The sequence below is a fragment of the Orcinus orca genome, chromosome 1, assembly GCF_937001465.1.
Source record: "Orcinus orca chromosome 1, mOrcOrc1.1, whole genome shotgun sequence".
NCBI classification, from domain to species: domain Eukaryota; kingdom Metazoa; phylum Chordata; class Mammalia; order Artiodactyla; family Delphinidae; genus Orcinus; species Orcinus orca.
The window spans coordinates 70,571,320-70,715,498 of record NC_064559.1 but is presented as its reverse complement, the minus strand read 5'-3'; positions in this window follow the sequence as shown (position 1 = coordinate 70,715,498).

The following is a 144,179-nucleotide window of genomic DNA, read 5'->3' as shown; positions in this document are numbered from 1 at the left end:
CTCACATTTACGCTCCCCCTAAACCGTTGTCGTACCCTCACCTGGACCCTAAACCGTCCCCGTCCCCTAAGCCTAAACCTAGCCCGAGCCCTAACCCTAACCCTTCCCCGAAGCCTTCCCCTCAACCGTCCCCTAATCCTAACCCGTACACTAACACTAACCCGTGGCCTCACACGTACGCTCCCCGTAAACCGTTGTCGTACCCTCACCTGGACCCTAAACAGTCCCCGTCCCCTAACCCTAACCCTAGCCCGAACCCTAACCCTAACCCTTCCCCGAAGCCTTCCCTTTTCCCGTCCCCTAATCCTAAACCGTACGCTAACACTAACCCGTGCCCTCTCACGTACCCTCCTCCTAATCCGATGTCGTACCCTCACCAGGACCCTAAACCGTCCCCGTCCCCTAACCCTAACCCTAACCCGAACCCTAACGTTAACCCTTCCCCGAAGCCTTCCCCTCACCCGTCCCCTAATCCTAACCCGTATGCTAACACTAACCCGTGCCCTCACACGTACGCTCCCTGTGAACCGTTGTCGTACCCTCACCTGGACCCTAAACCGTCCCCATCTCCTAACCCTAACCCTAGCCCGAACCCTAACCTTAACCCTTCTCCGAAGCCTTCCCCTCACCCGTCCCCTAATCCTAACGCGTACACTAACACTAACCCATGCCCTCACATGTACTCTCCCCCTAAACCGTTGTCGTAACCTCACCTGGACCGTAAACCGTCCCCGTCCCATAACCCTAACCCTAGCCCGAACCCTAACCCTAACCCTTCCCCGAAGCCTTCCCCTCACCCGTCCCCTGATCCTAACCCGTACGCTAACACTAATGCGTGCCCTCACACGTACGCTGCCCTTAAACCGTTGTCATACCCTCACCTGGACCCTAAACCGTCCCCGTCCCCTAACCCTAACCCTAGACCGAACCCTAACCCTAACCCTTCCCCGAAGCCTTCACCTCACCCGTCCCCTAATCCTAACCCGTACGCTAACACTAACCCGTGTCCTCACATGTATGCTACCCCTAAAACGTTGTCGTACCTTCACCTGGACCATAAACCGTCCCCTAACCCTAACCCTAACCCGAACCCTAACCCTAACCCTTCCCCGAAGCCTTCCCCTCACCCGTTCCCTAATCCTAACCAGTATGCTAACACTAACCCGTGCCCTTACACGTACGCTCCCCGTGAACCGTTGTCGTACCCTCACCTGGACCGTAAACCGTCCCCGTCCCCTAACCCTAACCCTAACCCTTCCCCGAAGCCTTCAACTCACCCGTCCCCTAATCCTAACCCATACGCTAACACTAACCCGTGACCTCACACGTACGCTCCCCGTAAAACATTGTCGTACCCTCACATGGACCCTAAACAGACGCCGTCCCCTAACCCTAACCCTAGCCCAAACCCTAACCCTAACCCTTCCCCGAAGCCTTCCCCTCAGCCGTCCCCTAATCCTAACCCATACGCTAACACTAACCCATGCCCTCACACGTACGCTCCCCCTAAACCGTTGTCATACCCTCTACTGGACCCTAAACCGTCCCCATTCCCTAAACCTAAACCTAGTCTGAACCCTAAACCTAACCCTTCGCCGAAGCCTTCCACTCACCCGTCCCTTAATCGTAACCCGTACGCTAACACTAACGCGTGCCCTCTCACGTACCCTCCTCCTAATCCGATGTCGTACCCTCACCTGGACCCTAAACCGTCCCCGTCCCCTAACCGTTACCCTAACCCGAACCCTAACCCTAACCCTTCCCCGAAGCCTTCCCCTGACCCGTCCCCTAATCCTAACCCCTACGCTAAAACTAACCCGTGCCCTCACATGTATGCTCCCCCTAAACCGTTGTCGTACCCTCTCCTGGACCCTAAAACGTCCCCTAACCCTAACCCTAGCCTGAACCCTAACCCTAACCCTTCCCCGAAGCCTTCCCCTCACTCGTCCCCTAATCCTAACCCGTACGCTAACACTAACCCGTGCCCTCACACGTATGCTCCCCCTAAACCGTTGTCGTACCCTCACCTGGACCCTAAACCTTCCCCATCCCCTAACCCTAACCCTAGCCCGAACCCTAAACCTAACCCTTCCCCGAAGCCTTCCCCTCACCCGTTTACTAATCCTAACCCATACGCTAACACTAACCCGTGGCCTCACACGTACGCTCCCCGTGAACCGTTGTCGTACCCTCACCTGGACCCTAAACAGTCCCCGTCCCCTAACCCTAACCCTAGTCCGAACCCTAACCCTAACCCTTCCCCGAACCCTTCCCCTCACCCGTCCCCTAATCCTAACCCATACGCTAACACTAACCCGTGCCCGCACACGTACCCTCCCCCTAAACCGTTCTCGTACCCTCAACTGGACCCTAAACCGTCCCCTTTCCCTAAACCTAACCCTAGCCTGAACCCTAACCGTAACACTTCCCCGAAGCCTTCCACTCACCCGTCCCATAATCCTTACCCGTACGCTAACACTAACCCGTGCCCTCACACATACGCTCCCCCTAAACCGTTGTCGTACCCTCACCTGGACCCTAAACTGTCCCCGTCCCCTAACCCTAACCCTAGCCCGAACCCTAAACCTAACCCTTCCCCAAAGCCTTCCCTTTTCCTATCCCCTAATCCTAAACCGTACGCTAACACTAACCCGTGCCCTCTCATGTACCCTCCTCCTAATCCGATGTGGTACCCTCACCTGGACCCTAAACCGTCCCCGTCCCATAACCCTAACCCTAATCCGAACCCTAACCTTAACCCTTCCCCGAAGCCTTCCCCTCACCCGTCCCCTAATCCTAACACGTATGCTAACACTAACCCGTGCCCTCACACGTACTCTCCCCGTGAACCGCTGTCGTACCCTCACCTGGACCCTAAACCGTCCCTGTCTCCTAACCCTAACCCTAGCCCGAACCCTAACCTTAACCCTTCCCCGAAGCCTTCCCCTCACCTGTCCCCTAATCCTAACCCGTACACTAACACTAACCCAACCCTCACATGTACGCTCCCCCTAAACCGTTGTCGTAACCTCACCTGGACCGTAAACCGTCCCCGTCCCCTAACCCTAACCCTAGCCAGAACCCTAACCCTAAACCTTCCCCGAAGCCTTCCCCTCACCCGTCCCCTAATCCTAACCCGTACGCTAACACTAACCCGTGCCCTCACACGTACGTTCCACCTAAACCGTTGTCGTACCCTCACCTGGACCCTAAACCGTCCCCGTCCCCTAAGCCTAACCCTAGCCCGAGCCCTAACCCTAACCCTCCCAGAAGCCTTCTCCTCACCCGTCCCCTAATCCTAACCCGTACGCTAACACTAACCCGTGCCCTCACACGTACGCTCCCCCTAAACCGTTGTTATACCCTCACCTGGACCCAAAACCGTCCCCATCCCCTAACCTTAACCCTAGCCCGAACCCTAACCCTAACCCTTCCCCGAAGCCTTCCCCTCACCAGTCCCCTAATCCTAACCCATAAGCTAAATCTAACCCGTGCCCTCACACGTACGCTCCCCGTGAACCGTTGTCATACCCTCACCTGGACCCTAAACAGACCCCATCCCCTAACCCTAACCCTAGCCCGAATCCTAACCCTAACCCTTCCCCGAAGCCTTCACCTCACCCGTCCCCTAATCCTAACCCGTACGCTAACACTATCCCGTGGCCTCACACATAAGCTCACCCTAAACCGTTGTCATACCCTCACCTGGAGCCTAAACCGTCCCCGTCCCCTAACCCTAACCCTAGCCCGAACCCTAACCCTAACCCTTCCTCGAAGCCTTCCCCTCACCCGTCCCCTAATCCTAACCCGGACGCTAACACTAACCCGTGCCCTCACACGTACGCTCCCCCTAAACTGTTGTCGTACCCTCACCTGGACCCTAAACCGTCCCCGTCCCCTAACCCTAGCCCGAACACTAACCCTAACCCTTCCCCAAAGCCTTCCCCTCACCAGTCCCCTAATCCTAACCCGTACGCTAACACTAACCCGTGCCCTCACACGTACGCTCCCCTTAAACCGTTGTCGTACCCTCACCTAGACCCTAAACCGTCCCCATCCCCTAACCCTAACCCTAGCCTGAACCCTAACCCTAACCCTTCCCCGAAGCCTTCCCCTCACCCGTCCCCTATTTCTAACCCGTACGCTAACACTAATCTGTGCCCTCACACGTACGCTCCCCTTAAACCGTTGTCATACCCTCACCTGCACCCTAAAGCGTCCCCGTCCCCTAACCCTAACCCTAGGCCGAACCCTAACCCTAACCCTTCCCCGAAGCCTTCCCCTCACCCATCCCCTAATCCTAACCCGTACGCTAACACTAACCCGTGCCCTCACACGTACGCTCCCCCTAAACCGTTGTGGTACCCTCACCTGGACCCTAAACCGTCCCCGTCCCCTAACCGTAACCCTAGCCCGAACCATAACCCTAACCCTTCCCCGAAGCCTTCCCCTCACCCGTCCCCTAATCCTAACCCATACGCTAACACTAACCCGTGCCCTCACACGTACGCTCCCCCTAAACCGTTGTCGTACCCTCACCTGGACCCTAAACAGTCCCTGTTCCCTAAACCTAACCCTAGCCCGAACCCTAACCCTAACCCTTCCCCGAAGCCTTCCCCGAAGCCTTCCCCTCACCCGTCCCCTAATCCTAACCCGTACGCTAACACTAACCCGTGCCCACACACATACGCTCCCCGTAAACCGTTGTCGTACCCTCACCTGGAACCTAAACCGTCCCCATCCCCTAACCCTAACCCTAGCCCGAACCCTAACCCTAACCCTTCCCCGAAGCCTTCCCCTCACCCGTCCCCTAATCGTAACCCGTACGCTAACACTAACCCGTGCCCTCACACGTATGCTCCCCCTAAACCGTTGTCGTACCCTCACCTGGACCCTAAACCGTCCCCGTCCCCTAACCCTAACCCTAGCCCGAACCCTAAACCTAACCCTTCCCCGAAGCCTTCCCCTCACCCGTCCCCTAATCGTAACCCGTACGCTAACACTAACCCGTGCCCTCACACATACGCTCCCCCTAAACCGTTGTCGTACCCTCATCTGGACCCTAAACTGTCCCCATCCCCTAACCCTAACCCTAGCCTGAACCCTAACCCTAACCCTTCCCCAAAGCCTTCCCTTTTCACATCCCCTAATCCTAAACCGTACGCTAACACTAACCCGTGCCCTCTCATGTACCCTCCTCCTAATCCGATGTGGTACCCTCACCTGGACCCTAAACCGTCCCTGTCCCCTAACCCTAACCCTAGCACGAACCCTAACCTTAACCCTTCCCCGAAGCCTTCCCCTCACCTGTCCCCTAATCCTAACCCGTACGCTAACACTAACCCGTGCCCTCACACGTACGCTCCACCTAAACCGTTGTCGTACCCTCACCTGGACCCTAAACCGTCCCCGTCCCCTAACCCTAACCCTAGACCGAACACTAACCCTAACCCTTCCCCAAAGCCTTCTACTCACCCGTCCCCTAATCCTAACCCGTACGCTAACACTAACCCGTGCCCTCACACGTACGCTCCCCTTAAACCGTTGTTATACCCTCACCTGGACCCAAAACCGTCCCCATCCCCTAACCTTAACCCTAGCCCGAACCCTAACCCTAACCCTTCCCCGAAGCCTTCCCCTCACCCGTCCCCTAATCCTAACCCATACGCTAAAACTAACCCGTGCCCTCACACGTACGCTCCCCGTGAACCGTTGTCATACCCTCACCTGGACCCTAAACAGACCCCGTCCCCTAACCCTAACCCTACCCCGAACCCTAACCCTAACCCTTCCCCGAAGCCTTCACCTCACCCGTCCCCTAATCCTAACCCGTACGCTAACACTATCCAGTGGCCTCACACGTATGCTCCCCCTAAAACGTTGTTGTACCCTCACCTGGACCCTAAACCGTCCCCTTCCCCTAACCCTAACCCTAGCCCGAACCCTAACCCTAACCCTTCCTCGAAGCCTTCCCCTCACCCGTCCCCTACCCTAACCCGTACGCTAACACTAACCCGTGCCCTCACACGTACGCTCCCCCTAAACTGTTGTCGTACCCTCACCTGGACCCTAAACCGTCCCCGTCCCCTAACCCTAACCCTAGCCCGAACACTAACCCTAACCCTTCCCCAAAGCCTTCCCCTCACCAGTCCCCTAATCCTAACCCGTACGCTAACACAAACCCGTGGCCTCACACGTACGCTCCCCTTAAACCGTTGTCATACCCTCACCTGGACCCTAAAGCGTCCCCGTCCCCTAACCCTAACCCTAGCCCGAACCCTAACCCTAACCCTTCCCCGAAGCCTTCCCCTCACCCATCCCCTAATCCTAACCCGTACGCTAACACTAACCCGTGCCCTCACACGTACGCTCCCCCTAAACCGTTGTCGTACCCTCACCTGGACCCTAAACCGTCCCCGTCCCCTAACCGTAACCCTAGCCCGAACCCTAACCCTAACCCTTCCCCGAAGCCTTCCCCGAAGCCTTCCCCTCACCCGTCCCCTAATCCTAACCCGTACGCTAACACTAACCCGTGCCCTCACACATACGCTCCCCCTAAACCGTTGTCGTACCCTCACCTGGACCCTAAACCGTCCCCGTCCCCTAACCGTAACCCTAGCCCGAACCCTAAACCTAACCCTTCCCCGAAGCCTTCCCTTCACCCGTCCCATAATCCTAACCCGTACGCTAACACTAACCCGTGCCCTCTCTTGTACCCTCCTCCTAATCCGATGTCGTACCCTCACCTGGACCCTAAACCGTCCCCGTCCCCTAACACTAACCCTAACCCGAACCCTAACCCTAACCCTTCCCCGAAGCCTTCCCCTCACCCTTCCCCTAATCCTAAACCATACGCTAACACTAACCCGTGCTCTCACACGTACGCTCCCCCTAAACTGTTGTCGTACCCTCACCTGGACCCAAAACCGTCCCCATCCCCTAACCCTAACCCTAGACCGAACCCTAACCCTAGACCGAACCCTAACCCTAACCCTTCCCCGAAGCCTTCCCCTCACCCGTCCCCTAATCCTAACCCGTACGCTAACACTAACCCGTGCCCTCACACGTACGCTCCCACTAACCCTAACCCTACCCTCACCTGGACCCTAAACCGTCCCCGTCGCCTAACCTTAACCTTAGCCCGAACCCTAACCCTAACCCTTCCTCGAAGCCTTCCACTCACCCGTCCCCTAATGCTAACCCGTACGCTAACACTAACCCATGCCCTCACAAGTACGCTCCCCCTAAACCGTTGTCGTATGCTCACCTGGACCCTAAACTGTCCCCGTCCCCTAACCCTAACCCTAGCCCGAACACTAACCCTAACCCTTCCCTGAAGCCTTCCCTTCACCCGTCCCCTAATGCTAACCCGTAAGCTAACACTAACCCATGCCCTCACATGTACGCTCCCTCTAAACCGTTGTCGTACCCTCACCTGGACCCTAAACCGTCCCCGTCCCCTAACCCTAACCGTAGCCCGAACCCTAACACTAACCCTTCCCCGAAGCCTTCCCCTCACCCGTCCCCTAATCCTAAACCATACGCTAACACTAACCCGTGCCCTCACACGTACGCTCCCCCTAAAACGTTGTCATTCACTCACCTGGATCCTAAACCGTCCCCGTCCCCTAACCCTAACCCTAGCCCGAACCCTAACCCTAACCCTTCCTCGAAGCCTTCCCCTCACCATTCCCCTAATCCTAACCCGTACGCTAACACTAACCCGTGCCCTCACAAGTATGCTCCCCGTAAACCGTTATCGTACTCTCACCTGGACCCTAAACCGCCCCGTACCGTAAACCTAACCCTAGCCCGAACCCTAACCCTAACACTTCCCCGAAGCCTTCCCCTCACCCGTCCCCTAATCCTAACCCGTAAGCTAACACTAACCCGTGCCCTCACACGTACGCTCTTCCTAAAACTTTGTCGTACCCTCACCTGGACCCTAAACCGTCCCCGTCCCCTAACCCTAACCCTAGACCGAACCCTAACCCTAAACCTTCCCCAAAGCCTTCCCCTCAACCGTCCCCTAATCCTAACCCGTACGCTAACACTAACCCGTGCCCTCACATGTACGCTCCCCCTAAACCGTTGTCGTACCCTCACCTGGACCCTAAACCGTCTCCGTCCCCTAACCCTAAACCTAGCCCGAACCCTAACCCTAAACTTTCCCAGAAGCCTTCCCCTCACCCGTCCCCTAATCATAACCCGTACGCTAACACTAACCCTTGCCCTCACACATATGCTCCCCCTAAACCGTTGTCGTACCCTCACCTGGACCCTAAACCGTCCCCGACCCCTAACCCTAACCATAGCCCGTACCCTAACCCTAACCCTTCCCCGAAGCCTTCCCCTCACCCGTCCCCTAATCCTAACTCGTACGCTAACACTAACCCGTGCCCTCACCCGTACGCTCCCTCTAAACCGTTGTCGTACCCTCACCTGGACCCAAAACCGTCCCCGTCCCCTAACCCTAACCCTAGCCCGAACCCTAACCTTAACCCTTCCCCGAAGCCTTCCCCTCACCCGTCCCCTAATCCTAACGCGTACACTAACACTAACCCATGCCCTCACATGTACGCTCCCCCTAAACCGTTGTCGTAACCTCACCTGGACCGTAAACCGTCCCCGTCACCTAACCCTAACCCTAGCCCGAACCCTAACCCTAAACCTTCCCTGAAGCCTTCCCCTCACCAATCCCCTAATCCTAACCCGTACGCTAACACTAACCTGTGCCCTCACACGTACGCTCCCCCTAAACCGTTGTTGTACCCTCACCTGGACCCTAAACCGTCCCCGTCCCCTAAGCCTAACCCTAGCCCGAACCCTAACCATAACACTTCCCCGAAGCCTTCCCCTCACCCGTCCCCTAATCCTAACCCGTACGCTAACACTAATGAGTGCCCTCACACGTACGCTGCCCTTAAACCATTGTCATACCCTCACCTGGACCCTAAACCGTCCCCGTCCCCTAACCGTAACCCTAGCCCGAACCCTAACCCTAACCCTTCCCCGAAGCCTTCCCCTCACCCGTCCCCTAATCATAACCCGTACACTAACACTAACCCATGCCCTCACACGTACGCTCCCCCTAAACCGTTGCTGTACCCGCACCTGGACCCAAAACCGTCCCCATCCCCTAACCCTAACCCTAACCCGAACCCTAACACTAACCCTTCCCCGAAGCCTTCCCCTCACCCGTCCCGTAATCCTAACCCATACGCTAACACTAACCCGTGCCCTCACACCTACGCTCCCCGTGAACCGTTTTCGTACCCTCATCTGGACCCTAAACAGAACCCGTCCACTAACCCTAACCCTAGCCCGAACACTAACCCTAACCCTTCCCCGAAGCCTTCCCCGCACCCGTCCCCTAATCCTAACCCATACGCTAACACTAACCCGTGCCCTCACACGTACGCTCCGCCTAAACCGTTGTCGTACCCTCAACTGCACACTAAACCGTCCCCATTCCCTAAACCTAACCCTAGCCTGAACCCAAAACCTAACCCTTCCCCGAAGCCTTCCCCTCACCCGTCCCCTAATCCTAACTCGTACGCTAACACTAACCCGTGCCCTCACCCGTACGCTCCCTCTAAACCGTTGTCGTACCCTCACCTGGACCCTAAACCGTCCCCGTCCCCTAACCCTAACCCTAGCCCGAACCCTAACCCTAACCCTTCCCCGAAGCCTTCCCCTCACCCATCCCCTAATCCTACCCCGTATGCTAACACTAAACCATGGTCTCACACGTACGCTCACCCTAAACCGTTGTCGTACCCTCACCTGGACCCTAAACCCTCCCCGTCCCCTAACCCTAACCCTAGCCCGAACCCTAACCCTAACGCTTCCCCGAAGCCTTCCCCTCACCCGTCCCCTAATCCTAACTCGTACGCTAACACTAATCCGTGCCCTCACCCGTACGCTCCCCCTAAACCGTTGTCATACCCTCACCTGGACCCTAAACCGTCCCCGTCCCCTAACCCTAACCCTAGCCCGAACCCTAACCCTAAACTTTCCCCGAAGCCTTCCCCTCACCCGTCCCCTAATCCTAACCTGTATGCTAACACTAACACATGCCCTCACACGTATGCTCCCCCTAAACCGTTGTCGTACCCTCACCTGGACCCTAAACCGACCCCGACCCCTAATCCTAACCCTAACCCTAGCCCGTACCCTAAGCCTAACACTTCCCCGAAGCCTTCCCCTCACCCGTCCCCTAATCCTAACTCGTACGCTAACACTAACCCGTGCCCTCACCCGTACGCTCCCTCTAAACCGTTGTCATACACCCACCTGGATCCTAAACCGTCCCCGTCCCCTAACCCTAACCCTAGCCCGAACCCTAACCCTAATCCTTCCCCGAAGCCTTCCCCTCACCCGTCCCCTAATCCTAACCCGTACGCTAACACTAACCCGTGCCCTCACACATACGCTCCCCCTAAACCGTTGTCGTACCCTCACCTGGAACCTAAACCGTCCCCGTCCCCTAACCCTAACCCTAGCCCGAACCCTAACCTTAACCCTTCCCCGAAGCCTTCCCCTCACCCGTCCCCTAATCATAACGCGTACACTAACACTAACCCATGCCCTCACATGTACGCTCCCCCTAAACCGTTGTCGTAACCTCACCTGGACCGTAAACCGTCCCCGTCACCTAACCCTAACCCTAGCCCGAACCCTAACCCTAAACCTTCCCTGAAGCCTTCCCCTCACCAATCCCCTAATCCTAACCCGTACGCTAACACTAACCTGTGCCCTCACACGTACGCTCCCCCTAAACCATTGTTGTACCCTCACCTGGACCCTAAACCGTCCCCGTCCCCTAAGCCTAACCCTAGCCCGAACCCTAACCCTAACACTTCCCCGAAGCCTTCCCCTCACCCGTCCCCTAATCCTAACCCGTACGCTAACACTAATGAGTGCCCTCACACGTACGCTGCCCTTAAACCATTGTCATACCCTCACCTGGACCCTAAACCGTCCCCGTCCCCTAACCGTAACCCTAGCCCGAACCCTAACCCTAACCCTTCCCCGAAGCCTTCCCCTCACCCGTCCCCTAATCATAACCCGTACACTAACACTAACCCATGCCCACACACGTACGCTCCCCCTAAACCGTTGTTGTACCCGCACCTGGACCCAAAACCGTCCCCATCCCCTAAACCTAACCCTAACCCGAACCCTAACACTAACCCTTCCCCGAAGCCTTCCCCTCACCCGTCCCGTAATCCTAACCCATACGCTAACACTAACCCGTGCCCTCACACCTACGCTCCCCGTGAACCGTTTTCATACCCTCATCTGGACCCTAAACAGAACCCGTCCACTAACCCTAACCCTAGCCCGAACCCTAACCCTAACCCTTCTCCGAAGCCTTCCCCTCACCCGTCCCCTAATCCTAACCCATACGCTAACACTAACCCGTGCCCTCACACGTACGCTCCGCCTAAACCGTTGTCGTACCCTCAACTGCACCCTAAACCGTCCCCATTCCCTAAACCTAACCCTAGCCTGAACCCAAAACCTAACCCTTCCCCGAAGCCTTCCACTCACCCGTCCCCTAATCCTAACCCGTACGTTAACACTAACCCGTGCCCTCACACGTACGCTCCCCCTAAACCGTTGTCGTACCCTCACCTGGACCCTAAACCGTCCCCGTCCCCTAACCCTAACCCTAGCCCGAACCCTAACCCTAACACTTCCCCGAAGCCTTCCCTTTTCCCGTCCCCTAATCCTAAACCGTACGCTAACACTAACCCGTGCCCTCTCACGTACCCTCCTCCTAATCCGATGTCGTACACTCACCTGGACCCTAAACCGTCGCCGTCCCCTAACCCTAACCCTAACCCGAACCCTAACCTTAACCCTTCCCCAAAGCCTTCCCCTCACCCGTCCCCTAATCCTAACCAGTATGCTAACACTAACCCGTGCCCTCACACGTACGCTCCCCCTAAACCGTTGTCGTAACCTCACCTGGACCGTAAACCGTCCCCGTAACCTAACCCTAACCCTAGCCCGAACCCTAACCCTAAACCTTCCCCAAAGCCTTCCCCTCACCCATCCCCTAATCCTAACCCGTACGCTAACACTATCCCGTGCCCTCACACGTACGCTCCCCCTAAACCGTTCTCGTACCCTCACCTGGACCCTAAACCGTCCCCGTCCCCTAAGCCTAACCCTAGCCCGATCCCTAACCCTAACCCTTCCCCGAAGCCTTCCCCTCACACGTCCCCTAATCCTAACCCATACGCTAACACTAATGCGTGCCCTCACACGTAAGCTTCCCTGAAACCGTTGTCATACCCTCACCTGGACCCTAAACCGTCCCCGTCCCCTAACCCTAACCCTAGCCCGATCCCTAACCTTAACCCTTCCCCGAAGCCTTCCCCTCACCCGTCCCCTAATCCTAACCCGTATGCTAACACTAACCCGTGCCCTTACACGTACGCTCCCCGAGAACCGTTGTCGTACCCTCACCTGGACCCTAAACCGTCCCCATCCCCTAACCCTAACCCTAGCCCGAACCCTAACCTTAACCCTTCCCCGAAGCCTTCCCCTCACCCGTCCCCTAATCCTAACGCGTACACTAACACTAACCCATGCCCTCACATGTACGCTCCCCCTAAACCGTTGTCGTAACCTCACCTGGACCGTAAACCGTCCCCGTCCCCTAACCCTAACCCTAGCCCGAACCCTAACCCTAACCCTTCCCCGAAGCCTTCCCCTCACCCGTCCCTTAATCCTAACCCGTACGCTAACACTAACACGTGCCCTCACACGTACGCTCCCCCTAAACTGTTGTCGTACCCTCACCTGGACCCTAAACCGTGTCCGTCCCCTAAGCCTAACCCTAGCCCGAACCCTAACCCTAACCCTTCCCCGAAGCCTTCCCCTCACCCGTCCCCTAATCCTAACCCGTACGCTAACACTAATACGTGCCCTCACACGTACGCTGCCCTTAAACCGTTGTCATACCCTCACCTGGACCCTAAACCGTCCTCGTCCCCTTACCCTAACCCTAGACCAAACCCTAACCCTAACCCTTCCCCGAAGCCTTCACCTCACCCGTCCCCTAATCCTAACCCGTACGCTAACACTAACCCGTGCCCTCACATGTATGCTCACCCTAAACCGTTGTCGTACCCTCACCTGGACCATAAACCGTCCCCTAACCCTAACCCTAGCCCGAACCCTAACCCTAACCCTTCCCCGAAGCCTTCCCCTCACCCGTCCCCTAATCCTAACCCGTACGCTAACACTAACCCGTGGCCTCACACGCACGCTCCCCGTAAACCGTTGTCGTACCCTCACCTGGACCCTAAACAGACCCCGTCCCCTAACCCTAACCTTAGCCCGAACCCTAACCCTAACACTTCCCCGAAGCCTTCCCCTCACCCGTCCCATAATCCTAACCCATACGCTAACACTAACCCGTGCCCTCACACGTATGCTCCCCCTAAACCGTTGTCGTACCCTCAACTGGACCCTAAACGTCCCCATTCCCTAAACCTAACCCTAGCCTGAACCCTAAACCTAACCCTTCCCCGAAGCCTTCCACTCACCCGTCCCCTAATCCTAACACGTACGCTAACACTAACCCGGGCCCTCACACATACGCTCCCCCTAAACCGTTGTCGTACCCTCACCTGGACCCTAAACCGTCCCCGTCCCCTAACCCTAACCCTAGCCTGAACCCTAACCCTAACCCTTCCCCGAAGCCTTCCCTTTTCCCGTCCCCTAATCCTAAACCGTACGCTAACACTAACCCGTGCCCTCTCACGTACCCTCCTCCTAATCCGATGTCATACCCTCACCTGGACCCTAAACCGTCCCCGTCCCCTAACCATAACCCTAGCCCGAACCCTAACCTTAACCCTTCCACGAAGCCTTCCCCTCACCCGTCCCCTAATCCTAACGCATACACTAACACTAACCCATGCCCTCACATTTACGCTCCCCCTAAACCGTTGTCGTAACCTCACCTGGACCGTAAACCGTCCCCGTCCCCTAACCCTAACCCTAGCCCGAACCCTAACCCTAAACCTTCCCCGAAGCCTTCCCCTCACCCGTCCCCTAATCCTAACCCGTACGCTAATACTAACCCGTGCCCTCACCCGTACGCTCCCTCTAAACCGTTGTCGTACCCTCACCTGGACCCTAAACCGTCCCCGTCCCCTAACCCTAACCCTAGCCCGAACCCTAACCCTAACCCTTCCCCGAAGCCTTCCCCTCACCCGTCCCCTAATCCTACCCCTTACGCTAACACTAACCCATGGTCTCACACGTACGCTCACCCTAAACCGTTGTCATACCCTCACCTGGACCCTAAACCCTCCCCGTCCCCTAACCCTAACCCTAGCCCGAACCCTAACCCTAACCCTTCCCCGAAGCCTTCCCCTCACACGTCCCCTAATCCTAACCCGTACGTTAACACTAACCCGTGCCCTCACACCTACGCTCCCCCTAAACTGTTGTCGTACCCTCACCTGGACCCTAAACCGTCCCCGTCCTCTAACCCTAACCCTAGACCGAACCCTAACCCTAACCCTTCCCCAAAGCCTTCCCCTCACCCGTCTCCTAATCCTAACTCGTACACTAACACTAACCCGTGCCCTCACCCGTATGCTCCCTCTAAACCGTTGTCATACCCTCACCTGGACCCTAAACCGTCCCCGTCCCCTAACCCTAACCCTAGCCCGAACACTAACCCTAACCCTTCCCCGAAGCCTTCCCCTCTCCCGTCCCCTAATCCTAACCCGTACGCTAACACTAACCCATGGTCTCACATGTACGTTATCCCTAAACCGTTGTCGTACCCTCACCTGGACCCTAAACCGTCCCCGTCCCCTAACCCTAACCCTAGACCGAACCCTAACCCTAAACTTTCCCCGAAGCCTTCCCCTCACCCATCCCCTAATCCTAACCTGTACGCTAACACTAACCCATGCCCTCACACGTATGCTCCCCCTAAACCGTTGTCGTACCCTCACCTGGACCCTAAACCGACCCCGACCCCTAACCCTAACCCTAGCCCGTACCCTAACCCTAACACTTCCCCGAAGCCTTCCCCTCACCCGTCCCCTAATCCTAACTCGTACGCTAACACTAACCCATGCCCTCACCCGTACGCTCCCTCTAAACCGTTGTCATACCCCACCTGGATCCTAAACCGTCCCCGACCCCTAACCCTAAGCCTAGCCCGAACCCTAACCCTAACCCTTCCCCGAAGCCTTCCCCTCAACCGTCCCCTAATCCTAACCCGTACGCTAACACTAACCCGTGCCCTCACACATACGCTCCCCCTAAACCGTTGTCGTACCCTCACCTGGAACCTAAACCGTCCCCGTCCCCTAACCCTAACCCTAGCCCGAACCCTAACCTTAACCCTTCCCCGAAGCCTTCCCCTCACCCGTCCCCTAATCCTAACGCGTACACTAACACTAACCCATGCCCTCACATGTACGTTCCCCCTAAACAGTTGTCGTAACCTCACCTGGACCGTAAACCGTCCCCGTCACCTAACCCTAACCCTAGCCCGAACCCTAACCCTAAACCTTCCCCGAAGCCTTCCCCTCACCCATCCCCTAATCCTAACCCGTACGCTAACACTAACCTGTGCCCTCACACGTACGCTCCCCCTAAACCGTTGTCGTACCCTCACCTGGACCCTAAACCGTCCCCGTCCCCTAAGCCTAACCCTAGCCCGAACCCTAACCCTAACACTTCCCCGAAGCCTTCCCCTCACCCGTCCCCTAATCCTAACCCGTACGCTAACACTAATGAGTGCCCTCACACGTACGCTGCCCTTAAATCGTTGTCATACCCTCACCTGGACCCTAAACCGTCCCCGTCCCCTAACCCTAACCGTAGCCCGAACCCTAACCCTAACCCTTCCCCGAAGCCATCCCCTCACCCGTCCCCTAATCCTAACCCGTACACTAACACTAACCCATGCCCTCACACGTACGCTCCCCCTAAACCGTTGTTGTACCCTCAACTGGACCCAAAACCGTCCCCATCCCCTAACCCTAACCCTAACCCGAACCCTAACCCTAACCCTTCCCCGAAGCCTTCCCCTCACCCGTCCCGTAATCCTAACCCATACACTAACACTAACCCGTGCCCTCACACCTACGCTCCCCTTGAACAGTTTTCGTACCCTCATCTGGACCCTAAACCGACCCCGTCCACTAACACTAACCCTAGCCCGAACCCTAACCCTAACCCTTCCCCGAAGCCTTCCCCTCACCCGTTCCCTAATCCTAACCCATACGCTAACACTAACCCGTGCCCTCACACGTACGCTCCCCCTAAACCGTTGTCGTACCCTCAACTGCACCCTAAACCGTCCCCATTCCCTAAACCTAACCCTAGCCTGAACCCTAAACCTAACAGTTCCCCGAAGCCTTCCACTCAACCGTCCCCTAATCCTAACCCTTACGTTAACACTAACCCGTGTCCTCACACGTACACTCCCCCTAAACCGTTGTCGTACCCTCACCTGGACCCTAAACCGTCCCCGTCCCCTAACCCTAACCCTAGCCCGAACCCTAACCCTAACCCTTCCCCGAAGCCTTCCCTTTTCCCGTCCCCTAATCCTAAACCGTACGCTAACACTAACCCGTGCCCTCTCACGGACCCTCCCCCTAATCCGATGTCGTACCCTCACATGGACCCTAAACCGTCCCCGTCCCCTAACCCTAACCGTAACCCGAACCCTAACCTTAACCCTTCCCCGAAGCCTTCCCCTCACCCGTCCCCTAATCCTAACCAGTATGCTAACACTAACCCGTGCCCTCACACGTACGCTCCCCTTAAACCGTTGTCGTACCCTCACCTGGACCCTAAACTGTCCCCGTCCCCTAACCCTAACCCTTACCCGAACCCTAACCTTAACCCTTCCCCGAAGCCTTCCCCTCACCCGTCCCCTAATCCTAACTCGTACACTAACACTAACCCATGCCCTCACATGTACGCTCCCCCTAAACCGTTGTCGTAAACTCACCTGGACCGTAAACCGTCCCAGTCACCTAACCCTAACCCTAGCCCGAACCCTAACCCTGAACCTTCCCCGAAGCGTTCCCCTCACCCGTCCCCTAATCCTAACTCGTACGCTAACACTAATCTGTGCCCTCACCCGTACGCACCCCCTAAACCGTTGTCATACCCTCACCTGGACCCTAAACCGTCCCCGTCCCCTAACCCTAACCCTAGCCCGAACCCTAAACCTAACCCTTCCCCGAAGCCTTCCCCTCACACGTCCCCTAATCCTAACCCGTACGCTAACACTAATGCGTGCCCTCACACGTACGCTGCCCTTAAACCGTTGTCATACCCTCACCTGGACCCTAAACCGTCCCCGTCCCCTAACCCTAACCCTAGACCGAAACCTAACCCTAACCCTTCGCCGAAGCCTTCCACTCACCCGTCCCATTATCCTAACCCGTACGCTAACACTAACGCGTGCCCTCTCACGTACCCTCCTCCTAATCCGATGTCGTACCCTCACCTGGACCCTAAACCGTCCCCGTCCCCTAACCGTTACCCTAACCCGAACCCTAACCCTAACCCTTCCCATAAGCCTTCCCCTGACCCGTCCCCTAATCCTAACCCCTACGCTAAAACTAACCCGTGCCCTCACATGTATGCTCCCCCTAAACCGTTGTCGTACCCTCTCCTGGACCCTAAAACGTCCCCTAACCCTAACCCTAGCCCGAACCCTAACCCTAACCCTTCCCCGAAGCCTTCCCCTCACCCGTCCCCTAATCCTAACCCGTACGCTAACACTAACCCGTGCCCTCACACGTATGCTCCCCCTAAACCGTTGTCGTACCCTCACCTGGACCCTAAACCTTCCCCGTCCCCTAACCCTAACCCTAGCCCGAACCCTAACCCTAACCCTTCCCCGAAGCCTTCCCCTCACCCGTCCCCTAATCCTTACCCGTACGCTAACACTAACCCGTGCCCTCACACATACGCTCCCCCTAAACCGTTGTCGTACCCTCACCTGGACCCTAAACTGTCCCCGTCCCCTAACCCTAACCCTAACCCTAGCCCGAACCCTAAACCTAACCCTTCCCCAAAGCCTTCCCTTTTCCCATCCCCTAATCGTAAACCGTACGCTAACACTAACCCGTGCCCTCTCATGTACCCTCCTCCTAATCCGATGTGGTACCCTCACCTGGACCCTAAACCGTCCCCGTCCCCTAACCCTAACCCTAGCCCGAGCCCTAACCCTAACCCTCCCAGAAGCCTTCTCCTCACCCGTCCCCTAATCCTAACACGTACGCTAACACTAACCCGTGCCCTCACACGTACGCTCCCACTAAACCGTTGTTATACCCTCACCTGGACCCAAAACCGTCCCCATCCCCTAACCTTAACCCTAGCCCGAACCCTAACCCTAACCCTTCCCCGAAGCCTTCCCCTCACCCGTCCCCTAATCCTAACCCATACGCTAAATCTAACCCGTGCCCTCACACGTACGCTCCCCGTGAACCGTTGTCATACCCTCACCTGGACCCTAAACAGACCCCGTCCCCTAACCCTAACCCTAGCCCGAATCCTAACCCTAACCCTTCCCCGAAGCCTTCACCTCACCCGTCCCCTAATCCTAACCCGTACGCTAACACTATCCCGTGGCCTCACACATAAGCTCACCCTAAACCGTTGTCATACCCTCACCTGGAGCCTAAACCGTCCCCGTCCCCTAACCCTAAACCTAGCCCGAACCCTAACCCTAACCCTTCCTCGAAGCCTTCCCCTCACCCGTCCCCTAATCCTAACCCGTACGCTAACACTAACCCGTGCCCTCACACGTACGCTCCCCCTAAACTGTTGTCGTACCCTCACCTGGACCCTAAACCGTCCCCGTCCCCTAACCCTAACCCTAGCCCGAACACTAACCCTAACCCTTCCCCAAAGCCTTCCCCTCACCAGTCCCCTAATCCTAACCCGTACGCTAACACTAACCCGTGCCCTCACACGTACGCTCCCCTTAAACCGTTGTCGTACCCTCACCTGGACCCTAAACCGTCCCCATCCCCTAACCCTAACCCTAGCCTGAACCCTAACCCTAAACCTTCCCCGAAGCCTTCCCCTCACCCGTCCCCTATTTCTAACCCGTACGCTAACACTAATCTGTGCCCTCACACGTACGCTCCCCTTAAACCGTTGTCATACCCTCACCTGCACCCTAAAGCGTCCCCGTCCCCTAACCCTCACCCTAGGCCGAACCCTAACCCTAACCCTTCCCCGAAGCCTTCCCCTCACCCATCCCCTAATCCTAACCCGTACGCTAACACTAACCCGTGCCCTCACACGTACGCTCCCCCTAAACCGTTGTCGTACCCTCACCTGGACCCTAAACCGTCCCCGTCCCCTAACCGTAACCCTAGCCCGAACCATAACCCTAACCCTTCCCCGAAGCCTTCCCCTCACCCGTCCCCTAATCCTAACCCATACGCTAACACTAACCCGTGCCCTCACACGTACGCTCCCCCTAAACCGTTGTCGTACCCTCACCTGGACCCTAAACAGTCCCCGTTCCCTAAACCTAACCCTAGCCCGAACCCTAACCCTAACCCTTCCCCGAAGCCTTCCCCGAAGCCTTCCCCTCACCCGTCCCCTAATCCTAACCCGTACGCTAACACTAACCCGTGCCCACACACATACGCTCCCCGTAAACCGTTGTCGTACCCTCACCTGGAACCTAAACCGTCCCCATCCCCTAACCCTAACCCTAGCCCGAACCCTAACCCTAACCCTTCCCCGAAGCCTTCCCCTCACCCGTCCCCTAATCGTAACCCGTACGCTAACACTAACCCGTGCCCTCACACGTATGCTCCCCATAAACCGTTGTCGTACCCTCACCTGGACCCTACACCGTCCCCGTCCCCTAACCCTAACCCTAGCCCGAACCCTAAACCTAACCCTTCCCCGAAGCCTTCCCCTCACCCATCTCCTAATCCTAACCCATACGCTAACACTAACCCGTGGCCTAACACGTACGCTCCCCGTGAACCGTTGTCGTACCCTCACCTGGACCCTAAACAGTCCCCGTCCCCTAACCCTAACCCTAGCCCGAACCCTAACCCTAACCCTTCCCCGAAGCCTTCCCCTCACCCGTCCCCTAATCCTAACCCATACGCTAACACTAACCCGTGCCCGCACACGTACGCTCCCCCTAAACCGTTGTCGTACCCTCAACTGGACCCTAAACCGTCCCCTTTCCCTAAACCTAACCCTAGCCTGAACCCTAACCCTAACACTTCCCCGAAGCCTTCCACTCACCCGTCCCCTAATCCTTACCCGTACGCTAACACTAACCCGTGCCCTCACACATACGCTCCCCCTAAACCGTTGTCGTACCCTCACCTGGACCCTAAACTGTCCCCATCCCCTAACCCTAACCCTAGCCCGAACCCTAACCCTAACCCTTCCCCAAAGCCTTCCCTTTTCCCATCCCCTAATCCTAAACCGTACGCTAACACTAACCCGTGCCCTCTCATGTACCCTCCACCTAATCCGATGTGGTACACTCACCTGGACCCTAAACCGTCCCTGTCCCCTAACCCTAACCCTAGCACGAACCCTAACCTTAACCCTTCCCCGAAGCCTTCCCCTCACCTGTCCCCTAATCCTAACCCGTACGCTAACACTAACCCGTGCCCTCACACGTACGCTCCACCTAAACCGTTGTCGTACCCTCACCTGGACCCTAAACAGACCCCGTCCCCTAACCCTAACCCTAGCCCGAACCCTAACCCTAACCCTCCCCCGAAGCCTTCACCTCACCCGTCCCCTAATCCTAACCCGTACGCTAACACTATCCCGTGGCCTCACACGTATGCTCCCCCTAAAACGTTGTTGTACCCTCACCTAGACCCTAAACCGTCCCCTTCCCCTAACCCTAACCCTAGCCCGAACCCTAACCCTAACCCTTCCTCGAAGCCTTCCCCTCACCCGTCCCCTACCCTAACCCGTACGCTAACACTAACCCGTGCCCTCACACGTACGCTCCCCCTAAACTGTTGTCGTACCCTCACCTGGACCCTAAACCGTCCCCGTCCCCTAACCCTAACCCTAGCCCGAACACTAACCCTAACCCTTCCCCAAAGCCTTCCCCTCACCAGTCCCCTAATCCTAACCCGTACGCTAACACAAACCCGTGGCCTCACACGTACGCTCCCCTTAAACCGTTGTCATACCCTCACCTGGACCCTAAAGCGTCCCCGTCCCCTAACCCTAACCCTAGCCCGAACCCTAACCCTAACCCTTCCCCGAAGCCTTCCCCTCACCCATCCCCTAATCCTAACCCGTACGCTAACACTAACCCGTGCCCTCACACGTACGCTCCCCCTAAACCGTTGTCGTACCCTCACCTGGACCCTAAACCGTCCCCGTCCCCTAACCGTAACCCTAGCCCGAACCCTAACCCTAACCCTTCCCCGAAGCCTTCCCCGAAGCCTTCCCCTCACCCGTCCCCTAATCCTAACCCGTACGCTAACACTAACCCGTGCCCTCACACATACGCTCCCCCTAAACCGTTGTCGTACCCTCACCTGGACCCTAAACCGTCCCCGTCCCCTAAGCCTAACCCTAGCCCGAACCCTAACCCTAACCCTTCCCCGAAGCCTTCCCCTCACCCGTCCCCTAATCCTAACCCATACGCTAACACTAACCCGTGCCCTCACACGTACGCTCCCCCTAAACCGTTGTCGTACCCTCAACTGCACCCTAAACCGTCCCCATTCCCTAAACCTAACCCTAGCCTGAACCCTAAACCTAACAGTTCCCCGAAGCCTTCCACTCAACCGTCCCCTAATCCTAACCCTTACGTTAACACTAACCCGTGCCCTCACACGTACACTCCCCCTAAACCGTTGTCGTACCCTCACCTGGACCCTAAACCGTCCCCGTCCCCTAACCCTAACCCTAGCCCGAACCCTAACCCTAACCCTTCCCCGAAGCCTTCCCTTTTCCCGTCCCCTAATCCTAAACCATACGCTAACACTAACCTGTGCCCTCTCACGGACCCTCCCCCTAATCCGATGTCGTACCCTCACATGGACCCTAAACCGTCCCCGTCCCCTAACCCTAACCGTAACCCGAACCCTAACCTTAACCCTTCCCCGAAGCCTTCCACTCACCCGTCCCCTAATCCTAACCAGTATGCTAACACTAACCCGTGCCCTCACACGTACGCTCCCCTTAAACCGTTGTCGTACCCTCACCTGGACCCTAAACTGTCCCCGTCCCCTAACCCTAACCCTTACCCGAACCCTAACCTTAACCCTTCCCCGAAGCCTTCCCCTCACCCGTCCCCTAATCCTAACTCGTACACTAACACTAACCCATGCCCTCACATGTACGCTCCCCCTAAACCGTTGTCGTAAACTCACCTGGACCGTAAACCGTCTCAGTCACCTAACCCTAACCCTAGCCCGAACCCTAACCCTAACCCTTCCCCGAAGCCTTCCCCTCACACGTCCCCTAATCCTAACCCGTACGTTAACACTAACCCGTGCCCTCACACGTACGCTCCCCCTAAACTGTTGTCGTACCCTCACCTGGACCCTAAACCGTCCCCGTCCTCTAACCCTAACCCTAGACCGAACCCTAACCCTAACCCTTCCCCAAAGCCTTCCCCTCACCCGTCTCCTAATCCTAACTCGTACACTAACTCTAACCCGTGCCCTCACCCGTATGCTCCCTCTAAACCGTTGTCATACCCTCACCTGGACCCTAAACCGTCCCCGTCCCCTAACCCTAACCCTAGCCCGAACACTAACCCTAACACTTCCCCGAAGCCTTCCCCTCTCCCGTCCCCTAATCCTAACCCGTACGCTAACACTAACCCATGGTCTCACACGTACGCTACCCCTAAACGGTTGTCGTACCCTCACCTGGACCCTAAACCGTCCCCGTCCCCTAACCCTAACCATAGACCGAACCCTAACACTAAACTTCCCCCGAAGCCTACCCCTCACCCGTCTCCTAATCCTAACCTGTACGCTAACACTAACACATGCCCTCACACGTATGCTCCCCCTAAACCGTTGTCGTACCCTCACCTGGACCCTAAACCGACCCCGACCCCTAACCCTAACCCTAGCCCGTACCCTAACCCTAACACTTCCCCGAAGCCTTCCCCTCACCCGTCCCCTAATCCTAACCCGTACGCTAACACTAACCCATGGTCTCACACGTACGCTCCCCCTAAACCGTTGTCGTACCCTCACCTGGACCCTAAACCGTCCCCGTCCCCTAACCCTAACCCTAGCCCGAAACCTAACCCTAAACTTTCCCCGAAGCCTTCCCCTCACCCGTCCCCTAATCCTAACCCGTACACTAACACTACCCATGCCCTCACACGTATGCTCCCCCTAAACCATTTTCGTACCCTCACCTGGACCCTAAACCGTCCCCGACCCCTAACCCTAACCCTAGCCCGTACCCTAACCCTAACACTTCCCCGAAGCCTTCCCCTCACCCGTCCCCTAATCCTAACACGTACGCTAACACTAATGAGTGCCCTCACACGTACGCTGCCCTTAAATCGTTGTCATACCCTCACCTGGACCCTAAACCGTCCCCGTCCCCTAACCCTAACCCTAGCCCGAACCCTAACCCTAACCCTTCCCCGAAGCCATCCCCTCACCCGTCCCCTAATCCTAACCCGTACACTAACACTAACCCATGCCCTCACACGTACGCTCCCCCTAAACCGTTGTTGTACCCTCACATGGACCCAAAACCGTCCCCATCCCCTAACCCTAACCCTAACCCGAACCCTAAACCTAACCCTTCCCCGAAGCCTTCCCCTCACCCGTCCCGTAATCCTAACCCATACACTAACACTAACCCGTGCCCTCACACCTACGCTCCCCTTGAACAGTTTTCGTACCGTCATCTGGACCCTAAACAGACCCCGTCCACTAACCCTAACCCTAGCCCGAACCCTAACCCTAACCCTTCCCCATAGCCTTCCCCTCACCCGTCCCCTAATCCTAACCCATACGCTAACACTAACCCGTGCCCTCACACGTACGCTACCCCTAAACAGTTGTCGTACCCTGAACTGCACCCTAAACCGTCCCCATTCCCTAAACCTAACCCTAGCCTGAACCCTAAACCTAAGAGTTCCCCGAAGCCTTCCACTCAACCGTCCCCTAATCCTAACCCTTACGTTAACACTAACCCGTGCCCTCACACGTACGCTCCCCCTAAACCGTTGTCGTACCCTCACCTGGACCGTAAACCGTCCCCGTCCCCTAACCCTAACCCTAGCCCGAACCCTAACCCTAACCCTTCCCCGAAGCCTTCCCTTTTCGCGTCCCCTAATCCTAAACCGTATGCTAACACTAACCCGTGCCCTCTCACGGACCCTCCTCCTAATCCGATGTCGTACCCTCACATGGACCCTAAACCGTCCCCGTCCCCTAACCCTAACCGTAACCCGAACCCTAACCTTAACCCTTCCACGAAGCCTTCCACTCACCCGTCCCCTAATCCTAACCAGTATGCTAACACTAACCCGTGCCCTCACACGTACGCTCCCCTTAAACCGTTGTCGTACCCTCACCTGGACCCTAAACCGTCCCCGTCCCCTAACCCTAACCCTTACCCGAACACTAACCTTAACCCTTCCCCGAAGCCTTCCCCTCACCCGTCCCCTAATCCTAACGCGTACACTAACACTAACCCATGCCCTCACATGTACGCTCCCCCTAAACCGTTCTCGTACCCTCACCTGGACTCTAAACCGTCCCCGTCTCCTAAGCCTAACCCTAGCCCGAGCCCTAACCCTAACCCTTCCCCGAAGCCTTCCCCTCACCCGTCCCCTAATCCTAACCTGTACGCTAACACTAACCCGTACCCTCACACATACGCTCCCCTTAAACCGTTGTCGTACCCTCACCTGGACCCTAAACAGTCCCCGTCCCCTAACCCTAACCCTAGACCGAACCCTAACCCTAACCCTTCCCCGAAGCCTTCACCTCACCCGTCCCCTAATCCTAACGCGTACACTAACACTAAACCATGCCCTCACATGTACGCTCCCCCTAAACCGTTGTCGTAACCTCACCTGGACCGTAAACCGTCCCCGTCCCCTAACACTAACCCTAGCCCGAACGCTAACCCTAACCCTTCCCCGAAGCCTTCCCCTCACCCGTCCCCTAATCCTAACCCGTACGCTAACACTAACACGTGCCCTCACACGTACGTTCCCCCTAAACCGTTGTCGTACCCTCACCTGGACCCTAAACCGTGTCCGTCCCCTAAGCCTAACCCTAGCCCGAACCCTAACCCTAACCCTTCCCCGAAGACTTCACCTCACCCATCCCCTAATCCTAACCCGTACAGTAACACTAACCCATGCCCTCACACGTACGCTCCCCCTAAACCGTTGTCGTACCCTCACCTGGACCCTAAACCGTCCCTGTCCCCTAACCGTAACCCTAGCCCGAACCCTAACCGTAACCCTTCCCCGAAGCCTTCCCCTCACCTCTCCCCTAATCCTAACGCGTACAGTAACACTAACCCGTGCCCTCACACGTACGCTCCCCCTAAACCGTTGTCGTACCCTCACCTGGACCCTAAACCGTCCCTGTCCCCTAACCGTAACCCTAGCCCGAACCCTAACACTAACCCTACCCCGAAGCCTTCCCTTCACCTGTCCCATAATCCTAACCCGTACGCTAACACTAACCCGTGCCCTCTCACGTACCCTCCTCCTAATCCGATGTCGTACCCTCACCTGGAGCCTAAACCGTCCCCATCCCCTAACCCTAACCCTAGCCCGAACCCTAACCCTAACACTTCCCCGAAGCCTTCCACTCACCCGTCCCCTAATCCTAACCAGTACGCTAACACTAACACATGCCCTCACACGTACGCTCCCCCTAAACAGTTGTCGTACCCTCACCTGGACCCTAAACCGTCCCTGTCCCCTAACCCTAACCCTAGACCGAACCCTAACCCTAACCCTTCCCCGAAGCCTTCCCCTCACCCGTCCCCTAATCCTAACCCCTACGCTAAAACTAACCCGTGCCCTCACATGTATGCTCCCCCTAAACCGTTGTCGTACCCTCTCCTGGACCCTAAAACGTCCCCTTACCCTAACCCTAGCCCGAACCCTAACCCTAACCCTTCCCCGAAGCCTTCCCCTCACCCGTCCCCTAATCCTAACCCATACGCTAAAACTAACCCGTGCCCTCACACGTACGCTCCCCGTGAACCGTTGTCATACCCTCACCTGGACCCTAAACAGACCCCGTCCCCTAACCCTAACCCTAGCCCGAACCCTAACCCTAACCCTTCCCCGAAGCCTTCACCTCACCCGTCCCCTAATCCTAACCTGTACGCTAACACTATCCCGTGGCCTCACACGTATGCTCCCCCTAAAACGTTGTTGTACCCTCACCTGGACCCTAAACCGTCCCCTTCCCCTAACCCTAACCCTAGCCCGAACCCTAACCCTAACCCTTCCTCGAAGCCTTCCCCTCACACGTCCCCTAATCCTAACCCGTACGCTAACACTAACTCGTGCCCTCACACATACGCTCCCCCTAAACTGTTGTCGTACCCTCACCTGGACCCCAAAACGTCCCCGTCCCCTAACCCTAACCCTAGCCCGAACACTAACCCTAACCCTTCCCCAAAGCCTTCCCCTCACCAGTCCCCTAATCCTAACCCGTACGCTAACACTATCCCGTGGCCTCACACGTATGCTCCCCCTAAACCGTTGTCGTACCCTCACCAGGACCCTAAACCGTCCCCATCCCCTAACCCTAAACCTAGCCTGAACCCTAACTCTAACCCTTCCCCGAAGCCTTCCCCTCACCCGTCCCCTATTTCTAACCCGTACGCTAACACTAATCTGTGCCCTCGCACGTACGCTCCCCTTAAACCGTTGTCATACCCTCACCTGGACCCTAAAGCGTCCCCGTCCCCTAACCCTAACCCTAGCCCGAACCCTAAACCTAACCCTTCCCCGAAGCCTTCCCCTCACCCATCCCCTAATCCTAACCCGTACGCTAACACTAACCCGTGCCCTCACACGTACGCTCCCCCTAAACCGTTGTCGTACCCTCACCTGGACCCTAAACCGTCCCCGTCCCCTAACCGTAACCCTAGCCCGAACCCTAACCCCTAACCCTTCCCCGAAGCCTTCCCCTCAGCCGTCCCCTAATCCTAACCCATACGCTAACACTAACCCGTGCCCTCACACGTACGCTCCCCCTAAACCGTTGTCGTACCCTCACCTGGACCCTAAACAGTCCCCGTTCCCTAAACCTAACCCTAGCCCGAAGCCTAACCCTAACCCTTCCCCGAAGCCTTCCCCGAAGCCTTCCCCTCACCCGTCCCCTAATCCTAACCCGTACGCTAACACTAACCCGTGCCCTCACACATACGCTCCCCCTAAACCGTTGTCGTACCCTCACCTGGACCCTAAACCGTCCCCGTCCCCTAACCGTAACCCTAGCCCGAACCCTAAACCTAACCCTTCCCCGAAGCCTTCCCTTCACCCGTCCCATAATCCTAACCCGTACGCTAACACTAACCCGTGCCCTCTCTTGTACCCTCCTCCTAATCCGATGTCGTACCCTCACCTGGACCCTAAACCGTCCCCGTCCCCTAACACTAACCCTAGCCCGAACCCTAACCCTAACCCTTCCCCGAAGCCTTCCCCTCACCCTTCCCCTAATCCTAACCCATACGCTAACACTAACCCGTGCCCTCACACGTACGCTCCCCCTAAACCGTTGTCGTACCCTCACCTGGACCCAAAACCGTCCCCATCCCCTAAACCTAACCCTAGCCCGAACCCTAACCCTAACCCTTCCCCGAAGCCTTCCCCTCACCCGTCCCCTAATCCTAACCCGTACGCTAACACTTACCCGTGCCCTCAAACGTACCCGCCTCCTAAACCGATGTCGTACCCTCACCTGGAACCTAAACCGTCCCCGTCCCCTAACCCTAACCCTAGCCCGAACCCTAACGCTAACCCTTCCCCGAAGCCTTCCCCTCACCCGTCCCCTAATCCTAACCCGTACGCTAACACTAACCCGTGCCCTCACACATACGCTCCCCCTAAACCGTTGTCGTACCCTCACCTGGAACCTAAACCGTCCCCATCCCCTAACCCTAACCCTAGCCCGAACCCTAACCCTAACCCTTCCCCGAAGCCTTCCCCTCACCCGTCCCCTAATCCTAACCCGTACGCTAACACTAACCCGTGCCCTCACACGTACGCTCCCCCTAAACCGTTGTCGTACCCTCACCTGGACCCTAAACCGTCCCCGTCCCCTAACCCTAACCCTAGCCGGAATCCTAAACCTAACCCTTCCCCGAAGCCTTCCCCTCACCCGTCTCCTAATCCTAACCCATACGCTAACACTAACCCATGGCCTAACACATACGCTCCCCGTGAACCGTTGTCGTACCCTCACCTGGACCCTAAACAGTCCCCGTCCCCTAACCCTAACCCTAGCCCGAACCCTAACCCTAACCCTTCCCCGAAGCCTTCCCCTCACCCGTCCGCTAATCCTAACCCATACGCTAACACTAACCCGTGCCCTCACACGTACGCTCCCCCTAAACCGTTGTCGTACCCTCAACTGGACCCTAAACCGTCCCCTTTCCCTAAACCTAACCCTAGCCTCAACCCTAACCCTAACACTTCCCCGAAGCCTTCCACTCACCCGTCCCCTAATCCTAACCCGTACGCTAACACTAACCCGTGCCCTCACACATACGCTCCCCCTAAACCGTTGTCGTACCCTCACCTGGACCCTAAACCGTCCCCGTCCCCTAAACCTAACCCTAGCCCGAACCCTAACCCTAATCCTTCCCCGAAGCCTTCCCCTCACCCATCCCCTAATCCTAACCCATACGCTAACACTAACCCGTGCCCTCACACATACGCTCCCCCTAAACTGTTGTCGTAACCTCACCTGGACCCTTAACCGTCCCCGTCCCCTAACCCTAACCCTAGCCCGAACCCTAACACTAACCCTTCCCCGAAGCCTCCCCCTCACCCGTCCCCTAATCCTAACCCATACGCTAACACTAACCCATGCCCTCACACGTACGCTCCCCCTAAACCGTTGTCGTACCCTCACCTGAACCCTAAACAGTCCCCGTTCCCTAAACCTAACCCTAGCCCGAACCCTAACCCTAACCCTTCCCCGAAGCCTTCCCCTCACCCGTCCCCTAATCCTAACCCGTACGCTAACACTAACCCGTGCTCTCACACATACGCTCCCCCTGAACCGTTGTCGTACCCTCACCTGGACCCTAAACCGTCCCTGTCCCCTAACCGTAACCCTAGCCCGATCCCTAAACCTAACCCTTCCCCGAAGCCTTCCCTTCACCCATCCCATAATCCTAACCCATACGCTAACACTAACCCGTGCCCTCTCTTGTACCCTCCTCCTAATCCGATGTCGTACCCTCACCTGGACCCTAAACCGTCCCCGTCCCCTAACACTAACCCTAGCCCGAAACCTAACCCTAACCCTTCCCCGAAGCCTTCCCCTCACCCGTCCCCTAATCCTAACCCATACGCTAACACTAACCCGTGGCCTCACACGTACGCTCCCCCTAAACCGTTGTCGTACCCTCACCTGGACACAAAACCGTCCCCATCCCCTAACCCTAACCCTAGCCCGAACCCTAACCCTAACCCTACCCCGAAGCCTTCCCCTCACCCGTCCCCTAATCCTAACCCGTACGCTAACACTTACTCGTGCCCTCAAACGTACCCGCCTCCTAAACCGATGTCGTACCCTCACCTGGAACCTAAACCGTCCCCGTCCCGTAACCCTAACCCTAGCCCGAACCCTAACCCTAACCCTTCCCCGAAGCCTTCCCCTCACCCGTCCCCTAATCCTAACCCGTACGCTAACACTAACCCGTGCCCTCACACGTACGCTCCCCCTAAACCGTTGTCGTACCCTCACCTGGACCCAAAAGCGTCCCCATCCCCTAACCCGAACCCTAGCCCGAACCCTAACCCTAACCCTTCCCCGAAGCCTTCCCCTCACCCGTCCCCTAATCCTAACCTGTACGCTAACACTAACCCGTGCCCTCACACATACGCTCCCCCTAAACCGTTGTCGTACCCTCACCTGGAACCTAAACCGTCCCCATCCCCTAACCCTAACCCTAGCCCGAACCCTAAACCTAACCCTTCCCCGAAGCCTTCCCCTCACCCGTCTCCTAATCCTAACCCATACGCTAACACTAACCTGTGGCCTAACACGTACGCTCCCCTTGAACCGTTGTCGTACCCTCACCTGGACCCTAAACAGTCCCCGTCCCCTAACCCTAACCCTAGCCCGAACCCTAACCCTAACCCTTCCCCAAAGCCTTCCCTTTTCCCATCCCCTAATCCTAAACCGTACGCTAACACTAACCCGTGCCCTCTCACGTACCCTCCTCCTAATCCGATGTCGTACGCTCACCTGGACCCTAAACCGTCCCCGTCCCCTAACCCTAACCCGAACCCTAACCTTAACCCTTCCCCGAAGCCTTCCCCTCACCCGTCCCCTATTTCTAACCCGTACGCTAACACTAATCTGTGCCCTCACACGTACGCTCCCCTTCAACCGTTGTCATACCCTCACCTGGACCCTAAACCGTCCCCGTCCCCTAACCCTAACCCTAGCCCGAACCCTAAACCTAATCCTTCCCCGAAGCCTTTCCCTCACCCGTCCCCTAATCCTAACTCGTACGCTAACACTAACCCGTGCCCTCACCCGTACGCTCCCTCTAAACCGTTGTCATACCCCCACCTGGATCCTAAACCGTCCCCGTCCCCTAACCCTAACCCTAGCCCGAACCCTAACCTTAACCCTTCCCCGAAGCCTTCCCCTCACCCGTCCCCTAATCCTAACGCGTACACTAACACTAACCCATGCCCTCACATGTACGCTCCCCCTAAACCGTTGTCGTAACCTCACCTGGACCGTAAACCGTCCCCGTCACCTAACCCTAACCCTAGCCCGAACCCTAACCCTAAACCTTCCCCGAAGCCTTCCCCTCACCAATCCCCTAATCCTAACCCGTACGCTAACACTAACCTGTGCCCTCACACGTACGCTCCCCCTAAACCGTTGTTGTACCCTCACCTGGACCCTAAACCGTCCCCGTCCCCTAAGCCTAACCCTAGCCCGAACCCTAACCCTAACACTTCCCCGAAGCCTTCCCCTCACCCGTCCCCTAATCCTAACCCGTACGCTAAAACTAATGAGTGCCCTCACACGTACGCTGCCCTTAAACCATTGTCATACCCTCACCTGGACCCTAAACCGTCCCCGTCCCCTAACCGTAACCCTAGCCCGAACCCTAACCCTAACCCTTCCCCGAAGCCTTCCCCTCACCCGTCCCCTAATCATAACCCGTACACTAACACTAACCCATGCCCTCACACGTACGCTCCCCCTAAACCGTTGTTGTACCCGCACCTGGACCCAAAACCGTCCCCATCCCCTAACCCTAACCCTAACCCGAACCCTAACACTAACCCTTCCCCGAAGCCTTCCCCTCACCCGTCCCGTAATCCTAACCCATACGCTAACACTAACCCGTGCCCTCACACCTACGCTCCCCGTGAACCGTTTTCGTACCCTCATCTGGACCCTAAACAGAACCCGTCCACTAACCCTAACCCTAGCCCGAACACTAACCCTAACCCTTCCCCGAAGCCTTCCCCTCACCCGTCCCCTAATCCTAACCCATACGCTAACACTAACCCGTGCCCTCACACGTACGCTCCCCCTAAACCGTTGTCGTACCCTCAACTGCACCCTAAACCGTCCCCATTCCCTAAACCTAACCCTAGCCTGAACCCAAAACCTAACCCTTCCCCGAAGCCTTCCACTCACCCGTCCCCTAATCCTAACCCGTACGTTAACACTAACCCGTGCCCTCACACGTACGCTCCCCCTAAACCGTTGTCGTACCCTCACCTGGACCCTAAACCGTCCCCGTCCCCTAAACCTAACCCTAGCCCGAACCCTAACCCTAACACTTCCCCGAAGCCTTCCCTTTTCCCGTCCCCTAATCCTAAACCGTACGCTAACACTAACCCGTGCCCTCTCACGTACCCTCCTCCTAATCCGATGTCGTACACTCACCTGGACCCTAAACCGTCCCCGTCCCCTAACCCTAACCCTAACCCGAACCCTAACCTTAACCCTTCCCCAAAGCCTTCCCCTCACCCGTCCCCTAATCCTAACAAGTATGCTAACACTAACCCGTGCCCTCACACGTACGCTCCCCTTAAACAGTTGTCGTACGCTCACCTGGACCCTAAACCGTCCCCGTCCCCTAACCCTAACCCTAACCCGAACCCTAACCTTAACCCTTCCCCGAAGCCTTCCCCTCACCCGTCCCCTAATCCTAACGCGTACACTAACACTAACCCATGCCCTCACATTTACGCTCCCCCTAAACCGTTGTCGTAACCTCACCTGGACCGTAAACCGTCCCCGTAACCTAACCCTAACCCTAGCCCGAACCCTAACCCTAAACCTTCCCCAAAGCCTTCCCCTCACCCATCCCCTAATCCTAACCCGTACGCTAACACTATCACGTGCCCTCACACGTACGCTCCCCCTAAACCGTTCTCGTACCCTCACCTGGACCCTAAACCGTCCCCGTCCCCTAAGCCTAACCCTAGCCCGAGCCCTAACCCTAACCCTTCCCCGAAGCCTTCCCCTCACCCGTCCCCTAATCCTAACCCATACGCTAACACTAATGCGTGCCCTCACACGTAAGCTTCCCTGAAACCGTTGTCATACCCTCACCTGGACCCTAAACCGTCCCCGTCCCCTAACCCTAACCGTAGCCCGATCCCTAACCTTAACCCTTCCCCGAAGCCTTCCCCTCACCCGTCCCCTAATCCGAACCCGTATGCTAACACTAACCCATGCCCTCACACGTACGCTCCCCGTGAACCGTTGTCGTACCCTCACCTGGACCCTAAACCGTCCCCATCCCCTAACCCTAACCCTAGCCCGAACCCTATCCTTAACCCTTCCCCGAAGCCTTCCCCTCACCCGTCCCCTAATCCTAACGCGTACACTAACACTAACACATGCCCTCACATGTACGCTCCCCCTAAACCGTTGTCGTAACCTCACCTGGACCGTAAACCGTCCCCGTCCCCTAAGCCTAACCCTAGCCCGAACCCTAACCCTAACCCTTCCCCGAAGCCTTCCCCTCACCCGTCCCCTAATCCTAACCCGTACGCTAACACTAATACGTGCCCTCACACGTACGCTGCCCTTAAACCGTTGTCATACCCTCACCTGGACCCTAAACCGTCCTCGTCCCCTTACCCTAACCCTAGACCAAACCCTAACCCTAACCCTTCCCCGAAGCCTTCACCTCACCCGTCCCCTAATCCTAACCCGTACGCTAACACTAACCCGTGCCCTCACATGTATGCTCACCCTAAACCGTTGTCGTACCCTCACCTGGACCATAAACCGTCCCCTAACCCTAACCCTAGCCCGAACCCTAACCCTAACCATTCCCCGAAGCCTTCCCCTCACCCGTCCCCTAATCCTAACCCGTACGCTAACACTAACCCGTGGCCTCACACGCACGCTCCCCGTAAACCGTTGTCGTACCCTCACCTGGACCCTAAACAGACCCCGTCCCCTAACCCTAACCTTAGCCCGAACCCTAACCCTAACACTTCCCCGAAGCCTTCCCCTCCCCCGTCCCATAATCCTAACCCATACGCTAACACTAACCCGTGCCCTCACACGTATGCTCCCCCTAAACCGTTGTCGTACCCTCAACTGGACCCTAAACGTCCCCATTCCCTAAACCTAACCCTAGCCTGAACCCTAAACCTAACCCTTCCCCGAAGCCTTCCACTCACCCGTCCCCTAATCCTAACACGTACGCTAACACTAACCCGTGCCCTCACACATACGCTCCCCCTAAACCGTTGTCGTACCCTCACCTGGACCCTAAACCGTCCCCGTCCCCTAACCCTAACCCTAGCCCGAACCCTAACCCTAACCCTTCCCCGAAGCCTTTCCTTTTCCCGTCCCCTAATCCTAAACCGTACGCTAACACTAACCCGTGCCCTCTCACGTACCCTCCTCCTAATCCGATGTCATACCCTCACCTGGACCCTAAACCGTCCCCGTCCCCTAACCCTAACCCTAGCCCGAACCCTAACCTTAACCCTTCCACGAAGCCTTCCCCTCACCCGTCCCCTAATCCTAACGCATACACTAACACTAACCCATGCCCTCACATTTACGCTCCCCCTAAACCGTTGTCGTAACCTCACCTGGACCGTAAACCGTCCCCGTCCCCTAACCCTAACCCTAGCCAGAACCCTAACCCTAAACCTTCCCCGAAGCCTTCCCCTCACCCGTCCCCTAATCCTAACCCGTACGCTAACACTAACCCATGCCCTCACCCGTACGCTCCCTCTAAACCGTTGTCGTACCCTCACCTGGACCCTAAACCGTCCCCGTCCCCTAACCCTAACCCTAGCCCGAACCCTAACCCTAACCCTTCCCCGAAGCCTTCCCCTCACCCGTCCCCTAATCCTACCCCGTACGCTAACACTAACCCATGGTCTCACACGTACGCTCCCCCTAAACTGTTGTCGTACACTCACCTGGACCCTAAACCGTCCCCGTCCTCTAACCCTAACCCTAGACCGAACCCTAACCCTAACCCTTCCCCAAAGCCTTCCCCTCACCCGTCTCCTAATCCTAACTAGTACACTAACACTAACCCGTGCCCTCACCCGTATGCTCCCTCTAAACCGTTGTCATACCCTCACCTGGACCCTAAACCGTCCCCGTCCCCTAACCCTAACCCTAACCCTAGCCCGAACACTAACCTTAACCCTTCCCTGAAGCCTTCCCCTCTCCCGTCCCTTAATCCTAACCCGTACGCTAACACTAACCCATGGTCTCACACGTACGCTACCCCTAAACCGTTGTCGTACCCTCACCTGGACCCTAAACCCTCCCCGTCCCCTAACCCTAACCCTAGCCCGAACCCTAACCCTAAACTTTCCCCGAAGCCTTCCCCTCACCCGTCCCCTAATCCTAACCCGTACGCTAACACTACCCATGCCCTCACACGTGTGCTCCCCCTAAACCATTGTCGTACCCTCACCTGGACCCTAAACCGTCCCTGACCCCTAACCCTAACCCTAGCCCGTACCCTAACCCTAACACTTCCCCGAAGCCTTCCCCTCACCCGTCCCCTAATCCTAACTCGTACGCTAACACTAACCCGTGCCCTCACTCGTACGCTCGGTCTAAACCGTTGTCATACCCCACCTGGATCGTAAACCGTCCCCGACCCCTAACCCTAACCCTAACCCGAACCCTAACCCTAACCCTTCCCCGAAGCCTTCCCCTCACCCGTCCCCTAATCCTAACCCGTACGCTAACACTAACCCGTGCCCTCACACATACGCTCCCCCTAAACCGTTGTCGTATCCTCACCTGGAACCTAAACCGTCCCCGTCCCCTAACCCTAACCCTAGCCCGAACCCTAACCTTAAACCTTCCCCGAAGCCTTCCCCTCACCCGTCCCCTAATCCTAACGCGTACACTAACACTAACCCATGCCCTCACATGTACATTCCCCCTAAACCGTTGTCGTAACCTCACCTGGACCGTAAACCGTCCCCGTCCCCTAACCCTAACCCTAGCCCGAACCCTAACCCTAACCCTTCCCCGAAGCCTTCCCCTCACCCGTCCCCTAATCCTACCCCGTACGCTAACACTAACCCATGGTCTCACACGTACGCTCACCCTAAACCGTTGTCGTACCCTCACCTGGACCCTAAACCCTCCCCGTCCCCTAACCCTAACCCTAGCCCGAACCCTAGCCCTAACACTTCCCCGAAGCCTTCCCCTCACCCGTCCCCTAATCCTAACTCGTACGCTAACACTAATCCGTGCCCTCACCCGTACGCTCCCCCTAAACCGTTGTCATACTCTCACCTGGACCCTAAACCGTCCCCGTCCCCTAACCCTAACCCTAGCCCGAACCCTAACCCTAACCCTTCCCCGAAGCCTTCCCCTCACCCGTCCCCTAATCCTAACCCGAACGTTAACACTAACCCGTGCCCTCACACGTACGCTCCCCCTAAACTGTTGCCGTACCCTCACCTGGACCCTAAACCGTCCCCGTCCTCTAACCCTAACCCTAGACCGAACCCTAACCCTAACCCTTCCCCAAAGCCTTCCCCTCACCCGTCTCCTAATCCTAACTAGTACACTAACACTAACCCGTGCCCTCACCCGTATGCTCCCTCTAAACCGTTGTCATACCCTCACCTGGACCCTAAACCGTCCCCGTCCCCTAACCCTAACCCTAGCCCGAACACTAACCTTAACCCTTCCCCGAAGCCTTCCTCTCTCCCGTCCCCTAATCCTAACCCGTACGCTAACACTAACCCATGGTCTCACACGTACGCTACCCCTAAACCGTTGTCGTACCCTCACCTGGACCCTAAACCGTCCCCGTCCCCTAACCCTAACCCTAGCCCGAAACCTAACCCTAAACTTTCCCCGAAGCCTTCCCCTCACCCGTCCCCTAATCCTAACCCGTACGCTAACACTACCCATGCCCTCACACGTATGCTCCCCCTAAACCATTGTCGTACCCTCACCTGGACCCTAAACCGTCCCCGTCCCCTAAGCCTAACCCTAGCCCGAACCCTAACCCTAACACTTCCCCGAAGCCTTCCCCTCACCCGTCCCCTAATCCTAACCCGTACGCTAACACTAATGAGTGCCCTCACACGTACGCTGCCCTTAAACCGTTGTCATACCCTCACCTGGACCCTAAACCGTCCCCGTCCCCTAACCCTAACCCTAACCCGAACCCTAACCCTAACCCTTCCCCGAAGCCTTCCCCTCACCCGTCCCCTAATCCTAACCCGTACACTAACACTAACCCATGCCCTCACACGTACGCTCCCCCTAAACCGTTGTTGTACCCTCACCTGGACCCAAAACCGTCCCCATCCCCTAACCCTAACCCTAACCCGAACCCTAACCCTAACCCTTCCCCGAAGCCTTCCCCTCACCCGTCCCGTAATCCTAACCCGTACGCTAACACTAACCCGTGCCCTCACACATACGCTCCCCTTAAACCGTTGTCGTACCCTCACCTGGACCCTAAACCGTCCCCGTCCCCTAATCCTATCCCTAGGCCGAACCCTAACCCTAACCCTACTCCGAAGCCTTCCCCTCACCCGTTCCCTAATCCTAACCCGTACGCTAACACTAATGCGTGCCCTCACACGTACGCTTCCCTGAAACCGTTGTCATACCCTCACCTGGACCTTAAACCGTCCCCGTCCCCTAACACTAACCCTAGCCCGAACCCTAACCCTAACCCTTCCCCGAAGCCTTTCCCTCACCTGTCCCCTAATCCAATCCCGTACACTAACACTAACCCGTGCCCTCACACGTACGCTCCCCCTAAACCGTTGTCGTACCCTCACCTGGACCCTAAACCGTCCCCGTCCCCTAAGCCTAAACCTAGCCCGAGCCCTAACCCTAACCCTTCCCCGAAGCCTTCCCCTCAACCGTCCCCTAATCCTAACCCGTACACTAACACTAACCCGTGGCCTCACACGTACGCTCCCCGTAAACCGTTGTCGTACCCTCACCTGGACCCTAAACAGTCCCCGTCCCCTAACCCTAACCCTAGCCCGAACCCTAACCCTAACCCTTCCCCGAAGCCTTCCCTTTTCCCGTCCCCTAATCCTAAACCGTACGCTAACACTAACCCGTGCCCTCTCACGTACCCTCCTCCTAATCCGATGTCGTACCTTCACCTGGACCCTAAACCGTCCCCGTCCCCTAACCCTAACCCTAACCCGAACCCTAACGTTAACCCTTCCCCGAAGCCTTCCCCTCACCCGTCCCCTAATCCTAACCCGTATGCTAACACAAACCCGTGCCCTCCCACGTACGCTCCCTGTGAACCGTTGTCGTAACCTCACCTGGACCCTAAACCGTCCCCATCTCCTAACCCTAACCCTAGCCCGAACCCTAACCTTAACCCTTCTCCGAAGCCTTCCCCTCACCCGTCCCCTAATCCTAACGCGTACACTAACACTAACCCATGCCCTCACATGTACTCTCCCCCTAAACCGTTGTCGTAACCTCACCTGGACCGTAAACCGTCCCCGTCCCATAACCCTAACCCTAGCCCGAACCCTAACCCTAACCCTTCCCCGAAGCCTTCCCCTCACCCGTCCCCTAATCCTACCCCGTACGCTAACACTAACCCATGGTCTCACACGTACGCTCACCCTAAACCGTTGTCGTACCCTCACCTGGACCCTAAACCCTCCCCGTCCCCTAACCCTAACCCTAGCCCGAACCCTAGCCCTAACACTTCCCCGAAGCCTTCCCCTCACCCGTCCCCTAATCCTAACTCGTACGCTAACACTAATCCGTGCCCTCACCCGTACGCTCCCCCTAAACCGTTGTCATACTCTCACCTGGACCCTAAACCGTCCCCGTCCCCTAACCCTAACCCTAGCCCGAACCCTAACCCTAACCCTTCCCCGAAGCCTTCCCCTCACCCGTCCCCTAATCCTAACCCGAACGTTAACACTAACCCGTGCCCTCACACGTACGCTCCCCCTAAACTGTTGTCGTACCCTCACCTGGACCCTAAACCGTCCCCGTCCTCTAACCCTAACCCTAGACCGAACCCTAACCCTAACCCTTCCCCAAAGCCTTCCCCTCACCCGTCTCCTAATCCTAACTAGTACACTAACACTAACCCGTGCCCTCACCCGTATGCTCCCTCTAAACCGTTGTCATACCCTCACCTGGACCCTAAACCGTCCCCGTCCCCTAACCCTAACCCTAGCCCGAACACTAACCTTAACCCTTCCCCGAAGCCTTCCTCTCTCCCGTCCCCTAATCCTAACCCGTACGCTAACACTAACCCATGGTCTCACACGTACGCTACCCCTAAACCGTTGTCGTACCCTCACCTGGACCCTAAACCGTCCCCGTCCCCTAACCCTAACCCTAGCCCGAAACCTAACCCTAAACTTTCCCCGAAGCCTTCCCCTCACCCGTCCCCTAATCCTAACCCGTACGCTAACACTACCCATGCCCTCACACGTATGCTCCCCCTAAACCATTGTCGTACCCTCACCTGGACCCTAAACCGTCCCCGTCCCCTAAGCCTAACCCTAGCCCGAACCCTAACCCTAACACTTCCCCGAAGCCTTCCCCTCACCCGTCCCCTAATCCTAACCCGTACGCTAACACTAATGAGTGCCCTCACACGTACGCTGCCCTTAAACCGTTGTCATACCCTCACCTGGACCCTAAACCGTCCCCGTCCCCTAACCCTAACCCTAACCCGAACCCTAACCCTAACCCTTCCCCGAAGCCTTCCCCTCACACGTCCCCTAATCCTAACCCGTACACTAACACTAACCCATGCCCTCACACGTACGCTCCCCCTAAACCGTTGTTGTACCCTCACCTGGACCCAAAACTGTCCCCATCCCCTAACCCTAACCCTAACCCGAACCCTAACCCTAACCCTTCCCCGAAGCCTTCCCCTCACCCGTCCCGTAATCCTAACCCGTACGCTAACACTAACCCGTGCCCTCACACATACGCTCCCCTTAAACCGTTGTCGTACCCTCACCTGGACCCTAAACCGTCCCCGTCCCCTAATCCTATCCCTAGGCCGAACCCTAACCCTAACCCTACTCCGAAGCCTTCCCCTCACCCGTTCCCTAATCCTAACCCGTACGCTAACACTAATGCGTGCCCTCACACGTACGCTTCCCTGAAACCGTTGTCATACCCTCACCTGGACCTTAAACCGTCCCCGTCCCCTAACCCTAACCCTAGCCCGAACCCTAACCCTAACCCTTCCCCGAAGCCTTTCCCTCACCTGTCCCCTAATCCAATCCCGTACACTAACACTAACCCGTGCCCTCACACGTACGCTCCCCCTAAACCGTTGTCGTACCCTCACCTGGACCCTAAACCGTCCCCGTCCCCTAAGCCTAAACCTAGCCCGAGCCCTAACCCTAACCCTTCCCCGAAGCCTTCCCCTCAACCGTCCCCTAATCCTAACCCGTACACTAACACTAACCCGTGGCCTCACACGTACGCTCCCCGTAAACCGTTGTCGTACCCTCACCTGGACCCTAAACAGTCCCCGTCCCCTAACCCTAACCCTAGCCCGAACCCTAACCCTAACCCTTCCCCGAAGCCTTCCCTTTTCCCGTCCCCTAATCCTAAACCGTACGCTAACACTAACCCGTGCCCTCTCACGTACCCTCCTCCTAATCCGATGTCGTACCTTCACCTGGACCCTAAACCGTCCCCGTCCCCTAACCCTAACCCTAACCCGAACCCTAACGTTAACCCTTCCCCGAAGCCTTCCCCTCACCCGTCCCCTAATCCTAACCCGTATGCTAACACAAACCCGTGCCCTCCCACGTACGCTCCCTGTGAACCGTTGTCGTACCCTCACCTGGACCCTAAACCGTCCCCATCTCCTAACCCTAACCCTAGCCCGAACCCTAACCTTAACCCTTCTCCGAAGCCTTCCCCTCACCCGTCCCCTAATCCTAACGCGTACACTAACACTAACCCATGCCCTCACATGTACTCTCCCCCTAAACCGTTGTCGTAACCTCACCTGGACCGTAAACCGTCCCCGTCCCATAACCCTAACCCTAGCACGAACCCTAACCCTAACCCTTCCCCGAAGCCTTCCCCTCACCCGTCCCCTGATCCTAACCCGTACGCTAACACTAACACGTGCCCTCACACGTACGCTCCCCCTAAACCGTTGTCGTACCCTCACCTGGACCCTAAACCGTGTCCGTCCCCTAAGCCTAACCCTAGCCTGAACCCTAACCTTAACCCTTCCCCGAAGCCTTCCCCTCACCCGTCCCCTAATCCTAACCCGTACGCTAACACTAATGCGTGCCCTCACACGTACGCTGCCCTTAAACCGTTGTCATACCCTCACCTGGACCCTAAACCGTCCCCGTCCCCTAACCCTAACCCTAGACCGAACCCTAACCCTAACCCTTCCCCGAAGCCTTCACCTCACCCGTCCCCTAATCCTAACCCGTACGCTAACACTAACCAGTGTCCTCACATGTATGCTCCCCCTAAAACGTTGTCGTACCTTCACCTGAACCATAAACCGTCCCCTAACCCTAACCCTAACCCGAACCCTAACCCTAACCCTTCCCCGAAGCCTTCCCCTCACCCGTCCCCTAATCCTAACCAGTATGCTAACACTAACCCGTGCCCTTACACGTATGCTCCCCGTGAACCGTTGTCGTACCCTCACCTGGACCCTAAACCGTCCCCGTCCCCTAACCCTAACCCTAACACTTCCCCGAAGCCTTCAACTCACCCGTCCCCTAATCCTAACCCATACGCTAACACTAACCCATGCCCTCACACGTACGCTCCCCGTAAAACATTGTCGTACCCTCACATGGACCCTAAACAGACGCCGTCCCCTAACCCTAACCCTAGCCCAAACCCTAACCCTAACCCTTCCCCGAAGCCTTCCCCTCAGCCGTCCCCTAATCCTAACCCATACGCTAACACTAACCCATGCCCTCACACGTACGCTCCCCCTAAACCGTTGTCATACCCTCTACTCGACCCTAAACCGTCCCCATTCCCTAAACCTAAACCTAGCCTGAACCCTAAACCTAACCCTTCGCCGAAGCCTTCCACTCACCCGTCCCTTAATCCTAACCCGTACGCTAACACTAACGCGTGCCCTCTCACGTACCCTCCTCCTAATCCGATGTCGTACCCTCACCTGGACCCTAAACCGTCCCCGTCCCCTAACCGTTACCCTAACCCGAACCCTAACCCTAACCCTTCCCCGAAGCCTTCCCCTGACCCGTCCCCTAATCCTAACCCCTACGCTAAAACTAACCCGTGCCCTCACATGTATGCTCCCCCTAAACCGTTGTCGTACCCTCTCCTGGACCCTAAAACGTCCCCTAACCCTAACCCTAGCCTGAACCCTAACCCTAACCCTTCCCCGAAGCCTTCCCCTCACACGTCCCCTAATCCTAACCCGTACGCTAACACTAACCCGTGCCCTCACACGTATGCTCCCCCTAAACCGTTGTCGTACCCTCACCTGGACCCTAAACCTTCCCCGTCCCCTAACCCTAACCCTAGCCCGAACCCTAAACCTAACCCTTCCCGGAAGCCTTCCCCTCACCCGTTTACTAATCCTAACCCATACGCTAACACTAACCCGTGGCCTCACACGTACGCTCCCCGTGAACCGTTGTCGTACCCTCACCTGGACCCTAAACAGTCCCCGTCCCCTAACCCTAACCCTAGTCCGAACCCTAACCCTAACCCTTCCCCGAAGCCTTCCCCTCACCCGTCCCCTAATCCTAACCCATACGCTAACACTAACCCGTGCCCGCACACGTACCCTCCCCCTAAACCGTTCTCGTACCCTCAACTGGACCCTAAACCGTACCCTTTCCCTAAACCTAACCCTAGCCTGATTCCTAACCCTAACACTTCCCCGAAGCCTTCCACTCACCCGTCCCCTAATCCTTACCCGTACGCTAACACTAACCCGTGCCCTCACACATACGCTCCCCCTAAACCGTTGTCGTACCCTCACCTGGACCCTAAAATGTCCCCGTCCCCTAACCCTAACCCTAGCCCGAACCCTAAACCTAACCCTTCCCCAAAGCCTTCCCTTTTCCCATCCCCTAATCCTAAACCGTACGCTAACACTAACCCGTGCCCTCTCATGTACCCTCCTCCTAATCCGATGTGGTACCCTCACCTGGACCGTAAACCGTCCCCGTCCCATAACCCTAAACCTAATCCGAATCCTAACCTTAACCCTTCCCCGGAGCCTTCCCCTCACCCGTCCCCTAATCCTAACCCGAATGCTAACACTAACCCGTGCCCTCACACGTACTCTCCCCGTGAACCGCTGTCGTACCCTCACCTGGACCCTAAACCGTCCCTGTCCCCTAACCCTAACCCTAGCCCGAACCCTAACCTTAACCCTTCCCCGAAGCCTTCCCCTCACCTGTCCCCTAATCCTAACCCGTACACTAACACTAACCCATGCCCTCACATGTACGCTCCCCCTAAACCGTTGTCGTAACCTCACCTGGACCGTAAACCGTCTCCGTCCCCTAACCCTAACCCTAGCCAGAACCCTAACCCTAAACCTTCCCCGAAGCCTTCCCCTCACCCGTCAACTAATCCTAAACCGTACGCTAACACTAACCCGTGCCCTCACACGTACGTTCCACCTAAACCGTTGTCGTACCCTCACCTGGACCCTAAACCGTCCCCGTCCCCTAACCCTAACCCTAGCCCGAGCCCTAACCCTAACCCTCCCAGAAGCCTTCTCCTCACCCGTCCCCTAATCCTAACCCGTACGCTAACACTAACCCGTGACCTCACATGTACGCTCCCCCTAAACCGTTGTTATACCCTCACCTGGACCCAAAACCGTCCCCATCCCCTAACCTTAACCCTAGCCCGAACCCTAACCCTAACCCTTCCCCGAAGCCTTCCCCTCACCCGTCCCCTAATCCTAACCCATACGCTAAATCTAACCCGTGCCCTCACACGTACGCTCCCCGTAAACCGTTGTCATACCCTCACCTGGACCCTAAACAGACCCCGTCCCCTAACCCTAACCCTAGCCCGAATCCTAACCCTAACCCTTCCCCGAAGCCTTCACCTCACCGGTCCCCTAATCCTAACCCGTACGCTAACACTATCCCGTGGCCTCACACATAAGCTCACCCTAAACCGTTGTCATACCTCACCTGAAGCCTAAACCGTCCCCGTCCCCTAACCCTAACCCTAGCCCGAACCCTAACCCTAACCCTTCCTCGAAGCCTTCCCCTCACCCGTCCCCTAATCCTAACCCGTACGCTAACACTAACCCGTGCCCTCACACGTACGCTCCCCCTAAACTGTTGTCGTACCCTCACCTGGACCCTAAACCGTCCCCTAACCCTAACCCTAGCCCGAACACTAACCCTAACCCTTCCCCAAAGCCTTCCCCTCACCAGTCCCCTAATCCTAACCCGTACGCTAACACTAACCCGTGCCCTCACACGTACGCTCCCCTTAAACCGTTGTCGTACCCTCACCTGGACCCTAAACCGTCCCCATCCCCTAACCCTAACCCTAGCCTGAACCCTAACCCTAACCCTTCCCCGAAGCCTTCCCCTCACCCGTCCCTTATTTCTAACCCGTACGCTAACACTAATCTGTGCCCTCACATGTACGCTCCCCTTAAACCGTTGTCATACCCTCACCTGCACCCTAAAGCGTCCCCGTCCCCTAACCCTAACCCTAGGCCGAACCCTAACCCTAACCCTTCCCCGAAGCCTTCCCCTCACCCATCCCCTAATCCTAACCCGTACGCTAACACTAACCCGTGCCCTCACACGTACGCTCCCCCTAAACCGTTGTCGTACCCTCACCTGGACCCTAAACCGTCCCCGTCCCCTAACCGTAACCCTAGCCCGAACCATAACCCTAACACTTCCCCGAAGCCTTCCCCTCACCCGTCCCCTATTCCTAACCCATACGCTAACAATAACCCGTGCCCTCACACATACGCTCCCCCTAAACCGTTGTCGTACCCTCACCTGGACCCTAAACAGTCCCCGTTCCCTAAACCTAACCCTAGCCCGAACCCTAACCCTAACCCTTCCCCGAAGCCTTCCCCGAAGCCTTCCCCTCACCCGTCCCCTAATCCTAACCCGTACGCTAACACTAACCCGTGCCCACACACATACGCTCCCCGTAAACCGTTGTCGTACCCTCACCTGGCCTAAACCGTCCCCATCCCCTAACCCTAACCCTAGCCCGAACCCTAACCCTAACCCTTCCCCGAAGCCTTCCCCTCACCCGTCCCCTAATCGTAACCCATACGCTAACACTAACCCGTGCCCTCACACGTATGCTCCCCCTAAACCGTTGTCGTACCCTCACCTGGACCCTAAACCGTCCCCGTCCCCTAACCCTAACCCTAGCCCGAACCCTAAACCTAACCCTTCCCTGAAGCCTTCCCCTCACCCATCTCCTAATCCTAACCCATACGCTAACACTAACCCGTGGCCTAACACGTACGCTCCCCGTGAACCGTTGTCGTACCCTCACCTGGACCCTAAACAGTCCCCGTCCCCTAACCCTAACCCTAGCCCGAACCCTAACCCTAACCCTTCCCCGAAGCCTTCCCCTCACCCGTCCCCTAATCCTAACCCATACGCTAACACTAACCCGTGCCCGCACACGTACGCTCCCCCTAAACCGTTGTCGTACCCTCAACTGGACCCTAAACCGTCCCCTTTCCCTAAACCTAACCCTAGCCTGAACCCTAACCCTAACACTTCCCCGAAGCCTTCCACTCACCTGTCCCCTAATCCTTACCCGTACGCTAACACTAACCCGTGCCCTCACACATACGCTCCCCCTAAACCGTTGTCGTACCCTCACCTGGACCCTAAACTGTCCCCATCCCCTAACCCTAACCCTAGCCCGAACCCTAACCCTAACCCTTCCCCAAAGCCTTCCCTTTTCCCATCCCCTAATCCTAAACCGTACGCTAACACTAACCCGTGCCCTCTCATGTACCCTCCTCCTAATCCGATGTGGTACCCTCACCTGGACCCTAAACCGTCCCTGTCCCCTAACCCTAACCCTAGCACGAACCCTAACCTTAACCCTTCCCCGAAGCCTTCCCCTCACCTGTCCCCTAATCCTAACCCGTACGCTAACACTAACCCGTGCCCTCACACGTACGCTCCACCTAAACCGTTGTCGTACCCTCACCTGGACCCTAAACCGTCCCCGTCCCCTAACCCTAACCCTAGCCCGAACACTAACCCTAACCCTTCCCCAAATCCTTCTACTCACCCGTCCCCTAATCCTAACCCGTACGCTAACACTAACCCGTGCCCTCACACGTACGCTCCCCCTAAACCGTTGTTATACCCTCACCTGGACCCAAAACCGTCCCCATCCCCTAACCTTAACCCTAGCCCGAACCCTAACCCTAACCCTTCCCCGAAGCCTTCCCCTCACCCGTCCCCTAATCCTAACCCATACGCTAAAACTAACCCGTGCCCTCACACGTACGCTCCCCGTGAACCGTTGTCATACCCTCACCTGGACCCTAAACAGACCCTGTCCCCTAACCCTAACCCTACCCCGAACCCTAACCCTAACCCTTCCCCGAAGCCTTCACCTCACCCGTCCCCTAATCCTAACCCGTACGCTAACACTATCCCGTGGCCTCACACGTATGCTCCCCCTAAAACGTTGTTGTACCCTCACCTGGACCCTAAACCGTCCCCTTCCCCTAACCCTAACCCTAGCCCGAACCCTAACCCTAACCCTTCCTCGAAGCCTTCCCCTCACCCGTCCCCTACCCTAACCCGTACGCTAACATTAACCCGTGCCCTCACACGTACGCTCCCCCTAAACTGTTGTCGTACCCTCACCTGGACCCTAAACCGTCCCCGTCCCCTAACCCTAACCCTAGCCCGAACACTAACCCTAACCCTTCCCCAAAGCCTTCCCCTCACCAGTCCCCTAATCCTAACCCGTACGCTAACACAAACCCGTGGCCTCACACGTACGCTCCCCTTAAACCGTTGTCATACCCTCACCTGGACCCTAAAGCGTCCCCGTCCCCTAACCCTAACCCTAGCCCGAACCCTAACCCTAACCCTTCCCCGAAGCCTTCCCCTCACCCATCCCCTAATCCTAACCCGTACGCTAACACTAACCCGTGCCCTCACACGTACGCTCCCCCTAAACCGTTGTCGTACCCTCACCTGGACCCTAAACCGTCCCCGTCCCCTAACCGTAACCCTAGCCCGAACCCTAACCCTAACCCTTCCCCGAAGCCTTCCCCGAAGCCTTCCCCTCACCCGTCCCCTAATCCTAACCCGTACGCTAACACTAACCCGTGCCCTCACACATACGCTCCCCCTAAACCGTTGTCGTACCCTCACCTGGACCCTAAACCGTCCCCGTCCCCTAACCGTAACCCTAGCCCGAACCCTAAACCTAACCCTTCCCCGAAGCCTTCCCTTCACCCGTCCCATAATCCTAACCCGTACGCTAACACTAACCCGTGCCCTCTCTTGTACCCTCCTCCTAATCCGATGTCGTACCCTCACCTGGACCCTAAACCGTCCCCGTCGCCTAACACTAACCCTAACCCGAACCCTAAACCTAACCCTTCCCCGAAGCCTTCCCCTCACCCTTCCCCTAATCCTAACCCATACGCTAACACTAACCCGTGCCCTCACACGTACGCTCCCCCTAAACTGTTGTCGTACCCTCACCTGGACCCAAAACCGTCCCCATCCCCTAACCCTAACCCTAGACCGAACCCTAACCCTAGCCCGAACCCTAACCCTAACCCTTCCCCGAAGCCTTCCCCTCACCCGTCCCCTAATCCTTACCCGTACGCTAACACTAACCCGTGCCCTCACACGTACGCTCCCACTAACCCTAACCCTACCCTCACCTGGACCCTAAACCGTCCCCGTCCCCTAACCCTAACCCTAGACCGAACCCTAACCCTAAACCTTCCCCAAAGCCTTCCTCTCAACCGTCCCCTAATCCTAACCCGTACGCTAACACTAACCCGTGCCCTCACATGTACGCTCCCCCTAAACCGTTGTCGTACCCTCACCTGGACCCTAAACCGTCTCCGTCCCCTAACCCTAACCCTAGCCCGAACCCTAACCCTAAACTTTCCCAGAAGCCTTCCCCTCACCCGTCCCCTAATCATAACCCGTACGCTAACACTAACCCTTGCCCTCACACATATGCTCCCCCTAAACCGTTGTCGTACCCTCACCTGGACCCTAAACCGTCCCCGACCCCTAACCCTAACCATAGCCCGTACCCTAACCCTAACCCTTCCCCGAAGCCTTCCCCTCACCCGTCCCCTAATCCTACCCCGTACGCTAACACTAACCCATGGTCTCACACGTACGCTCACCCTAAACCGTTGTCGTACCCTCACCTGGACCCTAAACCCTCCCCGTCCCCTAACCCTAACCCTAGCCCGAACCCTAACCCTAACGCTTCCCCGAAGCCTTCCCCTCACCCGTCCCCTAATCCTAACTCGTACGCTAACACTAATCCGTGCCCTCACCCGTACGCTCCCCCTAAACCGTTGTCATACCCTCACCTGGACCCTAAACCGTCCCCGTCCCCTAACCCTAACCCTAGCCCGAACCCTAACCCTAACCCTTCCCCGAAGCCTTCCCCTCTCCCGTGCCCTAATCCTAACCCGTACTCTAACACTAACCCATGGTCTCACACGTACGCTACCCCTAAACCGTTGTCGTACCCTCACCTGGACCCTAAACCGTCCCCATCCCCTAACCCTAACCCTAGCCCGAACCCTAACCCTAAACTTTCCCCGAAGCCTTCCCCTCACCCGTCCCCTAATCCTAACCTGTATGCTAACACTAACACATGCCCTCACACGTATGCTCCCCCTAAACCGTTGTCGTACCCTCACCTGGACCCTAAACCGACCCCGACCCCTAACCCTAACCCTAGCCCGTACCCTAAGCCTAACACTTCCCCGAAGCCTTCCCCTCACCCGTCCCCTAATCCTAACTCGTACGCTAACACTAACCCGTGCCCTCACCCGTACGCTCCCTCTAAACCGTTGTCATACCCCCACCTGGATCCTAAACCGTCCCCGTCCCCTAACCCTAACCCTAGCCCGAACCCTAACCCTAATCCTTCCCCGAAGCCTTCCCCTCACCCGTCCCCTAATCCTAACCCGTACGCTAACACTAACCTGTGCCCTCACACATACGCTCCCCCTAAACCGTTGTCGTACCCTCACCTGGAACCTAAACCGTCCCCGTCCCCTAAACCTAACCCTAGCCCGAACCCTAACCTTAACCCTTCCCCGAAGCCTTCCCCTCACCCGTCCCCTAATCCTAACGCGTACACTAACACTAACCCATGCCCTCACATGTACGCTCCCCCTAAACCGTTGTCGTAACCTCACCTGGACCGTAAACCGTCCCCGTCACCTAACCCTAACCCTAGCCCGAACCCTAACCCTAAACCTTCCCCGAAGCCTTCCCCTCACCAATCCCCTAATCCTAACACGTACGCTAACACTAACCTGTGCCCTCACACGTACGCTCCCCCTAAACCGTTGTTGTACCCTCACCTGGACCCTAAACCGTCCCCGTCCCCTAAGCCTAACCCTAGCCCGAACCCTAACCCTAACACTTCCCCGAAGCCTTCCCCTCACCCGTCCCCTAATCCTAACCCGTACGCTAACGCTAATGTGTGCCCTCACACGTACGCTGCCCTTAAACCATTGTCATACCCTCACCTGGACCCTAAACCGTCCCCGTCCCCTAACCGTAACCCTAGCCCGAACCCTAACCCTAACCCTTCCCCGAAGCCTTCCCCTCACCCGTCCCCTAATCATAACCCGTACACTAACACTAACCCATGCCCTCACACGTACGCTCCCCCTAAACCGTTGTTGTACCCGCACCTGGACCCAAAACCGTCCCCATCCCCTAACCCTAACCCTAACCCGAACCCTAACACTAACCCTTCCCCGAAGCCTTCCCCTCACCCGTCCCGTAATCCTAACCCATACGCTAACACTAACCCGTGCCCTCACACCTACGCTCCCCGTGAACCGTTTTCGTACCCTCATCTGGACCCTAAACAGAACCCGTCCACTAACCCTAACCCTAGCCCGAACACTAACCCTAACCCTTCCCCGAAGCCTTCCCCTCACCCGTCCCCTAATCCTAACCCATACGCTAACACTAACCCGTGCCCTCACACGTACGCTCTGCCTAAACCGTTGTCGTACCCTCAACTGCACCCTAAACCGTCCCCATTCCCTAAACCTAACCCTAGCCTGAACCCAAAACCTAACCCTTCCCCGAAGCCTTCCACACACCCGTCCCCTAATCGTAACCCGTACGTTAACACTAACCCGTGCCCTCACACGTACGCTCCCCCTAAACCGTTGTCATACCCTCACCTGGACCCTAAACCGTCCCCGTCCCCTAACCGTAACCCTAGCCCGAACCCTAACCCTAACACTTCCCCGAAGCCTTCCCTTTTCCAGTCCCCTAATCCTAAACCGTACGCTAACACTAACCCGTGCCCTCTCACGTACCCTCCTCCTAATCCGATGTCGTACACTCACCTGGACCCTAAACCGTCCCCGTCCCCTAACCCTAACCCTAACCCGAACCCTAACCTTAACCCTTCCCCAAAGCCTTCCCCTCACCCGTCCCCTAATCCTAACCAGTAAGCTAACACTAACCCGTGCCCTCACACGTACGCTCCCCTTAAACAGTTGTCGTACGCTCACCTGGACCCTAAACCGTCCCCGTCCCCTAACCCTAACCCTAACCCGAACCCTAACCCTAACCCTTCCCCGAAGCCTTCCCCTCACCCGTCCCCTAATCCTAACCCATACGCTAACACTAATGCGTGCCCTCACACGTAAGCTTCCCTGAAACCGTTGTCATACCCTCACCTGGACCCTAAACCGTCCCCATCCCCTAACCCTAACCCTAGCCCGATCCCTAACCTTAACCCTTCCCCGAAGCCTTCCCCTCACCCGTCCCCTAATCCTAACCCGTATGCTAACACTAACCCGTGCCCTCACACGTACGCTCCCCGTGAACCGTTGTCGTACCCTCACCTGGACCCTAAACCGTCCCCATCCCCTAACCCTAACCCTAGCCCGAACCCTAACCTTAACCCTTCCCCGAAGCCTTCCCCTCACCCGTCCCCTAATACTAACGCGTACACTAACACTAACCCATGCCCTCACATGTACGCTCCCCCTAAACCGTTGTCGTAACCTCACCTGGACCGTAAACCGTCCCCGTCCCCTAACCCTAACCCTAGCCCGAACCCTAACCCTAACCCTTCCCCGAAGCCTTCCCCTCACCCGTCCCTTAATCCTAACCCGTACGCTAACACTAACACGTGCCCTCACACGTACGCTCCCCCTAAACTGTTGTCGTACCCTCACCTGGACCCTAAACCGTGTCCGTCCCCTAAGCCTAACCCTAGCCCGAACCCTAACCCTAACCCTTCCCCGAAGCCTTCCCCTCACCCGTCCCCTAATCCTAACCCGTACGCTAACACTAATACGTGCCCTCACACGTACGCTGCCCTTAAACCGTTGTCATACCCTCACCTGGACCCTAAACCGTCCTCGTCCCCTTACCCTAACCCTAGACCAAACCCTAACCCTAACCCTTCCCCGAAGCCTTCACCTCACCCGTCCCCTAATCCTAACCCGTACGCTAACACTAACCCGTGCCCTCACATGTATGCTCACCCTAAACCGTTGTCGTACCCTCACCTGGACCATAAACCGTCCCCTAACCCTAACCCTAGCCCGAACCCTAACCCTAACCCTTCCCCGAAGCCTTCCCCTCACCCGTCCCCTAATCCTAACCCGTACGCTAACACTAACCCGTGGCCTCACACGCACGCTCCCCGTAAACCGTTGTCGTACCCTCACCTGGACCCTAAACAGACCCCGTCCCCTAACCCTAACCTTAGCCCGAACCCTAACCCTAACACTTCCCCGAAGCCTTCCCCTCACCCGTCCCATAATCCTAACCCATACGCTAACACTAACCCGTGCCCTCACACGTACGCTCCCCCTAAACCGTTGTCGTACCCTCAACTGGACCCTAAACGTCCCCATTCCCTAAACCTAACCCTAGCCTGAACCCTAAACCTAACCCTTCCCCGAAGCCTTCCACTCACCCGTCCCCTAATCCTAACACGTACGCTAACACTAACCCGGGCCCTCACACATACGCTCCCCCTAAACCGTTGTCGTACCCTCACCTGGACCCTAAACCGTCCCCGTCCCCTAACCCTAACCCTAGCCCGAACCCTAACCCTAACCCTTCCCCGAACCCTTCCCTTTTCCCGTCACCTAATCCTAAACCGTACGCTAACACTAACCCGTGCCCTCTCACGTACCCTCCTCCTAATCCGATGTCATACCCTCACCTGGACCCTAAAGCGTCCCCGTCCCCTAACCCTAACCCTAGCCCGAACCCTAACCTTAACCCTTCCACGAAGCCTTCCCCTCACCCGTCCCCTAATCCTAACGCATACACTAACACTAACCCATGCCCTCACATTTACGCTCCCCCTAAACCGTTGTCGTAACCTCACCTGGACCGTAAACGGTCCCCGTCCCCTAACCCTAACCCTAGCCCGAACCCTAACCCTAAACCTTCCCCGAAGCCTTCCCCTCACCCGTCCCCTAATCCTAACCCGTACGCTAACACTAACCCGTGCCCTCACCCGTACGCTCCCTCTAAACCGTTGTCGTACCCTCACCTGGACCCTAAACCGTCCCCGTCCCCTAACCCTAACCCTAGCCCGAACCCTAACCCTAACCCTTCCCCGAAGCCTTCCCCTCACCCGTCCCCTAATCCTACCCCGTACGCTAACACTAACCCATGGTCTCACACGTACGCTCACACTAAACCGTTGTCGTACCCTCACCTGGACCCTAAACCCTCCCCGTCCCCTAACCCTAACCCTAGCCCGAACCCTAACCCTAACCCTTCCCCGAAGCCTTCCCCTCACCCGTCCCCTAATCCTAACTCGTACGCTAACACTAATCTGTGCCCTCACCCGTACGCTCCCCCTAAACCGTTGTCATACCCTCACCTGGACCCTAAACCGTCCCCGTCCCCTAACCCTAACCCTAGCCCGAACCCTAACCCTAACCCTTCCCCGAAGCCTTCCCCTCACACGTCCCCTAATCCTAACCCGTACGCTAACACTAATGAGTGCCCTCACACGTACGCTGCCCTTAAATCGTTGTCATACCCTCACCTGGACCCTAAACCGTCCCCGTCCCCTAACCCTAACCGTAGCCCGAACCCTAACCCTAACACTTCCCCGAAGCCATCCCCTCACCTGTCCCCTAATCCTAAACCGTACACTAACACTAACCCATGCCCTCACACGTACGCTCCCCCTAAACCGTTGTTGTACCCTCAACTGGACCCAAAACCGTCCCCATCCCCTAACCCTAACCCTAACCCGAACCCTAACCCTAACCCTTCCCCGAAGCCTTCCCCTCACCCGTCCCGTAATCCTAACCCATACACTAACACTAACCCGTGCCCTCACACCTACGCTCCCCTTGATGAGTTTTCGTACCCTCATCTGGACCCTAAACCGACCCCGTCCACTAACACTAACCCTAGCCCGAACCCTAACCCTAACCCTTCCCCGAAGCCTTCCCCTCACCCGTCCCCTAATCCTAACCCATACGCTAACACTAACCCGTGCCCTCACACGTACGCTCCCCCTAAACCGTTGTCGTACCCTCAACTGCACCCTAAACCGTCCCCATTCCCTAAACCTAACCCTAGCCTGAACCCTAAACCTAACAGTTCACCGAAGCCTTCCACTCAACCGTCCCCTAATCCTAACCCTTACGTTAACACTAACCCGTGCCCTCACACGTACACTCCCCCTAAACCGTTGTCGTACCCTCACCTGGACCCTAAACCGTCCCCGTCCCCTAACCCTAACCCTAGCCCGAACCCTAACCCTAACCCTTCCCCGAAGCCTTCCCTTTTCCCGTCCCCTAATCCTAAACCGTACGCTAACACTAACCCGTGCCCTCTCACGGACCCTCCCCCTAATCCGATGTCGTACCCTCACATGGACCCTAAACCGTCCCCGTCCCCTAACCCTAACCGTAACCCGAACCCTAACCTTAACCCTTCCCCGAAGCCTTCCCCACACCCGTCCCCTAATCCTAACCAGTATGCTAACACTAACCCGTGCCCTCACACGTACGCTCCCCTTAAACCGTTGTCGTACCCTCACCTGGACCCTAAACTGTCCCCGTCCCCTAACCCTAACCCTTACCCGAACCCTAACCTTAACCCTTCCCCGAAGCCTTCCCCTCACCCGTCCCCTAATCCTAACTCGTACACTAACACTAACCCATGCCCTCACATGTACGCTCCCCCTAAACCGTTGTCGTAAACTCACCTGGACCGTAAACCGTCCCAGTCACCTAACCCTAACCCTAGCCCGAACCCTAACCCTGAACCTTCCCCGAAGCGTTCCCCTCACTCGTCCCCTAATCCTAACTCGTACGCTAACACTAATCTGTGCCCTCACCCGTACGCTCCCCCTAAACCGTTGTCATACCCTCACCTGGACCCTAAACCGTCCCCGTCCCCTAACCCTAACCCTAGCCCGAACCCTAACCCTAACCCTTCCCCGAAGCCTTCCCCTCACACGTCCCCTAATCCTAACCCGTACGTTAACACTAACCCGTGCCCTCACACGTACGCTCCCCCTAAACTGTTGTCGTACCCTCACCTGGACCCTAAACCGTCCCCGTCCTCTAACCCTAACCCTAGACCGAACCCTAACCCTAACCCTTCCCCAAAGCCTTCCCCTCACCCGTCTCCTAATCCTAACTCGTACACTAACTCTAACCCGTGCCCTCACCCGTATGCTCCCTCTAAACCGTTGTCATACCCTCACCTGGACCCTAAACCGTCCCCGTCCCCTAACCCTAACCCTAGCCCGAACACTAAACCTAACCCCTCCCCGAAGCCTTCCCCTCTCCCGTCCCCTAATCCTAACCCGTACGCTAACACTAACCCATGGTCTCACACGTACGCTACCCCTAAACCGTTGTCGTACCCTCACCTGGACCCTAAACCGTCCCCGTCCCCTAACCCTAACCCTAGACCGAACCCTAACACTAAACTTTCCCCGAAGCCTTCCCCTCACCCGTCCCCTAATCCTAACCTGTACGCTAACACTAACACATGCCCTCACACGTATGCTCCCCCTAAACCGTTGTCGTACCCTCACCTGGACCCTAAACTGACCCCGACCCCTAACCCTAACCCTAGCCCGTACCCTAACCCTAACACTTCCCCGAAGCCTTCCCCTCACCCGTCCCCTAATCCTAACCCGTACGCTAACACTAACCCATGGTCTCACACGTACGGTCCCCCTAAACCGTTGTCGTACCCTCACCTGGACCCTAAACCGTCCCCGTCCCCTAACCCTAACCCTAGCCCGAAACCTAACCCTAAACTTTCCCCGAAGCCTTCCCCTCACCCGTCCCCTAATCCTAACCCGTACGCTAACACTACCCATGCCCTCACACGTATGCTCCCCCTAAACCATTGTCGTACCCTCACCTGGACCCTAAACCGTCCCCGACCCCTAACCCTAACCCTAGCCCGTACCCTAACCCTAACACTTCCCCGAAGCCTTCCCCTCACCCGTCCCCTAATCCTAACTCGTACGCTAACACTAACCCGTGCCCTCACCCGTACGCTCCCTCTAAACCGTTGTCATACCCCACCTGGATCCTAAACCGTCCCCGACCCCTAACCCTAAGCCTAGCCCGAACCCTAACCCTAACCCTTCCCCGAAGCCTTCCCCTCACCCGTCCCGTAATCCTAACCCATACACTAACACTAACCCGTGCCCTCACACCTACGCTCCCCTTGAACAGTTTTCGTACCCTCATCTGGACCCTAAACAGACCCCGTCCACTAACCCTAACCCTAGCCCGATCCCTAACCCTAACCCTTCCCCGAAGCCTTCCCCTCACCCGTCCTATAATCCTAACCCATACGCTAACACTAACCCGTGCCCTCACACGTACGCTCCCCCTAAACAGTTGTCGTACCCTCAACTGCACCCTAAACCATCCCCATTCACTAAACCTAACCCTAGCCTGAACCCTAAACCTAACAGTTCCCCGAAGCCTTCCACTCAACCGTCCCCTAATCCTAACCCTTACGTTAACACTAACCAGTGCCCTCACACGTACGCTCCCCCTAAACCGTTGTCGTACCCTCACCTGGACCCTAAACCGTCCTCGTCCCCTAACCCTAACCCTAGCCCGAACCCTAACCCTAACCCTTCCCCGAAGCCTTCCCTTTTCGCGTCCCCTAATCCTAAACCGTATGCTAACACTAACCCGTGCCCTCTCACGGACCCTCCTCCTAATCCGATGTCGTACCCTCACATGGACCCTAAACCGTCCCCGTCCCCTAACCCTAACCGTAACCCGAACCCTAACCTTAACCCTTCCCCGAAGCCTTCCCCTCACCCGTCCCCTAATCCTAACCAGTATGCTAACACTAACCCGTGCCCTCACACGTACGCTCCCCTTAAACCGTTGTCGTACCCTCACCTGGACCCTAAACCGTCCCCGTCCCCTAACCCTAACCCTTACCCGAACCCTAACCTTAACCCTTCCCCGAAGCCTTCCCCTCACCCGTCCCCTAATCCTAACGCGTACACTAACGCTAACCCATGCCCTCACATGTACGCTCCCCCTAAACCGTTGTCGTAACCTCACCTGGACCGTAAACCGTCCCAGTCACCTAACCCTAACCCTAGCCCGAACCCTAACCCTGAACCTTCCCCGAAGCCTTCCCCTCACCCATCTCCTAATCCTAACCCGTACGCTAACACTAACCCGTGCCCTCACACGTACGCTCCCCCTAAACCGTTCTCGTACCCTCACCTGGACTCTAAACCGTCCCCGTCCCCTAAGCCTAACCGTAGCCCGAGCCCTAACCCTAACCCTTCCCCGAAGCCTTCCCCTCACCCGTCCCCTAATCCTAACCCGTACGCTAACACTAACCCGTACCCTCACACATACGCTCCCCTTAAACCGTTGTCGTACCCTCACCTGTACCCTAAACAGTCCCCGTCCCCTAACCCTAACCCTAGCCCGAACCCTAACCCTAACCCTTCCCCGAAGCCTTCACCTCACCCGTCCCCTAATCCTAACGCGTACACTAACACTAACCCATGCCCTCACATGTACGCTCCCCCTAAACCGTTGTCGTAACCTCACCTGGACCGTAAACCGTCCCCGTCCCCTAACCCTAACCCTAGCCCGAACCCTAACCCTAACCCTTCCCCGAAGCCTTCCCCTCACCCGTCCCCTAATCCTAACCCGTACGCTAACACTAACACGTGCCCTCACACGTACGTTCCCCCTAAACCGTTGTCGTACCCTCACCTGGACCCTAAACCGTGTCCGTCCCCTAAGCCTAACCCTAGCCCGAACCCTAACCCTAACCCTTCCCCGAAGCCTTCACCTCACCCGTCCCCTAATCCTAACCCGTACAGTAACACTAACCCATGCCCTCACACGTACGCTCCCCCTAAACCATTGTCGTACCCTCACCTGGACCCTAAACCGTCCCTGTCCCCTAACCGTAACCCTAGCCCGAACCCTAACCGTAACCCTTCCCCGAAGCCTTCCCCTCACCTCTCCCCTAATCCTAACCCGTACAGTAACACTAACCCGTGCCCTCACACGTACGCTCCCCCTAAACCGTTGTCGTACCCTCACCTGGACCCTAAACCATCCCTGTCCCCTAACCGTAACCCTAGCCCGAAACCTAACACTAACCCTACCCCGAAGCCTTCCCTTCACCCGTCCCATAATCCTAACCCGTACGCTAACACTAACCCGTGCCCTCTCACGTACCCTCCTCCTAATCCGATGTCGTACCCTCACCTGGAGCCTAAACCGTCCCCATCCCCTAACCGTAACCCTAGCCCGATCCCTAAACCTAACCCTTCCCCGAAGCCTTCCCTTCACCCATCCCATAATCCTATCCCGTACGCTAACACTAACCCGTGCCCTCTCTTGTACCCTCCTCCTAATCCGATGTCGTACCCTCACCTGGACCCTAAACCGTCCCCGTCCCCTAACACTAACCCTAGCCCGAACCCTAACCCTAACCCTTACCCGAAGCCTTCCCCTCACCCGTCCCCTAATCCTAACCCGTACGCTAACACTAACCCGTGCCCTCACACATACGCTCCCCCTAAACCGTTGTCGTACCCTCACCTGGACCCAAAAGCGTCCCCATCCCCTAACCCTAACCCTAGCCCGAACCCTAACACTATCCCTTCCCCAAAGCCTTCCCTTTTCCCATCCCCTAATCCTAAACCGTACGCTAACACTAACCCGTGCCCTCTCACGTACCCTCCTCCTAATCCGATGTCGTACGCTCACCTGGACCCTAAACCGTCCCCGTCCCCTAACCCTAACCCGAACCCTAACCTTAACCCTTCCCCGAAGCCTTCCCCTCACCCGTCCCCTATTTCTAACCCGTACGCTAACACTAATCTGTGCCCTCACACGTACGCTCCCCTTCAACCGTTGTCATACCCTCACTTGGACCCTAAACCGTCCCCGTCCCCTAACCCTAACCCTAGCCCGAACCCTAACCCTAATCCTTCCCCGAAGCCTTCCCCTCACCCGTCCCCTAATCCTAACCCGTATGCTAACACTAACCCGTGCCCTCACACGTACGCTCCCCCTAAACCATTGTCGTACCCTCACCTGGACCCTAAACCTTCCCCGTCCCCTAACCCTAACCCTAGCCCGAACCCTAACCCTAACACTTCCCCGAAGCCTTCCCCTCACCCGTCCCCTAATCCTAACCCATACGCTAACACTAACCCATGCCCTCACACGTACGCTGCCCCTAAACCGTTGTCGTACCCTCACCTGGACCCTAAACAGTCCCCGTTCCCTAAACCTAACCCTAGCCCGAACCCTAACCCTAACCCTTCCCCGAAGCCTTCCCCTCACCCGTCCCCTAATCCTAACCCGTACGCTAACACTAACCCGTGCCCTCACACATACGCTCCCCCTAAACCGTTGTCGTACCCTCACCTGGACCCTAAACCGTCCCCGTCCCCTAACCGTAACCCTAGCCCGAACCCTAAACCTAATTCTTCCCCGAAGCCTTCCCTTCACCCGTCCCATAATCCTAACCCGTACGCTAACACTAACCCGTGCCCTCTCTCGTACCCTCCTCCTAATCCGTTGTCGTACCCTCACCTGGACCCTAAACAGACGCCGTCCCCTAACCCTAACCCTAGCCCGAACCCTAACCCTAACACTTCCCCGAAGCCTTCCCCTCACCCGTCCCCTAATCCTAACCCATACGCTAACACTAACCCGTGCCCTCACACGTACGCTCCCCCTAAACTGTTGTCATACCCTCTACTGGACCCTAAACCGTCCCCATTCCCTAAACCTAACCCTAGCCTGAACCCTAAACCTAACCCTTCGCCGAAGCCTTCCACTCACCCGTCCCCTAATCCTAACCCGTACGCTAACACTAACGCGTGCCCTCTCACGTACCCTCCTCCTAATCCGATGTCGTACCCTCACCTGGACCCTAAACCGTCCCCGTCCCCTAACCGTAACCCTAACCCGAACCCTAACCTTAACCCTTCCCCGAAGCCTTCCCCTCACCCGTCCCCTAATCCTAACCCGTATGCTAACACTAACCCGTGCCCTCACACGTACGCTCCCCTTAAACCGTTGTCGTACCCTCACCTGGACCCTAAACCGTCCCCGACCCCTAACCCTAACCCTAGACCGAACCCTAACCTTAAGCCTTCCCCAAAGCCTTCCCCTCACACGTCCCCTAATCCTAACGCGTACACTAACACTAACCAATGCCCTCACATGTACGCTCCCCCTAAACTGTTGTCGTAACCTCACCTGGACCGTGAACCGTCCCCGTCCCCTAACCCTAACCCTAGCCCGAACCCTAACCGTAAAACTTCCCCGAAGCCTTCCCCTCACCCGTCCCCTAATCCTAACCCGTACGCTAACACTAATGTGTGCCCTCACACGTACGCTTCCCTGAAACCGTTGTCATACCCTCACCTGGACCCTAAACCGTCCCCGTCCCCTAACCCTAACCCTAGCCTGAACCCTAACCGTAACCCTTCCCCGAAGCCTTCCCCTCACCTCTCCCCTAATCCTAACCCGTACAGTAACACTAACCCGTGCCCTCACACGTACGCTCCCCCTAAACCGTTGTTGTACCCTCACCTGGACCCTAAACCGTCCCTGTCCCCTAACCGTAACCCTAGCCCGAAACCTAACCCTAACCCTACCCCGAAGCCTTCCCTTCACCCGTCCCATAATCCTAACCCGTACGCTAACACTAACCCGTGCCCTCTCACGTACCCTCCTCCTAATCTGATGTCGCACCCTCACCTGGAGCCTAAACCGTCCCCATCCCCTAACCCTAACCCTAGCCCGAACCCTAACCCTAACACTTCCCCGAAGCCTTCCACTCACCCGTCCCCTAATCCTAACCAGTACGCTAACACTAACACATGCCCTCACACGTATGCTCCCCCTAAACAGTTGTCGTACCCTCACCTGGACCCTAAACCGTCCCTGTCCCCTAACCCTAACCCTAGACCGAACCCTAACCCTAACCCTTCCCCGAAGCCTTCCCCTCACCCGTCCCCTAATCCTAACACCTACGCTAAAACTAACCCGTGCCCTCACATGTATGCTCCCCCTAAACCGTTGTCGTACCCTCTCCTGGACCCTAAAACGTCCCCTAGCCCTAACCCTAGCCCGAACCCTAACCCTAACCCTTCCCCGAAGCCTTCCCCTCACCCGTCCCCTAATCCTAACCCATACGCTAAAACTAACCCGTGCCCTCACACGTACGCTCCCCGTGAACCGTTGTCATACCCTCACCTGGACCCTAAACAGACCCCGTCCCCTAACCCTAACCCTAGCCCGAACCCTAACCCTAACCCTTCCCCGAAGCCTTCACCTCACCCGTCCCCTAATCCTAACCTGTACGCTAACACTATCCCGTGGCCTCACATGTATGCTCCCCCTAAATCGTTGTTGTACCCTCACCTGGACCCTAAACCGTCCCCTTCCCCTAACCCTAACCCTAGCCCGAACCCTAACCCTAACCCTTCCTCGAAGCCTTCCCCTCACCCGTCCCCTAATCCTAACCCGTACGCTAACACTAACCCGTGCCCTCACACATACGCTCCCCCTAAACTGTTGTCGTACCCTCACCTGGACCCCAAACCGTCCCCGTCCCCTAACCCTAACCCTAGCCCGAACACTAACCCTAACCCTTCCCCAAAGCCTTCCCCTCACCAGTCCCCTAATCCTAACCCGTACGCTAACACTAACCCGTGCCCTCGCACTTACGCTCCCCTTAAACCGTTGTCGTACCCTCACCTGGACCCTAAACCGTCCCCATCCCCTAACCCTAACCCTAGCCTGAACCCTAACCCTAACCCTTCCCCGAAGCCTTCCCCTCACCCGTCCCCTATTTCTAACCCGTACGCTAACACTAATCTGTGCCCTCGCATGTACGCTCCCCTTAAACCGTTGTCATACCCTCACCTGGACCCTAAAGCGTCCCCGTCCCCTAACCCTAACCCTAGCCTGAACCCTAACCCTAACCCTTCCCCGAAGCCTTCCCCTCACCCATCCCCTAATCCTAACCCGTACGCTAACACTAACCCGTGCCCTCACACGTACGCTCCCCCTAAACCGTTGTCGTACCCTCACCTGGACCCTAAACTGTCCCCGTCCCCTAACCGTAACCCTAGCCCTAACCCTAACCCCTAACCCTTCCCCGAAGCCTTCCCCTCAGCCGTCCCCTAATCCTAACCCATACGCTAACACTAACCCGTGCCCTCACACGTACGCTCCCCCTAAACCGTTGTCGTACCCTCACCTGGACCCTAAACAGTCCCCGTTCCCTAATCCTAACCCTAGCCCGAAGCCTAACCCTAACCCTTCCCCGAAGCCTTCCCCGAAGCCTTCCCCTCACCCGTCCCCTAATCCTAACCCGTACGCTAACACTAACCCGTGCCCTCACACATACGCTCCCCCTAAACCGTTGTCGTACCCTCACCTGGACCCTAAACCGTCCCCGTCCCCTAACCGTAACCCTAGCCCGAACCCTAAACCTAACCCTTCCCCGAAGCCTTCCCTTCACCCGTCCCATAATCCTAACCCGTACGCTAACACTAACCCGTGCCCTCTCTTGTACCCTCCTCCTAATCCGATGTCGTACCCTCACCTGGAACCTAAACCGTCCCCGTCCCCTAACCCTAACCCTAGCCCGAACCCTAAGGCTAACCCTTCCCCGAAGCCTTCCCCTCACCCGTCCCCTAATCCTAACCCGTACGCTAACACTAACCCGTGCCCTCACACATACGCTCCCCCTAAACCATTGTCGTACCCTCACCTGGAACCTAAACCGTCCCCATCCCCTAACCCTAACCCTAGCCCGAACCCTAACCCTAACCCTTCCCCGAAGCCTTCCCCTCACCCGTCCCCTAATCCTAACCCGTACGCTAATACTAACCCGTGCCCTCACACGTACGCTCCCCCTAAACCGTTGTCGTACCCTCACCTGGACCCTAAACCGTCCCCGTCCCCTAACCCTAACCCTAGCCGAAACCCTAAACCTAACCCTTCCCCGAAGCCTTCCCCTCACCCGTCTCCTAATCCTAACCCATACGCTTACACTAACCCGTGGCCTAACACGTACGCTCCCCGTGAACCGTTGTCGTACCCTCACCTGGACCCTAAACAGTCCCCGTCCCCTAACCCTAACCCTAGCCCGAACGCTAACCCTAACCCTTCCCCGAAGCCTTCCCCTCACCCGTCCGCTAATCCTAACCCATACGCTAACACTAACCCGTGCCCTCACACATACGCTCCCCCTAAACTGTTGTCGTACCCTCACCTGGACCCTTAACCGTCCCCGTCCCCTAACCCTAACCCTAGCCCGTACCCTAACCCTAACCCTTCCCCGAAGCCTCCCCCTCACCCGTCCCCTAATCCTAACCCATACGCTAACACTAACCCGTGCCCTCACACGTACGCTCCCCCTAAACCGTTGTCGTACCCTCACCTGAACCCTAAACAGTCCCCGTTCCCTAAACCTAACCCTAGCCCGAACCCTAACCCTAACCCTTCCCCGAAACCTTCCCCTCACCCGTCCCCTAATCCTAACCCGTACGCTAACACTAACCCGTGCTCTCACACATACGCTCCCCCTGAACCGTTGTCGTACCCTCACCTGGACCTTAAACCATCCCCGTCCCCTAACCGTAACCCTAGCCCGATCCCTAAACCTAACCCTTCCCCGAAGCCTTCCCTTCACCCATCCCATAATCCTAACCCGTACGCTAACACTAACCCGTGCCCTCTCTTGTACCCTCCTCCTAATCCGATGTCTTACCCTCACCTGGACCCTAAACCGTCCCCGTCCCCTAACACTAACCCTAGCCCGAACCCTAACCCTAACCCTTCCCCGAAGCCTTCCCCTCACCCGTCCCCTAATCCTAACCCATACGCTAACACTAACCCGTGGCCTCACACGTACGCTCCCCCTAAACCGTTGTCGTACCCTCACCTGGACACAAAACCGTCCCCATCCCCTAACCCTAACCCTAGCCCGTACCCTAACCCTAACACATCCCCGAAGCCTTCCCCTCAACCGTCCCCTAATCCTAACTCGTACGCTAACACTAAACCGTGCCCTCACCCGTACGCTCGGTCTAAACCATTGTCATATCCCACCTGGATCGTAAACCGTGCCCGACCCCTAACCCTAACCCTAACCCGAACCCTAACCCTAACCCTTCCCCGAAGCCTTCCCCTCACCCATCCCCTAATCCTAACCCGTACGCTAACACTAAACCGTGCCCTCACACATACGCTCCCCCTAAACCGTTGTCGTATCCTCACCTGGAACCTAAACCGTCCCCGTCCCCTAACCCTAACCCTAGCCCGAACCCTAACCTTAACCCTTCCCCAAAGCCTTCCCCTCACCCGTCCCCTAATCCTAACCAGTATGCTAACACTAACCCGTGCCCTCACACGTACGCTCCCCTTAAACAGTTGTCGTACGCTCACCTGGACCCTAAACCGTCCCCGTCCCCTAACCCTAACCCTAACCCGAACCCTAACCTTAACCCTTCCCCGAAGCCTTCCCCTCACCCGTCCCCTAATCCTAACGCGTACACTAACACTAACCCATGCCCTCACATTTACGCTCCCCCTAAACCGTTGTCGTAACTTCACCTGGACCGTAAACCGTCCCCGTAACCTAACCCTAACCCTAGCCCGAACCCTAACCCTAAACCTTCCCCAAAGCCTTCCCCTCACCCATCCCCTAATCCTAACCCGTACGCTAACACTATCCCGTGCCCTCACACGTACGCTCCCCCTAAACCGTTCTCGTACCCTCACCTGGACCCTAAACCGTCCCCGTCCCCTAAGCCTAACCCTAGCCCGAGCCCTAACCCTAACCCTTCCCCGAAGCCTTCCCCTCACCCGTCCCCTAATCCTAACCCATACGCTAACACTAATGCGTGCCCTCACACGTAAGCTTCCCTGAAACCGTTGTCATACCCTCACCTGGACCCTAAACCGTCCCCGTCCCCTAACCCTAACCCTAGCCCGATCCCTAACCTTAACCCTTCCCCGAAGCCTTCCCCTCACCCGTCCCCTAATCCTAACCCGTATGCTAACACTAATCCGTGCCCTCACACGTACGCTCCCCGTGAACCGTTGTCGTACCCTCACCTGGACCCTAAACCGTCCCCATCCCCTAACCCTAACCCTAGCCCGAACCCTAACCTTAACCCTTCCCCGAAGCCTTCCCCTCACCCGTCCCCTAATCCTAACGCGTACACTAACACTAACCCATGCCCTCACATGTACGCTCCCCCTAAACCGTTGTCGTAACCTCACCTGGACCGTAAACCGTTCCCGTCCCCTAACCCTAACCCTAGCCCGAACCCTAACCCTAACCCTTCCCCGAAGCCTTCCCCTCACCCGTCCCTTAATCCTAACCCGTACGCTAACACTAACACGTGCCCTCACACGTATGCTCCCCCTAAACTGTTGTCGTACCCTCACCTGGACCCTAAACCGTGTCCGTCCCCTAAGCCTAACCCTAGCCCGAACCCTAAACCTAACCCTTCCCCGAAGCCTTCCCCTCACCCGTCCCCTAATCCTAACCCGTACGCTAACACTAATACGTGCCCTCACACGTACGCTGCCCTTAAACCGTTGTCATACCCTCACCTGGACCCTAAACCGTCCTCGTCCCCTTACCCTAACCCTAGACCAAACCCTAACCCTAACCCTTCCCCGAAGCCTTCACCTCACCTGTCCCCTAATCCTAACCCGTACGCTAACACTAACCCGTGCCCTCACATGTATGCTCACCCTAAACCGTTGTCGTACCCTCACCTGGACCATAAACCGTCCCCTAACCCTAACCCTAGCCCGAACCCTAACCCTAACCCTTCCCCGAAGCCTTCCCCTCACCCGTCCCCTAATCCTAACCCGTACGCTAACACTAACCCGTGGCCTCACACGCACGCTCCCCGTAAACCGTTGTCGTACCCTCACCTGGACCCTAAACAGACCCCGTCCCCTAACCCTAACCTTAGCCCGAACCCTAACCCTAACACTTCCCCGAAGCCTTCCCCTCACCCGTCCCATAATCCTAACCCATACGCTAACACTAACCCGTGCCCTCACACGTACGCTCCCCCTAAACCGTTGTCGTACCCTCAACTGGACCCTAAACGTCCCCATTCCCTAAACCTAACCCTAGCCTGAAGCCTAAACCTAACCCTTCCCCGAAGCCTTCCACTCACCCGTCCCCTAATCCTAACACGTACGCTAACACTAACCCGTGCCCTCACACATACGCTCCCCCTAAACCGTTGTCGTACCCTCACCTGGACCCTAAACCGTCCCCGTCCCCTAACCCTAACCCTAGCCCGAACCCTAACCCTAACCCTTCCCCGAAGCCTTCCCTTTTCCCGTCCCCTAATCCTAAACCGTACGCTAACACTAACCCGTGTCCTCACACATACGCTCCCCCTAAACTGTTGTCGTACCCTCACCTGGACCCTTAACCGTCCCCGTCCCCTAACCCTAACCCTAGCCTGAACCCTAACACTAACCCTTCCCCGAAGCCTCCCCCTCACCCGTCCCCTAATCCTAACACATACGCTAACACTAACCCGTGCCCTCACACGTACGCTCCCCCTAAACCGTTGTCGTACCCTCACCTGAACCCTAAACAGTCCCCGTTCCCTAAACCTAACCCTAGCCCGAACCCTAACCCTAACCCTTCCCCGAAGCCTTCCCCTCACCCGTCCCCTAATCCTAACCCGTACGCTAACACTAACCCGTGCTCTCACACATACGCTCCCCCTGAACCATTGTCGTACCCTCACCTGGACCCTAAACCGTCCCCGTCCCCTAACCGTAACCCTAGCCCGATCCCTAAACCTAACCCTTCCCCGAAGCCTTCCCTTCACCCATCCCATAATCCTATCCCGTACGCTAACACTAACCCGTGCCCTCTCTTGTACCCTCCTCCCAATCCGATGTCGTACCCTCACCTGGACCCTAAACCGTCCCCGTCCCCTAACACTAACCCTAGCCCGAACCCTAACCCTAACCCTTACCCGAAGCCTTCCCCTCACCCGTCCCCTAATCCTAACCCGTACGCTAACACTAACCCGTGCCCTCACACATACGCTCCCCCTAAACCGTTGTCGTACCCTCACCTGGACCCAAAAGCGTCCCCATCCCCTAACCCTAACCCTAGCCCGAACCCTAACACTATCCCTTCCCCAAAGCCTTCCCTTTTCCCATCCCCTAATCCTAAACCGTACGCTAACACTAACCCGTGCCCTCTCACGTACCCTCCTCCTAATCCGATGTCGTACGCTCACCTGGACCCTAAACCGTCCCCGTCCCCTAACCCTAACCCGAACCCTAACCTTAACCCTTCCCCGAAGCCTTCCCCTCACCCGTCCCCTATTTCTAACCCGTACGCTAACACTAATCTGTGCCCTCACACGTACGCTCCCCTTCAACCGTTGTCATACCCTCACTTGGACCCTAAACCGTCCCCGTCCCCTAACCCTAACCCTAGCCCGAACCCTAACCCTAATCCTTCCCCGAAGCCTTCCCCTCACCCGTCCCCTAATCCTAACCCGTATGCTAACACTAACCCGTGCCCTCACCCGTACGCTCCCCCTAAACCATTGTCGTACCCTCACCTGGACCCTAAACCTTCCCCGTCCCCTAACCCTAACCCTAGCCCGAACCCTAACCCTAACACTTCCCCGAAGCCTTCCCCTCACCCGTCCCCTAATCCTAACCCATACGCTAACACTAACCCATGCCCTCACACGTACGCTGCCCCTAAACCGTTGTCGTACCCTCACCTGGACCCTAAACAGTCCCCGTTCCCTAAACCTAACCCTAGCCCGAACCCTAACCCTAACCCTTCCCCGAAGCCTTCCCCTCACCCGTCCCCTAATCCTAACCCATACGCTAACACTAACCCGTGCCCTCACACGTACGCTCCCCCTAAACCGTTGTCGTACCCTCACCTGGACCCTAAACCGTCCCCGTCCCCTAACCGTAACCCTAGCCCGAACCCTAAACCTAATTCTTCCCCGAAGCCTTCCCTTCACCCGTCCCATAATCCTAACCCGTACGCTAACACTAACCCGTGCCCTCTCTCGTACCCTCCTCCTAATCCGTTGTCGTACCCTCACCTGGACCCTAAACAGACGCCGTCCCCTAACCCTAACCCTAGCCCGAACCCTAACCCTAACACTTCCCCGAAGCCTTCCCCTCACCCGTCCCCTAATCCTAACCCATACGCTAACACTAACCCGTGCCCTCACACGTACGCTCCCCCTAAACTGTTGTCATACCCTCTACTGGACCCTAAACCGTCCCCATTCCCTAAACCTAACCCTAGCCTGAACCCTAAACCTAACCCTTCGCCGAAGCCTTCCACTCACCCGTCCCCTAATCCTAACCCGTACGCTAACACTAACGCGTGCCCTCTCACGTACCCTCCTCCTAATCCGATGTCGTACCCTCACCTGGACCCTAAACCGTCCCCGTCCCCTAACCGTAACCCTAACCCGAACCCTAACCTTAACCCTTCCCCGAAGCCTTCCCCTCACCCGTCCCCTAATCCTAACCCGTATGCTAACACTAACCCGTGCCCTCACACGTACGCTCCCCTTAAACCGTTGTCGTACCCTCACCTGGACCCTAAACCGTCCCCGACCCCTAACCCTAACCCTAGACCGAACCCTAACCTTAAGCCTTCCCCAAAGCCTTCCCCTCACACGTCCCCTAATCCTAACGCGTACACTAACACTAACCAATGCCCTCACATGTACGCTCCCCCTAAACTGTTGTCGTAACCTCACCTGGACCGTGAACCGTCCCCGTCCCCTAACCCTAACCCTAGCCTGAACCCTAACCGTAACCCTTCCCCGAAGCCTTCCCCTCACCTCTCCCCTAATCCTAACCCGTACAGTAACACTAACCCGTGCCCTCACACGTACGCTCCCCCTAAACCGTTGTTGTACCCTCACCTGGACCCTAAACCGTCCCTGTCCCCTAACCGTAACCCTAGCCCGAAACCTAACCCTAACCCTACCCCGAAGCCTTCCCTTCACCCGTCCCATAATCCTAACCCGTACGCTAACACTAACCCGTGCCCTCTCACGTACCCTCCTCCTAATCTGATGTCGTACCCTCACCTGGAGCCTAAACCGTCCCCATCTCCTAACCCTAACCCTAGCCCGAACCCTAACCCTAACACTTCCCCGAAGCCTTCCACTCACCCGTCCCCTAATCCTAACCAGTACGCTAACACTAACACATGCCCTCACACGTATGCTCCCCCTAAACAGTTGTCGTACCCTCACCTGGACCCTAAACCGTCCCTGTCCCCTAACCCTAACCCTAGACCGAACCCTAACCCTAACCCTTCCCCGAAGCCTTCCCCTCACCCGTCCCCTAATCCTAACACCTACGCTAAAACTAACCCGTGCCCTCACATGTATGCTCCCCCTAAACCGTTGTCGTACCCTCTCCTGGACCCTAAAACGTCCCCTAGCCCTAACCCTAGCCCGAACCCTAACCCTAACCCTTCCCCGAAGCCTTCCCCTCACCCGTCCCCTAATCCTAACCCATACGCTAAAACTAACCCGTGCCCTCACACGTACGCTCCCCGTGAACCGTTGTCGTACCCTCACCTGGACCCTAAACAGACCCCGTCCCCTAACCCTAACCCTAGCCCGAACCCTAACCCTAACCCCTCCCCGAAGCCTTCACCTCACCCGTCCCCTAATCCTAACCCGTACGCTAACACTATCCCGTGGCCTCACACGTATGCTCCCCCTAAAACGTTGTTGTACGCTCACCTGGACCCTAAACCGTCCCCTTCCCCTAACCCTAACCCTAGCCCGAACCCTAACCCTAACCCTTCCTCGAAGCCTTCCCCTCACCCGTCCCCTAATCCTAACCCGTACGCTAACACTGACCCGTGCCCTCACACGTACGCTCCCCCTAAACTGTTGTCGTACCCTCACCTGGACCCCAAACCGTCCCCATCCCCTAACCCTAACCCTAGCCTGAACCCTAACCCTAACCCTTCCCCGAAGCCTTCCCCTCACCCGTCCCCTATTTCTAACCCGTACGCTAACACTAATCTGTGCCCTCACACGTACGCTCCCCTTAAACCGTTGTCATACCCTCACCTGGACCCTAAAGCGTCCCCGTCCCCTAACCCTAACCCTAGCCTGAACCCTAACCCTAACCCTTCCCCGAAGCCTTCCCCTCACCCGTCCCCTAATCCTAACCCGTACGCTAACACTTACCCGTGCCCTCAAACGTACCCGCCTCCTAAACCGATGTCGTACCCTCACCTGGAACCTAAACCGTCCCCGTCCCCTAACCCTAACCCTAGCCCGAACCCTAACGCTAACCCTTCCCAGAAGCCTTCCCCTCACCCGTCCCCTAATCCTAAGCCGTACGCTAACACTAACCCGTGCCCTCACACATACGCTCCCCCTAAACCGTTGTCGTACCCTCACCTGGAACCTAAACCGTCCACATCCCCTAACCCTAACCCTAGCCCGAACCCTAACCCTAACCCTTCCCCGAAGCCTTCCCCTCGCCCGTCCCCTAATCCTAACCCGTACGCTAACACTTACCCGTGCCCTCAAACGTACCCGCCTCCTAAACCGATGTCGTACCCTCACCTGGAACCTAAACCGTCCCCGTCCCCTAACCCTAAACCTAGCACGAACCCTAACGCTAACCCTTCCCCGAAGCCTTCCCCTCACCCGTCCCCTAATCCTAACCCGTACGCTAACACTAACCCGTGCCCTCACACATACGCTCCCCCTAAACCATTGTCGTACCCTCACCTGGAACCTAAACCGTCCGCATCCCCTAACCCTAACCCTAGCCCGAACCCTAACCCTAACCCTTCCCCGAAGCCTTCCCCTCACCCGTCCCCTAATCCTAACCCGTACGCTAACACTAACCCGTGCCCTCACACGTACGCTCCCCCTAAACCGTTGTCCTACCCTCACCAGGACCCTAAACCGTCCCCGTCCCCTAACCCTAACCCTAGCCGGAACCCTAAACCTAACCCTTCCCCGAAGACTTCCCCTCACCCGTCTCCTAATCCTAACCCATACGCTAACACTAACCCGTGGCCTAACACGTACGCTCCCCGTGAACCCGTGTCGTACCCTCATCTGGACCCTAAACAGTCCCCGTCCCCTAACCCTAACCCTAGCCCAAACCCTAACCCTAACCCTTCCCCGAAGCCTTCCCCTCACCCGTCCCCTAATCCTAACCCATACGCTAACACTAACCCGTGCCCTCACACGTACGCTCCCCCTAAACCGTTGTCGTACCCTCAACTGGACCCTAAACTGTCCCCTTTCCCTAAACCTAACCCTAGCCTGAACCCTAACCCTAACACTTCCCCGAAGCCTTCCACTCACACATCCCCTAATCCTAACCCGTACGCTAACACTAACCCGTGCCCTCACACATACGCTCCCCCTAAACTGTTGTCGTACCCTCACCTAGACCCTAAACCGTCCCCGTCCCCTAACCCTATCCCTAGCCCGAACCCTAACCCTAACCCTTCCCCGAAGCCTTCCCCTCACCCGTCCCCTAATCCTAACCCATACGCTAACACTAACCCGTGCCCTCACACGTACGCTCCCCCTAAACCGTTGTCGTACCCTCACCTGAACCCTAAACAGTCCCCGTTCCCTAAACCTAACCCTAGCCCGAACCCTAACCCTAACCCTTCCCCGAAGCCTTCCCCTCACCCGTCCCCTAATCCTAACCCGTACGCTAACACTAACCCGTGCCCTCACACATACGCTCCCTCTAAACTGATGTCGTACCCTCACCTGGACCCTAAACCGTCCCCGTCCCCTAACCGTAACCCTAGCCCGAACCCTAAACCTAACCCTTACCCGAAGCCTTCCCTTCACCCGTCCCATAATCCTAACCCGTACGCTAACACTAACCCATGCCCTCTCTCGTACCCCCTCCTAATCCGATGTCGTACACTCACCTGGACCCTAAACCGTCCCCGTCCCCTAACACTAACCCTAGCCCGAACCCTAACCCTAACCCTTCCCCGAAGCCTTCCCCTCACCCGTCCCCTAATCCTAACCCATAAGCTAACACTAACCGGTGCCCTCACACGTACGCTCCCCCTAAACTGTTGTCATACCCTCAACTGGACGCTAAACCGTCCCCTTTCCCTAAACCTAACCCTAGCCTGAACACTAACGCTAACACTTCCCCGAAGCCTTCCCCTCACCCGTCCCCTAATCCTAACCCGTACACTAACACTAACCCGTGGCCTCACACGTACGCTCCCCTTAAACCGTTGTCGTACCCTCACCTGGACCCTAAACCGTCCCCATCCCCTAACTCTAACCCTAGCCTGAACCCTAACCCTAACACTTCCCCGAAGCCTTCCCCTCACCCGTCCCCTATTTCTAACCCGTACGCTAACACTAATCCGTGCCCTCACAGGTACGCTCCCCTTAAACCGTTGTCATACCTTCAACTGGACCCTAAACCGTCCCCGTCCCCTAACCCTAACCCTAGCCTGAACCCTAACCCTAACCCTTCCCCGAAGCCTTCCCCTCACCCATCCCCTAATCCTAATCCGTACGCTAACACTAACCCGTGCCCTCACACGTACGCTCTCCCTAAACCGTTGTCGTACCCTCACCTGGACCCTAAACCGTCCCCGTCCCCTAACCCTAACCCTAGCCCAAACCTTAACCCTAACACTTCCCCGAAGCCTTCCCCTCAACCGTCCCCTAATCCTAACCCATACGCTAACACTAACCCGTGCCCTCACACGTACGCTCCCCCTAAACCGTTGTCGTACCCTCAACTGGACCCTAAACCGTCCCCGTTCCCTAAACCTAACCCTAGCCTGAACCGTAACCCTAACACTTCCCCGAAGCCTTCCCCTCACCCGTCCCCTAATCCTAACCCGTACGCTAACACTAACCCATGATCTCACATGTACGCTCATCCTAAACCGTTGTCTTAAACTCACCTGGACTCTAAACCCTCCAGGTCCCCTAACCATAACCCTAGACGAACCCTAACCCTAACCCTTCCTCGAAGCCTTCCCCTCACCCGTCCCCTAATCCTAACCCGTACGCTAACACTTATTCGTGCCCTCAAATGTACCCGCCTCCTAAACCGATGTTGTACCCTCACGTGGAACCTAAACCGTCCCCGTCCCCTAACGCTAACCCTAGCCCGAACCCTAACCCTAACCCTTCCCCGAAGCCTTCCCCTCACCCGTCCCCTAATCCTAACCCATACGCTAATACTAACCCGTGCCCTCACACGTACGCTCCCCCTAAACCGTTGTCGTACCCTCAACTGGACCCTAAACCGTCCCCTTTCCCTAAACCTAACCCTAGCCTGAACCCTAACCCTAACACTTCCCCGAAGCCGTCCACTCACCCGTCCCCTAATCCTAACCCGTACGCTAACACTAACCCGTGCCCTCACACATACGCTCCCCCTAAACCGTTGTCGTACCCTCACCTGGACCCTAAACCGTCCCCGTCCCCTAACCCTAACCCTAGCCCGAACCCTAACCCTAACCCTTCCCGAAAGCCTTCCCTTTTCCCATCCCCTAATCCTAAACCGTACGCTAACACTAACCCGTGCCCTCTCACGTACCCTCCTCCTAATCCGATGTCGTACCCTCACCTGGACCCTAAACCGTCCCCGTCCCCTAACCCTAACCCTAACCCGAACCCTAACCTTAACACTTCCCCGAAGCCTTCCCCTCACCCGTCCCCTAATCCTAACCCGTATGCTAACACTAACCCGTGCCCTCACACGTACGCTCCCCGTGAACCGCTGTCGTACCCTCACCTGGACCCTAAACCGTCCCTGTCCCCTAACCCTAACCCTAGCCCGAACCCTAACCTTAACCCTTCCCCAAAGCCTTCCCCTCACCTATCCTCTAATCCTAACCCGTACACTAACACTAACCCATGCTCTCACATGTACGCTCCCCCTAAACCGTTGTCGTAACCTCACCTGGACCGTAAACCGTCTCCATCCCCTAACCCTAACCCTAGCCCGAACCCTAACCCTAAACCTTCCCCGAAGCCTTCCCCTCACCCGTCCCCTAATCCTAACCCGTACGCTAACACTAACCCGTGCCCTCACACGTACGCTCCCCATAAACCGTTGTCGTACCCTCTCCTGGACCCTAAACCGTCCCCGTCCCCTAAGCCTAACCCTAGCCCGAGCCCTAACCCTAACCCTTCCCCGAAGCCTTCCCCTCACCCGTCCCCTAATCCTAACCCGTACTCTAACACTAATGCGTGTCCTCACACGTACGCTGCCCTTAAAACGTTGTCATACCCTCACCTGGACCCTAAACCGTCCCCGTTCCCTAACCCTAACCCTAGCCCGAACCCTAACCCTAACCCTTCCCCGAAGCCTTCCCCTCACCCGTCCCCTAATCCTAACCCGTACGCTAACACTAACCCGTGCCCTCACACGTACGCTCCCCCTAAACCGTTGTTGTACCTTCACCTGGACCCAAAACCGTCCCCATCCCCTAACCCTAACCCTAGCCCGAACCCTAACCCTAACCCTAACCCTTCCCCGAAGCCTTCCCCTCACCCGTCCCCTAATCCTAACCCATACGCTAACACTAACCCGTGCCCTCACACGTACGCTCCCCGTGAATCGTTGTCGAACCCTCACCTGGAACCTAAACAGACCCCGTCCCCTAACCCTAACCCTAGCCCGAACCCTAACCCTAACCCTTCCCCGAAGCCTTCCCCTCACCCATCCCCTAATCCTAACCCGTACGCTAACACTATCCCGTGGCCTCACATGTATGCTCCCCCTAAAACGTTGTTGTACCCTCACCTGGACCCTAAACCGTCCCCTTCCCCTAACCCTAAACCTAGCCCGAACCCTAACCCTAACCCTTCCTCGAAGCCTTCCCCTCACCCGTCCCCTAATCCTAACCCGTATGCTAACACTAACCCGTGCCCTCACACGTACGCTCCCCTTAAACCGTTGTCGTACCCTCACCTGGACCCTAAACCGTCCCCGTCCCCTAACCCTAACCCTAGCCCAAACACTAACCCTAACCCTTCCCCAAAGCCTTCCCCTCACCAGTCCCCTAATCCTAACCCGTACGCTAACACAAACCCGTGCCCTCACACGTACGCTCCCCTTAAACCGTTGTCGTACCCTCACCTGGACCCTAAACCGTCCCCATCCCCTAACCCTAACCCTAGCCTGAACCCTAACCCTAACCCTTCCCCGAAGCCTTCCCCTCACCCGTCCCATATTTCTAACCCGTACGCTAACACTAACCCGTGCCCTCACACGTACGCTCCCCCTAAACCGTTGTCGTACCCTCACCTGGACCCTAAACCGTCCCCGTCCCCTAACCCTAACCCTAGCCCGAACCCTAACCCTAACCCTTCCCAGAAGCCTTCCCCTCACCCGTCCCCTAATCCTAAACCATACGCTAACACTAACCCGTGCCCTCACACGTACGCTCCCCCTAAACCGTTGTAGTACCCTCACCTGGACCCTAAACCGTCCCCGTTCCCTAAACCTAACCCTAGCCCGAACCCTAACCCTAACCCTTCCTCGAAGCCTTCCCCTCACCCGTCCCCTAATCCTAACCCGTACGCTAACACTAACCCGTGCCCTCACACATACGCTCCCCCTAAACCGTTGTCGTACCCTCACCTGCACCCTAAACCGTCCCCGTCCCCTAACCGTAACCCTAGCCCGAACCCTAACCCTAACCCTTCCCCGAAGCCTTCCCTTCACCCGTCCCATAATACTAACCCGTACGCTAACACTAACCCGTGCCCTCTCACGTACCCTCCTCCTAATCCGATGTCGTACCCTCACCTGGACCCTAAACCGTCCCCGTCCCCTAACACTAACCCTAGCCCGAACCCTAACCCTAACCCTTCCCCGAAGCCTTCCCCTCACCCGTCCCCTAATCCTAACCAGTATGCTAACACTAACCCGTGCCCTCACACGTACGCTCCCCGTGAACCGTTGTCGTACCCTCACCTGGACCCTAAACCGTCCCCGTCCTCTAATCCTAACCCTAGCCCGAACCCTAACCTTAACCTTTCCCCGAAGCCTTCCCCTCACCCGTCCCCTAATCCTAACCCGTACATTAACACTAACCCATGCCCTCACGTGTACGCTCCCCCTAAACCGTTGTCGTAACCTCACCTGGACCGTAAACCGTCCCAGTCCCCTAACCCGAACCCTAGCCGGAACTCTAACCCTAAACCTTCCTCGAAGCCTTCCCCTCACCCGTCCCCTAATCCTAACCCGTACGCTAACACTAACCCGTGCCCTCACACATAAGCTCACCCTAAACCGTTGTCATACCCTCACCTGGAGCCTAAACCGTCCCCGTCCCCTAACCCTAACCCTAGCCCGAACGCTAACCCTAACCCTTCCCCAAACCCTTCCCCTCACCCGTCCCCTAATCCTAACCTGTACGCTAACACTATCCCGTGGCCTCACACGTATGCTCCCCCTAAAACGTTGTTGTACCCTCACCTGGACCCTAAACCGTCCCCTTCCCCTAACCCTAATTCTAGCCTGAACCCTAACCCTAACCCTTCCTCGAAGCCTTCCCCTCACCCGTCCCCTAATCCTAACCCGTACGCTAACACTAACCCGTGCCCTCACACGTACGCTCCCCCTTAACCGTTGTCGTACCCTCAACTGGACCCTAAACCGTCCACGTCTCCTAACCCTAACCCTAGCCCGAACACTAACCCTAACACTTCCCCAAAGCCTTCCCCTCACCAGTCCCCTAATCCTAACCCGTACGCTAACACTATCCCGTGGCCTCACATGTATGCTCCCCCTAAAACGTTGTTGTACCCTCACCTGGACCCTAAACCGTCCCCTTCCCCTAACCCTAAACCTAGCCCGAACCCTAACCCTAACCCTTCCCCGAAGCCTTCCCCTCACCCGTCCCCTAATCCTAACCCGTATGCTAACACTAACCCGTGCCCTCACACGTACGCTCCCCTTAAACCGTTGTCGTACCCTCACCTGGACCCTAAACCGTCCCCGTCCCCTAACCCTAACCCTAGCCCAAACACTAACCCTAACCCTTCCCCAAAGCCTTCCCCTCACCAGTCCCCTAATCCTAACCCGTACGCTAACACAAACCCGTGCCCTCACACGTACGCTCCCCTTAAACCGTTGTCGTACCCTCACCTGGACCCTAAACCGTCCCCGTCCCGTAACCCTAACCCTAGCCCGAACCCTAACCCTAACCCTTCCCAGAAGCCTTCCCCTCACCCGTCCCCTAATCCTAACCCATACGCTAACACTAACCCGTGCCCTCACACGTACGCTCCCCCTAAACCGTTGTAGTACCCTCACCTGGACCCTAAACCGTCCCCGTTCCCTAAACCTAACCCTAGCCCGAACCCTAACCCTAACCCTTCCTCGAAGCCTTCCCCTCACCCGTCCCCTAATCCTAACCCGTACGCTAACACTAACCCGTGCCCTCACACATACGCTCCCCCTAAACCGTTGTCGTACCCTCACCTGCACCCTAAACCGTCCCCGTCCCCTAACCGTAACCCTAGCCCGAACCCTAACCCTAACCCTTCCCCGAAGCCTTCCCTTCACCAGTCCCATAATACTAACCCGTACGCTAACACTAACCCGTGTCCTCTCACGTACCCTCCTCCTAATCCGATGTCGTACCCTCACCTGGACCCTAAACCGTCCCCGTCCCCTAACACTAACCCTAGCCCGAACCCTAACCCTAACCCTTCCCCGAAGCCTTCCCCTCACCCGTCCCCTAATCCTAACCAGTATGCTAACACTAACCCGTGCCCTCACACGTACGCTCCCCGTGAACCGTTGTCGTACCCTCACCTGGACCCTAAACCGTCCCCGTCCCCTAATCCTAACCCTAGCCCGAACCCTAACCTTAACCTTTCCCCGAAGCCTTCCCCTCACCCGTCCCCTAATCCTAACCCGTACATTAACACTAACCCATGCCCTCACGTGTACGCTCCCCCTAAACCGTTGTCGTAACCTCACTTGGACCGTAAACCGTCCCAGTCCCCTAACCCGAACCCTAGCCGGAACTCTAACCCTAAACCTTCCTCGAAGCCTTCCCCTCACCCGTCCCCTAATCCTAACCCGTACGCTAACACTAACCCGTGCCCTCAAACATAAGCTCACCCTAAACCGTTGTCATACCCTCACCTGGAGCCTAAACCGTCCCCGTCCCCTAACCCTAACCCTAGCCCGAACGCTAACCCTAACCCTTCCCCAAAGCCTTCCCCTCACCCGTCCCCTAATCCTAACCTGTACGCTAACACTATCCCGTGGCCTCACACGTATGCTCCCCCTAAAACGTTGTTGTACCCTCACCTGGACCCTAAACCGTCCCCTTCCCCTAACCCTAATTCTAGCCTGAACCCTAACCCTAACCCTTCCTCGAAGCCTTCCCCTCACCCGTCCCCTAATCCTAACCCGTACGCTAACACTAACCCGTGCCCTCACACGTACGCTCCCCCTTAACCGTTGTCGTACCCTCAACTGGACCCTAAACCGTCCCCGTCTCCTAACCCTAACCCTAGCCCGAACACTAACCCTAACCCTTCCCCAAAGCCTTCCCCTCACCAGTCCCCTAATCCTAACCCGTACGCTAACACAAACCCGTGCCCTCACACGTAGGCTCCACTTAAACCGTTGTCGTACCCTCACCTGGACCCTAAACCGTCCCCATCCCCTAACCCTAACCCTAGCCTGAACCATAACCCTAACCCTTCCCCGAAGCCTTCCCCTCACCCGTCCCATATTTCTAACCCGTACGCTAACACTAACCCGTGCCCTCACTCGTACGCTCCCCCTAAACCGTTGTCGTACCCTCACCTGGACCCTAAACCGTCCCCGTCCCCTAACCCTAACCCTAGCCCGAAGCCTAACCCTAACCCTTCCCCGAAGCCTTCCCCTCACCCGTCTCCGAATCCTAACCCATACATTAACACTAACCCGTGACCTCAAACGTATGCTCCCCGTGAACCGTTGTCGTACCCTCACCTGGACCCTAAACAGTCCCCGTCCCCTAACCATAACCCTAGCCCGAACCCTAACCCTAACACTTCCCCGAAGCCTTCACCTCACCCGTCCCCTAATCCTATCCCATACGCTAACACTAACCCGTGCCCTCACACGTACGCTCCCCCTAAACCGTTGTCGTACCCTCAACTGGACCCTAAACCGTCCCCTTTCCCTAAACCTAACCCTAGCCTGAACCCTAACCCTAACACTTCCCCGAAGCCTTCCACTCACCCGTCCCCTAATCCTAACCCGTACGATAACACTAACCCGTGGCCTCTCACGTACCCTCCTCCTAATCCGATGTTGTACCCTCACCTGAACCCTAAACCGTCCCCGTCCCCTAACCCTAACCCTAACCCGAACCCTAACCTTAACCCTTCCCCGAAGCCTTCCCCTCACCCGTCCCCTAATCCTAACCCGTATGCTAACACTAACCCATGCCCTCACACGTACGCTCCCCGTGAACAGTTGTCGTACCCTCACCTGGACCCTAAACCGTCCCTGTCCCCTAACCCTAACCCTAGCCCGAACCCTAACCTTAACCCTTCCCCAAAGCCTTCCCCACACCCGTCCCCTAATCCTAACCCGTACACTAACACTAACCCATGCCCTCACATTTACGCTCCCCCTAAACCGTTGTCGTAACCTCACCTGGACCGTAAACCGTCCCCGTTCCCTAACCCTAACCCTAGCCCGAACCGTAACCCTAACCCTTCCCCGAAGCCTTCCCCTCACCCGTCCCCTAATCTAACCCGTACGCTAACACTTACCCATGCCCTCACATGTACGCTCCCCCTAAACCGTTGTTGTACCCTCACCTGGACCCAAAACCGTCCCCATCCCCTAACCCTAACCCTAACCCAAACCCTAACCCTAACCCTTCCCCGAAGCCTTCCCCTCACCCGTCCCGTAATCTTAACCCGTACGCTAACACTAATGCGTGGCCTCACATGTACGCTGCCCTTAAACCGTTGTCATACCCTCACCTGGACCCTAAACTTTCCCCATCCCCTAATCCTAACCCTAGCCCGAACCCTAACACTAACCCTTCCCCGAAGCCTTCCCCTCACCCGTCCCGTAATCCTAACCCGTACGCTAACACTAACCCGTGCCCTCACACATAAGCTCACCCTAAACCGTTGTCATACCCTCACCTGGAGCCTAAACCGTCCCCGTCCCCTAACCCTAACCCTAGCCCGAACCCTAACCCTAACCCTTCCCCAAAGCCTTCCCCTCACCCGTCCCCTAATCCTAACCTGTACGCTAACACTATCCCGTGGCCTCACACGTACGCTCCCCCTAAAACGTTGTTGTACCCTCACCTGGACCCTAAACCGTCCCCTTCCCCTAACCCTAATTCTAGCCTGAACCCTAACCCTAACCCTTCCTCGAAGCCTTCCCCTCACCCGTCCCCTAATCCTAACCCGTACGCTAACACTAACCCGTGCCCTCACACGTACGCTCCCCCTTAACCGTTGTCGTACCCTCAACTGGACCCTAAACCGTCCCCGTCTCCTAACCCTAACCCTAGCCCGAACACTAACCCTAAACCTTCCCCAAAGCCTTCCCCTCACCAGTCCCCTAATCCTAACCCGTACGCTAACACAAACCCGTGCCCTCACACGTACGCTCCACTTAAACCGTTGTCGTACCCTCACCTGGACCCTAAACCGTCCCCATCCCCTAACCCTAACCCTAGCCTGAACCATAACCCTAACCCTTCCCCGAAGCCTTCCCCTCACCCGTCCCATATTTCTAACCCGTACGCTAACACTAAACCGTGCCCTCACTCGTACGCTCCCCCTAAACCGTTGTCGTACCCTCACCTGGACCCTAAACCGTCCCCGTCCCCTAACCCTAACCCTAGCCCGAACCCTAACCCTAACCCTTCCCCGAAGCCTTCCCCTCACCCGTCCCCTAATCCTAACCCATACGCTAACACTAACCCGTGCCCTCACACGTACGCTCCCCCTAAACCGTTGTCGTACCCTCACCTGGACCCTAAACCGTCCCCGTTCCCTAAACCTAACCCTAGCCCGAACCCTAACCCTAACCCTTCCCCGAAGCCTTCCCCTCACCCGTCCCCTAATCCTAACCCGTACGCTAACACTAACCCGTGCCCTCACACATACGCTCCCCGTAAACCGTTGTCGTACCCTCACCTGCACCCTAAACCGTCCCTGTTCCCTAAACCTAACCCTAGCCCAAACCCTAACCTTAACCCTTCCCCGAAGCCTTCCCCTCACCCGTCCCGTAATCCTAACCCGTACGCTAACACTAACCCGTGCCCTCACACGTACGCTCCCCCTAAACCGTTGTCGTACCCTCAACTGGACCCTAAACCGTCCCCGTCCCCTAACCCTAACCCTAGCCCGAACCCTAAACCTAACCCTTCCCCGAAGCCTTCCCCTCACCCGTCTCCGAATCCTAACCCATACATTAACACTAACCCGTGACCTCACACGTACGCTCCCCGTGAACAGTTGTCGTACCCTCACCTGGACCCTAAACAGTCCCCGTCCCCTAACCCTAACCCTAGCCCGAACCCTAACCCTAACACTTCCCCGAAGCCTTCCACTCACCCGTCCCCTAATCCTAACCCGTACGATAACACTAACCCGTGCCCTCTCACGTACCCTCCTCCTAATCCGATGTTGTACCCTCACCTGAACCCTAAACCGTCCCCGTCCCCTAACCCTAACCCTAACCCGAACCCTAACCTTAACCCTTCCCCGAAGCCTTCCCCTCACCCGTCCCCTAATCCTAACCCGTATGCTAACACTAACCCATGCCCTCACACGTACGCTCCCCGTGAACAGTTGTCGTACCCTCACCTGGACCCTAAACCGTCCCTGTCCCCTAACCCTAACCCTAGCCCGAACCCTAACCTTAACCCTTCCCCAAAGCCTTCCCCACACCCGTCCCCTAATCCTAACCCGTACACTAACACTAACCCATGCCCTCACATGTACGCTCCCCCTAAACCGTTGTCGTAACCTCACCTGGACCGTAAACCGTGCCCATTCCCTAACCCTAACCCTAGCCCGAACCCTAACCCTAACCCTTCCCCGAAGCCTTCCCCTCACCCATCCCCTAATCTAACCCGTACGCTAACACTTACCCGTGCCCTCACATGTACGCTCCCCCTAAACCGTTGTTGTACCCTCACCTGGACCCAAAACCGTCCCCATCCCCTAACCCTAACCCTAGCCCGAACCCTAACCCTAACCCTTCCCCGAAGCCTTCCCCTCACCCGTCCCCTAATCCTAACCCATACGCTAACACTAACCCGTGCCCTCACACGTACGCTCCCCTTGAACCATTGTCCTACCCTCACCTGGACCCTAAACAGACCCCGTCCCCAACCCTAACCCTAGCCCGAACCCTAACCCTAACCCTTCCCCGAAGCCTTCCCCTCACCCGTCCCCTAATCCTAACCCGTACGCTAACACTATCCCATGGCCTCACACGTATGCTCCCCCTAAACCGTTGTCGTACCCTCAACTGGACCCTAAACCGTCCCTGTTCCCTAAACCTAACCCTAGCCTGAACCGTAACCCTAACCCTTCCCCGAAGCCTTCCACTCACCCGTCCCCTAATCCTAACCCGTACGCTAACACTAACCCGTGCCCTCACACGTACGCTCCCCCTAAACCGCTGTCGTACCCTCACCTGGACCCTAAACCGTCCCCGTCCCCTAACCCTAACCCTAGCCAGAACCCTAACCCTAACCCTTCCCCGAAGCCTTCCCTTTTCCCGTCCCCTAATCCTAAACCGTACACTAACACTAACCCATGCCCTCACATGTATGCTCCACCTAAACTGTTGTCGTAACCTCACCTGGACCGTAAACCGTCCCCGTCCCCTAACCCTAACCCTAGCCCGAACCCTAACCTTAACCCTTCCCCGAAGCCTTCCCCTCACCCGTCCCCTAATCCTAACCCGTACACTAACACTAATCCATGTCCTGACATGTACGCTCCCCCTAAACCGTTGTCGTAACCTCACCTGGACCGTAAACCGTCCCCGTCCCCTAACCCTAACCCTAGCCCGAACCCTAACCCTAACCCTTCCCCGAAGCCTTCCCCTCACCCGTCCCCTAATCCTAACCCGTACGCTAACACTAACCCGTGCCCTCACACGTACGCTCCCCTAAAACCGTTGTCGTACCCTAACCTGGACCCTAAACCTTCCCCATCCCCTAATCCTAACCCTAGCCCGAACCCTAACCCTAACCCTTCCCCGAAGCCTTCCCCTCACCCGTCCCGTAATCCTAACCCGTACGCTAACACTAATGCGTGGCCTCACATGTACGCTGCCCTTAAACCGTTGTCATACCCTCACCTGGACCCTAAACCGTCCCCGTCCCCTAACCCAACCCTAGCCCGAACCCTAACCCTAACACTTCCCCGAAGCCTTCCCCTCACCCATCCCCTAATCCTAACCTGTACGCTAACACTAACCCGTGCCCTCACACATACGCTCCCCGTAAACTGTTGTCGTACCCTCACCTGTACCCTAAACCATCCCCGTTCCCTAAACCTAACCCTAGCCCAAACCCTAACCTTAACCCTTCCCCGAAGCCTTCCCCTCACCCGTCCCGTAATCCTAACCCGTACGCTAACACTAACCCGTGCCCTCACACGTACGCTCCCCCTAAACCGTTGTCGTACCCTCACCTGGACCCTAAACCGTCCCCGTCCCCTAACCCTAACCCTAGCCCGAACCCTAAATCTAACCCTTCCCCGAAGCCTTCCACTCACCCGTCTCCTAATCCTAACCCATACATTAACACTAACCCGTGACCTCACACGTACGCTCCCCGTGAACCGTTGTCGTACCCTCACCTGGACCCTAAACAGTCCCCGTCCCCTAACCCTAACCCTAGCCCGAACCCTAACCCTAACACTTCCCCGAACCCTTCACCTCACCCGTCCCCTAATCCTATCCCATACGCTAACACTAACCCATGCCCTCACACGTACGCTCCCCCTAAACCGTTGTCGTACCCTCAACTGTACCCTAAACCGTCCCCTTTCCCTAAACCTAACCCTAGCCTGAACCCTAAACCTAACACTTCCCCGAAGCCTTCCACTCACCCGTCCCCTAATCCTAACCCGTACGATAACACTAACCCGTGCCCTCACACATACGCTCCCCCTAAACCGTTGTCGTACCCTCACCTGGACCCTAAACCGTCCCCGTCCCCTAACCCTAACCCTAGCCAGAACCCTAACCCTAACCCTTCCCCGAAGCCTTCCCTTTTCCCGTCCCCTAATCCTAAACCGTACGCTAACAATAACCCGTGCCCTCTCACGTACCCTCCTCCTAATCCGATGTTGTACCCTCACCTGAACCCTAAACCGTCCCCGTCCCCTAACCCTAACCCTAACCCGAACCCTAACCTTAACCCTTCCCCGAAGCCTTCCCCTCACCCGTCCCCTAATCCTAACCCGTATGCTAACACTAACCCATGCCCTCACACGTACACTCCCCGTGAACAGTTGTCGTACCCTCACCTGGACCCTAAACCGTCCCTGTCCCCTAACCCTAACCCTAGCCCGAACCCTAACCCTAAGCCTTCTCCAAAGCCTTCCCCTCACCCGTCCCCTAATCCTAACCCGTACACTAACACTAACCCATGCCCTCACATGTACGCTCCCCCTAAACCGTTGTCGTAACCTCACCTGGACCGTAAACCGTCCCCGTTCCCTAACCCTAACCCTAGCCCGAACCCTAACCTAACCCTTCCCCGAAGCCTTCCCCTCACCCGTCCCCTAATCTAACCCGTACGCTAACACTTACCCGTGCCCTCACATGTACGCTCCCCCTAAACCGTTGTTGTACCCTCACCTGGACCCAAAACCGTCCCCATCCCCTAACCCTAACCCTAGCCCGAACCCTAACCCTAACCCTTCCCCGAAGCCTTCCCCTCACCCGTCCCCTAATCCTAACCCGTACGCTAACACTATCCCGTGGCCTCACACGTATGCTCCCCCTAAACCGTTGTCGTACCCTCAACTGGACCCTAAACCGTCCCTGTTCCCTAAACCTAACCCTAGCCTGAACCGTAACCCTAACCCTTCCCCGAAGCCTTCCACTCACCCGTCCCCTAATCCTAACCCGTACGCTAACACTAACCCGTGCCCTCACACGTACGCTCCCCCTAAACCGCTGTCGTACCCTCACCTGGACCCTAAACCGTCCCCGTCCCCTAACCCTAACCCTAGCCAGAACCCTAACCCTAACCCTTCCCCGAAGCCTTCCCTTTTCCCGTCCCCTAATCCTAAACCGTACACTAACACTAACCCATGCCCTCACATGTATGCTCAACCTAAACTGTTGTCGTAACCTCACCTGGACCGTAAACCCTCCCCGTCCCCTAACCCTAACCCTAGCCCGAACCCTAACCCTAACCCTTCCCCGAAGCCTTCCCCTCACCCGTCCCCTAATCCTAACCCGTACACTAACACTAACCCGTGCCCTCAAACGTACGCTCCCCCTAAACCATTGTCGTAACCTCACCTGTACCCTAAACCGTCCCCGTCCCCTAAGCCTAACCCTAACCCGAACCCTAACTTTAACCCTTCCCCGAAGCCTTCCCCTCACCCGTCCCCTAATCCTAACCCGTACACTAACACTAATCCATGTCCTGACATGTACGCTCCCCCTAAACCGTTGTCGTAACCTCACCTGGACCGTAAACCGTCCCCGTCCCCTAACCCTAACCCTAGCCCGAACCCTTACCCTAACCCTTCCCCGAAGCCTTCCCCTCACCCGTCCCCTAATCCTAACCCGTACGCTAACACTAACCCGTGCCCTCACACGTACGCTCCCCGTGAACTGTTGTCGTACCCTCACCTGGACCCTAAACAGACCCCGTCTCCTAACTCTAACGCTAGCCCGAACCCTAACCCTAACCCTTCCCGAAGCCTTCCCCTCACCCGTCCCCTAATCCTAACCCGTACGCTAACACTAACCCATGGTCTCGCACGTACGCTCATCCTAAACCGTTGTCGTACCCTCACCTGGACCCTAAACCCTCCAGGTCCCCTAACCGTAACCCTAGACGAACCCTAACCCTAACACTTCCTCGAAGCCTTCCCCTCACCCGTCCCCTAATCCTAACCCGAACGCTAACACTAACCCATGGCCTCACACGTACGCTCCCCCTAAAACGTTGTCATACCCTCACCTGGACCCTAAACTGTCCCCTTCCCTTAACCCTAACCCTAGCCTGAACCCTAACCCTAACCCTTCCTCGAAGCCTTCCCCTCAACCGTCCCCTAATCCTAACCCGTACGCTAACACTAACCCGTGCCCTCACATGTACGCTCCCCCTAAACCGTTGTCGTACCCTCACCTGGACCCTAAACTTTCCCCGTCCCCTAACCCTAACCCTAGCCCGACCACTAACCCTAACACTTCCCCAAAGCCTTCCTCTCACCCGTCCCCTAATCCTAACCCGTATGCTAACACTAACCCGTGCCCTCACACGTACGCTCCCCCTAAACCGTTGTCGTCCCCTCACATGGACCCTAAACCGTCCCCGTACCCTACGCCTAACACTAGCCCGAACCCTATCCCTAACCCTTCCCCGAATTCTTCCCCTCACCCGTCCCCTAATCCTAACCCGTACGCTAACACTAACCCGTGCCCTCACACGTACGCTCCCCTTAAAACGTTGTCGTACCCTCACCTGGACCCTAAACCGTCCCCATCCCCTAACCCTAACCCTAGCCCGAACCCTAACCCTAACCCTTCACCGAAGCCTTCCCCTCAACCATCCCCTAATTCTAACCTGTACGCTAACACTAATCCATGCCCTCACACGTTCGCTCCCCTTAAACCGTTGTCATACCCTCACCTGGACCCGAAACCATCCCCGTACCCTAACCCTAACCCTAGCCCGAACCCTAACCCTAAACCTTCCCCGAAGCCTTCCCCTCACCCATCCCCTAATCCTAACCCGTACGCTAACACTAACCCGTGCCCTCACACGTACGCTCCCCCTAAACCGTTGTCGTACCCTCACCTGGACCCTAAACCGTCCCCATTCCCCAAACCTAACCCTAGCCCGAACCCTAACCTTAACCCTTCCACGAAGCCTTCCCCTCACCCGTCCCCTAATCCTAACCCGTACACTAACACTAACCCATGCCCTCACATGTACGCTCCCCCTAAACCGGTGTCGTAACCTCACCTGGACTGTAAACCGTCCCCGTCCCCTAACCCGAACCCTAGCCCGAACCCTAACACTAAACCTTCCCCGAAGCCTTCCCCTCACCCGTCCCCTAATCCCAACCCGTACGCTAACACTAACCCGTGCCCTCACACGTACGCTCACCCTAAACCATTGTAATACCCTCAACTGGAGCCTAAACCGTCCCCGTCCCCTAACCCTAACCCTAGCCCGAACCCTAACCCTAACCCTTCCCTGAAGCCTTCCCCTCACCCGTCCCCTAATCCTAACCAGTACGCTAACACTATCCCGTGCCCTCACACGAACGTTCCCCCTAAACCGTTGTTGTACACTCACCTGGACCCTAAACCGTCCCCGTCCCCTAACCCTAACCCTAGCCCGAACACTAACTCTAACCCTTCCCCAAAGCCTTCCTCTCACCCGTCCCCTAATCCTAACCCATATGCTAACACTAACCCGTGCCCTCACACGTACGCTCCCCCTAAACCGTTGTCATACCCTCACCTGGACCCTAAACCGTCCCCGTACCCTACGCCTAACCCTAGCCCAAACCCTAACCCTAACCCTTCCCCGAAGCCTTCCCCTCACCCGTCCCCTAATCCTAACCCATACGCTAACACTAACCCGTGCCCTCACACGTAGGATCCCACTAAACCGTTGTCGTACTCTCAACTGGACCCTAAACCGTCCCCGTTCCCTAAACCTAACCCTAGCCTGAACCGTAACCCTAACCCTTCCCCGAAGCCTTCCACCCACCCGTCCCCTAATCCTAACCCGTACGCTAACACTAACCCGTGCCCTCACACATACGCTCCCCCAAACCGTTGTCGTACCCTCACCTGGACCCTAAACCGTCCCCGTCCCCTAACCCTAACCCTAGCCAGAACCCTAACCCTAACCCTTCCACGAAGCCTTCCCTTTTCCCGTCCCCTAATCCTAAACCGTACGCTAACACTAACCCGTGCCCTCTCACGTACCCTCCTCCTAATCCGATGTCGTACACTCACCTGGACCCTAAACCGTCCCCGTCCCCTAACCTTAACCCTAACCCGAACCCTAACTTTAACCCTTCCCCGAAGCCTTCCCCTCACCCGTCCCCTAATCCTAACCCATATGCTAACACGAACCCGTGCCCTCAGACGTACGCTCCCCGTGAACCGTGGTCGTACCCTCACCTGGACCCTAAACCGTCCCCGTCCCCTAACCCTAACCCTAGCCCGAACCCTAACCTTAACCCTTCCCCGAAGCCTTCCCCTCACCCATCCCCTAATCCTAACCCGTACACTAACACTAACCCTTGCCCTCACACGTACGTTCCCCTTAAACCATTGTCGTACCCTCACCTGGACCCTAAACCTTCCCCATCTCCTAATCCTAACCCTAGCCCGAACCCTAATCCTAACCCTTCCCCGAAGCCTTCCCCTCACCCGTCCCGTAATCCTAACCCGTACGCTAACACTAATGCGTGCCCTCACATGTACGCTGACCTTAAACCGTTGTCATACCCTCACCTGGACCCTAAACCGTTCCCGTCCCCTAACCCTAACCCTAGCCCGAACCCTAACCCTAACACTTCCCCGAAGCCTTCCCCTCACCCGTCCCCTAATCCTAACCTGTACGCTAAAACTAACCCGTGCCCTCACACGTACGCTCCCCGTTAACCGTTGTCGTACCCTCACCTGGACCCTAAACAGACCCCGTCTCCTAACTCTAACCCTAGCCCGAACCCTAACCCTAACACTTCCCGAAGCCTTCCCCTCACCCGTCCCCTAATCCTAACCCGTACGCTAACACTAACCCATGGTCTCACACGTACGCTCATCCTAAACCGTTGTCGTACCCTCACCTGGACCATAGAGCCTCCAGGTCCCCTAACCCTAACCCTAGACGAACCCTAACCCTAACACTTCCTCGAAGCCTTCCCCTCACCCGTCCCCTAATCCTAACCCGTACGCTAACACTAACCCATGGCCTCACACGTACGCTCCACCTAAAACGTTGTCATACCCTCACCTGGACCCTAAACCGTCCCCTTCCCCTAACCCTAACCCTATCCCGAACATTACCCTAACCCTTCCTCGAAGCGTTCCCCTCAACCGTTCCCTAATGCTAACCCGTACGCTAACACTAACCTGTGCCCTCACATGTACGCTCCTCCTAAACCTTTGTCGTACCCTCACCTGGACCCTAAACTTTCCCCGTACCCTATCCCTAACCCTAGCCCGAACACTAACCCTAACCCTTCCCCAAAGCCTTCCTCTCACCTGTCCCCTAATCCTAACCCGTATGCTAACACTAACCCGTGTCCTCACACGTACGCTCCCCCTAAACCGTTGTCGTACCCTCACCTGGACCCTAAACCGTCCCCGTACCCTACGCCTAACACTAGCCCGAACCCTAACCCTAACCCTTCCCCGAATTCTTCCCCTCACCCGTCCCCTAATCCTAAACCGTACGCTAACACTAACCCGTGCCCTCACACATAAGCTCCCCCTAAACCGTTGTCGTACCCTCACCTGGACCCTAAACCGTCCCCATTCCCTAAACCTAACCCTAGCCCGAACCCTAACCTTAACCCTTCCACGAAGCCTTCCCCTCACCCGTCCCCTAATCCTAACCCGTACACTAACACTAACCCATGCCCTCACATGTACGCTCCCCCTAAACCGGTGTCGTAACCTCACCTGGACCGTAAACCGTCCCCGTCCCCTAACCCGAACCCGAGCCCGAACCCTAACCCTAAACCTTCCCCGAAGCCTTCTCCTAACCCGTCCCCTAATCCTAACCCGTACGCTAACACTAACCCGTGCCCTCACACGTACGCTCACCCTAAACCATTGTCATACCCTCAACTGGAGCCTAAACCGTCCCCGTCCCCTAACCCTAACCCTAGCCAGAACCCTAACCCTAACCCTTCCCCGAAGCCTTCCACTCACCCGTCCCCTAATCCTAACCCGTACGCTAACACTAACCCGTGCCCTCACACGTACGCTCCTCCTAAACCGTTGTCGTACACTCACCTGGACCCTAAACCGTCCCCGTCCCCTAACCCTAACCCTAGCCCGAACCCTAACCCTAACTCTTCCCCGAAACGTTCCCCTCACCCGTCCCCTAATCCTAACACGTACGTTAACACTAACCCATGCCCTCACACGTACGCTCCCCCTAAACCGTTGTAGTACCCTCACCTGGACCCTAAACCCTCCCCTTCCCCTAACCCTAACCCTAGACCGAACCCTAACCCTAACCCTTCCCCGAAGCCTTCAACTCACCCGTCCCCTAATCCTAACCCGTACGCTAACACTAACCCGTGCCCTCACATGTATGCTCCCCCTAAACCGTTGTCATACACTCACCTGGACCCTAAACCGTCCCCTAACCCTAACCCTAGCCCGAACCCTAACCCTAAACCTTCCCCGAAGCCTTCCCCTCACCCGTCCCCTAATCCTAACCAGTACGCTAACACTAAAACGTGCCCTCACACGTACGCTCACCCTGAACCGTTGTCGTACCCTCACCTGGACCCTAAACTGTCCCCGTCCCCTAACCCTAACCCTAGCCCGAACCCTAACCCTAACACTTCCCCGAAGCCTTCCACTCACCCATCCCCTAATCCTAACCCGTACACTAACACTAATCCATGCCCTCACATGTACGCTCCCCCTAAACCGTTGTCGTAACCTCACCTGGACCGTAAACCATCCCCGTCCCCTAACCCTAACCCTAGCCCGAACCCTAACCCTAACCCTTCCCCGAAGCCTTCCCCTCACCCGTCCCCTAATCCTAACCCGTACGCTAACACTAACCCGTGCCCTCAAATGTACGCTCCCCCTAAACTGTTGTCGTAACCTCACCTGGACCCTAAACCGACCCCGTCCCCTAAGCCTAACCCTAGCCCGAGCCCTAACCCTAACCCTTCCCCGAAGCCTTCCCCTCACCCGTCCCCTAATCCTAACCCGTACACTAACACTAACCCGTGCCCTCACACGTACGCTCCCCTTAAACTGTTGTCGTACCCTCACCTGGACCCTAAACCTTCCCCATCCCCTAATCCTAACCCTAGCCCGAACCCTAACCCTAACCCTTCCCCGAAGCCTTCCCCTCACCCGTCCCGTAATCCTAACCCGTACTCTAACACTAATGCGTGCCCTCACATGTACGCTGCCCTTAAACCGTAGTCATACCCTCACCTGGACCCTAAACCGTCCCCGTCCCCTAACCCTACACCTAGCCCGAACCCTAACCCTAACCCTTCCCCGAAGCCTTCCCCTCACCCGTCCCCTAATCCTAACCGATACGCTAACACTAACCCGTGCCCTCACACGTACGCTCCCCGTGAACCGTTGTCGTACCCTCACCTGGACCCTAAACAGACCCCGTCTCCTAACCCTAACCCTAGCCCGAACCCTAACCCTAACCCTTCCCGAAACCTTCCCCTCACCCGTCCCCTAATCCTAACCCGTACGCTAACACTAACCCATGGTCTCACACGTACGCTCATCCTAAACCGTTGTCGTACCCTCACCTGGACCCTGAATCGTCCCCTTCCCCTAACCCTAACCCTAGCCCGAACCCTAACCCTAACCCTTCCCCGAAGCCTTCCCCTCTGCCGTCCCCTAATCCTAACCCGTACACTAACACTAACCCGTGCCCTCACACGTACCGTCACCCAAAACGGTTGTCGTACCCTCACCTGGACCCTAAACCGTCCCCGTCCCCTAACCCTAAACCTAGCCCGAACCCTAACACTAACCCTTCCTCGAAGCCTTCCGCTCACACGTCCCCTAACCCTAACCCATAAGCTAACACTAACCCGTGCCCTCACACGTACGCTCCCCCTAAACCGTTGTCGTACCCTCACCTGGACCCTAAACCGTCCCCATACCCTAACCCTAACCTTAGCCGGAACCCTAACCCTAACCCTTCCCCGAAGCCTTCCCCTCACCCGTCCCCTAATCCTAAACCGTACGCTAACACTAACCCATGCCCTCACACGTAGACGCCCCCTAAACCGCTGTCGTACCCTCACCTGGACCCTACCCCGTCCCCGTCCCCTAACCCTATGCCTAGCCCGAACCCTAACCCTATTACTTCCCCAAAACCTTCCCCTCACCCGTCCCCTAATACTAACCCGTACGCTAACACTAACCCGTGCCCTCACACGTACGCTCCCCCTAAACCGTTGTCGTACCCTCACCTGGACCCTAAACCGTCCCCGTCACCTAACCCTAACCCTAGCCCGAACCCTAACCCTAACCCTTCCCTGAAGCCTTCATGTCACCCGTCCCCTATTACTAACCTGTACGCTAACACTAACCCGTGCCCTCACACGTACGCTCCCCCTAAAACGTTGTCGTACCCTCACCTGGACCCTAAACCCTCTCCGTCCCCTAACCCTAATCCTAGCCCGAACCCTAACCCTAAACTTTCCCCGAAGCCTTCTGCTCACCCGTCCCCTAATCCTAACCCGTACGCTAACACTAATCCGTGCCCTCAAACATACGCTCCCCCTAAACACTTGTCGTACACTCACCTGGACCCTAAACCGTCCCCGTCCCCTAACCCTAACCTTTCCCCGAAGCCTTCCCATCACCCGTCCCCTAATCCTAACCCGTACGCTAACACTAACCCGTACTCACACACGTACGCTCACTCTAAACTGCTGTCGTACCCTCACCTGGACCCTAAAACCTCCCCGTCCCCTAACCGTAACCCTAGCCCGAACCCTAACCCCAATCCTTCCCCGAAGCCTTCCCCTCACCAGTCCCCTAATTGTAACCCGTACGCTAACAATAACCCTTGCCCTCACACGTACCCTCCACCTAAACCGTTGTCATACCCTCACCTGGACCCTAAACTGTCCCCGTCCCCTAACCCTAACCCTAGCCCGAACCCTAACCCTGACCCTTCCCCGAAGCCTTCCCCTCACCCGTCCCCTAATCCTAACCCGTACGCTAACACTAACCCGTGCCCTCACACGTACTCTAACACTAAACGTTTGTCGTACCCTCACCTGGACCCTATACCGTCCCCATCCCCTAACCCTAACCCTAGCCCGAACCCTAACCCTAACACTTCCCCGAAGCCTTCCCCACACCCATCCAATAATCCTAAACCTTACGCTAACACTAACACGTGCCCTCACATGTACGATCACCCGAAACCGTTGTCGTACCCTCACCTGGACCCTAAACCGGCCCCGTCCCTTAACCCTAACCCTAGCACGAACCCTAACCCTAACCCTTCCCCGAAGCCTTCCCCTCACCCGTCCCCTAATCCTAACCCTTACGCTAACACTAACCCCTGCCCTCACACGTTCGCTGCTTTGAAACCGTTGTCTTACCCTCACCTGCACCCTAAATCGTCCCCATCCCCTAACCGTAACCCTTGCCCGAACCATTACCCTAACCCTTCTCCGAAGCCTTCCGTTCACCCGTCCCCTAATCCTAACCCGTACGCTCACACTAACCCGTGCCCTCACACATAAGCTCCCCCTAAACCGTTGTCGTACCCTCACATGGAACCTAAACTGTCCCCGTCCCCTAACCCTAACCCTAGCCCGAACCCTAACACTAACAATTCCCCGAAGCCTTCCGCTCGCCCGTTCCCTAATCCTAACCTGTACACTAACAGTAATCCATGCCCTCACACGTACTCTCCCCCTAAACCGTTGTCGTACCCTCACCTGGACCCTAAACCGTCCCCATCCCCTAACCCTAACCTTAGCCCAAAACCTAACCCTAACCCTTCCCCGAAGACTTCCCCTCACCCGTCCCCTAATCCTAAGCCGTACACTAACACTAACCCATGCCCACACTCATACTCTCCCGCTTAACCGTTGTGGTACCCTCACCTGGACCCTAAACCGTCCCCATCCCCTAACCCTAACCCTAGCCCGAACACTAACACTAACCCTTCCCCGAAGCCTTCCCCTCACCCGTCCCTTAATACTAACCCGTACGCTAACACTAACCTCTGCCCTCACACGTACGCTCCACCTATACCGTTGACGTACACTCACCTGGACCCTAAACCGTCCCCGTCACCTAACCCTAACCCTAGCCCGATCCCTAACCCTAACCCTTCCCCGAAGCCTTCCCCTCACCCGTCCCCTAATCCTAACCCGTACGCTAACACTAACCCATGCCCTCACACGTACGCTCCCCGTGAACCGTTGTCGTACCCTCACCTGGACCCTAAACCTTCCCCGTCCCCTAACCCTAACCCTAGCCTGAACCCTAAACCTAACCCCTCCCCGAAGCCTTCCCCTCCCCCATCCCCAAATCCTAAACATTACGCTAACACTAACCCGTGCCCTCACACGTTTGCTCCTTTGAAACCGTTGTCGTACCCTCACCTGCAACCTAAACCGTCCCCATCCCCTAACCGTAACCCTAGCCCGAACCATTACCCTAACCCTTCTCCGAAGCCTTCCCCTCACCCGTCCCCTAATCCTAACCCGTACGCTCACACTAACCCGTGCCCTCACACATAAGCTCCCCCTAAACCGTGGTCGTACCCTCAACTGGACCCTAAACTGTGCCCGTCCCCTAACCCTAACCCTAACCCGAACCCTAACCCTAACACTTCCCCGAAGCCTTCCCCTCAACCGTCCCCTAATCCTAACCTGTACGCTAACACTAAACCATGCCCTCACACGTACGCTCCCCCTAAACCGTTGTCGTACCCTCACCTGGACCCTAAACCGTCCCCGTCCCCTAAGCCTAACCCTAGCCCGAGCCCCAACCCTAACCCTTAACCGAAACCTTCCCCTCACCCGTCCCCTAATCCTAACCCGTACGCTAACACTAACCCTTGCCCTCACACGTACGCTCCCCTTAAACCGTTGTCTTACCCTCACCTGGACCCTAAACCGTCCCCATCCCCTAACCCTAAACCTAGCCCGAACCCTAACCCTAACCCTTCCTCGAAGACTTCCCCTCACCCGTCCCCTAATCCTAACTCGTACGCTAACACTAACCCGTGCCCTCACACGTACGCTCCCACTAAACCGTTGTCGTACCCTCACCTGGACCCTAAACTGTCCCCGTTCCCTAAACGAAACCCTAGCCCGAACCCTAACCCTAACCCTTCCCCGAAGCCTTCCCCTCACCCGTCCCCTAATCCTAACCCGTACGCTAACACTAACCCGTCCCCTCACACGTACGCTCCCACTAACCCTAACCCTACCCTCATCTGGACCCTAAACCGTCCCCGTCGCCTAACCTTAACCTTAGCCCGAACCCTAACACTAACCCTTCCTCGAAGCCTTCCCCTCACCCGTCCCCTAATCCTAACCCGTACGCTAACACTAACCCGTGCCCTCACACGTACGCTCCCCCTAAACCATTGTCGTATGCTCACCTGGACCCTAAACCGTCCCCGTCCCCTAACCCTAACCCTAGCCCGAACACTAACCCTAACCCTTCCCTGAAGCCTTCCCCTCACCCGTCCCCTAATCCTAACCCGTAAGCTAACACTAACCCATGCCCTCACATGTACGCTCCCTCTAAACCGTTGTCGTACCCTCACCTGGATCCTAAACCGTCCCCGTCCCCTAACCCTAACCGTAGCCCGAACCTTAACACTAACCCTTCCCCGAAGCCTTCCCCTCACCCGTCCCCTAATCTTAACCCGTACCCAAACACTAACCCATGGTCTCACACGTACGCTCACCCTAAACCGTTGTCGTACCCTCACCTGGACCCTAAACCGTCCCCGTCCCCTAATCCTAACCCTAGCCCGAACCCTAATCCTAACCCTTCACCGAAGCTTTCCCCTCACCCGTACCCTAATTCTAAACCGTACGCTAACACTAACCCGTGCCCTCACACGTACGCTCCCCCTAATCTGTTGTCGTACCCTCACCTGGACCCTAAACGGTCCCCATCCCCTAACCCTAACCCTAGCCCGAACCCTAACCCTAACCCTTCCCCGAAGCCTTCCCCTCACCCGTCCCCTAATCCTAACCCGTACGCTAACACTAACCCGTGCCCTCACACGTACGCTCCCCTTAAACCGTTGTCGTACCCTCACCTGGACCCTAATCCGTCCCCGCCCCCTAACCCTAACCCTAGCCCGTACCCTAACCCTAACACTTCCCCGAAGCCTTCCCCTCACCCGTCCCCTAATCCTAACTCGTACGCTAACACTAACCCGTGCCCTCACCCGTACGCTCCCTCTAAACCGTTGTCGTACCCTCACCTGGACCCTAAACCGTCCCCGTCCCCTAACTCTAACCCTAGCCCGAACCCTAACCCTAACCATTCCTCGAAGCCTTCCCCTCACCCATCCCCTAATCCTAACCCGTACGCTAACACTAACCCATGGTCTCACACGTACGCTCACCCTAAACCGTTGTCGTACCCTCACCTGGACCCTAAACCCTCCCCATCCCCTAACCCTAACACTAGCCCGAACCCTAACCCTAACCCTTCCCAGAAGCCTTCCCCTCACCCATCCCCTAATCCTAACCCGTACGCTAACACTAACCCGTGCCCTCACCAGTTCGCTCCCCCTAAACCGTTGTCGTACCCTCACCTGGACCCTAAACAGTCCCCATCCCCTAACCCTAACCCTAGCCCGAACCCTAACCCTAACCCTTCCCCGAAGCCTTCCCCTCACCGGTCCCCTAATCCTAACACGTACGTTAACACTAACCCGTGCCCTCACACGTACGCTCCCCCTAAACTGTTGTCGTACCCTCACCTGGACCCTAAACCGTCCCCGTCCCCTAACCCTAACCCTAGACCGAACCCTAACCCTAAACCTTCCCCAAAGCCTTCCCCTCAACCGTCCCCTAATCCTAACCCGTACGCTAACACTAACCCATGCCCTCACATGTACGCTCCCCCTAAACCGTTGTCGTACCCTCACCTGGACCCTAAACCCTCCCCGTCCCCTAACCCTAATCCTAGCCCGAACCCTAACCCTAAACTTTCCCCGAAGCCTTCCCCTCACCCGTCCCCTAATCCTAACCCGTACGCTAACACTAACCCGTGCCCACACACATATGCTCCCCCTAAACCGTTGTCGTACCCTCACCTGGACCCTAAACCGTCCCCGACCCCTAACCCTAACCATAGCCCGTACCCTAACCCTAATCCTTCCCCGAAGCCTTCCCCTCACCCGTCCCCTAATCCTAACTCGTACGCTAACACTAACCCGTGTCCTCACCCGTACGGTCCCTCTAAATCGTTGTCGTACCCTCACCTGGACCCTAAACCGTCCCCGTCCCCTAACCCTAACCCTAGCCCGAACCCTAACCCTAACCCTTCCCCGAAGCCTTCCCCTCACCCGTCCCGTAATCCTAACACGTACGCTAACACTAACCCATGCCCTCACACGTACACTCCCCCTAAACCGTTGTCGTACCCTCACCTGGAACCTAATCAGTCCCCGTCCCCTAACCCTAACCCTAGCCCGAACCCTAACCCTAACCCTTCCCCGAAGCCATCATTTCACCCGTCCCCTAATACTAACCCGTACGCTAACACTAACCCGTGCCCTCACACGTATGCTCCCCCTAAAATGTTGTCGTACCCTCACCTGGACCTTAAACTGTCCCCGACCCCTAACCTAACCCTAGCCCAAACCCTAACCCTAACCCTTCCCCGAAGCCTTCCCCTCACCCGTCCCCTAATCCTAACCCATACGCTGACACTAACCCATGCCCTCACATGTACGCTCACCCTAAACCGTTGTCGTACGCTCACCTGGACCCTAAACCGTCCCCGTCCCCTAACCCTAAACCTAGCCCGACCCCTAACCCTAACCCTTCCTCTCACCCGTCCGCTAATCCTAACCCGTACGCTAACACTAACACGTGTCCTCACACGTATGCTCTCCCTAAACAGTTATCGTTCCCTCACCTGGACACTAAACTGTCCCCGTCCGCTAACCCTAACCCTAGCCTGAAGCCTAAACCAAAACCTTCCGCGAAGCCTTCCCCTCACCCGTCCCGTAATCCTAACCCGTACACTAACACTAACGCATGACCTCACTCATACTCTCCCGCTAAACCGTTGTGGTTCCCTCACCTGGACCCTAAACCGTCCCCGTCCCCTAACCCTAACCCTAGCCCGAACCGTAAACCTAACCCATCCCCGAAGCCTTCCACTCACCCGTCCCCTAATCCTAACCCGTACGCTAACACTAACACGTGCCCTAACACGTACGTTCCCCTAAACAGTTGTCGTACCCTCACCTGAACCATAAACCGTCACCTTCCCCTAACCCTAACCCTAGCCCGAACCCAAACTCTAACTCTTACCCGAAGCCTTCCCCTCACCCACCCCCTAATCCTAACCCGTACGCTAACACTAACCCGTGCCCTCACACGTACGCTCACCGTAAACCGTTGTCGTACACTCTCCTGGACCCTAAACTGTCCCCGTCCCCTAACCCTAACCCTAGCACGAATCCTAACCCTAACCCTTCCCCGAAGCCTTCTCCTCACCCGGCCCCTAATCCTAACCCGTACGCTAACACTAACCCGTGCCCTCACACGTACGCTCCCCCTACAGTTGTCGTACCCTCACCTGAACCCTAAGCCGTCCCCGTCCCCTAAACCTAACCCTAACCCTAGCCCGAACCCTAACCCTAACCCTTCCCCGAAGCCTTTCCCGCACCCGGCCCCTAATCCTAACCCGTACCCTAACACTAACCCGTGCCCTCACACGTACGCTCCCCCTAAACCGTTGTCATACCCTCACCTGGACCCTAAACTGTCCCGGTCTCCTAAACCTAACACTAAACCTAGCCCGAACCCTAACTCTAACTCTTCCCCGAATCCTTCCCCTCACCCATCCCCTAATCCTAGCCCGTACTCTAACACTAACCCGTGCCCTCACACATACGCTCCCCCTAAACCGTTGTCGTACCCTCACCTGGACCCTAAACTGTCCCCGACCCCTAACCTAACCCTAGCCCAAACCCTAACCCTAACACTTCCCCGAAGCCTTCCCCTCACCCGTCCCCTAATCCTAGCCCGTACGCTAACACTAACCCATGCCGTCACACATACGCTCGCCCTAAACCGTTTTCATACCCTCACCTGGACCCTAAACCGTCCCCGTCACCTAACCCTAACCCTAGCCCGAACCCTAACCCTAACCCTTCCTAAAAGTCTTCCCCTCACCCGTCCCCTAATCCTAACCCATACGCTAACACTAACCCGTGCCCTCACACGTACGTTCCCCCTAAACCGTTGTCGTACCCTCACCTGGACCCTAAACCGTCCCCTTCCCCTAACCCTACTCCTAGCCCGAACCCTAACCCTAAACCTTCCCCTCACCCATCCCCTAATCCTAACCCGCACGCTAACAGTAACCCATGCCCTCACACGTACGCTCCCCCTAAACCGTTTTCGTACCATCACTTTGACCCTAAACCGTCCCCATCCCCTAACCCTACCCCTAGCCCGAACCCAAACCCTAACCCTTCCCCGAAGCCTTCCCCTCCCCCATCCCGTAATCCTAAGCCGTACACTAACACTAACCCGTGCCCTCACACGTACATTCCCCCTAAACCGTTGTCGTACCCTCACCTGGACCCTAAACCGTCCCCTTACCCTAACCCTAACCCGAACCCTAACCCTAACCCTTCCCCGAAGCCGTCCAGTCACCAGTCCCCTAATCCTAAGCCGTACGTTAACACTAACCCGTGCCCTCATACGTACGCTCCCCGTAAACCGTTGTCGTACCCTCACCTGGACCCTAAACCGTCCCCGTCCCCTAACCCTAACCCTAGCCCAAACCTTAACCCTAACCCTTTCCCGAAGCCTTCCCATCACCCGTCCTCTAATCCTAACCCGTACCCTAACACTAACACGTGCCCTCACACGTAAGCTCCCCCTAAACCATTGTCATACCCTCACCTGGACCCTAAATCGTCCCCGTCCCTAACCCTATCCCTAGCCCGAACCCTAACCCTAACCCTTCCCCGAAGCCTTCCCCTCACCCGTCCCCTAATCCTAACCCATACGCTGACACTAACCCATGCCCTCACATGTACGCTCACCCTAAACCGTTGTCGTACGCTCACCTGGACCCTAAACCGTCCCCGTCCCCTAACCCTAAACCTAGCCCGACCCCTAACCCTAACGCTTCCTCTCACCCGTCCCCTAATCCTAACCCGTACGCTAACACTAACACGTGTCCTCACACGTACGCTCTCCCTGAACAGTTATCGTTCCCTCACCTAGACCCTAAACTGTCCCCGTCCGCTAACCCTAACCCTAGCCTGAAGCCTAAACCAAAACCTTCCGCGAAGCCTTCCCCTCACCCGTCCTGTAATCCTAACCCGTACACTAACACTAACGCATGACCTCACTCATACTCTCCCGCTAAACCGTTGTGGTTCCGTCACCTGGACCCTAAACCGTCCCCGTCCCCTAACCCTAACCCTAGCCCGAACCGTAAACCTAACCCATCCCCGAAGCCTTCCACTCACCCGTCCCCTAATCCTAACCCGTACGCTAACACTAACCCGTGCCCTAACACGTACGTTCCCCTAAACAGTTGTCGTACCCTCACCTGGACCATAAACCGTCACCTTCCCCTAACCCTAACCCTAGCCCGAACCCTAACTCTAACTCTTACCCGAAGCCTTCCCCTCACCCACCACCTAATCCTAACCCGTACGCTAACACTAACCCGTGCCCTCACACGTACGCTCACCCTAAACCGTTGTCGTACACTCTCCTGGACCCTAAACCGTCCCCGTCCCCTAACCCTAACCCTAGCACGAATCCTAACCCTAACCCTTCCCCAAAGCCTTCTCCTTACCCGGCCCCTAATCCTAACCCGTACGCTAACACTAACCCGTGCCCTCACACGTACGCTCCCCCTACAGTTGTCGTACCCTCACCTGAACCCTAAGCCGTCCCCGTCCCCTAAACCTAACCCTAACCCTAGCCCGAACCCTAACCCTAACCCTTCCCCGAAGCCTTCCCCGCACCCGGCCCCTAATCCTAACCCGTACCCTAACACTAACCCGTGCCCTCACACGTACGCTCCCCCTAAACCGTTGTCATACCCTCACCTGGACCCTAAACTGTCCCGGTCCCCTAAACCTAACACTAAACCTAGCCCGAACCCTAACTCTAACTCTTCCCCGAATCCTTCCCGTCACCCATCCCCTAATCCTAACCCGTACTCTAACACTAACCCGTGCCCTCACACATACGCTCCCCCTAAACTGTTGTCGTACCCTCACCTGGACCCTAAACTGTCCCCGACCCCTAACCTAACCCTAGCCCAAACCCTAACCCTAACACTTCCCCGAAGCCTTCCCCTCACCCGTCCCCTAATCCTAGCCCGTACGCTAACACTAACCCGTGCCGTCACACATACGCTCGCCCTAAACCGTTTTCATACCCTCACCTGGACCCTAAACCGTCCCCGTCACCTAACCCTAACCCTAGCCCGAACCCTAACCCTAACCCTTCCTAAAAGTCTTCCCCTCACCCGTCCCCTAATCCTAACCCATACGCTAACACTAACCCGTGCCCTCACACGTACGCTCCCCCTAAACCGTTGTCGTACCCTCACCTGGACCCTAAACCGTCCCCATCCCCTAACCCTACTCCTAGCCCGAACCCTAACCCTAAACCTTCCTCTCACCCATCCCCTAATCCTAACCCGCACGCTAACAGTAACCCATGCCCTCACACGTACGCTCCCCCTAAACCGTTTTCGTACCATCACTTTGACCCTAAACCGTCCCCATCCCCTAACCCTACTCCTAGCCCGAACCCAAACCCTAACCCTTCCCCGAAGCCTTCCCCTCCCCCATCACGTAATCCTAAGCCGTACACTAACACTAACCCGTGCCCTCACACGTACATTCCCCCTAAACCGTTGTCGTACCCTCATCTGGACCCTAAACCGTCCCCTTACCCTAACCCTAACCCGAACCCTAACCCTAACCCTTCCCCGAAGCCGTCCAGTCACCCGTCCCCTAATCCTAAGCCGTACGCTAACACTAACCCGTGCCATCACACGTATGCTCCCCTTAAACCGTTGTCATACCCTCACCTGGACCCTAAACCATCCCCGTACCCTAACCCTAACCCTAACCCTAGCCCGAACCCTAACCCTAACCATTCCCCAAAGTCTTCCCCTCAACCGTCCCCTAATCCTAACCCGTACGCTAACACTAACCCATGCCCCGACACGTACGCTCCCCCTAAACCATTGTTGTACCCTCACCTGGACCCTAAACTGTCCCCGTCCCCTAACCCTAACCCTAGCCCGAACGCTAACCCTAACACTTCCCCGAAGCCTTCCCCTCACCCATCCACTAATACTAACCCGTACGCTAACACTAACCCGTGCCCTCACTCGTACGCTCACCCTAAACCATTGTCATACCCTCACCTGGACCCTAAACCGTCCCCGTCCCCTAACCCTAACCCTAGCCCGAACCCTAAGCCTAACCCTTCCCCGAAGCCTTCCCCTCACCCATCCCCTAATCCTAACCCGTACGCTAACACTATCCTGTGCCCTCACACGTATGCTCGCCATAAACCGTTGTCGTACCCTCACCTGTACCCCAAACCGTCCCCGTCCCCTACACTAACCCTAACCCTGGCCCTTATCCGAAGCCTTACCCTAAACCGGCCCCTAATCCTAAGCCGTACGCTAACACTAACCTGTGCCCTCACTCGTACGCTTGCCATGAACCGTTGTTAATACCTCACCTGGACCCTAAACTGTCCCCGTCCCCTAACCAAAACCTTAACCCAAAGCCTTAACTTAACCCGTCCCCTAAACCTATCCCGTACGCTAACACTAACAAGTGCCCTCAAACTTACGCTCACCCTAAACCATTGTCATACCCGAACCAGTCCCCTACAACATCCCCATCCCATAACCCTAACCCTAACCCTAACACTTACCCGAAGCCTTACCCTAACCCGTCCTCTAATCCTAACCCGTACGCTAACACTAACCCTTGCCCTCACACGGATGCTCACCCTAAACCGTTGGCGTACACTAACCTGTCCCCTAAACCGTTCCCGTCCCCTAACCCTAACCCTAACCCTAACTCTTACCCGAAGCCTTACCCTAACCCGTCCCCTAATCGTAACCCGTACGCTAACACTAACCCCTGCCCTCACACATACGTTCACTCTAAACTGTTTTCGTACCCTAAACTGTCCCCTAATCCGTCCCCATCCCCTAAACCTTACCCCAATCCTTACACTAAGACTTACCCGAAGCCTTACGCTAACTTTCCCCTAATCCTAACTCGTACGCTAACACTAACCTGTACGCTCACCCTAAAACCTTGTCATACCCTAACCTGTCCCCTAAACCGTCCCCATCCCCTAAACCTAACCCTAACCCTTACCCGAAGCCTTACACTAACCTGTCCCATAATCCTAACTCGTACACTAACACTAACCCGTGCCCTCACACGTATGCTCCCCCTAAACCGTTGTCATACCCTAACCTGTCCCCTAAACCGTCCTCATCCCCTGACCCTAACCCTAACCCTAACCATAACCCTTACCCGAAGCCTTACCCTAACCCGTCCCCTAATCCTAAATCGTACGGTAACACTAACCCGTGCCCTCAAACGTACGCTCACCCTAAACTGTTGTTGTACCCTAACCTGTCCTCTAAACCGTCCCTGTCCCCTAATCCTAACCCTAACCCTAACAATAACCTTAACACTAACCCTAACCCTAACCCTTAACCGAAGCCTTACCCTAACCCGTCCCCTAATCCTAACCCGTACACTAACACTAACCCATTCCCTCACACGTACGCTCAACCTAAACCGTTGTCGTACCCTAATCTGTCCCCTAAACCGTCTCCGTCCCCAAACCCTAGCCCTAAACCTTACCCGAAGCCTTACCGTAACCCGTCCCCTAATCCTAACCCGTACACTAATACTAACCCGTGCCCTCACACGTACGCTCACCCTAAACCGCTGTGGTACCCTAACCTGTCCCCTAAACCGTCCCCATCCCCGTCCCCGTCCCCGTCCCCTAACCCTTACCCAAAGCCTTACCCTAACGTGTCCCCTAATCCTAACCCGTATGCTAACACTAACCCGTGCCCTCACACGTACGCTCACCCTAAACCGCTGTGGTACCTTAACCTCTCCCCTAAAACGTCCCCGTCCCCTAACCCTAACCCTAACCCTACCCAAAGCCTTACCCTAACCCGTCCCCTAATCCTAACCCGTACTCTAACGATAACCCGTGCCCTCACACGTACGCTCACCCTAAACCGCTGTGGTACCCTAAGCTGTCCCCTAAACCATCCCCGTCCCCTAACCCTAACCCTAACTCTAACACTAAACCTTACCCGAAGCCTTACCCTAAAGCGTCCCCTAATCCTAACCCCTACACTAACACTAACACGTGCCCTCACACGAACGCTCACCCTAAGCAGTTGGCGTACCCTAACTTCTCCCCTAAACCGTCCCCATCCCCTAACCCTAACCCTAATCCTAACCCTTACCCGAAGCCTTACCCTAACCCGTCCCTTAATCCTAACCCGTACGCTAACACTAACCTGTGCCCTCACACGTACGCTCACCCTAAACCGTTGGCGTACCCTAACCTGTCCCCTATACCGTCCCCGTCCCCTAACCTTAACCCTAACCTTTATTCGAAGCCTTACCCTAACCCGTCCCTTAATCCTAAGCCGTACGCTAACACTAACCCGTGCCCTCACATGTATGCTCACCCTAAACCGTTGGCGTACCCTAACCTCTCCCCTAAACCGTCCCAATACCATAACCCTAACCCTAATACTAACCCTTACCCGAAGCCTTACCCTAACCCGTCCCCTAATCCTAACCCGTACGCTAACACTAATCTGTGCCCTCACACGCACGCACAACCTAAACTGTTGTCATACCCTAAACTGTCCCCTAAACCGTCCCGATCCCCTAACCCTAACACTAAACCTAACCCTAACCCTAACCCTTACCCAAAGCCTTACCCTATCCCGTCCCCTAATCCTAACCCATACGCTAACACTAACCCATGACCTCACACGCACATTCACCCTAAACCGTTGACGTACCCTAACCTGTCCCCTAAACCATCTCCATCTCCTAACCCTCACCATAACCCTAACCCTAACCCTAACCCTAACCCATAGCCAAAGTCTTACTCTATCCCGTCCCCTAATCCTAACCCGTACGCTAACACTAACCCATGCCCTCAGATGTACGCTCACCCTAAACCGTTGTCATACCCTAACCTGTCCCCTAAACCGTCCCTGTCCCCTAACCCTAACCCTAAACCTAACCCTAACGCTTACCCGAAGCCTTACCCTAACCCATCCCCTAATCCTAACCCGTACGCTAACACGAACCCATGCCATCAGATGTACGCTCACCTTAAACCGTTGTCGTAACCTAACTTGTCCCCTAAACCGTCCCCGTCCCCTAACCCTAACCCTAATCCTAACCCTAACTCGACCCCTAATCCTAACCCATACGTTAACACTAACCCGTGCCCTCACACGTACGCTCACCCTAAAACTTTGTCGTACCCTAACCTGTCCCCTAAACCGTCCCCGTCCCCTAACCCTAACCCTAACCCTTACCCGAAGCCTTACCCTAAACCGTCCCCTAATCCTAACCCGTACGCTAACACTAACCCGTGCCCTTACACGTATGCTCACCCTAAACCGTTGACGTACCCTAACCTGTCCCCTAAACCATCCCCGTCCCCTAACCCTAACACTAACCCTAACCTTACCCTAACCCGTCCCCTAATACTAATCCGTACGCTAATACTAACCAATGCACTCACACGTACGCTCACCCTAAACCGTTGTCGTACCCTACCCTGTCCCCTAAACCGTCCCCGTCCCCGTCCCCTAACCCTAACCCTAAACCTTACCCGAAGCCTTACCCTAACCCGTCCCCTAATCCTAACCCGTACGCTAACACTAACCCGTGCCCTCACACGTACGCTCACCCTAAACCATTGTCGTACCCTAACATGTCCCCAAAACTGTCCCCTTCCCGTAACACTAACCCTTACCTGAAACCTTACCCTAACCCGTCCCCTAATACTAACCCGTACGCTAACACTAATCCGTGCCCTCACACGTACGCTCACCCTAAACTGTTGTTGTACCCTAACCTGTCCCCTAAACCGTCCCCATCCCCTAACCCTAACACTAACCCTTACTCGATGCCTTACCCTAACCCATCACCTAATCCTAACCCGTTCGCTAACACTAACCCGTGCCGTCACACGTACTCTCACCCTAAACCATTGTCATAACCTAACCTGTCCCCTAAACCGTCCCCACACCCTGACCCTAACCCTAACCCTTACCCGAAGCCTTACCCTAACCCATCCCGTAATCCTAACCCATTCGCTAACACTAACCCGTGCCCTCACACGTACACTCACCCTAAACCGTTGGTGTACCCTAACCTGTCCCCTAAACTGTCCCCGTCCCCTAACCCTCACCATAACCCTAGCCCGAACCCTAATCCAAACCCTTACCAGAAGCCTTACCCTAACCCATCACCAAATCCTAACCCGTACGCTTACACTAACCAGTGCCCTCACAAGTACGCTCACCCTAAACCGTTGTTGTACCCTAACCTGTCCCCTAAACCGTCCCCGTTCCCTAACCCTAACCCTAACCCTAACCCTCACACTTACCCGAAGCCTTACCCTAACCCGTTCCCTAATCCTAACCCGTACGCTAACAGTAACCCGTGCCCTCACACGTACGCTCACCCTAAAACATTGTCGTACCCTAACCTGTCCCCTAAACCGTCCCCATCCCCTAACCCTAACCCTAACCTTAACTCTTACCAGAAGTCTTACCCTAACCCATCCCCTAATCCCAAACCGTATGCTAACACTAACCTGTGCCCTCACACGTACGCTCACCACAGACCGTTGTCTTACCCTAACCTGTCTCCTAAACCGTACCCATCCCCTAACCAACCCTAACCTGAAGCCTTAACCTAACCCATCCCCTAATCCTAACCCGTACGGTAACACTAACCTGTGCCCTCGCACGTACGCTCACCCTAAACCGTTGTCATACCCTAACCTGTCCCCTAAACCGTCCCCGTTCCCTAACCCTAAACCTAACCCTAACCCTAACACTAACCCTAACCCTAACACTTACCCGAAGCCTTACCCTAACCCGTCCCCTTATCCTAACCAATACGCTAAGACTAACCCGTTCCCTCACATGTACGCTTACCCTAAACCATTGTCGTACCCTAACCTGTTCCCTAAACCGTCCCCGTCCCCTAACACTAACCCTAAACCTAACCCGAAGCCTTACCCTAACCCGTCGCCTAATCCTAACCCGTACGCTATCACTAACCCCTGCCCTCACATGTACGCTCACCCTAAACCGTTGTCGTACCCTAACCTGTCCCCTAAACCGTTACCGTCCCCTAACCTTAACCCTTACCCGAAGCCTTACCCTAACCCGTCCCCTAATCCTAACACATAAGCTAACACTAACCCGTGCCCTCACACGTACCCTCACCCTAAACCATTGTCGTACCCTAACCTGTCCCATAAACCATCCCCGTCCCCTAACACTAACCCTAATCCTAACCCTAACTTGTTCCCTAATCCTAATCCATATGCTAACACTAACTCGTGCCCTCAAACGTATGCTCACCATAAACCGTTTTCATACCCTAACCTGTACCCTAAACTATCCCCGTCCCCTAACCCTAACCCTAACCCTAACCCTAACCCTAACCCATACCCAAAGCCTTACTCGATCCCGTCCACTAATCCTAATCCCTACGCTAACACTAACCCATGCCCTCAGAGGTACACTCACACTAAACCGTTGTCGTACCCTAACCAGTCCCCTAAACCGTCCCCGTCCCCTAACCCTTACCCGAAGCCTTACCCTAACCCATCCCGTAATCCTAACCCGTACGCTAAGACTAACCCGTGCCCTCACACTTATGCTTACCCTAAACCATTGTCGTACCCTAACCTGTTCCCTAAACCTTCCCTTCCCCTAACCCTAACCCTAACCCTTACCCGAAGCCTTACCCTAACCCGTCCCCTAATCCTAAACCATACGCTAACACTAACCAGTGCCCTCACACGTACGCTCACCCTAAACCTTTGTCGTACCCAAACCTGTCCCCTAAACCGTCCCTGTCCCCTAACCCTAACCCTAAACCTAACCCTTACCCGAAGGCTTACCCTAACCCGTTCCCTAATCCTAACCCGTACGCTAACACTAAACGGTGCCCTCACGCGTACACTCACCCTAAACCGTTGTCGTATCCTAACCTGTCCCCTAAACCGTCCCCGTCCCCTAACCCTAACCCGTCCCCTAATCCTAACCCTTACGCTAACAATAACCCATGCCCTCACACGTATGCTTACCCTAAACCATTGTCGTACCTTAACCTGTACCCAAAACCGTCCCTGTCCACCTAACCCTAACAGTAACCCTAACCCTTACCTAACCCTAACCCCTACCCGAAGTCTTACCCTAACCCGTCCCCTAATCCTAACCCGTACGATAACAGTACCCCATGCCCTCACACTTACGCACACCCTAAACCGTTGTCGTACACTTACCTGTCCCCTAAACTGTCCCCGTCCCCTAACCCTAACCCTAACCCTTAACCGAAGCCTTACCCTAACCCGTCCCCTAATCCTAACCAGTACGCTAACACTAACCCATACCCTAACACGTACGCCTCACCCTAAACCTTTGTCGTACCCTAACCTGTACCATAAACCGTCCCCGTCCCCTAACCGTAACCCTAACCCTTACCCGAAGCCTTACCCTAACCCGTCCCCTAATCCTAACCTGTACGCTAACACTAACCCATACCCTAACACTTATGCTCACCTTAAACCGTTGTTGTACCCTAACCTGTGCCCTAAACCGTCTCCATTCCCTAACCCTAACCGTACCCCTTACTGGAAGCCGTACCCTAAACTTTCCCCTAATCCTTACTCGTACGCTGACACTATCCTGTACCCTAACACGTACGCTCACCCTTAACCATTGTCGTACCCTAAACTGTACCCTAATCCGACACTGTCCCCTAACCCTAACACTTACCCGAGGCCTTACCCTAACTCGTCCCCTAATCCTAAGCCATACCCTAACACTAACCTGTACTCTAATACCTATGCTCACCCTAAACCGTTGTTGTACCCTAACATGTACCCTAAACCGTCCCCGTCCCATAAGCCTAACCCTAACACTTACCGGAAACCTTATCCCATCCTGTCCCCTCATCCTAACCCGTACGCTAACACTAACTCTTATCCTAACACGTACACTCACCCTAAACCGTTGTAGTACCCTAATCTGTACCCTAAACTGTCCCCGTCCCTTAACCCTAACCCTAACCCTAACCCTTACCTGAAGCCTTACCATAACCCGTCCCCTAATTCTAACCCGTATTCTAACACTAACCCATACCCTAACACGTACGCTCACCCTAAACTCTTGTCGTACCCTAACCTGTACCCTAAACTTTCCCCATCCCCTAACCCTATCCCTAACCCTTACCCGAAGTCTTACCCTATCCGGTCCCCTAATCCTAACCCATACGCTAACTCTAACTCATACCCTAACACGAATGCTGACTCTCAACCATTGTCATACCCTAACCTGTTCCCTAAACGGTCACCGTCCCCTATCCCTAACGCTAACCCTAACCCTTACCCGAAGCCTTACCCTAACCCGTCCCCTAATCCTAACCCGTACGCTAACACTAACCCTTACCCTTACATGTATGCTATCCCTAAACTGTTGTCGTACCCTAACTTCTACCCTAAACCATCCCCATTCCCTAACCATAACCCTAACCTGAAGCATTACCCTAACACTTACCCTAATCCTAAACGGTACACTAACACTGACCTGTACCCTAACACTTTCGCTCACTCTAAACCATTGTCGCATCCTAAACCATACCCGTTCCCTAACCCTAACCTTAACCCTAACCCTAAACCTACTTATAGCACTATAACTCAGGAAAATTAAAATAACAAGAAACAACCACCCCAAAGTTTAGGGCTGCTCTGTTTACAAGAGTCTCGACTACGGTACAAATTATATATCCTTGAAAGAGAGAAATGGATAAAGAAGTTTTCATACTTATGTACAATGGAACATCACTCAGCAATGAAATCAATGTCGTCTGGCCCGTACAAGCATAATGAATGGATTTAGGTACAATGATTCAAAGGAAATAAGTCACACAGAAAAAGAAACTTATCATAAGATATCACTTATAGAGGGAATGTAAACTTGGCTACACATGAACTGAATTACAAAACAGAACAGAGTCTCACATTTAGAAAACAAACTTATGCTTTCTTAAGGGGAATGATGAGTTGGGGTGCTACGTAAAACCAGAGATTGAAATTAGCACAGATACAGTTCCATAAGCCAGTAATAGACGAGTTATACTCCTTGCTCAACGAATTAGACTCAACACCGCCTATTCACTGCAGAGGAATATATCTGACAATAAGAATATTAAAACATATGTATTTATATGTCTCCGTAAGAGAATCAAGTGTGCATCGAGCGGCATAAACACAGCAGTGAAAATCAGCTAAACCCCATTATTAAAATAAATTTCAAAATCAAAACACAAAGACAGTGAAGGAGAGAAAGTTCTTAAATAATTCGTTCAGGGCTTGTGACGAAACTTGGATTTACCACATCTACACCCACAGCTGGGTGAGACATAAGGCAGGACATTTGGGGCTGAGAGGATTGGTGAGGTTCGGTGAGCAAATGGAGACCCTTTGAAGTAATACTGTATGCTACCCATTCCATGGGTCCCAACTCTCCTGGTTTAAGGGATTCTTCCTACAGCTAAAACATGCATGGGAAACCCAGAGGATGGTCCACAGTGTGATCGGGCAAGGTTTCTAAAACGTATCTCATTATTCGTCCGCTGGTACTCGGGTTCGCCATTCCAGACACTTTACTAACAGTCTCCCCACTTGGAGAGTCAGTGCTTGTAACCTCCTGTTTGGCACACTCTGCAATTTCTGCGGAGGATGAACGGGAATAGGGAGAACAAATGAGAGACTAGCTGTAGGTGTTTGGACGGGCACATTTCACTCTAATTTCCCACCAGGATGTAGAATTAACCAAAGACTCAGCGTGCCGTGCCGGAACCAGAATAGGGCCTGAAGCAATCCTGTTGATTTGTGGCCAGCTCACAGAAAGCGAGTTGAAAAAAGGAGCTCAGGGGCACTGCAATTCATAAACCTGCAGAGTTATAAATGACAGCTATCGTCCAAAAATATATTGAGGTAAGGCTGCAAAGAGGACTTGAAGGCACGGCACAATTGCAGGAAATATATTTCAGGAGGTAGATGGAAACTGCATTTAAAGCATATGAAAAGCGGCAGAACTTCGACAACGATGCACTTGGCCAAAAAATGCATATGCGTTTTTTCCTGAATATATCCAGGAAAAAACGCATACGGCCTTTTTTGCCAACCAAGGAAGCGTGCAATGGAAATCCGCACTACAATGAAGTCTCATCCTAACACGTACCCTAACCCTATCACGCTACCGTACCCTAACCTGTACCTGAGACCGTACCCGTTCCCTAACCCTAACCCTTACCTTAAGCTGTACACAAACACTAACCCGTATGCTAACATGTACCCTAACAGTAACACATAGCCATACACTAAACTTTATCCTTACCCTACCCCATATCCTAACCCTTTCCCTAAACCGTACCATAACCCATACCCTAATCCTAACCCATCCCCTAACATTAACCCATAACCTAACCCGTACCCTAATCCTAACCCATACACTAACACGTACCCTAACCCTAACCCGTTGTCATACCCTAACCTGTAACCTAATCTGTACCCATTCCCTAACCCTAACCCTAACCCTTACACTATCCCGTACCATAATCCTAACCTGTACACTAACACTAAACCGTACCCTAACACTTACCCTACTCCTAACCCGTGGTCATACCCTAAACTGTACCCCAAACCATACCCGTTCCCTAACCCTAACCCTAAACCTTACCCTAAACCATACCTTAATCCTAACCCGTACACTAACACTAAACTGTACCCTAACACGTACCCTAACCCTAACCCTTTGTTGTTCCCTATACTGTACCCCAAACTGTACCCCTTCCTTAACACTAAACCTAACCCTAACCCTTATCCTAACCCGTACCTAACACTAACCCATACACTAAACCTAACCATAACCCTGAATGTAAACCATACCCTAATCCTAACCCATACCCTAACACTAACCCATACCTTAACCCGTACCCTAACACTAAACCATAGCCATACCCTAAACTGTACCCTAACACTAACCCGTACCATAACCATAACCCTAAACCATACTCTAAGCCGTACAATAATCCTAATCCGTATCCTAACCCTAAACCTTACCCTAAACCCTAATCCTTACCCCTAGCTTAATTTTGTTTTTTTGTATTTAAAAAAATATTTTCTTGGGTTAAAACAAACTAGCAGAACAACAAAATAGGGGGCTTCGCTGGTGGTGCGGTGGTTAGAATCTGCCTGCTAATGCAGGGGACACAGGTTCGAGCCCTGGTCTGGGAGGATCCCACATGCCATGGAGCAACTAGGCCCATAAGCCACAACCAGTGAGCCCTCGCATCTGGAGCCTGTGTTCTGCAACAAGAGAGGCCGCAATAGTGAGAGGCCCGCGCACCGAGATCAAGAGTGGCCCCCCACTTGCCACAACTAGAGAAAGCCCTCACATGGAAACTCAGACCCAACACAACAAAAATAAATAAATAAATAATAAACTCCTACCCCCCCCAGAAAAAGAACAACAAAATAAAACAGAAAGTAACCTGAGTGTCCCTCAAAAAGCTAAGTCTGAAATAGTTGGTACTTCTGTTCTATGGACTGTTATGTAGCTTATAAAAAGTGTGAGAGCTAAATCTGTTTTTCTACAGTGAGAAGCATGATATTCCAGATGTATAGAACACCTGGATAAAATGAGAACTCTACACATTATGCTGGTCATTTCAGTAAATGGGAAAGGATGGCAAGTGGTAAAATATTATCTTTTCCTTTAATTTTTTAAATTTCACTTGTTACAAAGAACTTCAATTATAATTGTACTTTAAAAAAGTAACAATGGAAATTTAAAAGAAAAAATATATATTGTGTGTTCAGTTACGTTTCATAGAATTATGAAATGCTCCACCCTCTGGCCATTACCTGCAAAAGCAGCTTTAAAACCTATGCTAATTTTCACTTCATATGAACAAGTCCTGCAGGGCTGTAAAGGAAACCTGCCTTCATCATGTTTTGCGGGAGGTAAAGGCCAAAGTATTTCAAAATGTGGCACATATTTCAAGAAAACCATTTGAAGAACTAAGCTGTAATAACCGTTTGAAAAATAAAAGGACATGCCTGAAAGCTCAATTTCAAAGGATTATGAGACACATGCAAATCCAACCACACTGAGAGGTATCAGCTCACACCATTCAGAATAACCATCAGGAAAGAAACTACAAATGATCAATGCTGAAGAGGTTGTGGAGAAATGCATACCCTTAATTTGAAGTGGGACATAACCTGGTAAGAGTCACTAATGGGAACAGGGTGGAGGTGCCTTTAAAAGGTAAACATTGAGCTACTATATGATCCAGCAGGCCCACTCCTGGGCCTATAACATAAGAAGACATAATTGGAAAGACACAGGCAGGCAAATCTGCACTGCAGCAGTATTACAATAGCCAAGACATGGAAGCAACCAAAAGTCCATCAACAGATGAGTAGACAAAGAGGAACTGTTACATGTAGAGATGGAATATTAGCTCGGGAAAAAAATGAAACAATGCCATTTGCAGCACCATAGATGAGTCTAGAGGTAACCATGCAACTTGTAGTAAGTGAGAAAGCGAAAGACACCTAACGTATATCACTTATAGGTGTTACCTGAAAATTGATAACAATGAAGATATTTCCACAGAGAAAGGCAATCACAGATTCATTGAACAAACTTATGGTTCCCCAAATCGAAAGGTGTGAGGATTGGATACATTACGATATTGGGGTTAACATAGATATAGAAACACATGTGAAATATATAATCACCAAAGACCTACGGAATACCAAGAGAAGACTACTCAACATTGTGTCATAACCTACCTGGGAAAAGGTTCCAAAGAAGAATAGATATATGTATGTGTGTGAAAGAACCACATCTTGCACACCTAGAACAAAAAAAAAAACATTGTAATCAAATTTGCTGCGATAAAAAATAAAAATTAAATTAAAAATATGAACAAGAAATAATGAGACATAAACTGAAAGGAATTTTTCCTGGCACATCCCATTCTAATTTTCAACCTAGAACAGGACTTCCATTAAGGCTCTGTTGCCCTGGTAACCAGATTTGGTAAAGGAGAAATGCTGCCGCCTTGTGGCTGTTTCACACAACAGCAGCTTTAAACCAAGAGGTAATGTTCACTTAATATTCAAAATATGTGCAGCATTGTAAAGGACACCGGGCCTCAAAAAATGTCCTGGGGTCGTAATCGACCAGAAAATTCAAAAGACGTCAACATTTCAAGAAGACAATGTCAAGAGGCATATTTTACGCACATTTTGTCTTTTCTTTTTTTTCTCTTTAAAATAAAAGGAAATTGAAAAATGCGCAACATCAGCAATGAATAAAGCCATGCAAATCCAATTACAAAAATGTTCACCTCACAGCCGTCAGAATGTTCTTCAGCAAAAAGTCTACAAAGAATAAATGCTGAAGGGGTTTCAGAGAACTGTGTACCCTCCAGCTGCTGGGGAGATGTAAACTGGTAACAGCCAGTAGTGAGAACATAATGGAGGTGCGTTTAAGGGTAAAAATTGAGCTACCATATGATCTGGTAGGTCCTTTGATGTGCCTATCACCTGAGCAGAGCAGAATGGAAAAGACACAGGCTGGCAATCCTGTACTGCAGGAATATTTAACATAGCCAAGACTTGGAAGAAACCAAAATGTCCATCAACAGAAAAATGCACAAAGAGGAAGTGGTCCATGTAAACAATGGAATATTAGCCATGGAAAACAATGAAACAGTGCCGTTTGCACCACCATATAAGGACCTAGAGATAATCACTCAAATTAAAGAAAGAAAGAAAGTGAAAGACAGATATCCTATGACATCACTTCTAGGTGTTACCTAAAAGTTGATACTCATGAACTTATTTCCAAGAGAAGGAAAAGCATGGATTAAGAAAAAAAAATTATGTTTAACCAAATGGAAAAGTGTAAGGAATGTGTGAATTAGGATATGAGGGTTAACAGACATGTACTAATACATATGAAATATATAATCACAAAATACCTATGGAATACCAAGAGAGGTCTAGGCAACACTCTGTAATAACCTACATGGTAAAGAATGCAAAGATAAATGACAGATACATTGATATAATGAACCAGATTCTGTACACCTAGGAGAAACAAAATATTTTTATCAAGTTTGCTCTGATAATTAATAAAAATTAAATTTATAAAACAAACAAGAAGTAAGGAGATATAAGCTCTTGGGGATGTGCTCTGGCACATTCCACTCTAATTTGCAGCCTACTAACATGATTTCCAGGAAGGCTCTGCTGCCCAAAAACCCAGAGTTGGAAATGTAGAAATTCTGCTGCCTTGTGGCCGTTTTCCGCAAGAGCAGCGTTAAGCCCACAGCTAATGTTCTCTTAACATTCACAAGGACTCAGGGCTGCAAAGGACACCTGCCCTAAACAACTGTGCTGAGGTAGGGAATGGACAATAAAATTCAAAACTGACAGATTTTTCAAGACGATAGTATGAAGAGGTAAGTTTGACTCACTCTCTTGTTTAAAAAAAGGAAAATGGGTGAAAGCTCAACCTCAGGAATTATTAGACTCATGCAAATCTAATGTACAAAAAGGTTTCAACTCACACCAGTCGACTGACCATCAGCAAAAGGTCTACAAACAATAAATTCTGAAGGGGTTTTAGAGAACTGTGTACCCTCTAGCTGCTGGTGAGATGTAACGTGGTAAGAGCCAATAATGAGAACAGAAAGGAGCTATGATTAAAAGTAAAAGTTGAGATACCATTCGATGCAGCAGTCACACCACTGGGCCTCTCACCTGAGAAGACCAGAATCGAGAAGACGCGGGCTGCAAAAGCTGCACTGCAGCCTTATTCACAATAGCCAAGACAGTGAAGCCACCAAAATGTCCATCAACAGATGTATGGATGAAGAAGAAGTGGTCCACGTTCACAATAGAATATTAGCCATGGAAAACAATGAAACACTGCTATTTGAGGTGCCATAGATGAGCTTGGAGATAATCACAGAATATGAGGTAAGTCAGAAAGCAAAAGACCTATATCCTATGATATCACTTATAGGCGTTATCTAATAACTAACACAAATGAACATATTTCCACAGAGAAAGACACTCACAGACTTAGAAATTAAGTATGCTTATCTAAAAGAAAAGGTGGGCAGAATGGATAAATTAAGATTAACGTTACCATACGTATACAAATACATATAATAAACATATATCAAAAAGACAGACCATATAGCAAGGGAGGTCTACGGAACACTGTAATATTTTACATGGGAAGAGGATCTGAACATGAATAGACATATATATTGTACAAATGAACCAGATTGTGTACATCTGGACAAACAATATCTAATCATTACCCCGATTAAATAAATTTTAAAAACCAAGATGTAATGAGACATAAACTTATGGGCGTTCCTCCTGGCACATTCCATTCTAACTTAAAACCTAGGACCACGACTTCCAGAAAGGCTCTGCTGCCCTAGTACTCAGATTTGGGAAAGGACAAATGCTGCCTCCTTGTGGCCGTTTCCCACAACAGCAGCTTTAAACCCAGTGCTAATGGTCACTAAATATTCACCAAACTTGCAGTTCTGTAATGACATCTGCCCTCCAAAAAAATCCTGGGGTCGAATATCCACCAAAAATTCAAAAGAGGGCAACCTTCCAAGAAGAGAGCTTCAAGAGATATATTGTACTCACACTTGATTTTTAACAGAAAGGAAAAAGGCATGGAAAATGATGAATTTTAGGAATTTTTAAAGTCATGCAAACCCAAATTACAAAAACTTATCAGGTCACAGCAGTCAGATTGGCTATTAGCAAAAATGCTGCAAACTATAAATGCTGAAGGGATTGGGGAGAAGTTCGTACCCTCGGTTCTAAGGGAGACATGGTAAGAGCCACTAATGAAAACACAATGGAGGTGCTTTGAAAAGGTAAACATTGAGCTACTAGTCAATCAATCACACCCACTGCTGGGCCTATCACCTGAGAAAATGAGAATCAAAAAGTCACAGGCTGGCAATCTTGCACTCCAGCAATATTTAATATAGCCAACACTTGGAAGCAACGAAAATGTCCCTCAACAGAGCTATGCACCAAGAAGTGGTCCATATACACAATGGAATATTACTCCGATAAAAATATAAATTAAATTTAAAAAACAAACAAAAATAAGGAGACATCAGCCTTTGGGGGTTTATCCGGGCACATTCCACTCTAATTTATAACCGAGGAAGACCACTGGCCGGAAGCTCTGTTTCCCTAGTACCAGCATGGGGAACAAAGAAAGGCTGCCGCAATCTGGCCGTTACCTGCAAAAGCAGCTTTAAAGCCTGTGCTAATGGTCACTTCATGTGAAAAAGTACTGCAGGGCTGTAAATGAAACCTGTTTTGTTTTGAGGGAGGTAATGGCCAATAAATTTCAAAATGTAACACATACTTTAGAAAACACTTTGAAGAGCTAAGCTGTAATCACAGTTTGAAAAATAAAAAGGACATGCCTTAAAGCTCAATTTCAAAGGATTATGAGTCATATGCAAATTCAACCACAAAGAGGTATCAGCTCACACCAGTCAGAATATCCATCAGCAAGAAAACTACAAACAATAAATGCTGAAGCCATAAAAAGAAACGAAATTGAGCTATTTGTAATGAGGTGGATAGACCTAGAGTCTGTCATACACAGTGAAGTAAGTCAGAAAGAGAGAGACAAATACCGTATGCTAACACATATACCTGGAATTTAAGAAAAAAAAATGTCATGAAGAACCTAGGGGTAAAACAGGAATAAAGACAGAGACCTACTAGAGAATGGACTTGAGGATATGGGGAGGGGGAAGGGTAAGCTGTGACAAAGGGAGAGAGAGGCATGGACATATATACACTACCAAACGTAAGGTAGATAGCTAGTGGGAAGCAGCAGCATGGCACAGGGAGATCAGCTCGGTGCTTTGTGACCGCCTGGAGGGGAGGGAGGGTGGGAGGGAGGGAGATGCAAGAGGGAGGTGATATGGGAACATATGTATATGTATAACTGATTCATTTTGTTGTAAAGCACAAGCTAGCACACCATTGTAAAGCAATTATACTTCAATAAAGATGTTAAAAATAAATAAGTAAATAAATGCTGAAGGTGTTGTGGAGAAATGCATACCCTCAACTTTAAGTGAGATGTAACCTGGAAAGAGCCACTAATGAGCACAGAATCATGGTGCATTTAAACGGTAAACCCTGAGATACTATATGATACAGGAGGCCCACTCTTGGGCCTATAACATAAGAAGACAGAATTGGAAAGACACAGGCAGGCAAATGTGCAGTGCAGCAGTATTACAATAGCTAAGACATGGAGGCAACCAAAAAGTCCATCAAGAGATGAGTGGACAAAGAAGAACTGGTACATGTACAGATGGAATATTATCTAGGGAAAAAAATGAAACAATGCCATTTGCAGCACCGTAGATGATTCTAGAGGTAATCAGGCAAATTGTACTAAGTCAGACAGCAAAAGACACATATCCTATAATATCACTTATAGGTGTTAGCTAAAAATTGATACCAATGAAGATATTTCCACAGAGAAAGGCAATCACAGATTCATTAAACAAAGTTAAGGTTCACCAAATGGAAAGGTGTGAGGACTGGATATATTAGGATATTGGGGTTAACATAGATATAGAAACACATGTGAAATATATAATCACCAAAGACCTACGGAATACCAAGAGAAGACTACTCAACATTGTGTCACAAGCTACATGAGAAAACGATCTGAAGAAGTATAGATACATGTATATGTGTAAAAGAACCACATCTTACACACCTAGAACAAACAAAACATTTCAATCAAATTTGCTCTGATAAAAAATAAAAATTAAAAAAAGAACAAGAAAAAAAAGAGAGAAAAAAGGAAAAAAAAAAGAACAAGAAGTAATGAGACATACACTTAAGGGACTTTTTGCTGGCACATTGCATTCTAGTTTACAACCAGAACACGACTTCCATTAAAGCTCTGTCATCACTAATAAAGCAGCTTTATAAGCAATGTTGAAGGTAGCTTAAAAGAATTCTAATTATTGACAGTAACAAGAAAACAAACAAAAGTAAAAATCTCACGGCAAAAAGTATACATAGAGTAAGGGTAGTAGATCAAACACTTATTAAACTTCTGTAAAGAATAAAAGACAACAGTAGTACTTTTTTTAAAAGAGAGGGCCCAAATAAATCAGAGCTGAAAGAGATGATGTTACAAGAGCCACCACAGAAATACAAAGTATCTTAAGATACACACAGGGTAACTCAGGGCTCAGACTGGACAGAGCCCACTCTCCATTCCCCTGTACATGACTTACAGGAGCCTCAGGAACTGAGGAGGGGGTCCTTGAGGAGAGGCACAAGATAGAAGATGTTAGGCATTAACATGACTGCATTCATTTTAAACATGCCTGAACTACATTCACATGAGATGATTTTGTCCTGTTTGTACATCAGCACCTCTAGTCGGAACTGCAGATCTTTGGTTTCACCACCTCTATGACAGCATTAGCTTCACCTGCTGTGGACCGTCTCCTATAGGATTTCTAGAACCACAAAACATCGAAGCTTCACAGGACCCAGAGTCTGTACGACTCCACTCAGAGTCTCAACTGCACTCAGAGACTCAGAGTCTCAACAGAGACTCCCCTCTTGGAGGACACACACAAAGTAGTGTGCACATCAGGACCCAGGGGAAGGAGCAGTCACCCCATAGGTGAATGATCATACCTAGCTGCTAGTTTTAGAGGGTCTCCTGCAGAGGTGGGGTGTGGCTGCGGCTCACCATGGGGACAACGACACTGACAGCAGAAGTTCTGGGAAATACTCCTTGGCGTGAACTCTCCCAGAGTCCACCATTAGCCTCACCAAGAGCAAGGTAGGCTCCAGTGCTGGGTCGCCTCAGTCCAAACAACCAACAGGGAGGGAACCCAGCCCCATGCATCAGCAGACAAGCGGATTAAACTTTTTATTAAACTTTTATTTAATCCACAGACAAGCAGATTAAAGCTCTGCCCACCAGAGCAACACCCAGCTCTACCCACCACCAGTCCCTTGCATAAGGAAGCTTGCACAAGCCTCTCAGACAGACTCAATCACTGGAGAGCAGACAGCAGAAGCAAGAAGAACTACAATTCTGCAGCCTGTGGAAGGAAAACCACATTCACAGAAAGATAGAGAAAATGAAAAGGCAGAGGACTTTATACCAGATCAAGGAACAAGATAAATCCTCAGAAAAACAACGAAATGAAGTGGGGATAGGTAACCTTCCAGTAAAAGAATTCAGAATAATGATAGTGAAGATGATCCAAGACCTTAGAAAAATAATGGAGGCAAAGATCGAGAAGATGCAAGAAATGCTTAACAAAGACCTAGAAGAATTAAGGAACAAACACCTAGAAGAATTAAAGAACAAACAAACAGAGATGAACAATACAATAACTGAAATGAAAAATACACTAGAAGGAATCAGTAGCAGAATAACTGTGACAGAAGAACGGATAAGTGACCTGGAAGACAGAAAGGTGGAAATCACTGCCATGGAACAGAATAAAGAAAAAGAATGAAAATAAATGAAGACAACCTAAGAGACTTCTGGGACAACATTAAATGCAACAACATTTGCATTATAGGGGTCCCAGATGGAGAACAGAGAGAGAAAGGACTCGAGAAAATATCTGAAGAGATTATAGTTGAAAACTTCCCTAGCATGGGAAAAGAAATAGCCACCGAAGTCCACGAAGCGCAGAGAGTCCCAGGCAGGATAAACCAAAAGAGAAAAATGCCGAGACACACAGTAATCAAATTGAAAAAATTAAAGACAAAGAAAAATTATTGAAAGCAACAAGGGAAAAATGACAACATACAACGGAACTCCCATAAGGTTAACAGCTGATTTCTCAACAGAAAATCTACAGAAGGGAGTGGCATGATAAATTTAACGTGATGAAAGGGAAGAACCTACCACCAAGAGTACTCCACCCAGCAAGTATCTCATTCAGATTTGATGGAGAAATCAAAAGCTTTACAGACAAGCAAAAGCTAAGAGAATTCAGCACCATGAAACCAGCTCTACAACAAATGCTAAAGGAACTTCTCTAAGTGGGAAACACAAGAGAAGAAAAGGACCCACTAAGACAAACCCATAACAATTAAGAAAATAATAATAGGAACATACATATTGATAATTACCTTAAACATGAATGGATTAAATGCTCCAACCAAATGACACAGGCTCACTGAATGGATACAAAAACAAGATCCATATATATGCTGTCTACAAGACACCCATTTCAGACCTAGGGACACATACAGACTGAAAGTGAGGGGATGGAAAAATATATTCCATGCAAATGAAAATCAAAAGAAAGCTGGAGTAGCAATACTCATATCAGATAAAATAGATTTTAAAATAAAGAATGTTACAAGAGACAAGGAAGGACACTACATAATGATCAAGGGATCAATCCAAGATATAACAATTATAAATATATATGTACCCAACACAGGAACACCTCAATATATAAGGCAACTGCTAACAGCTATAAAAGAGGAAATCAACAGTAACACAATAATAGCAAGGGACTTTAACACCTCACTTACACCAATGGAGATCATCCAGACAGAAAATTAATAAGGAAACACAAGCTTTAAATGACACAATAGACCAGATAGATTTAATGGATATTTATAGGACATTCCATCCAAAAACAGCAGACTACAAGTTCTTCTCAATGGTACACGGAACATTCTCCGGGATAGATCACATCTTGGGTCACAAATAAAGCCTCAGTAAATTTAAGAAAACTGAAATCATATCAAGCAGCTGTTCCGACCACAATGCTATGAGATTAGAACTCAATTACAGGGAAAATAACGTAAAAAACAAACACATGGAGGCTAAACAATACGTTTCTAAATAATCAAGAGATCACTGAAGAAATAAAAGAGGAAATCAAAAACTACCTAGAGACAAATGACAACAAAAACACGATGATTGAAAACCTATGGGATGCAGCAAAAGCAGTTCTAAGAGGGAAGTTTATAGCAATAAAAGCTTACCTCAAGAAACCAGAAAAATCTCAAATAAACAATCTAACCCTACACCTAAAGGAACTAGAGAACGAAGAACAAAACCCAAAGTTAATAGAAGGAAAGAAATCATAAAGATCAGAGCAGAAATAAATGAAATAAAAACAATAGCAAAGATCAATAAAACTAAAAGCTGGTTCTTTGAGAAGATAAACAAAAATGATAAACCTGTAGCCAGACTCAAGTAAAAGAGGGAGAGGACTCAAATCAATAAAATTAGAAATGAAAAAGGAGAAGTTGTAACAGACACCACAGAAATACAAAGCATCCTAAGAGACCTCTACAAGCAACTCTATGCCAATAAAATGGACAACCTGGAAGAAATGGACAAATTCTTAGAAAGGTATAACCTTCCAAGACTGAACCGGGAAGAAATAGAAAATATGAACAGACCTATCACAAGTAATGAAATTGAAAGTGTGATTAAAAATCTTCCAACAAACAAAAGTCCAGAACTAGATGGCATCAGAGGTGAATTCTATCAAACATTTAGACAAGAGCTAACACCCAATCTTCTCAAACTCTTCAGAACTTTTCAGGGGAAGGAACACTCCCGAACTCATTATATGAGGCCACCATAACCCTGATACCAAAACCAGACAAAGATACTACAGAAAAAGAAAATTAGAGACCAATATCACTGATTAATATAGATGTAAAAATCCTCAACAAAATACTAGGAAACAGAATTGAACAACACATTAAAAGGATCATGCACCATGATCAGGTGGGGTTTATCCCAGGGATGCAAGAATTCTTCAATATACACAAATCAATCAATGTGATACACCATATTAACAAATTGTAGAATAAAAATATGATCATCCCAATAGATGCAGGAAAAGCTTTCGACAAAATTCAACACCAATTTATGATTAAAAGTCTCCAAAAAGTGGGCATAGAGGGAATCTACCTCAACATAATAAAGGCAGTATATGACAAACCCACAGCAAACATCATTCTCAATAGTGAAAAACTAAAAGCATTTCCTCTAAGATCAGGAACAAGACAAGGATGTCCACTCTCACCACTATTACTCAACATAGTTTTGGAAGTCCTAGACACAGTAATCAGAGAAGAAAAAGAAATAAAAGGAATACAAATTGGAAAAGAAGAAGTAAAATTGTCACTGTTTGCAAATGACACGATACTACACATAGTGAATCCTAAAGATGCCACCAGAAAACTACTAGAGCTAATCAATGAATTTGGTAAAGTTGCAGGATACAAAATTAATGCACAGAAATCTCTTGCATTCCTATACACTAACAATGAAAGATCAGAAAGAGAAATTAAGGAAACAATCTCATTCACCATTGCAACAAAAAGAATAAAATACGGAGGAATGAACCTACATAAGGAGGTAAAAGACCTGTACTCAGAAAACTATAAGACACTGCTGAAAGAAATCAAAGATGATATAAACATATGGAGGTATAAACCATGTTCTTGGATTAGAAGAATCAATATTGTGAAAATGACTATAGTACCCAAAGCAAGCTACAGATTCAATGCAATCCCTATCAAATACCACTGGCATTTTCTACAGAACTAGAACAAAAAAATCTTAAAATTTGTATGGAGACACAAAAGACCCCGAATAGCCAAAGCAGTCTTGAGGGAAATTAAAAGAGCTGGAGGAATCAGACTTCCTAACTTCAGACTATACTACAAAGCTACATTAATCAAGACTATATGGTACTGGCACAAAAACAGAAATATAGATCAATTGAACAAGATAGAAAGCCCAGAGATAAACCTATGTACCTATGGCTAACTCATCTATGACAAAGGAGGCAAAGATATACAATGAAGAAAAGACAGTCTCTTCAGTAAGTGGTGCTGGGAAAACTGGACAACTACACGTGAAAGAATGAAATTAGAACACTCCATAACACCATACACAAAAATAAACTCAAAATGAATTAGAGATCTAAATGTTAGACCAGACACTATAAAATTATTAGAAGAAAACATAGGCAGAACACTCTATGACATAAATCACAGCAAGATCCTTTTTGACCCACCTCCTAGAGAAGTGGAAATAAAAACAAAAATAAACAAATGGGACCTAATGAAACTTCAAAGCTTTTGCACAGCAAAGGAAAACATAAACAAGACGAAAATACAACCCTCAGAATGGGAGAAAATGTTTTCAAATGAAGCAAATGACAAAAGATTAATCTCCAAAATTTACAACCAGCTCGTGTAGCTCAATATCACAAAAACAAACAACACAATCCAAAAATGGGCAGAAGACCTAAATAGACATTTCTCCAAAGGAGATATACAGATTGCCAATAAACACATGAAAGGATGCTGAACATCACTAATCATTAGAGAAATGCAAATCAAAACTACAGTGAGGTATCACCTCCCAGCAGTCAGAATGGCAATCATCAAAAAATCTACAAACAATAAATGCTGGAGAGGCATTTACTGGAGAAAAGGGAACGTTCTTGCACTGTTGCTGGGAATGTAAATTGCTATACCCACTAGGGATAACAGTATAGAGGTTCCTTAAAAAACTAAAAATAGAAGTACCATACGACCCAGCAATCCAACTACTGGGCATTTGCCCTGAGAAAACCATAATTCAAAAAGAGTTATATACAACAATGTTCATTGCAGTTCTACTTACAATAGCCAGGACATGGAAGCAACCTAAGTGTCCATCGACAGATGAATGGATAAAGAATATCTGGCACATATATAAATGGAATATTACTCAGCCATAAAAAGAAACAAAACTGAGTTATTTGTAGTGAGGGGGATGGACTTAGAGTCTGTCCTACACAGTGAAGTAAGTCAGAAAGAGAAAAATAAATACCGTGTGCTAACAGAGATATATGGAATCTAAAGAAAAAGGTTTATGAAGAACCTAGGGGCAGGACAGGATTAAGGACACAGACATAGAGAAAGGACTTGAGGACACGGGGAGGGGGAAGGGTAAGCTGGGACGAAGTGAGAGAGTGCCATGGACATATATACATTACCAAATGTAACATCGATAGCTACTGGGAAGCAGCCACATAGCACAGGGAGATCAGCTCGGTGCTTTGCGACCACCTAAAGGGGTGGGATGTGGAGGGTGGGAGGGAGATGTAAGAGGGAGGGGATATGGTGATATATGTATATGTATAATTGATTCACTTTGTTATACAGCAGAAACTAACACTCCATTGTAAAGCAATTATACTCCAATAAAGGTGTAAAAGGAAAATAAAAAAGAAAGAAGCCCAGAGATAAACCTACACACCTATGGTCAACTAATCTATGACAAAGTAGGCAAGACTATACAATGGAGAAAAGACAGTGTCTTCAATCAGTGGTGCTGGGAAAAATGGACAGCTACATGTAAAAGAATGAAATTAGAACACCCCCTAACACCATACACAAAAATAAATTCAAAATGGATTAGAGACCTTAATGTAAGACCGGACAGTATAAAACTCTTAGAGGAAAACATAGGAAGAATACTCTAACATAAATCACAGCAAGATCTTTTTTGATCCACCTCTTAGAGTAATGACATAAAAAAGAAAACTAAACAAATGGGACCTAATGAAACGTAAAAGCTTCTGCAAAGCAATGGAAACTACAAACACAAAAAGACAACCCTCAGAATGGGAGAATATATTTGCAACTGAATCAATGGACAAAGGATTAGTCTCCAATATATATAAACAGCTCATGCAGCTCAATATTAAAAAAACAAACAACCCAATACAAAAATGGGCAGAAGATCTAAATAGACATTTCTTCCAAGAAGACATAGAGATGGCCAAGGAGCACATGAAAAGCTGCTCTACCTCACTAATTATTAGAGAAATGCAAATCAAAACTACAATGAGGTATCACCTCACACCTGTTAGAATGGGCATCATCAGAAAATCTACAAACAACAAATGCTGGAGAGGGTGTGGAGAAAAGGAACCCTCTTCCACGATTGGTGGGAATGTAAATTGATAGTCACTATGGAGAACAGTATGGAGGTTCCTTAAAAAACTAAAAATAGAATTACCATATGATCCAGCAACCCACTACTGGGCATATACCCAGAGAAAACCATAAATCAAAAAGACACATTCACCACAATGTTCATTGCAGCACTATTTACAATAGCCAGGTAATGGAAGCAACCTAAATGCCCACAGACAGACGAATGGATAAAGATGTGGTACATATATAAAATGGACTATTAGCCATAAAAAGGAATGATATTGGGTCATTTGTAGAGACGTCGATGGATCTAGAGACTGTCATACAGAGTGAAGTAAGTCAGAAAGAGAAAAACAAATATTGTATATTAACGCATATATGTGGAACCTAGAAAAATGGTACAGATGAACTGGTTTGAAGGGAAGAAATAGAGACACAGATGTAGAGAACAAATATATGGACACAAAGAGGGGAAAGCCATGGGGGGGGTGGCGGTGGGAGGAGTTGGGAGATTGGGATTGACATGTATACATTTATATGTATAAAATAGATAACCAATAAGAACCTGCTGTAAAAAAATAAATAAAATAAAATGAAAAATAAAATTTTCTAAAAAATGGAAAAAAGTTATTCCCTTCACATACATGTATTTATATGAATGAATTATTTCCATGCTTACATCCATAAGTACAAAAAAGAGGAATAAAACCTACCTTGAAACAAAAAAGAAAAAAACAAAACAGAACCCAACAGTTATACAGATGAAAACCCTATCAGGGCACTTGCTCCAGTGGTAGACAATTCTGAAGTTGGTCAGAGGTGGGGAATCGTCTCGCATGCAGCCAGCAGCCCCCCCGCAAGGAGTGTCCTCATTACAAGCCTGGGGGACCGTGCCGAGACATCTGTGAGTAAACGTGAGATGAGCCCCAGGCCAGCTGCTGCTGAACTGTTCCCAACCTACCCAGGTAAAACACCTGAATATGTACAAGGACTTGAAAGCCTAGAGGAAGGGCCATGGAGCCACACGAGTGACAGCATGCCAGCCGACTTGGTGCCTGCAGGCCAGCCAGAATGGTCCTGGCCCTGGGTGCTCTTCTGGAAGATTTCCATTTCCCTGCCTGAGATACCCGTCCTGTCCCTGCCCCCACTGCTTTTTTCCTTCCTCACCTCTGCCCAGGGAGAAATTCCAGCAGCAGGTATGGGTGACACATCCTCTTCTTTAGCAGGTGGCAGCCTGGCAACTGCTGCAGAAAGTCCAGCAGAGCCCCACTCACACTGGGCCACCCACAAAGCCGTGGCCTCTCACTCCCTCCCACCAGCCCAGCCCCGAGACTGCTGACAGGGCAGAGAAAATGGCTTCAGGCACAGCTGCAGGGGCTCTTGCTGCCTGGAGTGGTATTTATATTGATCTCAACCCAGGCACACCTGGGGAGGGCTGGCAAGCATGGTAAGGCTGCCCAGGTAAGCCAATCATCACCCCTCAGGGGCTCACAGTTGCAGAAAATGGAACTTGCTGAACCGGCCAGGTCCAAGGAACAGGTATGGGCTCCTGAGAGTCAGGAGAGACAAGGGGCTGCAGCTTTGGCTTGTTTTCTAATCATTTTATCTGGCCCATGAGTGGGAGACAACTTCAAGAAAACCCTCTCCTAATGAGAGGAACCCAGGAGTCAGGGAGAGGAGGGGCGGGTGGTGGTTGGAGACAGAGGCCTGGTGCCCCGGGTGCAGTGGAAGTCTCTGGAAGACCAGGTGGAGGGAGGCCGCACAGAGTGATGCCCAGGGTCACAGACCTGTCAGAGCTGCTGTTTGTTAGTTCAAGTCCTGCTCTGAGGTGCTCTGTGTCAGCTCTGAGAGACAGGTGAGCTGGGGGTGCTCTGCAATGAGGGCTATGTGCATGGTTCCTGTGTGACCAGCCCTGCCACGGTACCTGCAAGGGTAGCTCCGTATCCTGGGATTGGTCTGACCACGAGAGCCCCATGGGCTGCTGGGGACCTGGTAAAGGATGTCAGGACAGTCAGTGAAGCCACCGAGGATATACCTCCAGTTGCTCCTAATTCCTACACCCTGCTGGTCATTCTACCAACCACCAGGACATGGTATTCTGTATTAGTCTTCAATGATGCCTTCTTTTGTATTCCATTAGTCCCAGAGTCACAAGAAATTTTGGCTTGTGAGTGGCAGGACTCAACATACAACTAAAACAATACTTCCGGGCCATCTTGCCCCAAGGGTTCAAAAATTCCCACACCGTCTTTGGGGAAAGCTTCGGTAAAGACCTAAAAGTTCTACCTCTGGAAAAGGAAACCCTCCTTCAATATGCAGACGACATTCTGATCGCCAGCCCTACTAAGGAGGCCTCTGAACTACCAAGCCAATAAAGGATAGAAGTTGTCCAAGAAAAAGCTCAAATATCACAGACTGCGGTGACCTGCCTGGGCTTCATTCTCACAGAAGGTCGGAGAAGCCCATCCCAGGAAAGGGAAGAAACCATTTGCAGCCTTACCCCTTTCTAAAACTAGAAGACAGCTTAGGGGTTCCTGGGGAGGCCAGGGTTTGCTGCTTCTGGATCCCTAACTACAGTCTACTAGCTGGGCCTCTATATGAAACACTGAAAGGAAAAGATGATGATCCTTTTGAATAGAATCCAGAAGTGGCCTTTCAAGAATGGAAAGAGCAGTCAATTCAGACCCTTGCCCTGGAACTCCCTAATTGAGCTAAACCTTTTGACCTTTACATTCCCAGTGAAAGGTGAATCGCCATTGGAGAATTAGTGCAAAAACTGGGACCACTTGAAATGGAACAATGCAAGAATGCCATCCAGGTAGGATAAACTACGGTCACCAAGGGGCTTGGCCCACTGCCACATCTGGCCAAGATACTGGCGGTATCTAAAAACCTGGAAATCAGCAGCCCAAAAGGCCACCTCCCTCCTAAGGGAAAAGGACCCCACGTGGTGATCCTAACCACCAACCATGCCCTGAAGTTGCAGGGTTCGCTCCGTGGGCACACCGACCTCGAGTGAGGAGGCCCTCCGACTCCAACATCCAGAGAGATAACTGGGGGCAACAGGGCACCATGACGACTCGTGTGAACATCACTTGACCTGGATTTTCTCTCATAAAACAACAAGAGTGTGTCCCAAAAGAGTAGACTACTGCTTGCAGGACTTACTGCACCCAGAGGGGAGCTAATAATCTTGGCGGGGGAACCGTATATCACACTGTCACCATAGAAAAGCCTACAGACACCGTGATGATGGTGGCCAATAAGACCGGCTGGACTCCTGTTTACTTCAAAAGGCTGTTGACTCAGTGGCCATCATGGTCCTTGATCACCACTGACCCTGGACTGTCTGGGAGTTGAGCGGGCAGGGCTCTGACACCTGGTGCTGTTTGTACGTTAATTCAGGGGCCTAATTGAAGAAAGCACAGACTACTGGTCAGAGCATCTAGGCTGGCAGAAACGGTCAGCCTAAGGTGGCCGAACAAATGTGGGGTGGGGTGAAACTGGCCCCCACAGCGTCTCTGCACATCTCTTTCCTGGACCCTTAAAGGTCATTAGAATCTATAACACTTCCAATGCTGGTGCTCAGGCAGACGAGCAAGGAGGCAGGGGTCCTGGGGACAATCAACGTCATCTGGGGGCTGCTGGGGAGAAGTTCTGACCCTCGCCCCTGGGTATGAGGGCTCCCAACTCAGCACTCAGCAGTTACAGAAGAAGGGTCTGCACCCTCAGAACTCCAAGAATGAGGAACGGGACGAAAGGCAGAGGAGGGGTTTGTCCCCAGCAAAGCCCATTAAAAATCCCTGGGAGATAAAAATAGAATCTGGGCAATAAAGTCAAGTCTAACCTTTTTTATCCTTTGTGCTTTGTCTAATTTCACGTGCTCCTAGGGTCCCACATGCAGAGGTTCCACACCCGGCACTTCAGACCAGATTTCCTAGTGCAGAATGGCTGGGTCGACACCTAAGCTGCTGGGGCCCAGTGCAGACTCCGCGATATAGAGCCTGAGCTGCAGCCAACCCAGCCCTTGAAAGCTCTGTCCCTTCCCTCCCACTGACTCTGACAGGATCTCTACACAGCAGCCCAGCCCACAGCCCACGGGGTAGTGCATGCTCTCACCTCTCCATTCTCTGATCAAAATATAAAGTTTCCTTTGCTTGTGAACCAAACTCAGTCTCGATCTGTTGGCCCCAATGACACTGGGCAGGGGGACACTTGTTGGGGTCCACTCTGGAGGATCAGTAACAGAAATTGAGACTATTGTAACTTCAATGAACAGATGTGTGAGCCAAACTGTAGTTAACATAGAACAGTGTATAAGGCTCGGGTAAAATAAGATGTTTCTAACACTTCCATTTGATATTTCCATCACTTTATTATAAGCAGGTTCAGTGAAAAGGTTTGTCTTATTTGTCAGGTCAATATTAGAGAAACGAAGTGATTTCTTTCCAAGGATGTACATCTAATAATCTTGGTTAAAGCTTCAAACTTGTTTTAAATGCTTTTCCATTGAAAATGATACCTCTCTTTCAGCTCCCCCATTTCTGAGAAGTATAAAATCTTATAATTTATTATTACCAAAGGGGAAAGGTGGGAGGAGGGATAAATTAACAGTTTGGGATTAACACATACACACTGCTATGTATAAAATAGATCATCAACAAGGAACTACTGTATAGCACAGGGAACTACACTCAACATGTTGCAATAACTTATAAGGGGAAATAATCTGAAAAAGAATAGATATTTTTATTGACATCATCTATCAATGACAGTTAAAGTGTAACCTAAGGGAAGCCGGTGGTGAGTGCTTCTGACCCTGAAGACTTCAATCATCTAAAGTTTGGACTCTGCCTACTTCCCAAGGCCCTTAATGAACATATGTGTAGCCGTAGCTTAAAAAATTCCCCAGTTTGGGTTTCGGGGAGACACTGATTTTGAAAAAGCCCTGGTGTTCTCCTTACATGAATGGGACTCTTCCTACTGCTAAAACATGTCTGTCACACACAGAGGATGGTATACCGTCTGATCGGGAAGAGTTTGGAAAAGGCATCTCTTCTCCTCATCTCCTGGTGCTCGGGTTCACCCCTCCAGCGTCTTTACTAACAGTCTCCCCACTTGGAGATGTCAGCACTGTCAACATCCTGTTGCGTACAGTTTGGAATTTGTCCAGAGGATGAAGCAGAAGGATGAGGAACAATGAGAGACAAGTCCTAGGTGTTCAGACAGGCACATGTCACTCTAATTTCCAATCAGGAAGACGAATTGACCAAAGGCTAGGGTTGCCCATGGAAACAGTATAGGGCTTGAGGAAATCCCGCTGCTTTGTGGCCAGTTCCCATAAACGCAAGTTGAACAATGGAACTCAGGGGCAGTAAAATTCACAAAACTGCAGAGTTGAAAATATCCATCACTAAAAAATGTCTTGAGGAAAGTCAGAGAAAAGGACTTGTAAGCAAGGGAGAATGGCAGGAGAGGGATTTGAGGAGGTAGAAAGGACTCGCCATTAAGCACAAGAAAAGGAGCTGAACATTGCCAACATTGCAGTTGGCCAAAAAGGGTGTATGCGTTTTTTTCTGTATATATTCAAGAAAAGGGCATACACTTTTTTAGCCAACCAAACAGGTGGGCACTGGAAGTCAATACTACAAAAGATATCACTTCGCATCAGTCAGAAGAGCCATCCTCATAAAGCGTAAACAACAGAAATGCAGGACAGGGCAAGGAGAAGAGGGAGCCCTGTGAGACTTATAGTGGAAATGTATATTGCCAACGGCCATTCTGGAGAAGTGTATTGTGTTTACTAAAGCATCTAAAAAATGAGCTACAGAGCATAGGGCACTTGCACTCATGGGCGTATATCTTGGGAGAAACAAAAATCGAGAGGACACAGGCACCCCAATGTTTACCCCCTCTCTGTTTAAAAGATCCTCGACTAGGATATAACTTAAATGTCTCTGGAGAGAAAAAATGGATAGAGATGTGGTACTTAGGTAGAGTGGAATATTATTCAGCCTGGAAATCAATGAAATATGGCCAGTTGTAACAACTCCGGAGGAGTTACGTATGATCATTCTAAGTGACATAATTCAAAAAGAAAAAGACACATATCATAAGATATCACTTAAAGGTGGAATCCAAAATGGCTACACATGAAATAAATTACAAAACAAAAACATAGTCAAATATGTAGAAAACGCGTAAGGCTGCTAAACGGGAAAGGTGGGGAGGGGTGAGGCATCATCCAGGAGGTTGAAATTAGCAAAGATACCATTCCAAATACCAAACTGATAATCAACAAGGCCTACACGGTAGCTAAAAGAACTGCACTCAGCACACTCAAGTCACCGGAAAAGAATATATACGACTGGTAAGAATCTGAAAAAGAATTTATTGATGTCTCTCTGTACGTGAATCAAGTGGATGTACAGCAGCAAGAAACAGAGCTTTGAAAATCAGCTGTAACCAATATAGTAATAAATTGAAAAAAATAAACGACAGAGAAAACCTCTTACAACTTTTCCTCAGGGACGGTGATGCAACATGGATTGAACACGTCTAGACCCACAGCAGGATGAGACATAAGGCTGGAAACTGTTCGCGCTAAGAGAAATGTGAGGTTGGGTGAGGAAATGCACACCCTTTAAAGTAATACTACCTGGTACCCATTCAATGGGTCCCAAATCTGCAGGTTCAAGGAATCTTCCTACAGCTAAAACATGCATGGAAAACCCAGAGGACTGTACACCATGTGATCGGGAGATGTGTCTAAAATGCAGCTCATTTATCCTCTCCTGGTGCTCCTGTTCACCATTCCAGCCACGTTACTTAGAATCTCCCCACTTGGAGAATCAGCACATTTAAACTTCTGTTTCACACATTTTGCAAATTGTGAGGAGGATGAACGGGAAGAGGGGGAACCAATGAGAGAATAGTTGTAGGGGTTTGGACGGGCACATATCACTCTAATTTCCCATTAAGAATAAGAATTGAAAAAAGGCTCAGCCCACCTCACCGGAGGCAAAATAGGGCCTGAAGCAATCCTGCGGCTTTGAGGCCAGCTCACAAAAGAGCAACTTAAAAAATGGAGCTCAGGGTCACTGCAATTCACAAACCTGCAGAGTTATAAATGAAAACTAACGTCCAAAAATATGTTGAGGTAAGGCAAAGAAGAGGATCTGAATGCAAGACAGAATTGCAAGAAACAGATTTCAAGAGATAGATTGGACTCGTCTTTAAAGCACATGAAAAGCGGCAGAATTTCGACAATGATGCAGTTGGCCCAAAAGGGCGTATGCGTTTTTTCCTGATTATATCCAGGAAAAAACGCATACGCACTTTCTGGGCAATGAAGCAAGCAAGCAATGCAAATGTGCACAACAAAGAAGTCTCATTTCCCACCGGTCAAAAGGGCCATCCTAAAAAATTGTAAAAACCAGAAATGCAGGACAGGCCATGGAGAACAGGGAGCCTTTATACGCTGATGGGCAGTGTGTGAACTGCCAAGAGCCACTCTGGAGAAGTGTATGGTGGTTCCTAAATCATCTAAAAAACAGAGCTACAGAGCATAGGACACTTCCAATCATGGGAGTATATCTAGGGAAGTCTAAAAATCAACAAGACACAAGCACACCACAGTTTAGGGCTACTCTGTTTACAAGAACCTCAACTTCAGTACACTTTAAATATCCCAGGAAAGAGAACAATGGATAAAGAAGATGTGGTACTTATGTACAATGGAATATCTCTTCACCATGAAATCAATGTAATAAGGCTAGTAGAAGGATAAAGAGTGGATTTAGGTCCGATAATACTACTTGAAATAAGTCAAACAGAAAAAGAAACATATCATAAGATATCACTTATAGAGGGAGGGTAAATATGGCTGCACAAGAAATGAATTACAGAACAGAACAGTGTCTCACATTTAGAAAACACACTTATGTCAGCTTAAGGGGAAAGGAGAGGTGGGGTGATGCATAAAACCAGAGTTTGAAATTAGCACAGATACCGTTCAATAAACCAAATAGGTATTAGACAAGATCTACACCTTGCTCAATGAACTGGCCTCAACACACCCTATACACTACACAGAAATATATCTGAGTAATAAGAATCTTAAAACCCATGTATTGATATATCTTCATAAGGGAATCAAGTGTGTGCAGAGCAGCACAAACACAGCAGTGAAAATGAGCTAAACCCCATTATAGAAATAAATTTTAAAAACAAAACGCAGAAACAATCAAAGAGAGAAAAATTCTTACAATATTCCCTCAGGGGCTGTGATGCAACCTGGATTGACCACATATAAACCCACAGCTGGATAAGACATAAGGCTGGACACTTGGGGCTGAGAGGATTGGTGAGCTTTGGTGAGCAACTGCCGAAAGTTTAATGCAATACTTCATGCTACTCATTCCAAGGGTCCCAACACTGCAGGTTGAAGGGAATCTTCCTACAGCTAAACCACGCTTGGGAAACCCAGCGACTGGTATACCATATGATCGGGAAAGGTTTCTAAAACGCACCTCATTGTTCCTCTCTTGGGGCTCCGGATCGACATTCCAGCCGCTTTACTAACAACAACCCCACATGGAGAGTCAATGCCTTTAAGTTCCGGTATCGCACAGTCTGCAGTTTGTGCGGAGGATGAATGGGAATAGGGGGAACAAGTGAGAAACTAGCTGTAGCGGTTTCAATGGGCACATGTCACTCTAATTTCACATCAGTAAGAAGAATTAACCAAAGGCACAACAAGGCATCCCAGAAGAAAAATAGGGCCTGAAGGAATACTGAGGTTATGAGGCAAGATCACAAAAATAAGAGCTGAAAAATGGAGCTAAGGGCCACTGCAATTCAAAAACCTGCAGAGGTATAAAGGCCAACTATTTTCCAAAAGTATATTGAGGTAAGGCTATGAAGAGGCACTGACAGCAAGGCAGAATTGCAGGAAACCGATTTCAGGAGGTAGACTGGAATTGCATTGAAAACATATGAAAAGACTCAGAACATTGACAATCATGCACTTGGCCAAAAAGGGCGTATGCGTTTTTTCCTGAATATATTCAGCAAAAAACGCATACGCACTTTTTGGCCAACCAAGCAAGCTTGCAAAGGAAATCTACACTACAATGAAGTCTCACTTCCCCCCGGTCAAAAGGGCCATCTGAAAAAAGTGCAAAATCCAGAAAGGCAGGACAGGCCATGGAGAACTGGGAGCCTTGTTATGCTGATGGGTGGGATGTAAATTGCCAACAGCCACTCTGGAGAAGTGTATGGTGTTTCCTGAAACATCTAAAAAACAAAGCAACAGAGCCTAGGGCACTTCCACTTATGGTCCTATAGCTTAGGGAAATTAAAATCGAAAAGACACAGCTACCCCAAAGTTTGGGATGGCTCTGTTTACAAGAACCTCGTTTACGGTACAAGTTCAATATCGCAGAAAGTGAAAAATGGATAAAGAAGTTGTGGTACTTACGCACAATGCAATATCACTCAGCAATGAAATCTATGTCATCAGGCCCCTAGCAGCATAATGAGTGGATTCAGGTATGATGATTCTAACTGAAATAAGTCACACAGAAAAAGAAACATCATAATATATCACTACTACACGGAATGTAAACTTGGCTACACAGGAACTGGATTACAAAACAGAAGAGGGTCTCAAATTTAGAAAACCAACTTATGCTTGCTTTAGGGGAAAGGTGAGTTGGGGTGCTGCATAAAACCAGAGATTGAAATGAGCACAGATAAAGTTCCTTAAGCCAAATATGTAATAGACAAGAGCTACTCCTGGCTCAATGAAGTGGACTCAACACCCCATATTAAACGCCTAAGAATATACATGACTAGTAAGAATCTTAAAATCTATGGATTTATATGTCTCCAAAAGAGAATCAAGCATGTGTACAGCGGCATAAATGCAGCAGTGATAGGATTGGTGAGGTTCGGTGAGCAAATGCAGACCCTTTGAAGTCATATTGCATGGTACCCATTCCATGGGTCTCAACTCTCCAGGTTTAAGGGATTCTTCCTTCAGCTAAAACATGCATGTGGAACCCAGAGTATGATCCACCGTGTGATCGGGAAACGAGTTCAAATGTGTCTCAGTTTTCATCCCCTGGTACTCGGGTACAACATTCCAGACGCTTTCCTAACACTCTCCCCACTTGGAGAGTCAGTGCCTTTAACCTCCTGTTTGGCCCAGTTTGCAATTTCTGCGGAAAATGAACAGGAATAGGGAGAACCAATGAGAGACTAGCTGGAGGTGTCTGGACGAGCAAATTTAACTCTCATTTCCCAACAGGAAGAGGAATTAACCAAAGGCTCAGCGTGCCATGCCGGAACCACACTAGGGCCTGAAGCAATCCTGTGGTGTTGCGGCCAGCTCAGAAGAAAGCGAATTGAAGAAAGGAGCTCAGGGGCACTGTCATTCACAAACCTGCAGAGTTATAAGTGACAGCTATCGTCCAAAAATATATTGAAATAAGGCTGCCAAGAGGACTTGAAAGTGGGCCAGAATTGCAGGAAACCGATTTCAGGAGGTAGACTGGAATTGCATGTAAAGCATAGGAAAAGAGGCAGAACGTCCACAATGATGCACTTGGCCAAAAAGGGCGTATGTGTTTTTTCCTGAATATATTCAGGAAAAAACGCATACGCCCTTTTTGGCCAACCAAGCAAGCTTGCAAAGGAAATCTGCACTACAATGAAGTCTCACTGCCCCCCAGTCAAAAGGACCATCTGAAAAAACTGAAAAATCCAGAAAGGCAGGACAGGCCATGGAGAACTGGGAGACTTGTTATGCTGATGTGCGGGATGTAACTTGCTAACAGCCACTATGGAGAAGTGTATGGTGTTTCCTGAAACATCCAAAAGCAAAGCAACAGAGCCTAGGGCACTTCCACTTCTGGTCCTATAGCTTAGGGAAATTAAAATCAAATGGACACAGCCACCCCAAAGTGTGGGACGGCTCTGTTTACAAGAACCTCGTTTACGGTACAAGTTCAATATCACAGAAAGCGAAAAATGGATAAAGAAGATGTGGTACTTACGTAGAATGCAATATCACTCAGCAATGAAATCTATGTCATCAGGCCCGTAGCAGCATAATGAGTGGATTCAGGTACGATGATTCGAAGTGAAATAAGTCACACAGAAAAAGAAACATCATAAGATATCACTACTATACGGAATGTAAGCTTGGTTACACAGGAACTGAATTACAAACAGAACAGGGTCTCAAATGTAGAAAACCAACTTATGCTTGCTTAAGGGGAAAGGTGAGTTGGTGTGCTGCATAAAACCAGAGATTGAAATGAGCACAGATACCGTTCCATAAGCCAAATATGTAATAGACAAGAGCTACTCCTTGCTCAACGAAGTGGACTCAACACCCCATATTAAACGCCTAAGAATATACCTGACTAGTAAGAATCTTAAAACCTATGGATTTATATGTCTCCGAAAGAGAATCAAGCGTGTGTACAGCGGCACAAACGCAGCAGTGATAGGATTGGTGAGGTTCGGTGAGCAAATGCAGACCCTTTGAAGTCATATTGCATGGTACCGATTCCATGGGTCTCAACTCTCCAGGTTTAAGGGATTCTTCCTTCAGCTAATACATGCATGTGGAAACCAGAGTATGATCCACCATGTGATTGGGAAACGTTTCCAAATGTGTCTCAGTTTTCGTCCCCTGGTACTCAGGTGCAACATTTCAGACGCTTTACTAACACTCTCCCCACTTGGAGAGTCAGTGCCTTTAACCTCCTGTTTGGCCCAGTTTGCAATTTCTGCGGAAAATGAACAGGAATAGGGAGAACCAATGAGAGACTAGCTGGAGGTGTCTGGACGGGCAAATTTAACTCTCATTTCCCAACAGGAAGAGGAGTTAACCAAAGGCTCAGCGTGCCATGCCGGAACCACACTAGGGCCTGAAGCAATCCTGCGGTGTTGCGGCCAGCTCACAAGAAAGTGAGTTGAAGAAAGGAGCTAAGGGGCACTGTCATTCACAAACCTGCAGAGTTATAAATGACAGCTATCGTCCAAAAATATATTGAAGTAAGGCTGCCAAGAGGATTGAAAGCGGAGCAGAATTGCAGGAAACCGATTTCAGGAGGTAGACTGGAATTGCATGTAAAGCATAGGAAAAGAGGCAGAACGTCCACAATGATGCACTTGGCCAAAAAGGGCGTATGCGTGTTTTCCTGAATATATTCAGGAAAAAACGCATACGCCCTTTTTGGCCAACCAAGCAAGCTTGCAAAGGAAATCTGCACTACAATGAAGTCTCACTTCCCCCCGGTCAAAAGGGCCATCTGAAAAAAGTGCAAAATCCAGAAAGGCAGGACAGGCCATGGAGAACTGGGAGCCTTGTTATGCTGATGGGTGGGATGTAAATTGCCAACAGCCACTCTGGAGAAGTGTATGGTGTTTCCTGAAACATCTAAAAAACAAAGCAACAGAGCCTAGGGCACTTCCACTTATGGTCCTATAGCTTAGGGAAATTAAAATCGAAAAGACACAGCTACCCCAAAGTTTGGGATGGCTCTGTTTACAAGAACCTCGTTTACGGTACAAGTTCAATATCGCAGAAAGTGAAAAATGGATAAAGAAGTTGTGGTACTTACGCACAATGCAATATCACTCAGCAATGAAATCTATGTCATCAGGCCCCTAGCAGCATAATGAGTGGATTCAGGTATGATGATTCTAACTGAAATAAGTCACACAGAAAAAGAAACATCATAATATATCACTACTACACGGAATGTAAACTTGGCTACACAGGAACTGGATTACAAAACAGAAGAGGGTCTCAAATTTAGAAAACCAACTTATGCTTGCTTTAGGGGAAAGGTGAGTTGGGGTGCTGCATAAAACCAGAGATTGAAATGAGCACAGATAAAGTTCCTTAAGCCAAATATGTAATAGACAAGAGCTACTCCTGGCTCAATGAAGTGGACTCAACACCCCATATTAAACGCCTAAGAATATACATGACTAGTAAGAATCTTAAAATCTATGGATTTATATGTCTCCAAAAGAGAATCAAGCATGTGTACAGCGGCATAAATGCAGCAGTGATAGGATTGGTGAGGTTCGGTGAGCAAATGCAGACCCTTTGAAGTCATATTGCATGGTACCCATTCCATGGGTCTCAACTCTCCAGGTTTAAGGGATTCTTCCTTCAGCTAAAACATGCATGTGGAACCCAGAGTATGATCCACCGTGTGATCGGGAAACGAGTTCAAATGTGTCTCAGTTTTCATCCCCTGGTACTCGGGTACAACATTCCAGACGCTTTCCTAACACTCTCCCCACTTGGAGAGTCAGTGCCTTTAACCTCCTGTTTGGCCCAGTTTGCAATTTCTGCGGAAAATGAACAGGAATAGGGAGAACCAATGAGAGACTAGCTGGAGGTGTCTGGACGAGCAAATTTAACTCTCATTTCCCAACAGGAAAAGGAATTAACCAAAGGCTCAGCGTGCCATGCCGGAACCACACTAGGGCCTGAAGCAATCCTGTGGTGTTGCGGCCAGCTCAGAAGAAAGCGAATTGAAGAAAGGAGCTCAGGGGCACTGTCATTCACAAACCTGCAGAGTTATAAGTGACAGCTATCGTCCAAAAATATATTGAAATAAGGCTGCCAAGAGGACTTGAAAGTGGGCCAGAATTGCAGGAAACCGATTTCAGGAGGTAGACTGGAATTGCATGTAAAGCATAGGAAAAGAGGCAGAACGTCCACAATGATGCACTTGGCCAAAAAGGGCGTATGTGTTTTTTCCTGAATATATTCAGGAAAAAACGCATACGCCCTTTTTGGCCAACCAAGCAAGCTTGCAAAGGAAATCTGCACTACAATGAAGTCTCACTGCCCCCCAGTCAAAAGGACCATCTGAAAAAACTGAAAAATCCAGAAAGGCAGGACAGGCCATGGAGAACTGGGAGACTTGTTATGCTGATGTGCGGGATGTAACTTGCTAACAGCCACTATGGAGAAGTGTATGGTGTTTCCTGAAACATCCAAAAGCAAAGCAACAGAGCCTAGGGCACTTCCACTTCTGGTCCTATAGCTTAGGGAAATTAAAATCAAATGGACACAGCCACCCCAAAGTGTGGGACGGCTCTGTTTACAAGAACCTCGTTTACGGTACAAGTTCAATATCACAGAAAGCGAAAAATGGATAAAGAAGATGTGGTACTTACGTAGAATGCAATATCACTCAGCAATGAAATCTATGTCATCAGGCCCGTAGCAGCATAATGAGTGGATTCAGGTACGATGATTCGAAGTGAAATAAGTCACACAGAAAAAGAAACATCATAAGATATCACTACTATACGGAATGTAAGCTTGGTTACACAGGAACTGAATTACAAACAGAACAGGGTCTCAAATGTAGAAAACCAACTTATGCTTGCTTAAGGGGAAAGGTGAGTTGGTGTGCTGCATAAAACCAGAGATTGAAATGAGCACAGATACCGTTCCATAAGCCAAATATGTAATAGACAAGAGCTACTCCTTGCTCAACGAAGTGGACTCAACACCCCATATTAAACGCCTAAGAATATACCTGACTAGTAAGAATCTTAAAACCTATGGATTTATATGTCTCCGAAAGAGAATCAAGCGTGTGTACAGCGGCACAAACGCAGCAGTGATAGGATTGGTGAGGTTCGGTGAGCAAATGCAGACCCTTTGAAGTCATATTGCATGGTACCGATTCCATGGGTCTCAACTCTCCAGGTTTAAGGGATTCTTCCTTCAGCTAATACATGCATGTGGAAACCAGAGTATGATCCACCATGTGATTGGGAAACGTTTCCAAATGTGTCTCAGTTTTCGTCCCCTGGTACTCAGGTGCAACATTTCAGACGCTTTACTAACACTCTCCCCACTTGGAGAGTCAGTGCCTTTAACCTCCTGTTTGGCCCAGTTTGCAATTTCTGCGGAAAATGAACAGGAATAGGGAGAACCAATGAGAGACTAGCTGGAGGTGTCTGGACGGGCAAATTTAACTCTCATTTCCCAACAGGAAGAGGAGTTAACCAAAGGCTCAGCGTGCCATGCCGGAAACACACTAGGGCCTGAAGCAATCCTGCGGTGTTGTGGCCAGCTCACAAGAAAGTGAGTTGAAGAAAGGAGCTCAGGGGCACTGTCATTCACAAACCTGCAGAGTTATAAATGACAGCTATCGTCCAAAAATATATTGAAGTAAGGCTGCCAAGAGGATTGAAAGCGGAGCAGAATTGGAGGAAACCGATTTCAGGAGGTAGACTGGAATTGCATGTAAAGCATAGGAAAAGAGGCAGAACGTCCACAATGATGCACTTGGCCAAAAAGGGCATATGCGTTTTTTCCTGAATATATTCAGGAAAAAACACATATGCCCTTTTTGGCCAACCAAGCAAGCTTGCAAAGGAAATCTGCACTACAATGAAGTCTCACTTCCCCCCGGTCAAAAGGGCCATCTGAAAATAGTGTAAAATCCAGAAAGGCAGGACAGGCCATGGAGAACTGGGAGCCTTGTTATGCTGATGGGCGGGATGTAAATTGCCAACAGCCACTCTGGAGAAGTGTATGGTCTTTCCTGAAACATCCAAAAAACAAAGCAACAGAGCCTAGGGCACTTCCACTTATTGTCCTACAGCTTAGGGAAATTAAAATCAAAAAGACAAAGCCACCCCAAAGTTTGGGACGGCTCTGTTTACAAGAACCTCGTTTACAGTACAAGTTCAATATCACAGAAAGCGAAAACTGGATAAAGATGTTGTGGTACTTACGTACAATGCAATATCACTCAGCAATGAAATCTATGTCATCAGGCCCGTAGCAGCATAATGAGTGGATTCAGGTACGATGATTCTAAGTGAAATAAGTCACACAGAAAAAGAAACATCATAAGATATCACTACTACACGGAATGTAAACTTGGCTACACAGGAACTGAATTACAGAACAGAACAGTGTCTCAAATGTAGAAAACCAACTTATGCTTGCTTAAGGGGAAAGGTGAGTTGGTGTCCTGCATAAAACCAGAGATTGAAATTAGCACAGATACCGTTCCATAAGCCAAATATGTAATAGACAAGAGCTACTCCTTGGTCAACGAAGTGGACTCAACACCCCATATTAAACGCCTAAGAATATATCTGACTAGTAAGAATCTTAAAACCTATGGATTTCTATGTCTCCAAAAGAGAATCAAGCGTGTGTACAGCAGCATAAACGCAGCAGTCATAGGATTGGTGAGGATCGGTGAGCAAATGCAGACCCTTTGAAGTCATATTGCATGGTACCGATTCCATGGGTCTCAACTCTCCAGGTTTAAGGGATTCTTCCTTCAGCTAAAACATGCATGTGGAACCCAGAGTATGATCCACCATGTGATCAGGAAACGTGTTCAAATGTATCTCATTTTTCGTCCCCTGCTACTCGGTGCAACTTTCCAAACCCTTTACTAACACTCTCCCGACTTGGAGAGTCAGTGCCTTTAACCTCCTTTTGGCCCAGTTTGCAATTTCTTCGGAAGATGAACAGGAATAAGGAGAAGCAATGGGAGACTATCTGGAGGTGTCTGGACGGGCAAATTTAACTCTCATTTCCCACCAGGAAGACGAATGAACCAAAGGCTCCACGTGGCGTGCTGGAACTAGATTAGGGCCTGAAGAGATCCTGTGGTTTTGCGGCCATCTCACAAGAAAGCGAGTTGAAGAAAGGAGCTGAGGGGCACTGTAATTCACAAACCTCCAGAGTTATAAATGACAGCTATCATCCAAAATTATACTGTAGTAAGGCTGCAAAGAGGACTTGAATGCGGGGCAGAATTGCTGGAAACCAATTTCAGAGCGTACACGGCAGTCGCTCTTAAAGCATAGGAAAAGAGACATAACTTGGAAAATAATGCACTTGGCAAAAAAGGGCATATGTGTTTTATCCAGAACTCTCATAACTGAGGGGAGGAGATTCCCAGCAGGCTCCAACTGCCACCTGAGGGCTCACGTTTCCAAGGCAATGTGAGCAAGCCAGGCAGGATTTACCTCACAGCAGAGGTCCCACCTCACAGAAGGGTGAGAAACCCAGCCAACATCAGACTCTCACCAGAGGGCCCACATCACCAAGGGGATGGGAACCAGGCAGGAGTGTCTTCACACCAGTGGGGCCACATCATCGAAAGGTGAGGTACTCAGCACATGTGTCCTCAAACCAGAGGACCCACATCACCAAGGGCCTCGGAGTGAGGCAGGCAGGAGTAGCCTCACAACACTGGGCCCATAGAATAAAGAAGTGAGGAATCCAGCAGTTGGAACCTCCCAGCAGGCGGCCCAGAGCACCGAGGCTATGGGATCCAGGCCACAGTGAACTCACAGAAGAGGGCCCATGTCATGAAACTGAGCAACCCAGCCATTGGGACCTCAGAGCAGGAGGCCCACATCCCCATGGGGATGGAAATCTGGTATGAGTGTCTTCGCACCACTGAGAACGTATCAGAAAATTTTGGGCGACAAGCAGTTAGGGCCTGACGCCAGAGGACCCTCATCACCAAGGGAAGGAGGCTCCCAGCAGGCTCCAACTGCCACCAGAGGGCTGACATCGCCAAGGCGATGTGTGCCAACCAGGCACGAATGACCTCACAGCAGAGGGCCCACCTCAGAGAAGTGTGACGAATCCAGTCAGGATCAGACTCACACCAGAGGGCCCACATCACCAAATGGATTGGAACCAGGCAGGAGTGTCCTCACATGAGTAGGGCCACATCATCTAAAGGTGAGGAACCCAGAACATGTGGCTTCAAACCATAGGACACCCATCACCAAGGGGCTGGGAGTGAGGCAGGCAGGAGGAGCCTCATAACAGAGGGCCCAAAAATAAAAAAGGTGAGGAATCCAGCAGTTGGAACCTCCCAGCAGGCGGCCAAGAACACAGAGGCTAGGGGATCCAGGCCGGAGTGAACTAACACCAGACAGCCCACATCATGAAACTGTGAGCAACCCAGACATTGGGACCTCAGAGCAGAAGACCCACATCCCCATGGTGAT